General features: G+C 39.6%; 1 long non-coding RNA gene and 1 pseudogene across 1 annotated transcript; both read left to right on the forward strand.

Moving 5' to 3' along the window:
* The first annotated feature begins 105,659 nt into the window (after positions 1 to 105,659).
* LOC123845323 (transmembrane protein 126A-like) lies at positions 105,660 to 106,741 on the forward strand (annotated as a pseudogene).
* Positions 106,742 to 107,540: 799 nt separating this feature from the next.
* On the forward strand, positions 107,541 to 108,962 carry LOC129045842 (uncharacterized). The gene is made up of 3 exons (XR_008506179.2): positions 107,541 to 108,199; positions 108,524 to 108,610; positions 108,775 to 108,962. It is a non-coding gene; the product is annotated as an uncharacterized LOC129045842 (long non-coding RNA).
* Positions 108,963 to 144,179: the final 35,217 nt, after the last annotated feature.

Raw genomic sequence — 144,179 nt, forward strand, 5'->3', positions numbered from 1 at the left:
TAGTTTGCAATTCTGTAATATGAGTTTTCTGCCACCTGAAGACAAAAAACTCCATTTTTAATATAAAACCACTTATTGTTAGAGACTCTTTTTTATTTTTAGCTTATATAACTTCTTGAATTGAACAGTTTGTGATTATTCTAGTAAAAATGGGAAATAACATTTAAACTGAAAGGGGAAAAAAACACCCACTTTCCTGTCATCCACATATAACCGCTGTCCTCCTAGATTTTACATAGTATTTATAAATTGGTTCTACCTCCATATTTTCATTTAAATATATGTATTTTACACAATTTTATATGTCCTTTTTATAAATATTGATGCGTATTGCCATATGGCTTTGAAACTTGCTTTTGTTTTTACATATCAAGAACAACAACACTTCCACCACATCACTTTATGGCTACATGGTTTTTAATTGCCTAGGTGATTCCTAATTTATGTACTCTGTTAGATTAATTAAACAAGGAGGCCATTAGACTGAGGTGGCTCTAATGTCATGGTGGTACACCTAAGCAAACCCAAATCTAAGCCTCTAAATGCCTCAAGCTTATAAAATCAAAACACTAAGGCAACCAGTCACAAACAGCCAACTAGATTTTAAGCTAAGGCCAACCGATGATATCCTTTAAAAAAATAATATCCTTTCTTTGTTTCCACACCTTCTCTAAGTCTTTCCCTTGGCTCCTGTCAAGGAATGTTCTTAATGACTTCTGGTTTGGTGCTGCCTGATCGGGATTGATTTTTACCCAAGTTAACTCAAAAATCTTTAATATGCCTTGGTTTATCTTCTTACAACCTCTCCTCTATTGTTGGAGATCTAGATTATAATAGTCTTATAAATAATGCCACTTTGAGTTATAAGCACACTTATGAGCGCTGGGTCTAGAGCCCATCTCTGATCTCACCTGTAGAATGAGGATAATAGGAGTACTTTCCTCACTGGGTTTTTTCTGAAGAGTAAGTGCATGCAAAGTGCTTACAAGTTTGCCTTGCACAGAGCAAAAGCTCATAACTTAAGTGTATCATGCTTCTTCAACATGGTGCTAAACTTTGAGTAAAGAGCCATTATAATATCTTAGAGTATCTTTAGTTTAAGTTCTTGTGTGCATTGCCCCCCAAAATTAAAAAAGACTTCTCAAAGAACTTCTAACTTTAGTTCATTAGGAAGGTACAGCAATTTGGTAGAAGTTAAAACAATTTCTTTTGAAGACCACTTGAAAGCCATGGACTGTTTAGTCAATTGTATGCCTGCAGGACTTACAACAAATGTTGGGGCTTTACCACAGACCCTGGTTTGCTCACGGCATTGGTCTGTACACCTTGGCCTGACCGGAGACATCTTTTCCTGCACCTGTGCCTAAATCCACATGATACAGGGATGTGAACTCATTCTCCTTTTCTGTGTGTCAGCCAAGGCCAGCCTAAGCCCCCTCTGAGCCCAAACATCTCTACCAGTTGTGATATTTTTATCCAATGACTAGACAGACCACTGTCACAGGAATAGATACAAAGCATGATTTAAGAGGTAGAGAAACAACGTCATCTCTGTAAGCTCAGTGAGCTCCTATAGGGCAGCCTCACAAAGATTTGTGCTTGTTTATTTGAATTTCACTCTTTTAGACATTGGCTGAAAAATTCTAGTGAAAGATCACCAAATTTTGAAGAAGTCCCTGTGTTGAAATCTACCTTTATTTGATTTGGGATCGCCTTACTCCAGCTTCTACCAAGTTTCCTCAGAAGTACTGAGAGTTCTGGTGAGTGCATAATCCTGTTGATGAAAGAAAAGGTACATGAGTAGGGGTGAGTTTCATGACTTCATCCCCCTTGTAGCTTCTTGGCTATAGGAAAATTTATTTGGCTTTGCCTAGAAAAAAAATACAGAAACTTGTTTTGTTATACATTGAATAACTTGTCTTTAAAAAAATACTCTGGCAGCATTTGATATTCTAATGAAAAGATTATAATTGTTCTCATGCATGAGGCATTCATCTTAGAAAAGACCTACATTGTGCAGCACAAGCTTTGATTGACCTGTGCCATAGCCCCGTTGATGCCCTTGAATAATACACAAGTAACAGAGACAGAGAGCAGAATGGCCTTACCCTGGAGGGATTCAAGCCCTATAGCACCACAAGGAATAGATGGGAAAATTCTAGATGCAAGGACTTGTGGTACAAGGTTAAAGTTCTTGAAATGCCTAAGAGACAGGCTAAATTGCAGCAGAATATACATTTGCCAATGAGGCAAAGTGACTGCCTCAGGGCCCAAAATTGAACAGGGGAACTAATCTCCTTGAATGTCTGCCTTCAGAGCCTACTTTGGTCTCCATGGCTGTGAGAGCTACCAGGGGTAAGACTGTGGGACTACAACCCTGTTCCCTACAGATCTAGGGTCTGGGCCGACAACCTCAAACTCCATTCCCATTGAGCACCCACAGTTTAGTGCTGGTGGCCCAGAGCTCTCTTCAGTTAATTCACTCATTTATAAGCAACTCTCTTAGTAGCATGAAATACATAAAAATGAAATAGATACTCCAGTCTTGTGAGGGAGACACATAGTAGATTAAACTATAATGCCATAAATCAACAAGAGAAGTCTGTACAAGGCGGTGTTGAGATTACAAACAAGAAGACTTAATTGGTAGACAAGGTACAGTTTGGCCAGGTTCTACAAGAAAAGAGGAGTTTTCTGAGTGGAAACACTTAGAACTGCAGGCAAAGGGCCTAAAAGATCCTGTTGTATTCTGCCATGGTGAGAATTTTGAGAAGGATGAGGCTGGGAAGGTGGACAGGGCCACATGACGAAGGCATCCTTGAGACCATTCAAAAGAATCAGGCCTATTCTCTAATGGATGGAATTTTTATACAGAGAAATGCCAAGAAAAGTTTCTGTCATTTGGCAAATAAATGGTAGACGTTTTGGATTCTTAGACATCAAGTGTACCTGAGGCTGGAAAAATCAGGCCATACCTTCAGCATGAAATGGGGAGAAGTAATTTTGTTTCTTTACCTCCCTTTTCCACCAATCTCCTGGGGTCCCTGCATTCCTCACACAATCTCTGGGCCCAGAGTTTTAACCACCTGTGCCTCTGGGGTTGCTGGATATGAACAGAATGTGCTGGCAAATACTTTTTTTCATAGAACTCAGCATTCCCCTAACATCTTTTTTTTTTTCTTTTTTTTTTTTTCCCCTAACATCTTATGTTTGAAGATCTAGTATTTTTACTCTCTCAGCTAATGTTATTTGGAATTTCGGTTGAGGCCCTGAGTCACAGAACCGGACAACTGGATGCAAGCCAGCATTTTAGAACCTATGGGAGGAGGTACTTCTTGGATGGGAGGATGGCAAGACTTCTGAAGTCACAAGAGGTTGGGAGTATCTTATTAAATGGGAATAATAACACAGAAGGGACTCTCCTACTAAATGGTCACATTAAGCAATTCTCTAAGGATTCTGTCCACAAGCTACACTCACTGGTAAGCTGAGGACCTGCCACCAGAAGGCTGATGTTTCACACGCTTCCACTAATCACCAGTTTGGTTGTCAGGGGTCAGTTATATTTGTTCCCAAAGTCATTTGTGCCAGTCATGGGGTTGTTTGGTTTTTGGTTTTAGAGAGAGAAAAGAGAGAGAGAGAAAGTATGAGTGGGGCTGGGGGGAGGAGGGAGGGACAGGGGGAGAGAAAGAATCTTAAGCAGGTTCCATGCCCAGTGCAGAGCCCAAGGCGGGGCTCGATCCCACAACCCTGAGATCATGACCTGAGCTGAATTCAAGAGTCAGATGCTTAACTGACTGAGCCACCCAGGTGCCCCATGCCAGTTGTGTTTTTAAGGTATTTATGTACTTTTAATTAAATATTACATAAACCAATAAAATGTAAGTACAAGTTAGGATTGTACATTTTTTTAATTTAAATGAAATACTTTGGAATGACTCCATTAAGGTGAGTCAGTAAGAAAAACAAAGTGAAAAAAAAAAAGAAGAAAAGGCTGTCAAATTAGATGTGGGCATAGTCATTATAAAGATTGGGGCATCAATTATAGAACTCTCACACAATAGACATAGTTTGGAGACAACTCTGCATTTATACAAATACCTATGATACCATTTCTTATTAGTATTGTTCTTAATTTTTATTATTGAACTAGAGTTGACATACAATGTTATATTACTTTCAGGTGCACAATGTAGTGATTCAACAATTCTATACATTACGCAATGCTCACCAAGTGTAGTTACCATATGTCACCATATGATGTTATTACAGTATCATTGACTATATTCCCTATGCTGTGCTTTTCCTCCCTGTGATTTATTTATTTTAGAACTGGGAGTTTGTACCTCTTAATTCCCTTCACCTATTTGGCCCATCCCTCTGGCTACCATCACTCTGTTCTCTGTGTTTGAGTCGGTTTCTGTTTTGTTTTGTTTGTTTGTTGTTATTTGTTTGCTTTGTTTATTAGCTTTCACATGTAAGTGAAATCATATGGTATTTGTCTTTCTCTGCCTTACTTAATTTCACTTAGCATAATGCCTCTAGGTCCATCCATGATGTTGCAAATGGCAAGAAGTCATTCTTTTATATGGCTGATAATATGTCATTATATATATAAATACTTCATCTTCTGTATCCATTTATCTGTGGATGAACAGAGGACCTGGACAGACGTTTTCCAAGGAAGACATTCAAACCAACAGATAAATGAAAAGCTACTTAACATCACTAATTATCAGAAAAATGCACGTTAAAACCATGATGAGATAACACCTCACACCAGTCAGAATGGCTAGTATAAAAAAGACAAGAAATAACAATTGTTGGTGAAGATGTGAAGAAAAGGAACCCTCGTGCACTGTTGGTGGGAATGCAAATTGGGTGCAACCACTGTGGAAAACAGTATGGCAGTTCCTCAAAAAATTAAAAATAGAAACACCATTTGATCCAGCAATTCCACTCCTGGGTATTTATCCAAAGAAAACAAAAACAAATTTTAAAAGATATATGCACCCCTATATTCATTCCAGTATTATTTACAATAGCCACGATATATAAGCAACCCAGTATTTTTAAGGTGATTTGAAACATTAAGCACTAAATTTTATCATCTGCATGTTTCATTTAAAATGTGATCTGAAACTGATTAAAATTTTTCCAACCTGATTTTTATTAGACATTTCATTCATAAATTTAGTGTATGAAAACCCATCTGGCAGTCTGGTTAAATTGCGGATGATGGGGCGCCTGGGTGGCTCAGTTGGTTGAGCGACTGCCTTCGGCTCAGGTCATGATCCTGGAGTCCCTGGATCGAGTCCCGCATCAGGCTCCCTGCTCGGCGGGGAGTCTGCTTCTCCCTCTGACCCTCCCCCCTCTCATGTACTCGCTCTGTCTCATTCTCTCTCTCTCAAATAAATAAATAAAATCTTTAAAAAAAAAAAAATTGCGGATGATGGAGCCTTGAGCCTTCTAGAGATTTCTGATCAAAGGTCTATATGGATGCCCAGGAATCTAAATTTTTAAAAAACTTTTCAGATAATTCTGATACAGAAGTTAGAAATACCAAGATTTGACATTTGTGTCTGATGATAAATCCCAGCCACTTTGAGCCACCTCATTTTTAGCAATATGTCTGCAGAAACAAACAAAAAAAGCAAAGAAAATGTTTGTTGGATAAGCATTTCACTCTCTCAGGGCGGCTTGCTTTTCAAATTTTTACTCTATCATATTTTTCTACAATCAAAGAATAAGGAAGAGTTAGAATTCAGATTCAAAGGGGTTTTAGGATGATAGTGAGTAAAAACATGAACTTCTCAATTATTGTAAACTTACTTGACATTCATTTAGTGAAAAGATTGACAATAAGTTTCACTGATGGAAAAATAGCCAAATATTGCAAACATTTTGAGAATATTTGGCATTGTTTTATAAATCACAGATGTTGAAGACAGGAAAGATTTTGCAGGTTCAGCCGGTCATTGGCTTCCGTCCACTGAGGCTGGTCTAGCACATCAGAGACTAGATCTTAGTTCTGGGAAATTCCAAAGTCTTTGAGCCTCGAGGTATTATTTGTTCAATTCTCTTATTCCAGGAATAATGACTTTCCAATCACCCCAAAGGGTTGTATATCTAAACATTTTCTCAGTATTGTTTAAATTTTAGTATTTGCGTTACCACCTCAAAGATTTACCTTCTTGATAATTCTCATTGTTTGAAAATGCCTTCCAGGGTCTTACAAATTGTCCTAGAGTTTATCCTAAAACCATCCTGCTATAATCTAATCTCATTCCCATATTCCTGGTTCACAGCGCATATTGGAAAAATAACATTTTGTCACTCACGTTATATTACCCTGTACACTCAGGGTTGAAGTAATATAAACATTATTATAAGTTGACATCCTGTTCTCTATACTATTAAAATGAAGTGGTCATCCAGATAATTTGATACAGGGGATGATTTTAAGAATTTTTTTTTTTAAGATTTTATTTATTTATTTGAGAGAGAGAGCACATGAGAGGGGGGAGGGTCAGAGGGAGAAGCAGACTCCCTGCCGAGCAGGGAGCCCGATGCGGGACTCGATCCCGGGACTCCAGGATCATGACCTGAGCTGAAGGCAGTGACTTAACCAACTGAGCCACCCAGGCGCCCGATACAGGGGATGATTTTAAAAAACAAAAAACTCTCTACTTTTTCTTGGAGTGCTTTGAATGTTTCCCCCCTCCTCTGGTGGTGGGTTTACATTCCAAATTATACATTTGTCAGGTTAACATGAAACAAGTTTTCCTGTGTGTTCACCAACTAACAGTGGAGAAAGCCAGCTCCAAATTTTACGGATTGACAGTGGAAGGTCATCTGATTTAATGCTCTATCAAATAAATGGTAGATGATAGATAGATGATAGATAGATAGATAGATAGATAGATAGATAGATAGATAGATAGATACCTTGTTCAATTTTGAATGAAAATGCAGCATGAAAATTGCTGCCCAGATGCCTTCACTAGAAGGTTGACTATGTCTTCTCCCAACTGTCCTCCCACACAGTCTTCTTCTTCCAGAAGAAATGTTCTCATTGCTCTCTTGTTGTCCTGCCTCTGTTAAGCCCAGACATGAATCTTTCTTTGTTTCTTCATTCAGAAGCAGTGAAATCTACTTTGAAAAAAGTACTGAACTGGGTACTCCAAGTACATGTAAATATCAGTTGTATAATTGCTTATCACAAAAGCCACTTGTCTTAAAAATGAAAACAGGGTAGATAAAAGGCTGGATGAAAATTTCCAATCACGTTTACCTTTTTATTAGCTCTCATCCCAATCTGTGCAAGTCTGCATGCATGCGTGTGTGTGTGTGTGTGTGTTTAAACAAATACATCATTTTTAGAGCTTTTGAAATTTTAGAGTGTTCTAGGCTTTTTTTCTTTGTTATCCAATTGATTTTTAAATATCACAGATGGAATTCTTATCAAGATACATAATATTTCTACATATCATCAGTCTTCATAGGTTGCTCATATAATCAGGCTTTGTCTAACTCGTCATGGGTCTACAGAGTTCACTGCTGTGTTCTTGACCTTAACTGTCTTAGCTCACATGCTCATGTGAGCATGTAGAAAACATTTGTCTCTAGGCCACACTCTTTTGAAGACTAATGTTGTCTGAGTTGTCTCTGGCTAGACCTACTACATATGTTCACTCCTCCTAAACCACTGTGTGCAAGGAGAATTCTAGAGTCTGCATGTATCTCCACCTAAAGATGGGTCAAAGCCACACCTCTATTCTCATTTCTCTCAAACTGGAAACTGCTGGAGAAGAGGGAAAAGCAGGACACAAGCTACTTCTCAGGAACTCATTTCAACTTCCAATTTTATGATAGACCCTCTGATTTTTTCTTCTTTTCTCTTCATAGTACATGGAATCTTTTTTTTTTTTCAAGATTTTATTTATTTATTTGAGAGAGAGAGAGAGAGAGAGAAACAGCATGAGAGGGGATAGGGTCAGAGGGAGAAGCAGGCTCCCCGCTGAGCCAGGAGCCCAATGCGGGACTCGATCCCAGGACTCCGGGATCATGACCTGAGCCGAAGGCAGTCGCTTAACCAACTGAGCCACCCAGGCGCCCCGTACATGGAATCTTTATATATGTCAAGAGGGAGAAAAGAATGGCTGATTTTTTATATCTGATCATTCTACATCCTGATTCCCTTCAGGCAAATGCTTGAGATATCCCCCTCCCAAACACAAACTTTTAGAACTTTCAAACTATATATTTTGCCATGAGTTCGAAATTTTTATTTTGAAACTCAAAAGTCATGTGACTTTCTTTCTGCATTTGTTTTGTGTCATGTCTTTCCTGAGAAAATAAAAGCAGAATGATTATTTGCCTGACTTGGGATGGAGTTGAGAGTGGGGTGGGGTTCAGCCAGTAAATGGGGGGTGGGGAGGGTACCACTGTCAGAAAATCCTGGAGAAAAACCACATTCTTTAGGAAAAAGACAAAAAATTAAAATTATAAGACAAAGTATTATCTCACTACTATGAAATGAAAAGAACTTACGATGTTCTCCTAAGCCTTCTGGCAAGAAACTTTTATTTAATTCTTAAAACAATAGCAAATAAAAGTTATGACATCACATAAATGCCACAAATCCAATACATTGCTCTTGATCATAAATTGTGCAAGTTCACGACCAAGAGGCTCTAAAAACATGTCACCAGAACTTTGCTTATGGATCTAACCACTGCAGACTGAGACTCACTAATTTCTAACTGACCAAAAAAAAAAAGTATTTTTTAGTAGGCAAACCATGAAGTACAAACAGAAGTCAACATGAGTACAGCAAGATGGCAAGCCTCTTTATAGATAGCTTTGAAGCCTCTTGCAATAATATTAGAGGAACTAATGAAAACGGAACTGGGAAAGCTTGCAAAATGCACCTGGTGAGCAAGCACACAATCTCCCTCTCACACTCTCTTATATTATAAAAACGAACAGGCTCAGTTCTCTTGCCAAGGGCAGCTTCCCCGCACTTATCCTGTTACATTAACATTTGTGCTGGCATTCATTTTCTCCTTGTTCTCCAGAGTGGGGTTGCCACAGTGAGACTTGGAGGTGGTCTTTCCTCGGTCAGACTGACCCCCTTCAGCTTTGCCTGGACTTCCCCTTCATTGCTTCATTCCCCCCATACATGGAACTTAGGTTTGGTCAGAACCTTTGGCCCAACATAGTGTGATATTTTCAACTGACTATTTCTTGGGGGGAAAAGGTAAAATAAATGAGACAGGGAGAAAGAGAATGTTATGGCACTCTCTCTACAGTATGCTTTTTTTTTTTTTTAAACCATAAATTTGAAAACCACAGTTCTGGCTCCCTTTTTCTTAATGGAGCAGACGAGATTCTAGTCAAACAACAGGCTTCCACCTCCTCTGTCCCTCTCTCCTTCCCTCCCTCCACTGTAGTCTCCAGGATTCTCCACTTCTCACACTATTTTCCATTCTAATGACTGGAAAAGAGCTTGGAACGAGTAGCCACCACCTTTGGTGTTTTGAACAAAATCAATGCCTGGCACTTCACAAAGGAAGACAGAATGTTCAATAGGTTTTATGAGTTCTCAATGCTTTTAGTACACTTCTTCAGGGGGCGGAGGCAACAGGGAGTGGGATAGCCAGAGAAGGACAAGGAAAGCCCTGATTATCTTCTATGGCATCTCAGAACTCGCAGTGACTTTGTCTTGGCATGGGAATCACTGGGTTATGGTGTGCACTGAAAATAAACGCCTTTTATGTTCTATGGCAGAAGAAATAAATAAAAAGGAGGGAGGATAAATCTGTAGTTATTTCATTCTTCTGGAACTTGAATGGAACTTCTGGAACTTTTGTTTTCATGAGTCCAAATGACTTAAATAGTACAAAGGAGATGGTGAGGACCGAGTCCAGTGGAAAGAGTCAAAAGGTTCTCAAGTCGCTTCCTTTCTTCTCCCGTCAGAGTAATATTTCTCCAGTCCCTTCCCCAATACCCAGCTGCTTAGTAAGCTTCCTTGCCACCTGATACAGTTAAACTCCTGTCAATGACTTTTGGCCAAACTTCCCTATAACGTCTAAACAGTCTTATTCTCACCATTATTAACCATAATCTTAGACCTCCCCTCATCTTCATATCTTCCTGAATAGAAGATAAACTGTTTGATTATCTAGATCCAAACAGACTCTAAAGCAAGTAGATTGTAGTTAATGAGCATTCTCTACTTAGGTCTTATAAATCTGCAACAGAGTGGATTATGCCCCTAGTGATACTGCTGGTTTGACCTAATTGCAGATTATTAAAAAACTCCGGATTTCTGAACATTTTAAAGGGGTGTTTTTTAACTTTTAACATTTTGTTATTATGCTGTATACTACTTCCTGAAAATCAACAATTAAAGGAAAGAATTAAGCATTTGTTCTGTTCTGTTTTTCTAACATGAAACTTATTCACAGTAGATGGAAGGAAGTGTTTCTTTATAAAGAATAGTGTGAAAAAAAGAAAAATGTGAGCTTATAAATGTAAGTGGAATGATAGAATTAGAAAATCATCACTGTGCAAGGATCAAGAAGGGCTACTAAAACTATTTGACTGAATACTCCTGGGGAACAAAACATCCTCATGGTGCCCAATGTCATTCCATACATGACTTGCCAATCGAAAAGGAAAAATATGCCTTTATTATAGGAATATCTCATGGTCCTATTAGATCATGTGATCAACTTTAGCATCATTAATAGCAGGACCCCTTGACATTGTACAATGTAAAATACACAGCATCATATGTGGAATATTTTTGCATAAACAAGTAGTTCAACAAATGAGTAGTGGCTTTCATGATACTCTTCTTTCTACATTTCTATACACTGGAAAATTATTTTAAAGTAAAATATTGGGGTGGGGAGACTAAGGCCAAGGAAAAATAATGCCTTCAATGGAAAGATGTTTCCTTATTCATTTTCACCTAATCTCAACTCTCCTAGAGGAAACACTTAGCATCTTGATGATTTACATAAAACATTAGCATTAGCTTTGTAATTTATGTTGCTGAGGTTCTTTTTCAGTAAATGCCTGTATACAGTCCATGTTTACAGACATGTACAGTCTAATAAGCATTGCGAGGAACAATGAGCAATTCTTTTTTTTTTTTGAAGATTTTATTTATTTGACAGAGAGAAACACAGCGAGAGAGGGAACACAAGCAGAGGGAGTGGGAGAGGGAGAAGCAGGCTTCCCGCTGAGCAGAGAGCCCAATGCGGGGCTCGATCCCAGGACCCTGGGATCATGACCTGAGCTGAAGGCAGACATTTAACGACTGAGCCACCCAGGCGCCCCAACAATGAGCAATTGTAAAATAAGGCTTCTTGCTCTCACTTTCAGTGAGTGCAATGCCAGGTAGATTCTTCAAGAATGTTCCTCAGGATAAAAATCTATTCTTGACATAGCTTTCCCAGTAACACCTTTAATACTTTAACTCTAAGCGTGGTATTACTGTGCTGTGCCACATCACCAAGACCCTCTGAACCTCAGTATTTTCATTTACAAGGTGGTGACTGCATCAACTTCCCTGCTCACCTCACATAGCTGCTGTTGGTCAAATGAGAGATGCATGAGACTGTGATCTGAAATTTGCCAAAACACACACATACACACATTGGATGCTTATTTAATTAGTTGCCACAAGAATAGTACAGAATTTTTCATTTTACCTTGTCCCATTTCTGGTACCACATTCATCCTATTAAACTTTATTTATAAAGTTTCCTGGTATTTTAAATCTATCCATATGAGATATCCATCATTTTTAATTTTTCTCATTTTTCTTTCATGATAATATTCAGTGTTTTCTTACCACCTTCATATTCCTGGAGTGTTCTCATAATATTCTCTAGAAATGAGAGTAATTATTTTTGTGTCCACTTTTGAGTGGTGGAAGAGTGGAAGGGGTTTCACACCTTGCCCACGATCACGGAACACAGGAACCGTGAAGTTGGTCCTAAGAGCTCCTGGTTCCCTCTTTTTGCTGCAGGCTGGGCTGCTTGCATTCGGTATGTCTGTACAAATCAGCAAGTGGTCTTGTAAGTTTTCCAAGATCACTTGTGATTTCGTCAGCGACAGGGTGGGGACATACCATGAGATTCTTTTACAGCAGCTGGATTGGATCTCTGGGGGCCCTGTTGCCAGAGCCTGGCCCTTTCTTGCTGTGCAGCATTGTGCAATAGCCTCTTCTCAGCCCCACACCCAGACACCAGCTGGGCAGGGGGAAGAGGAGGAAGAGGGCGGGGGGCATGGAATCCTGGCTAAGTGTTCCAGTAACAAAACCAAGTGGACCAACCACTGTACCATAGAAAAGAAATATTCTGACTGCCCTTAACATGACTGAAGAGTATACATCATTTTAATACATCATTTCTGTGAACCCCCTGTTGGATTAATCTTGGTTTAGATGTTATGGTGTTGCTCCCCTTCCTCTTATATCCAAACATTAAAAACATGTTTGCCCTTATATTAACAAGGCATTATATATATATATATATATATATATATATATATATATATATACTCCAGGAATATGAAAAACATGTTTGCCCTTATATTAACAAGGCATTATATATATATATATATACATATATATATATATATGTATATATATATACTCCAGGAATATGAAGGTATGTGTGTGTGTGTGTGTGTGTGTATAGGCTCTTGTTTATCTGTATTTAAGTGGAGATTTTTTTTTATTTATTTATTTGAGAGAGAGAGAATGAGAGACAGAGAGCGTGAGATGGAGGAGGGTCAGAGGGAGAAGCAGACTCCCCGCCGAGCAGGGAGCCTGATGCGGGACTCGATCCCAGGACTCCAGGATTATGACCTGAGCCGAAGGCAGTTGCTTAACCAACTGAGCCACCCAGGAGCCCTAAGTGGAGATTTTTTACCCATTATAGGTGTTCAATAAATGTTTCTTAATGCTGATGCTGATGATAATGAAATTTTTGAAATATTTTATTATTTCACATGATTGTGATGAACCTTTCCAAATTCAGTGTTGCTTATGGAGTAGACTGCTAAAAAAAAGAAAAAACTGTGTTACTACAATGACAATATCTGTGACTCATCGTTGAATTACCTGCTGTGGTTGAACTATTAGGATGTCCATGTGTTCTTTATTAATCGGATATCTGTCACTTGAACCAGAATTTACAAAGGATTATTTTATCTTTGTAAAGGTCATTTTTTTCCTCATTTCTGATTGATTCCAATGTGCACCATGTTCTTCTTATGTCTCTCCCTCCTTCCAAAGCCTGTTAACAAACAAATAATCATTTGACTGTAACTTAATCTTCTAAGATGAAAATGTTCTCTTTGTAACAATTTGTACTTTTCATAATATGAATCTCCAATTCCAATCAGCCTGTTTTACAAAGGTTTACAATATTGCATTTGATGAAGTTAAAGACATTTGTATTGAATACTTCCATCTGGCCACATGCAATTTCATTTAAATTATAGGCTTTACTTGCTGGTCTCAGAATTCTAAAGTAGGAACGAGATTATCTGTGAAAATAACAAATAATGGGCTGGAAAATCATTATATGCCTTAGAAATCCAAGTCAGATAATAATCATGATCTCTTATATTTGTCAAATAAATCTTGTTTGTCTTTGTCATTTGTTTAACAGATGTTTTGATTTCCATGGACAGTCTCAATTGCCTATCATTCAATTATTTTAATAACTAAATGAAACTTAATTGTTATAATTCTGTAAAATGTTAACATAAATTAATTTTTAAGTTAAAAAAATTCCCTGCAAAATAGTGTCTATTTTTTGGTCTATTTTTCATACTAAAAATTGGTTTGCAAAGTAATTCAAACTCCATTTTATTCTCTAGGATAAATATTCCGTCTTCCTCCTCAGACCCAAGGATCTTTTCTCCCACCCTATGCACATAGCAGAGAAGGATACAAGTTTTGTGTGCTTTAGATGAATTAGTTCAACTGTAAGTTTTCCCAGGAATACTTGAGTGGGTACTCAGGAACACTAGGGCCCCTAGTATTCCCTAGGACCTACTATCCACATTGTGAAGAAAGTCGTGTATTACTTAGTGTAAGTACAATTCTGTTAAACTAACAAGAGTCTTCAAGTTCGAGTGGCCCCATCTTTTATTTATGGTGGACATTGCTCCTAATCAGATGTGACTCTTTCCCACTGAGCCCAGACACACCGTTAGTATTTTTCGCAGCTTAGTGCTCTAGTTAGTATGATGGATTGAGGGCCACGTACAAGACAAAACTTATTTTCCTCTTCATTGGGAGAGGGAGGGCTAGTAAGAATGGTTGGCCTAAGTTTCTGTTACCTAACTAAGAAAACTAAGCGGCTGAAGAGATTTAGTAATTTTACTGAATATCCTTCTGGGTTTTGGAGGAAAAGATTAATGAAGAATAGCAAAAGGTGAATCCCCAATCCTCAGTGTAAATGGCAGGAATTTCTCCATGGGGCTAGCTTGGCATTTACTATAGCACCTAGGGTCTATCTATGCCTCAAAAGAGGCCAAACAATTAAGGTAAAGTGAAATTTTGATTATTTGGATCCTAATCTCAATTAACTGTAATTTCCCAGTTTTTGTTTCAAGAAGAAATGGGAGAGTCATTAGAAAAACAATTGACGTCAGGAATTTGGTAACAAAACAAATGCCAATCAAAAGTTTTATTTTGGGGTCATAATATTTTTTCCTCCAAACCTTTACCCTATATCCACAATTCTCAACTGCCTCTACCTTTAGTTTCTCCAAGCTTTTCTTTCCTATATGTCACACCTGATAGACCTTTCTAAGCATCATTCCATCCCCTTCCTCTGTACTCAAAGAACTTTCAAGAGCCTAGTTGATGAAACCCAGCCCCCTTAGCCTGACCTTCCTGGCCCTCCACAGTCCAATCTGGACAACTTTTCTGTCTTTCCTTTTATAACTCCTCTACCTGCCCCCTTCTGTCTCATTGACCTATCCACCGTCCTCCAGGTGAGACTTGTATTTTTCTACCTAAATGCTTTCCCTCACCCTATCAAAACCTGGAAGGCTTTCCTACTTCTTTCTTTTCAAATGCTATTTATCATTCAAATGCAAATCAAGTCCCACCTTGACTGCAAAGTCCTTCTAGGACATCACAGTCCCCAAAGATCACTCGCACAGTATCCAATATCCTTATTTTTCACCCCCAGTTTTCTTATGGGAGATGACAAGATTGAGTAGTTGGAGACCTAGGCATAAAATCAATGTGCATTGCAACTAGAACTTGTATCTCAATGAAAAATTTTGAACTCCTTATCCTTTCAGAAGTAAGCTTGTTTTTCCCCTAGAAAGAGGCTTGGTACTAGAATTATATTTAATACTAATCTACAGAGAACCCAACTTACTGACTAGAACTACAAGTAATACACATGTAGGACAGAAGTGTTTTCGCTGCTGTAATCGTGCCATTATGAACATTTCATAATGGTACAGGACCGTGTCAGTAAATAGAGTTTGAGCCACCATGATATTCTTTAGTTTAGTACTCTTCTATCTGCTCCACCCTGTTGTCTGACACCTTATCTTACACCCGTGTTATCAGTCACCACATATTTCCTTGCAAGATTATCACATAACAAGAATAAGATGGATACATGTTTATCTGTTAGGGATTTTCGGTGGCAAGGAAGAGGGTCTAATTCTGTCTAACTCAAGCAAAAGGGAATTTGTTGGAAGGATAGGAAGTAGGGCACATACCTGGAGAGAAAACCATAAAAACAAAATCAATAAGGCCAAAAATCAGGGCAACACTGAGAATCTTTCTACACGTCAAAAATTACTGCTAATCTTTACTGGGCACCACCAGAGGTTGAGATAGCTCTAATCATTTTTTTTTGTATTTGTTTTCCTTCTTCCTCCAAGCCCCAAAAGAGTCTAATCCGATCAACATAGGTCACGTGCTTGTCCCTAAATATTCTGATTGACAGTCTTACTAAAACAGCATGCAATGGCAGAGAAATCATTCTCCGAAATCAACTATGGGTACTCTTATCAGAATAAGAGAGAATGGATGCTGGGCAGGAAACTAACAAATGATCATCACAACTTGAAAAATTTTTCTAACTGAAGGAGCTGACAAACTACTGGAATACATCAGCCAAAAGAAAGACCCAATAGCTCTTTTGGAAATATAAATATATACTTTTTTTTTCACTTGCTGAGATAGTAACGTTTCTTTGGGCAGGGAGAATGACCAGCTGACCCATCGAGTGCCTTTTTCTGACCCTGTTGCTGAGCTCTTTGAAGACTTTTCTAGCTATCTCTGCTTGCGTGTAACCCAGCTAAACTTCTAGTTGCCTTTTCTTCCTCTGTATCAGGCTGGACTTACCATTCCCCTTCCATTAACCTTTTAGTTCATCTGCTTCTTGTGTCTGTCATCAGCTGCAGGAGATGCTGATTATGTTGGGAGCCTCTGGAAAAAGGGATGAGACAGAGAAGCACCAGAAGATAAGGAGACCAACAAGAAAAAGATTAAAAACCTCTCAGCTCTAAGTACAGTTAGGGCAGAGCGCTGCTGCAAACCTTCGCAGTTGTTGGCTTTGGACAGGGGGAGGATGAATCAGTTTAGATAACTCAGGAATGGGCTTGAACCTTTGCCCAGACCTCAGAATGAACCACTGAAAAAACCTCCGAGTTTTCCCAAATTAAGACATTGAGAAAAACATTGAAAGTGAGTTTTCCTTTCTCGCCCATCCCCGAATCCCAAGGGAACAGTTGGGACCACAAGGCAATTTATTAATAATAATGGATTAGATTTTCAGTACAAATTCCCTTCTGACCATTTTGATGTGTCAGAAATGCTTTATAAATGTTAAGTACTACAATTAATCTCCTGAAAAGGGGAGGGAGAAGAGGTTTGCCAGCTGTAGATTTTAGTGATTTCATTTGGTTAAAAGTTTGCTATTATTTTCTGTTTTAGGATGTATTTCCCCAGAAAGTCAGCCAGTCATGAATTTATTGGGTGCCCATTTTTTGCCAAGCATTGCACCTGGTACTGGGGACTCAGGGCAATGCATATAAACCAGAGTACTGCTCTCCTAGAGCTTCTAGAGAATTTAAACAACAGCCTGATTGGATGTGTAAATGTCCCTAGATCCATTTACTCACACATTTAGCCACCGGGTATAATACAGAAACTTTTTCTCCCTTCGTATTTGTGGTTCAATAAGCAAGACAGTGCAGTATGGAGATTATAAAATCTGAATAGGTTTTTTTTTTTTTGTTTTTGTTTTGCATTTAACTCATTTATGGGCCAATTCTCCTTTCCCTTCAGTGTCAGGGACATCATTATTATTCTATTACCACTCTTAGAAGTAGTGTGAGTTGAGAGGATGACCCAATCACCTTTTACCGCCATTTGACTTGAGAACCAGCACACTGCGTATATCCATCTTGACCTGCCTTCATAGAGCTAAAATAGTTTTGAATGATATCTGAAGGAGCTTGTAAAAGTTCCAGACCCCAGATGATGGCTTTTGGCAGTCGGTGTTTACACCTCTCATTTTCTAGTCCAAATGTTGGATGCAAACAACTATCTGTTGTTCGGATCAAATCCAACTACTCACATTCTTCCGGACTCTGCTCAGACACTGTCCCTATCACCACCTCTCTCATTCTCATTCAAAAGGGGAAATGTCTCTATAAACTGCTACCAAATGTGAGGAAGCTTGCATTCCTAGCTTAAGAAGCTATTTTCTAGGGGCGCCTGGGTGGCTCAGTTGGTTAAGCGACTGCCTTCGGCTCAGGTCATGATCCTGGAGTCCCGGGATCGAGTCCCGCATCGGGCTCCCTGCTCGGCAGGGAGTCTGCTTCTCCCTCTGATCCTCCCCCCCTCTCATGCTCTCTCTCTCTCTGTCTCATTCTCTCTCTCAAATAAATAAATAAAATCTTTTAAAAAAAAAAAGAAGCTATTTTCTGTTATCTTATTTATATTCTTAGGAAATTGTGCCTTGTGGCAATAGAGGGATTTTAAGAAGTGACGGAATCAATCTCTGACTCAGTGAGGGATTACAGGTAGATCCTTCCAGAAAGTTTTTTGTTGTTGTTGTTTTAAAAAAAGTGTCTACAAGTTTCTAAAACTATCAGAGTTGATCTTGTGGAGCTCCTCATCCAGATCTTACCTGTAGTGTTTAAGAGAGCTGCCAAAAATGCCAAAGACAAAACCACCACTTGATTTGATTCCATTGTCTGTTTTATTTAAGGAATATTTATTGAAGTCATTATGAATTTAAGTCCCTAATTTGTTGAACACCATCTGTGTTTCACTCACTCTGCTGTGGATCCAGATAGAGAAGATCTTTGCCCTCTTTGGACTTAGAGTCTGGTGGAAAATATAAAGAAATAGAAACATACATGATAACACAATATAAATGCAGCATTATCAATATGCACAATAGATAGCAGTGGTATAGAAGGATGATTATGCCTTTTAGGGGGAAAAGTAAATTAATGGAAACCTCTCAAGAGAGATGAATTTTATAAGCTGATGTATTATTTTTCTCATACTGCTTGACAAATTGCCCCAGACTTAGTGGCTTAGAACAATACACATTTTTTATCTCACACTTCTAGAGGTCAGAAGCAAGTCCAGGGGTGGTCCAACTGGACCCTCTGTTCAGGGTTTCACAAGGCTGGCCTTGTGTTCAAAGTGTTGGCCAGGGCAGAAACTTCATCTGAGACTTTATCGGCAGAATTGATTAGAAGACTAAGACCCTCAGCTACTGGAGGTGCTTGCTGTTCCTTGCCACATGGCCCTCTTCACAACAGTCTGCTTCTTTAAGGCCAAGTGGAGAACATCTGCTACACCTTTTTTCATCTTGGACACTTAGACTTTTTGTTAAAGGCCTCACCTGATTAGATGAGGCCCACCCAGGAAAATCTCCCCTTCCATTAACTTTCCATTAACAGTCAGCTGATTAAGGACTTCAGTTGCATCTATAAAATCCCTTCATCTTAGCCATATAAAATATTCTAATTACAGGAATAATATTCCACTATAATCACAGGTCTTACCACACATAAAGGCAAGGGATTATATAAAAGTGTGATTTCTTGGAATCATCTTGGCATTCTGCTTACTACAAGTAGGTTTCAATAGACAAAGAGGATTTTTTCAGGTGGACAATGGCAAAAACACATTACAGGCTGATACCCAAAGCTATGTGGACATCATGATTCCTTACTTGTATTGCTACAAGAGTTTCCTGCCTTTAATTCACCAGTTTCCAATTTTTTCCCCTCCTTCTCCACAACTTTCTCTGTTCCCCCTCGTCATCACTCCATTCTGTTGTCTACTTTCCTAGCAGAGCTATTTTGTTAAGCATGGATCTGTTCAAGTGACCGCTTACAACTCTTATTTATTTATTTATTTATTTATTTATTTATTTATTTTGAACTTTTTAAAAGATTTATTTATTTATTTTAGAGAGAGAGAGAGAAAAGATTTATTTATTTATTTTACAAAGATGAATAAGAGAGCATGCACGTGTACAGGGAGGAGGGGCAGAAGGAGAGGGAGAGAGAATACCGAGCAGACTGCCCACAGAGCACAGAGCCTGATTTGAGGCTGGATCTCACAACCCTGAGATCATGATCTGAACTAAAATCGAGAGTTGGATGCTCAACTGACTGACCCACCCTGGCGCCCCTGCTTACAACTCTTTGATGATTCCATCTGATCTCCAAATTCCCAAGCATGGAATTCACGATTGGGCCTTCTAAACTTGAGTCCAGCTTTATTCCTATGAGGGTTGGTTTTATGTGTCAACTTTGGCGGGTTATAGTGGTCAAATATTATTTGGCCAAATATTATTCTGAATATTTTTATGAGGGATTTTTTTACTGAGATTTATGGGTTTTGTTTAAACCACTTTATTGAAGCATGATTTACATACAAAAAGCTGTACATGTTTAATGAAAAGAACCTAATGAGTTTGGAGATAAGTATACATGTATGAAACCATCACCACAATCTATAAATATATCCATCACCTCCAAAAGTTTCCTCCCACCCTCTTTATTTACTTTATTTTTGTGATAAGAATACTTAACATAAGATACCCTCGGCAAAACTTTAAGTATACAATACAAAATTGTTAATAATAGGCACTGTGATGTACACATCTTTAGGACTTACTCATCTCGTAAAACTGAAATTTAGTAACCTTTGACTAATAACTCACCATTTCCTCCTCTGCTAGCTCCTGGCAACCATCATTCTACTCTTTCCTTCTATGAGTTTCACTACCCATGTAAGTGGTGTTTTTTAATGTTTATCCTTCTGGTTTATTTCACTAAGTAAACTCTATGATCAAATTTAAATTGGTGCTCTTTGGGGCACCCAGGTGGCTCAGTCAGTTAAGCGTCTGACTCTTGATTTCAGCTCAGGTCATGATCTCAGGGTCCTGATATCAAGCCCCGTGTCAGGCTCTGCACTGGGTGTGGAGCCTGCTTAAGATTCTCTCTCTCCCTCTCCCTCTGCCCCTCCCCTTGCCCAGCTCACACACGCACACACTGCCTCTCTCTTAATTAATTAATTAATTAATTAATGGGCTTCAATTGCCCTCCATAATGTAGATGGGCCTGATCCAATCATTTGAAGGTCTGAATAGAAGGAAAGACTGACCTCCCCCCATCTGCATTCAGAGAGATTCCTTGGCTATTCAGAGAGATTGGATGGCCCATGGAAGGGAAACACAATAAAGTAAGAAAGATTATTGGAATTGTCAAGGAGAAAAATAATGAGGACATGAAATCTAAGAGTGGCCATGCGAATAAACAGAAGGGGCACATGTGAGAAAGACTTAGGAAGATTTTGTGTCATACTAGATGATATGGAAAGAAAGAGAGGAGAAGTCAAACATAAATTCAAGGTTTTTGACTTAAAAACTGGATGTAATTAGTGCCACGGAGGGAGATAGAACACAGGAGGGAGACCATATTTGAAAAGAAAGATAATGAGTTTGGATTGATAATGTTGTCTGAGGTAGACATCTAGGTGGCAGTTGGATATTATGGTCATTAGCATCCATTTCCACCCCTTCTAGTTGGTCTTCATGTACTTTAGAAGCTACAATACTAGAAGTAACATGGCCCAGACTCACTTGCACCTAGAAGGCAAGCTGCAGATTTGCTTCAACCAGTGGGTTGCACAGACATAAAATCTGGCATGCAGGAATGAGGCCAATGGCATGTTCTTGCTACCTGCATTGATTTCTGCTAGCAAACACCATCATGGAGATGTGGGTACTTTCTGCAGCAGGGGTCCAGGGTCCAGGCCCTAGCTTCATGTCTTTTAAGAGGCCATTGATGTGGTGATCAATGGTCAGTGTTCCAGTGTCCGGTCACCAGTTTCATGGTTATCAAGAACAAGTTGTGGGAGTGATAGTGGTAACTTCTGACATTCTATGATGCTAAGGAATCTTCCAACTTGATGGTCAGTCTCACGACTACATGGTTATTGTTTACTAAATCTGTTGTTTTATTTCTTTTAAATAAAGAAGGTAGATTGTTTGCTAACTGTTAAGGCAAAACATAAGCATTCTAGAAGTTTTGACTAACCTTTCTTCAATCAGTGTGAGCTTTTACAAAAGATGGGAGGTGCCATTGACTTCATATGGCTCCTGTTTTCTTTTTTTTTTTAAGACTTTATTTATTTATTTGACAGAGAGAGACACACACAGCAAGAGCAGGAACACAAGAGGGGGAGTGGGAGAAAGAGAGAAACAGGCTTCCCACCGAGCAGGGAGCCAGGAGCAGGGAGCCCGATGCGGGGCTCGATCCCAGGACCCTGGGATCATGACCTGAGCCTAAGGCAGACACTAACGACTGAGCCACCCAGGTGCCCCTGGCTCCTGCTTTCAGTCCTGCAAAAATCCTGGAGGCAAGGAGCTAAAAAGGGTCCAGGGATCAGCTTGGAAAGTGGAGACAAGGAAGACAATAAAGTCAATAAAATATAATAGCTCATAAAGCTATCCTGTTGCAGAGGCAGGTGGTTGGGAATGTGCACCAGAGCCTCTGTCTTCTGATTTTAAGTCTAATGGTCTTTTTACTACATGACTCTTTTTAGCAAAGTATTTATTTATTTTTTTTAGATTCTACAGAAGTAAATTTCTGTCATTCTCTTTTCTGAATTTCTAATCAATGGAGTGCAAGACAAAGATGTTTTACTCTCTGGGGAAGCTGTCCTTGAGAGAGCCAGGTTCTGTCTAAAGCACCATCAAGAATCAAGTGAAGAATGTCAGAGGTTTTGATGTAGGATTTAGAAAATAGACTTCCCCAAGTTCACCTCACTAAATGTGTTCATGTTAACGCCCTGCTTCTGCTTGTTGACAGCTGGGGTTCCTATTTGCCAAGATCTCTGCAAATGGCCTGGATCTTTGGCTCAAGGATTAGTTCAAATTAGAGAGCCCCAGGCTGTTTACAAAGATGAATGAGTTTGGCTAACTTGGAGTCATATTGGGCAGTGTGGGTGCAGCCTAAGGGTGAGGAGATTGTTCAGTTCACATGCTGAATGATCAAGTGTCTGCCCCTCAGTTGTCAATGCTTCTTTGAGTTGCCCAGGTATAATAACCTGCCTTTTGCCCCACTGATGATACACAGAGCCTCTCCTGGAAGAGGGTACCCTGCATGGGAAGGAAGAGTGGTAAGCTGCACATAATCCCTTTTCGGAAAGGAAACAGAGCCCCAAGTGCTGAAGAAGTTCTCTACTTCATAGAATCTACTGACACTTTGAACTGGGGCTAAATCAATGCAAATTTTATTTTGCGAAACTAAGCAAAACCGTGTTGCCTTTTCTCTGTTACGACCTGAGAAGTGAATACAATTTCATTAAGAAAATAAATAGCCACAGGATCAGACTCCTTTCTTTGGTACTGTGCTAAAAATCAGACAGAGGTCTCCAACATAGATGTTATGGGAAAGTCCTACGGGCATCGTTGGAACCTACTATTGATATTAACTCTGGTCTACCATAAAAAATAAGTCCCCATTGGTTTCTCTTCCTGTTCTTTGCTCAGTAGTTGAGAGGTATACCAGATATCTAACTTAGGCAGTAATTCCTTAATGAACTGAAAAGCATCGAACCTGGTCATGCTTCCGTATATGGTTGCCAAAACAATGTTAGCTCTACTCTAAGTACCTATCTGCAGTATTTTCAACAGACACTTCAAGGTGATGGGAAATTAACTTACTATCTTCCCCCTGCAAACTTGTACTGCCTCCCTCTTAAAAAAATAAAAAGTAAAATGACCCTTGTTTGTCATTCATTCCCCACACTCACCCCCTTCCACTCACTAGCTGCCAAATCGATGCAACCTCCTTAGTCTCTCTAACTGGGCATGTTTTCTTCAATGTCCCCATAAGGTAGTTCATGTGCTCATCATTTCTCACTTTAATTTTACAACCAGCTCCTAACTGGTCTCCTTTTAAGCTTAGCCTCTTCTAATCCATTCTTTAATTGCTATCAGAAGAAGGTTTTTACAACAAATCTGTCAGTTCTCTCCTTGAAATTGTTCAGTGAATTCTCATTATGGTGTTAATAAAGTCTTAACTTCCCAGCTTGACACTGGTACTTCCCTGCTTTCCTCTGTAGCTTCATTTATCACTGTCCCCTGGCTCATAGCCAGTACAATCCTTCTCTCTCTCTCTCTCTCTCTTTCTCTCTCACATCCCTTTGTTCTTTGAAACATATGAGTCAACATATCACCATCATCACTGGGAGAATCTTCTACAATCCACCAAAGCTAAGTTAGTAAACCTGCTTATGTATTTCCAAAACACTGTTTACCTCTATGATAGCACTTTTAAAATACTGTTGGCAATCTATACTTTTGCCAACTTATCCCACAATATTATAAGTTACTTAAAGGCAGAGGAAAGGTCTTCTGTGTATAATAATCTCCAAAGCAGAGTAGTGAGCTTGGCATGAAGTATGTACTCAATCTCTTATTCTGTTCAATGAACAAATACACTTTAAGCCAGCAGCTTGTGGCCAGACCCTGGACAAGCAGACAGGCATTCGACAGAATAAGCCATGATAGAGAGATTGCCCATTTTTTGATGACAGGTAATTCATATAACTTTTAAAAATTTCTTTTGACACTTAAAAAGCCAAGAATTGAGCTAATACATTGTTCTCAAAGTGTAGTCTAAAGATCCCTGAAATTTCCTGAGACTTTTTCAGGGGACCTGAAAGTCCAATTTTTTTTTCATAATAATACGGAGACAGAGGTTATCAAAGTTCTCGGTCCATAGCACCCTTAATGTCTCCATAATTTTCCACGGCATTTCCAGACTCCGCAAAACACTTAGCAGTCTGTTTATTAAGTAGTTAGGTTGAAAGAACTTAATAAATATTTATGTCCTAAAACCTTAGTAACCCTTTGAAAAAAAATTTTTATTTCATTCATTTTTTTTTTGAAGATGTATTTATTTGAGAGGGGCAGCGGGAGAGAGAGAGAGAATCTCAAGCAGACTCCTTTGCTGAGAACAGAGCCTGACACAGGGTTTGATCCATTGACCACGAGATTATGACCTGAACAAAAATTAAAAGTCAGACTCTTAACGGACTAAGCCACCCAGGCGCCCCTTGTATTATTCAGATTTTCTATATCTATACTCCTTTACTGATCATTAAAACTGAAGTGGTTATATTTAAATACCCAACTAAAATTATATATTTTTTAGTTTTCACTGTAATTCCGCCAGGTGTTGCTTTATATACTTTGAGGCTATATATATGGTCCTGGGTCATTTGAGGTCATTTAGCCTCATTATTTTTAGTTGTATGTAGTTCCTATTTGTCCTTGGTTATTCTTTCACCTTAATTTTTTTTTCTGATACTAAAATTGTTATCTGGCTTTCTTTTGACTTTTTCCCCTAACTATAGTTTCTCATTTCTTTATTTCCAGTCTTTCTACATTCTTGTGTTATAAGTGTATCGTTAGTAGTGAAAATATTATAATCCAGGGCACCTGGGTGGCTCAGTCAGTTAGGCATCTGCCTTCAGTTCACATCATGATCCCGGAGTCCTGGGATCAGGATTGAACCCTGCATCGGGCTCCCTGTTCATCGAGGAGTCTGCTTCTCCCTCTGCCCCTCACCCCGCTCTCATGCTCTCTCACTCTCAAATAAATAAATAAGATCTTAAAAAAAGAAGAAAATAAAATATTATAGTCCAATACTCTGATAATGTAATTTCCAGGTATTGTAATCTATCTTTTGATTAGTTTAATTTACTTAGATATATTAAAATAAACCTTATATTATTTTTGCATTCTTATTTAGTATTTTCTATTTATTGCACATTTTATAGTCTATTTTCTTCTTTCTTGCTTTTCATTGAAAATATTTAATTTCTTAATTTTGTCTGAAGATTACATTTCAAATATTTTAATTCTTTTCTTGATTACTCCAAATATATTAAAACAGTTAAGATTATTTTCTTTTCTAATTTCTTAAAGTTAAATATATTTATATCTTCTCCCTGAAGAAGTACCTTAGCACAATATATCACATCCTTCAATTCCCTTCACCTAGAATTTCAGTTCTGAAATTCTAACTTTACTAATAGTTTTGTGCCTTTTCTTGTGGTATCTCCCTGGATGTTTTTTCTTTTTTTCATCATACTACTTTCTCCAAAGTGTTCTCAAAGAGGGTCTTTGCGCAGGAAATACTCCGATTGTATCTATGTTTGAGAAGCTCTTTATTTCAGGTCTGCATTTAAAATAGATTTTTCTGTGTATACAATTCTAGTTTCAAATTATTTTTCTTAAACATTTTGAAACATAATTTATTATCTTTTTACCTCAAATGTTGTAAAGGAAAATCTGTAAATCAGTAAAAGTCTGCTCTCTGATCTGATTCTTGTTCCTATGTGATCTTATTTTGATTCAGTAAGTTTTAATTTTTTTTATTTTGTGTTTTTCCCCCCTCATCATAACCCCTAGCAACCACTGATCTTTTTACTGTCTCCATAGTTTTGCCTTTTCCAGAATGTCAAATAGTTGGAACCATACAGTATGTAGCCTTTTCAAATTGGCTTTTTCACTTAGTAATATGCATTTAAAGTTCCTCCATGTCTTTTTATGGCTTGATAACTCATTTCTTTTTAGCACTGAATAATACTCCATTGTCTGGATATACCACATTTATTTATCCATTCACTTACTGAAAAACATCTTGGTTCCTTCCAAGTTCTGGCAATACTCAAATAGCTCTTTTTTAAAACTTGTTGTCCCTATTTCAAATTATTGTATCTTTCCATATCTTTTTGAGCATAGTTATTATGCTTGGTTTAGTTTTCTATCTAATACATTCATTCTGGTCCTCCAGAAGATTGTTCAAAGTATTACTTTTTTTTATAGCAGGTAACTCATAAAAGAGCTCATATTTCTCTGGAAGCATCAACTACCCTGGTTAATTGGGTGCCCAATGAGAGAAACTAAGCCCTAAGCCCTGACTTCTGCCTCTTCTGAAATATTTAATGGGGGTGGGGAGATTTACCTTAGAATGGACAACATTGGTATTAAATCTAGGCTGGACCATTGCCTGTTGGCCACCTTCCCAACCAGTAAATCCTGCCCCTCAATAAAACATCCTGTTCCTTCACGCTTAGTACCATTCTTATGTAAGAGTTCTTTTCCTTGATTGTGATAACTGAGTTCATGAAATAAGGAAGAAGGAGGGAGAAATGTTCTAGCTAATCCTCCTGCAACCATTAACTTCCCACCTCACGCACCTCTAGATGCACTAGCATGCTACCCTCCAGTTTGGGCAGACCCAGCATAGAACTGCACTTTGCAGTGATGATTGAATGGACAGTGGTCCTGTCAGGGCAACACTGTAGTGAGTACAGAGCATGCTCATTCATCTTCTCTGAACCACTGTTCTCTCCTACTTCAAAATCCATTCATTCTCTCTCTTTCTAGGAGTTTCTCAAAATCATGGTATTATTTTCTCAGACTGATCAACTTCACCTCTTTCTCACACTTTTGGCACACCCAGGATTGGATTTGAGGGAGTGGAGAAACCTCTTGACAGGAACAGAAAGTCTCCATAACAGTTTTAGATGAGCAGTATCTTAGAAATATCAGAAATGGAGCGCCTGGGTGGCTTAGTCAGTTAAGGGTCTGCCTTTGGCTCAGGTCATGATCCCAGGGTCCTGGGATCGAGTCCCACATTGGGCTCCCTGCTCAGCAGATAATCTGCTTCTCCCTCTACCCCTTCCCCCTGCTCGTGATCTCTCTCTCTCTCTCGGATAAATAAATAAAATCTTTAAAAAAAATATCAGAAATCACCGCTACTAATCATAGTCATGAGAACTGAGAGTACTAAATATTCACTTAAGGAGCACAAATCTTCCGACGTCCCATGTGACTGAAATGCCTTACAAATTAAATAAGTATTAGTTGAATGAATGAATGAATGAAGTGTGTGCGTGTTTGGATTTTTGCATTGGCATGTGCGGGGGCTGGTATTGTTGTGAGAGCTCATGGTGTATGCTAGGGAGTTCCATGTGTGACTGGCCAGTTCCATGTGTGACCACAAAAGATGTTAAGAAAACCCCTCTAAGTATTGCCTTGAAAATATCATTCAAACTACAATAAGAAGTCATTTAACTTTCAACGTCATTTTTGTATGAACAAAAAGAAAAAGCAGAGTGATGGGAAACAAAAACGTTACATTCTGTTCATTTAATGAACATGTATTAAGTCATCTGCTCACACTATAGTAGACCCCCCAATGACAAACATGAGTAAAATATAGTGAATTTATAGCTGAATATGAATCTATCATTAAAATAAATGTGATCTATAAAATAATAAAGAGAGGCACAGAATGCTATGAGAACAAACTTTTTAAAGTCCCCAGTTACTGCTACTGTGGTCGAAAAAACTTCTCTGGAAAGAGAACCATGGAGTCCTATAAAGGCTCAGACTGTGTGGGGAACCGTGAGTCACACGATGTGGCCAGAGCACAGAGTGCAAGGAGGCCAGGAAGGAGGGGACAATAGCTCCTTGGGAAGCCCGAGACTTAGTCTGGGGTCAGAGGACAAAGATGCCATCATAAGCAATTCATATGGAACTCCTAGCCTAAGTTACAGGAAGCCTTAAAATTATGTTTTTTTAGATGACCTAAATCCACCAGATTATTCTAGTGCTTCCCTGAGGTCAATCTTTTGAAAGTCAGGGAGGAACTTAAAGCTGTTAACTCTTTGAAGTAATCAGCATCCTGAAGAGGTCAACACGATGGGGTGCTAGGAATATACCCTGTGCAGTAGGACAGACCTGGGTTTTGAATTCTGGCTGATTCACTTAGTCAACAAGCTACATGACCTTGGACAAATTGTTAAAGACCTCTGTCTTTCATTTACTTATATAGTGATACTTTACCTCATGTGTATATGATATGGTTTCAATGAGATAGTCTAATATATGTTCAATAATTGTAAAAATTTTAAAGAGAGAACCCTTTGGTGTATTACTTGTATTATTCAATGGTAGTTTCAAATCAAAAGGCTGATTTCCTAGTCAGCTAAATTATTACTTTATACTCTTATACGGGTGATTCATATCACATATTTTTAGAAATGAGTTTGATACACTGTAGGCAATCAGTAAACCCTTGTTGAATTAATGAACATATATATTTTATTATAAAATATCAAACTATCCTGGACTAGAGGGCCAGTATGACATTGATGAGTTAAATAGTGTGACATGTGATAAAGTGTTTTCAAGATAGTGGCACTTTGGGGCACCTGGTGGTTCAGTCGGTTAAGCATCTGCCTTCAGCTCAGGTCATGATCCCAGGGTCCTGGGATGGAGTCCCGCCTCCCATTGTCCAACTCTATGCTCAGCGGGGAGCCTGCTTCTCCCTCTCCCTCTGCCTGCTGCTCCCCCTGTTGTGCTCTCTCTCTCTTTGTCAAATAAATAAAATAAAATCTTAAAAAAAAGATAGTGACACTTTATTTCAATGCCCACAATACTTACTTTCTTTTTCAGAGGACAGAATGTGAATGTCTTACTCCTTTTTGGATAACTGAGGGTCAAAGGTAGGGTTCAAATTTAAATCCAGGTCTTCCCACATTCAAGTGTATGCTCTTGCCAGTACTCTCTTCTTCCTTTTGAATATCTTAGGCCAAAGTGCCTTTTCATGGAAACTTATTAGAATTCTCTTCGTGGTTAGGGGATCTAGCAATGAAAGCTGTTTTCCTGGTTTTCTAAGTCTCTGGGAGAGGATTTACTCTGTGGACAAAATGCATGCAGCTGTCAGAGCAGTATGCTCCAGAAGAGGCCAACAATTTTACAGTTCAAGACCAGATGTGGTCGAATGTGTTGACAAAAAGCAGGGTCACAAGGTCAAGTGCCAATTTTTCAGATCAATTTTTAAACTGTCTCTGCTGATTAGGGCAATGGAAGTATCCATCCATTTCTTGGAGAAGGTATTGATCAGGGAACAGAAGCTAACATAATTCATCCCAGCTTAGAAAAATCGTCCACAAGGTATTCTGCTTGATTCATCTTTTCTTTTTTTTTTTCCTGCATATTTGAAAACATTTTGGAGGGGAACTGTGGGAATCATCTTCCCCAGAACACTGGCAGATATTTCTTAATTCCATTAATAGAAGCTTGGTGCCAGGTCAAAATGCTTTGTTGAATATTATCCTAGCTGGTGCCTTTATTTCTAGCGGTCCATTGGCACAGTGTTTAGTACCCAATTTTCTGCAGACATGTTTAAAGCTAAGGAATAATTATTTTTTTCTTTACCCCCTGGCTGTTATCTGGGAAGTTCGGAACTCAGAGTAGCTGCCGAGTGGCGCTGTCCCCCATGAAAGAATAGAGGAAGGTAAGTTTTAGCTGCTTTTCTCAGAGTCTTAGCAAAGAACTGCGGTTCTGGAAGCTTTCCCGTGTTCATTCTTTTCAGAATGAGGAATCCTGAAATTCAGCCTATAGTATAAAATTACTCAAATTCCAGTTTTCTTTCCAGAAACTTGACAGAGCAGGATATATTTTGCATTGCTAACTAGGCAAAGGCAATTGCTTCTTCCAAATCTTGAATGCACATTGTTGTCTACATCCAATAACCTTTTGTGGTCTTCATCTGTACTGAGTACACCCAGAGTGAATGGTACCCAAAAAACTGGATTCACTAGACCCGGAAACCCTGGATGAGACCTGAACTGGCTCCCAGGTGGAAGAATCAAGCACATTAAATGTGAATTCCTTCTACTTCCTTTGTGGGAGAAAATTTCCCAGGGGAAAACAGAATGTATAACTAATTGCCATTCTGAAGTTCTTGATCTTATATGGATGCAAGTGGTGCTCTTGGTTCATTATTTTATTCCATTTATGACCAACACCAGCCTGTTCATTTGGACAACAGATGCAAAATAACTGTTAAATTTTAAATTAAAAAAAATTGTACCTCTTCTTCAGTATCTTTCCACTCAATTTGTTGAGAAGGTTTTCTCCTGTGATCTAGTCCTTTATGAGCAAATGTGAATGTGTAATGAACATGAATAGTAGTTCTACTCTTATGTTTGAAGCCTTATGTCTGTACCACTGGCATGAAGGGCATGAGTTATTGAATGTGCAAGGGTAGTGTGCAAGATAAAGGGGATTTGTGATTCACTTAGCATTAAGCCTCCATTCTTCCTTGGGAAAATATTTCCTGCTAGACAACCTCACACACTTCCCTTTCAAGTAGTGCAACCAATGTTTAGAAAGGGGTTTTAACTCACAGACAGAACACAGCCCCAACATATATGGGATTTGCAGGTTGTAAAATGAAACAGAATTCCACAATATTCCAATTTCTTACATCTTAACTCAGAGACAAAACTAGGTAAATATGATGTGATAAATATAATGATACTGAGATAAATAAGAAGTCCCAGTGAGCACAGGACCAGCACCTCAACCTGAGGATATCAGGATTACTTAGCACAGAAGGTGCACTGAAGGAGCTCCTGGGTGATGAATCACTGTTTGCCCAGCAGAGAAGGAAAGGAAGGTATGGCAGAATTTGAAGGACTCCAGTGATCTTTACTCTTGTATAATTCCATCCCAGGAAGTATGGGTAGAACTTGTGAATATAATGAGTTATTACTCCCATGACTGGATTATATGACAAAAGAGATTTTGTAGAAGGAATCGGGGTCCCTACTAGTTGCATTAATCAAAAGGAGATTACCTGGGTGGGTCTGATCTAATCAGATGAGACTTTAAAAGGGACTGGGTCCTTTCTGGAGTCAGAGAGTTTGGAAATGTACAAGGACCTGAGAGTGGCCTCTTGGAGTCACCTGTGGTCCCCAGACAACAACCAGCAAGACCCCGGGGGGCTGGGTCCTCCAGCTACAAGGAAGTTTATTCTGCCAACAACCTAAAGAAGCTTAAAAACAGACCTCTCCCTAGTTGAGCCTCCAGCTGAGGATGCCACCTGATTCCAGCCTTGTGAGACACTGAGCAAAGGACCTAGCTCTGCAGGGCCTGGACCTCTGACCTTCACGGAGTAATCCGTGGCTATTGTTTTAGCCCCTAAGCCCCTTACTGCTTTAAGCCTTTACAGCAATAAAAAACGAATACAGAAAGGGCAGTAATAGCATGAGCTTCCTTGTATGAGGGAAGGTACGTGGAATGTGGTGGAATGGCTGGTGTCCCCTGAGGCCGGTCAGACATCTCATGTGGAGGAATGACAGGAAGTGAGATAAGGAAGTCAAGTTGGAGCTACTTTCTGTAGGTTCATACTACGGAGGTGAACTGGGCTTGGGCACAGATGGATAATTAGATCTATGTTGAGAAACATACACAGGGAAAGTATGAAATGGACTACAGGGAGGCTGTCCTACAACAGGGGAGACCAATAAGGGAGCTATTGTGATTATCAGGGCCAGAAGTGTTATAAAAACGGAAAAGAAGAGGTGGTTACCGGCCATATTCCAGTGACCAGCCTGACTTTTGGGCCCATTTGATTTCATAAGTTCCTTTCAAAAAACAATAGAATTGTGGACTCTCCAGCTGGATGAAACCTGAAGGAATCATCTGATAATATAAAGGCCTCACCATAAACTGAGAAAACATCAAGTTGCTCAAAACTGAGAAAATATCAAGTTGCTCAAATGAGAATAAGTGGCTATAAGCAACATCACATGAGTTATAACATTTTTTTCAAATTCTTTCTGTGTGTGTATGTAAGTTCTGTGTTGACAGCATAACATTTTGGCTGATTCATGGCACTGTTTTAAGGTAGAGTAGATAAAGTATATATAAAGTTGAGATACATCATCTTGTCTGGCCTCCTGCCTTTAGACAGGTCAAATATTATTATTCCCATGAAGTCATTGAGGTTGAAGAAGCCAACTAACCTGTCACCAGGTAATCAGCAGGGAAGAGGGTGACTGGAGCGCCATTTTACAGACCCCTGTTTTTCCCATTATTCCACTGATAGTAGGCCAGGCAGATGATAGCCCTGGGGCAGCTGGGACACAGCTTAGCTACATGAGCAAAGTCATGGGAGAAATTATGTGGATGGGAATTTCCCAGTTGAGTCTGGGAATGATGTGGGCCACGACAAGCATTTTTATTCTGAAGGCTTTGTCATATTTAGTTTGACTGTTAAGAGTCTATTGGATGATTTTATCCAACAGGAAAACATCTCCCCTTTTAATATGGAACAGTGAGCCCACTTTGCTTCAATCCCAGCAGTTTTCTAAAATAGACTCAGATTCCAACCTAAAGAACCTTCAGCTTTTTTCACTAACCCAAAGTTGAGATTTAATTGTGCCTAGGGCCTTAGCATCCTGAGTGTACCTACTGGAATAATCCCTAGAAGCCCAGATGTTGCATATTAATATCATGATAACCATTACTGTTAGGACTTCATGCAGCATTTTTATTTCTTGTAGCTAATCTTTGAAAAAAAAAAAGAAGAGTTTCATTCTTTTAGTTTCATGCGTTCTTACCTAGATGAAATATTTGCTTTTGCACTTAAGTGCTGTTAGAAACACTGTGGTTGGAACAGAGCACAGTGGCCCATTTTCAGGGGCTCCTTCCAGGCTCCCTTTGAAGTCACTAGGAACATGGTGCAGAACATGGACACTGTTCATGTGGAAAGGAGAAGATAAGGATCAAATGGTTAAACTAGGATGGAAACATCTTTGGTTTCCATTTATATTCAAACCCTTGGAAGATCCTGGAGGGATAGCACAGGGGCAGGGTTTCTGGCCCCTAATGAATGGAGCATCTGTTGCCCTGGAAAAAGGATCACCCATCCAGTGGGGGTGTCCAAGGTGGCCGAGTGAATATCAGAAAGGATAGAGGGTTATCAGTTGGGCCCTGGCCCTAGTTGAATGTGATTTCAACCAAAGGTGGTACTATTTTTCCTTTATGTATAACTACCTGTTGCTTTTCTTCTCTGTTAGGAGGTGAGGTAGAGCGCACTTAGCCCAGGCCTGCACTGTGGGTGTGTGTGCAAGGGGCAGCAGTGGGTCTCTTACTCTAGAGGTGTGCCATTTTCCTGAGGCCCCTAAATCCGGTCAGTATTGTTTGTGTTCTTCCAGGTGGTGCTAAGAAATGTCTCCTTGACACTCCAGAAAGACTTCTCTTTGGTGGGTCATGCTATTCCTGGGGATGACTACAGAATTTATAAAAGGAATCAACATGTTGGACCAGATTCCAATATGAGACAACACAATCAGCTATAATCCAGCCTGACCCTAACAGAATGTTATATCATCATTAACTTGGGAACTTGCTGTTTACATGTTCAGGCTTAATCATATTTTAACCCCATCGAATTGGCCACACTCAGGAAAAGCTCTCCATCACTTCCCTACAAACACAGTTTGCAAGAGCTCTGCTCAGTGCCAGTTTTGTCTTTCAGCCCTTGTGCCTTTATGGTGATTACTACATCTTTCCCAAGTTCTGACCTTAACAGTGGGAGAGGTTCTGCCAAGATCCCACAGAGCTGCAGTCCCACAGGCATCTTGCTGAGATCCTGTAAAGTCATACCACTGGCATAGCTAGAGAATGGACCACACCCCAGAAAGGGCAGAGCCAGAGAGCTCCACTATGCCTGTTATCCCTTCCCATCAAAGGAGACATGAAATCAAGAACCCTCAAAGAGGAGGGGAGGAGTGGGGAACAACAGCCCAAAGAGGAAATGCTCTGTTCATCCTTTCATGTCCCACATTGCATCATCTCTTGGAAGCCTTATCCGCCCCTCCCTCACCCCCACCCTCTGTTTGCTGTTACAGTTTTATGACTTCCTGTGTCATTGAATTTACTATTTCGTATGATCTTACATGTCTTTCTCTTCCACTAGACTTTCAACTTCTTGAAAACAGTGACTATGCTGCTTTATCCCATCAAGTAATATTTACTATATTATATACTATATATATATGTATATACTATATACATATATATATTCTATATAATTACTATATCCTACTATATACCAGGCATTTTTCCAGACACTGAAGGTTTAACAGTGAACAAGGCAGACAAGATCCTGTTCTAGTGGAACTTCTGGCAAGAAGACAAACATATAGACATTTTTCTAAATACTTTTATGTCCTCAGATATATATATATATACATATATGTATATATGTATGTATATATATAAAATACACATATATGTGTGTGTATATATGTATGTATATATATTTTTTTAAATAAACGAAAGGATCTGTAACTTCAAGGTGTATGAAGGATGATGTGCCTTTGAAATGTAGATTAAGTGATTCCAGTTTTTCCTGTAGACCCAGGTGGCATGGGGATGACAAAGGTCACAGCGAGGCCCCAAGAGGGCACTTTTCCATGTTGCAAGGTTCCTAACATTCCAGAAGACTGTTCCCAACATGCCGTACCCCAGCCCTCCCCATGGAATTTGAGGTTCTGCTTGGAACGTGGGCCTTCCTTTTCATTAGGAGTGACTCTTCCTACAATCCTACAGAATCCCTACACCATTGTCTCCTGTTATAGTGAGTATCTATGAGCCGCCAGCCTCCTCCCCTTCTAGAACCCTTGCTTTTTCCGTGACCCAGATGGGGCTGTTAATAACCATGACTCCCTTTTCACAGATTTGGTGGGTGGTAGGGAAGACGCTGACTCAAGAAGGGATATTAGGAGTCTTTTTCAGGGGATTTTATGCACTCTGGAGGAGTGAGTGTGTTTTTTTCCCTCGGGAGTCATGATTTGTAGGGAGTTGTAAACAGTAAATTGAACTAGAAGATTTTATAATGTAATCAAATGAAATTATTTGTTTTCCACTACCCCTTGAAATTTTGTCTTATCTACATAAAAACACCTATAGACCAAATTTCTAGTCACGCTTAGATCCTAAAGTCACTTTAAGTCACAAATACAGTTCCACTTTAGAAATTGCAACATTGAGTCCAAGATGTTAATGAAAACTTTGAACTTGATTTAAAGTAAACATTCTCCCACTTCTTGACTTAGGCTTGCTTCAAACTGGGAGGCAGTGAGGGAGAGGGGTGGGGAGGAATGGCATCATTGACTTTTTCCTGTATTTCTCTACCTTAAACCTCTAACTGTCCACTTCCCAAGCTTGTTAACTAATTCCTGATCCTTTTGGGATCCTTTTGGGTGGGGAAAGAGGAACATTAAAGAGTGAAGAAAATTCTTTCTTTTTTTTTTTTTTTAAAGATTTTATTTATTTATTTGACAGAGAGAGAGATAGCGAGAGCAGTAACACAAGCAGGGGGAATGGGAGAGGGAGAAGCAGGCTTCTTGCCGAGCAGGGAGCCCGATGTGGGACTCGATCTCAGGACCCTGGGATCATGACCTGAGCCGAAGGCAGACGCTTAACGACTGAGCCACCCAGGCGCCCGAAGAAAATTCTTTCTTAAAATGTTCTTTTACTAAGCTGACTTCATGCCATCTGGGTGGCAAATGTTTAAAAACCATCCCTCCCTCTTGCAGGTACTTTCATGGGTTCTTTACATGTTCCCATTACTGGAAACTTATTTCCTGCAGTTCCCCTGACCCATTTAGATCGATTTCTTGTGAGTCCTTCTGCAGAAAATACACCATTCACCTCCAGTTTCATGTTGTTGAGGTTTCCTCCATCCTTCCCAGTGGCCTTATTGGGTAAGACCCAGGCTGAGCCCACACCCGCTCTTCTCGCACCTGGCCTATCTCTAGTCTCTCAGAAAGCCTCACACATCTCCTGTCTCAGCAAACTCTGGGTGGATCGGCTGTTCCAAAGGCCCTCCCTCTATGTTGCAGCCGTGGCAGCTTTAGCTTGTTCAGCTGTGACTCAGACATCAGCTGTCCCTGTCTTCCAGTTCTGAGTGGTCCCATAGATAAATCCTCAGTGGGCTTGGAGTTTTAAGAGGTGGCCCACAGGAGGAGCTCCTGGAATGGCTCTCTATCCATTTCTTTGCATATTCTGCATGGGATGACCTGGCTCTGGAATTTCACCTTTACTTTACCTTGACGACTCACTGGAAACGTGAACGTAAAACATTTTCCTGATAATATGGGGCCTAGAGCTATCCACAGAGGGTCCCTGTGGAGAGCGCCTCTCTGGGAAGACAGAGGCCAAATGGCTCAGAGATAGAGGCAAAGACTTTGACGCTTTCTGGAGCCCTGGACTTAGACTTCGAAATTTAGAACTTGGAACTAGAACTCCCTCTACAACTTCTCCTCTCATCATCCTTTTTAGCCTCTGCTGGTTTGCATTTGGTTTCTGTTACTTGGCGGCAGGCAAGAGTCCTTGCTAATGCCCCCAGTCGCTTTTCACGTAACCTATGAGCCAGGCCAACTAGACCCATCTATTACCCCTGAAGTTATCCCACGCTTTTCTCTTGTCACTACTTTGTTGCGGCCTTTTCTTCTCAGGGAATACTCCCTGCCTTCGCCCACCCTGTCCTCGATCCTGTAGCAGAGAGACAAAATCCGCACGTCCCTGCCGGCTCCTCCATGGGCACGCGCATGCGCACACAGGGTGACCCGACCGCTTGCTGCCCCGTCGGAGGAACAGCGGCCGCTCGTGTCAGAAGCCGCCGCGTCTGAGGCGTAGAAAGACAGCTTTACCGGGCAGTGTTAGCATGAGAACTTGAGGCCACGGAGTCGTGTTTGGGACGAAGGCATTAAAACATGAGGAACCAAATTGGTTTTTAATAAAAATGTAGCGGGCGCCTGGGGGGCTCAGTCGGTTCAGCGACTGCCTCCGGCTCAGGTCATGATCCTGGAGTCCCGGGATCGAGTCCCGCGTCGGGCTCCCTGCTCGGCGGGGAGTCTGCTTCTCCCTCTGACCCTCCTCCCTCTCATGCTCTCTGCCTCTCATTCTCTCTGTCTCAAATAAATAAAATCTTAAAAAAAAAAAAAATGTAGCAAGAATCTAAACTTGGCTGCCGAAAATTGGAGAAAAAAGGCGGGTGTAAGGAAAAAGTCTGTGGCAGATAAGGGGAAGGATGTGGCCGGGACTGCTAGTTTTCCGTGGACAGGGCAGGAGGACCGCCTCCTTTCGTGGTAGAGGAGACAGGGCCCATGGCTACCCGGGGAGCAACTACACTTCCCAACCGCCTGCAGTGGGTGTGGTCTCAGGACTGACTTCTCACCCAGCGCCCCGAGCGGAAGTGGGCCGCACCACTCCTGGCGAGCGCCGCGGGGGGTGGGCACGCTCTTCCACTCTGTTCCCCTTTCCGGCGGGCTCTACCGGAAGTGTGGCAGCCTTAGCCACGGGAGCGACGCAGGGCCTGGGGAGGACAGCGGAGCGACAGCTCGTGGACAGCCAGGTCCCTGACCCATCACTGGAGAAGAGCCAAAAGCTAGCCTGCAAATCCTGCTTCAGACTGCTATGTCAAAAAGAAAGGTTTTTAGCTCTTTGAGCCATCCTATCAGGGGATCTCTTTATACATCCACCTTGCCTTACTGTAGCTATAATTCCAGACGCATGACATGTGGCAGCCCAGATAGGATGACTGGTAAGGTATTTCCTATCTCTGAGATGAGCAGGGAAATTGGATGGGGGATACGTGATACAAACGTTAGGGTGTTGCCAATTGTCTGCCATGCTGCAGTCTCCTTGGTTATCTGCAAATCCAGACTCTGAGCAGCCTTACGTCAGGAATGTTTTGAGAAACTAAAGATAGGAGTGATGTGGGGCAGAGAGAGGTGGAAAAAATGGCTTGAGAAGATGAGACACAGAGGAGAGATTGAGAAATTGTAGGAAGGTGACCAGAAGAAAGCTAAGCCCCTGGAAAACCTCTGAGGTACAGTGAGGAGGGTACCAGGCTCCCCACAGTATGGAGGATGGAGACTCAAGCCAAGTCTCTTCAGGAACTAAAAAATAACCCCAGCCAGTTGGAAGATGCCAGCAGGCACTTAGGTTATGTCCTGCTCTCTTGTTCACATCCTCTGTCTTTCAAGGTCCAATTCAAATGTCATTTCCTCCACAAACCCATCTCCACCCTCGGGTCAGCGTGAGAGGGGATGCTTTGGGAGTATTCTGCAAAGTTCCATGGACAGGAGCCCTGGTCTCTAGTGGACCTTGTAAGGGGCCCCAAGTAGAAAATATGACATTCAGCTTTGCATCATTATAAATTCAAAATATAATTTTATGAAAAGAGTATTTCAGTAAGGACAGGTTGGTTTACAAAGTGCCATCGTGGTCTATCCTCAGAAGGCCGCGAAGCGAGCTCGGATTCGTTTTATTATTTCCTTTAAAGGGAAATTTGAACTGTCCCTGTGCCCAGGGGCATGACAACTGCCTCCTCTCTGAGAAGGGGTCAGTAGCCTCTATTAACATCTGAAAGATGGCCCTACATTCCGAGATGACATCCCATAGATATCAAATTATGAAGTTGCTTTTTTTTTTTTTCCTTTCAGGAAAGAACTCCCGATTTCACCTTCCTTAGCAGTGGAATGAGTGGCTGAAAAACAGCAGTTGCTGATGAAATCCCAACTTCCAAATACATTCCACAGCTTATTTGTGGAGGGAAATGTTCTTTACCTTTTGAACTTTCAGATAGCTGGCGAAAGCACACGGGCAAGCTTTTTTCTTTTTTCTTTTTCCTTTTTCTTTTTAATTAAACAGGAAAAAATATCACACCCTGGCTTGGCTGGTTCCCAAGGGCAGGGGTTTCGTAGCTATTCCTGAAGGATCACTTCGCAGACGTGGGGCTAGGTGATGGGAACAAGGACCCAGCATGGCAACTGTCAGGGCAACACCATCCATGTCATCCTAGAAACCAGCCACAGCCAGGGTTTCTGGAAGGGGATGCTGAGGAGAAGCATAAATGATTCGTTTTTCTGTGTGCCATAACCTTGCACCTTATTGCCCATAAATCAGAGCCGTTTGAAAATTCACCACATCCTTTTTCTGTCCAGGCCTGTGACACAGCTTCCTTTCATCCAGCAGATAGATGCCTGTGGTTTCAGAGCCCTGGGATGGTCCACTCCATGTGGTTAGTTAATGACCTGGGTGTCTACTGAGGTTTGCGACCACGGATTGTTGCAAAGCTCTACCTGACTCCTTTCTTCTCCTAGAGAAGATGAGAACATTCTGACCGGATTAGTCACGCTGGGCCTTTTTCTTCTGCTGCTTCTTCTTTTTTTTCTTTTTTAAATACACAGGAAATATTCCTCTCCAAGAGCACATAATTTGGCCAATAACAGCTTCCTAGACTCAGAGAGCAACTTCACCATTTATCATGAGTTCTCCAAGATAAAGTTTGTAGTAGCACTTTTAGCAGTAGAAATGTCACCAAATTGCATGGACTCAAGGCATGCTTTGGCATTTAGTTACACTGCAAATATTGATGGAGCGGAGTTCATTGAGGTCAGTAAGATGAATTGGATGGTTTATCCTTCATCCTAAGAATTTACCATGATTCACACAAAGTCACACAGGCTTTATTTTGTTCGTAGAGAGGCATTTCAATATTGAATTGTGGACAGCATAGACGCAGTACTGCTCCTTTGACATTAAAGCATTGGCAATGAGAGCGTCAACAGAGTTGGACGTGAGATCCACGTGGCTCCTGTTTAGGGCTGAAATGTACTCTCTTGTCACTGGAACATCTAGTTGGAGAAGCCAGGCTCCCAGGGCTAATGAGTTTGTAAACAAGACCACGTCCAGTCCTCCTAATTGGTATTTTGTCGTGTGGAAACTGACTACAGCCTATCAGAAAGGAACTTCAACTCTGAGGCTGTCTGCATAATTTAAAAGAGCCAGTTACAAAACAGAGGGTAGAGGAAAGAGTTGTCCTCGTCTATGTAAAGTCAGTCAATTGGTCAGTCATCTGTGATGATCACTCTAATGTGTCAACTTGGCTATGCTTATAGTACTAAGTTATTCGATCAAGTACTCATCGAAGTGTTGCCGTGAAGGTATTCTGTAGATATGATTAACATCTTCAAGCAGTTGACTTTATATAAAGGAGATTCCTAGATAATCTGTGTGGATACGGTCCAATCCTTTGAATGGCCTTGATAACAGAACTGAGATTTCCCTCTGGAAGAAGAAATTCTACCTGTGGACCAGAGCATCAGTTCCTGCCTGAGAGTTTCTACTCTGCCCTTCCTGACAGCCTACCCTGCAGATTTTGGATTTGCCCAGACAGCCTCACAATCACAAAAAAACAATTCTTTGCAATCTCTCTCTCTCTCTCTCTCTCTCTCTCTCTCTGTCATATATGTGTGTGTATATATATATAGATAACACATATAATTAATATATATTCATATATAATTGATAATAATGTATCATAGTACGTATCATTAATATTATTAATGCATATACTTAATATTATTTACATGTAGATATGTATTCATATATCTCCTACCAGTTCTGTTACCTTGACTGATTTTTATCATTAGCCTAGAGGTAACAAACAGACAGCTTGATGATTTTTTTTTTGACCGAATCAAATGCCAGTGCCCAAAGATAGCATGTAAGATTAGCAGTGACCTTCAGAGTATGTCTATACCACAACTACATAAAATTTTCAATCTATTCTCAACACAGAAGCCAAAGCTATCCTATGACAACATGGGTTAGATCATCTCCCTCCACTGTTTAAAACCCCCACTGATAGGCAATGTCAAGGTCTTTATGTCAGCCTACAAACCCACAAGATCTGAGCCCTGATTCCTTAAACCATGTCACTTGCCTTCACCCTCTTGCTCCCATGCTTCTGCCACACTGGGTTTTTCTGTCTCTCACAGATGCCAGGCACACTTGTTATTCAGGGCTAAGACATTATTCCTTGGTTTGATTTTCCTTTCTTCATAGCACCTATAGCCACTTAAAATACTCCATGTTTACTTACTGCTATGTCCAAAATCTATCTCTTCTAGAATGTAAAGCCCCATAAGAGCAGGGAGTGCTTCTGTTTTGTTCACTGCTATATGTATGTCCAGTGCATACATAAGTTAGACAATCTGTTAATATCTGTTGAATGAATGAATGAATGAATGAATGCACTTAATAGTGATGAGGTCAGACAGAAATGTGAGTTGGTGTTATTTGAATAAAACAGTTGATTTACCAAATTTTAATTTTCTGCCAGGCATTTTTTTTCCCCCATGTAGATACCATTTCAAAGGGAACTGATGTGATCAAACCTTGAAAGTCTCCTTTCTTCTGACATCTCTGCAGTGGTGGCCGTATTGGTCACTTCTTCTGTGTTGAGATCCTCTCCTCTCTTAACTTCATGATTCTGCACCGCTCATCTACCAAGGTCCATCTTTAGAATTACCTTTTCTGTGAATTCTTCCCTAATTGCCTTAACAGAAGTTATCTTGGCATCTCCTGAAATCCTCAAAGCACATGTCATCTCTGCTAGTCATGGGAGATATGGCATTATTGTCCCCTTCTGCAACTACATCTCTATATGCCAAGGAATTCTGGGGGGTCAGAACTGTGCATTACACTTTTCTTACTCCCTGCACCCACCAGCATCATGCCCCACAATGGCAGATTTCCAGTTCCAATTTGTTGGAGAAATGAATGAGTAGGTATCATTAGTCATTCGGTCAATGAAATGAAAGAAGAAGAGGAAAAGGAACCAAGATGCTGAGAAACAGAGAGGAGAGCAAAGAGAAAGAAGTTCTCCACACTCTGACACACAGTGCCTCATCTTCAGAGCATACTACCTCATGGCCTCGTGCACCAAGGAGAGGGCACAGCAAGGAATGAGATCCAATGGCTTGTTTGGTAAGTAGGGTTTCCATTTGAAGAAGGTCTCCTCCTTCTATATCTGCAATATTATAAGAGAAATTGGAAAAAGGAAACCAAACTTGCTTTTGTTGGTCTTATCCATACTTATTTCCACCTTCTATTGAATATTTATCAGTGTATAGACTGTCTCTCCTATTAGAATAGAAGGCATATGAGAGTGAAGACTTAGTCTTTATTCACCACAAACCCCACACTGCCTAGAACAATATCTAGCACAGGTAGATGCTTAGTAAGTATTTGTTGAATGAATGAATGAAATAGTTCAATCAAAGTGGTTAGTAGTATCCATTTCCATTTCTATCATGTCATGTCATTTGTTTTCTCAAAAAAAGTCAATATTCTCCTTCCCTAAGTCTGGTTGGGCATAATGGCTCCTACATGTGTGAACACAAATGCAGTGTCCTGCATATTTTCAGCCCTTGACTAAAGTGACCAAATGTTCCTAGAAATTTGAAAAGGATTTTATTTTTTTAATTTTTAGAAAGCAGTTAACAAAGGAACTTTCAGCCAAGTTCTAGAGATGCATGGTGGTGATGGTTGTTTCTAATGCCGCTGAGCTATAAATATTAAATAATGGGTAAACTGGCAAACTGCATGTTATGTACATTTTACTCCAATTAAAAAGTAAATGAGGAAAAAGTGAATTAAAAAACATTAAGCCTATCCATATTATGACTAGCTAGAAGGTCAGTCAGTACAATTCTCTCATCAAGGTGAGTGGGAAGCAGAGATATTTCTCCATCCTGGAGCTCATATGCCTTTCCCCGTTTAGATCCCAATCTGAAATGCTAGAGAATGATTTGAATTTTCAAAAATAGCTTGATAAGTAGACAGTTATAGTTCCCACATTGCAAACATCAATTTTCCAAATACTCCTGAACAGAGAGTCGTGCTTCATATCATGTTCAATAAAATGAGTATATCCTAGACTTCGGGACAGCCCATAATTTTATTCTGAATGCTGCCATCTGAGGGAATCTCAGCATTCTTCCACCGTTATTTATTAGTTCCTACATTTATTGCTTTTTCAAAGCTTAGAAATACAAGTGAAATTTAAAACATCCCAATTAAACTTCAGATGCGCGGTTCTGATAAGCCTGGCACAGAGCCATAACATTCCAAGATTCTCAAATAGCATAATCTAATTAATTTTTTTTCTAGAACATAGAGATCATAAACACAGTGATCTGAAACACTTAGTGTCCTGCCAGCTGGCGTCTTCTCGTGTCCAGTTTCCCTGCACTATAATTTTGCTCCCATTTGTGAGAAACTGTGGATTTCTCCACTTTAGTAGATTGTATTAAGTTACACGTTATTCAGTTGAGGTATTTTTTAATGAACTAATTACATGTTAGTTAATAGTAGAACATTGCATCAACAGTTAACTGTCAAATATCACTTTTAAAGAAATTACTTCAGTTTTGCAGTAGGAATGTCTGGGAACAAGATTGACCTGTGAAAACAGTATGATTACCCAGCACTGGGTTCTTGAATTATAAATGAATGCTTGCGTATTGGATATCAGTATCATTAGCAATAACAATGACAACAATAAATCTATAAAACACAAACCTTGGTGTTTCCCACCAAAATAATGTTTTCCATTAGTCCATGCTAAATTAAGCTGATAAAATTATATCAGTGTACAATAATTAAAAGATAATGATGCATATCGGGTAAAGCCCATCACTAAAATCCAGTCCAAAGTCCCGACTATGAAGGTGGTAGAGGCTTCTATATGAATATAGAACCTTCTATAATGTTCAGCTAAAGTTAGCTCCTAAGTCTCCCACATCTAATTTTGGATCTGATGGATAATCATGGTTTTATTGACACTGACCATCTTCCCTTTAGGGCAGCAGGATGTGCTGGTTTCTAGCTGTGCTGGTTCTGAACCTCTTCCTCCTTGGATCTATTATTCCTTTCCCTGTGCTCTGCTTTGCTTTGCAGGGGACTGACCCCTCTGTGCAGGGTTTCCCAGGCTCCCATGTCCATTGGCTCTCCCTTGGATTCAGCCCTTGAAAAAGAAACAGAGGTAGGAGACAGGAGGGTGCAAGGAAGTAAGGAGAAGGCCAGGACACCCCTCTCTCTGTCCCTGGTAGCATCTCTGAAGAAGCTGCCTGCCTTCTGCCCAACTACTAGGCTCGCCCTATCTCCGCATGCAGCTCAGAGGCAACAGGTCATCTTGCCTGTCCTCATTTCTATGTTGCGTCACTGTCCCATTAGACTTCTTAGCTCTTCTATCACCAGTGTGACCAGCTCCCTGTATTAAAGTCCTACTGTTCTAAACATTCAGTGGTTTTTATTTCCTGGCAGACCATTACTGAGATACCAGACAAAAATTCACAATCTCCTGAGGCTATATCCATTTTTCATTCATTTCAGAGGCTTATTTCTCAACATTTTTATTATATCTCTTTGATGCAGGAGTGCATAAAATATTTTTTTCTTCCTCTTTTAAAGAACATTTTGGATTTGAGAGGAGAGAGAGAAGACTGGGGGAAGGGCAGCTATTTATAAAGTATTAGAACTCGACCTAACAGTCTGTATCCTGGAGTTCCACTTTGCCTACACAGCAGGGCACACATTTTTGGTGAGGTCACACACACCCAGGGATATGATGTCATCTTGCACATTGTGTTACAAACGGGTTTAATAATGCATTGTTGCATCTTAAACCCTGAGATGGAATGTTCTCCTCAAACAGCCAAACTCAGGATCCATCTGGTAGACATGTTAGTCAATGACCCCAAGAGCTCAGCACACTTCTCCCTATTGAGATAGAACAGAAATGACTCTTGCAGATTTAAAGCTCAATTTTATAATTCAGCAATGATGTCATCACTGTAAGTGTTTTTTTCTTTGTGTCTCTTTTTTCTCTGCCTCTCTATTTCTCCCTCCCCTCTACTCCTACTCCTTTCTGTGCTTCTCAAACCCTACCTGAGACCAAGTAGCTTAAAAGGGGTACATACCATACTGGAAAATGTTGCCATCTCTCATAGACAAAGCAATCTGAAACCTTTCCTACCACTGTCCACCTAGGGGCTTAAGGGCTATATAGGAAGACAATGTATCATATCACGAGGCAACCTAGCCCATTGTGGAATACATATGACTTATAATACACATCCTAGGGGTTTCACTAATTGTGAGACAACCATTTTTCCAATCTAGAAACTACAGAATCATCTTTGACTCCTCTTCTTCTCTCCCTGTCTCTATCCAGTTACAGTGTACTCTTACTCTTTGCTTTCAGTGTTGCTGATTACAGCCTCAGCCTACTCCCAGGCAGTGTCCTAGCCACATTCACCATTTCCTGAATTCTTTGCTAAAGTTCACACATCTCTTTTGTTGTTTGGGTTGTTCTTTCTTGATGCCTCGGTCGCTAGAAAAACTCTTATTTATTGTTCAGAGTCCTCCAGAAATGTCCACTTTCCCTGCAAACATCCCAGATCATGCACAAAAATTGATCCGTGATTACACACACACACACACACACACACACACACACTTTTAAGGAGAAGGAGAACAAGAGAGAAGAAAAAATTTTGGAAGCTAGAAAGCAGATGGATGAATGGTAGACACCCAAGGAAGTGAAGTACTTAGCCAGCAGTAGGGAAAACCCAGATTCATACTACATAATCCCCAAAGGATCACAATTTGGCCTCATCAGGTACCTTGAGAAATTGGAGTGAAGGGGAGTGGACAATTTTTTTTTAATTAGTTGAAAGTATTTTTAAAGAAATGGGCAGCTCACCAGTTTCCTAGCTCACTATGCCAGACTATCCCTCCCCAGTTTATTGTCTAGAAAGCACAAAACACAGGATCTTAAGTAAGAGCAGGCACAGTTGATGGTGCAGATTTCTTACTGAAAGGAGTAATCCTATGCATAGTGAAAGCAAACACCCACCACTCTCTGCATCTACCTGGCTCTCAGAACACTAGCTACTAGGCAGGACATTGAAAAAAAATCTTCCATGGGAAATATTTCCTTGCTGAAAAGAAGGATATAAAGATATTGACAGTGGAGATTTCTCCATTAAAACAGCCCAGCCAAATCACTCTTCAAGGAACCTGACAGCTAACAGCCCCTGTTCACGTACTCAGAACAGCAAATCAGCTTAGGAGTGCCCTATCCTTAAATATAAAAATTAACAGACCTTGGAGGAAAGAGTCCAATATGAAATATACAAAGCAGAAAAGAACCCCCATGCCTCCCTCCTTATCACACAAAGCAACTTGGCTGAGATGATGATTGGCAGAGAAGAAAAAACTTTAATATCAACAAATTTTTAATAATATTAGCAAGAAGATAAAATAAATGCAGCCATGTAATAAGAATCAGAGGTTTTTAAAAAAAGGAAGGAAGAAGTTGTAAATAGAAGAGAAAAATGTGAATATAGCAGGACCAATATAAGTGGTCCAACATCAAAAGAAGAGGGGTTCCAGAAAGAGCAGTGAAATGAAGAGAGGGAAACATCAACAAAATTATTCAAGAAAGGTTCCCAAAATGGAAGGACGAGATTGAAATGGCCTACAAAGTGCCCAATAAACTAAACAGACACAGGCTTGTATGAAGGTAAATCACTCTGAAATTCAACAAAGAGAAGGTCCTCAAAGTTTTCAAAGATAAAAATTTGTAAAAAGGTCACACTCAAAGGATCAAGAATCAGAAAGACTTTGGACTTCTCAGCATCCCTGAACGGCAATAAAGCAATGCCTTCAAACTTCTATAGGTAATGATTTCCAATCTAGATGTCTAGACCCTGATACACTATCCATCAAATATGAGGGTAAATCTACAATTTCTCAGAAGTTTCTTTCTCAGTTTCTCTCACATGAAAAACTACTAGAGCATGTCCTCATTCAGAAGAGAGATTGTAAACTAAGGGAAGACACAGGATCTGGGCAATAGGAGCAAGGCAAAGACTGTGCAAGGAGATCCCAGGAAGGAATGTACCCCAGGTACAGAGCCATTTCCAGTCCAGTCTAAGCAGCTCAGAGGCTTTGGGAGAAATTCTGGAAGATAAAACTCAATAACAATAAAAAGGCTTGAATGTCTTAAGAAAAGATTTAGACAAATGCTGTTGTGTTTGAGGTTGAATTAATGATAAAGACATAAGAAATAAATTTTAAAATGAGAAAAAAATTCTTGGGAAAATAAAAATTATGCAGGGAAGGAAAAGTAGGTATATTTTACATGACTCAGCTGTGAATAGTTTTCATAGACATGATAACAGAGTATTTGCCTTAACCAAAAATACATCATGGAGGATGGAGGATGGGAGGATACACATGTATGGTGAAAGCACATAGAGCTAACTTCTCGTCTTCCATAAGGGAAAATTGATAGCTAAAGTTAAAACTGAAAAATCAAGAAGTAGCAATACAACCATGCCATTTAGAGCATGGAGATAAATAACACAATAATCAGCTAAAAGAGGTGATGATGATTGCTGCTGGGGAAAGAAAAACTGCAGGGCAAGAGCTACAATGTGCTGTTTTTAAAAAAAATTGTAAATCTTGCAAAATTATGTGAATGTTTAAATTATGTGATACACGAGCACCTGGGTGGCTCAGTTGGTTAAGCGACTGCCTTCGGCTCAGGTCATGATCCTGGAGTCCCGGGATCGAGTCCCACATCCGGCTCCTTGCTCGGCGGGGAGTCTGCTTCTCCCTCTGCCCTTCCCCCCTCTCATGCTCTCTCTCTCTAATAAATAAATAAATAAATCTTAAATTATGTGATACATAATATTGGTCAAAACAAATCACTATCAGGCAAAAATCACTGCTCGTTCCACGTTACCGTACATAGGGCACTGCTTGACGAGGGTCACACGTGTTATGCTGGATTATGGCTGCCCGTGTTTCTATTATCCAATAGATCCTGAGTTCTTTTAGGGCAGGAACTCCTCTCATTCATGTTTGTCTTCTTGTTTAGCATGATGCCTAACAGAGTTGACATTAAACAAATAATTATGAAAAGATCGCTATAGAATTATGAGCCCTAATTCTACCATAGGGTATTACAGAAATCAAATTCAGTCTCCTTTTAAATGAAAAACTACCAAATATTTGAATATACTTGCCATACCCACTCTTGATTCTTCTCTTCACTAGACTAAAAATTCCCAGTGCACCTGTTATTTGTGGGTCATTTTTAGTCTACTCACTGTCTTGATCACAGACCTCCAGTTAGTACTAGTAAGTCTTCATCTCTCACAAATACTAGATAAAATGTTATACCGTGTGATCTGACCTGTGCAGATCAAATAGAGCTTCTCTACCTCCCTAATCAAGATAACGTATGTCTATTGATCTAACCCAAAATTACGTTACATTTTCTACAAGTCACCTTTTCCTATTGTCACATATTTAGCTTGTAGTCTTCTATAAATCTTTAATTCTTTTTTTTTAAGATTTCATTTGAGAGAGAGAGCATGAGCAGGGGGAGGGGCAGAGGGAGAAACAGAATCCCTGCTGAGCAGGGAGCCCTACATGGGGCTCTATCTCAGGACTCTGAGATCATGACCTGAGCTGAAGGCAGCCACTTAACCAACTGAGCCACCAAGGTGCCCCTATAAATCCTTAATTCTTTTTCTAATTTATTCATGCCAAAGCCCCTCTCTGCCATTTTATTATGTGTATAGTTTATGTTAAGACTGGTTATTTTTCCTTTTTATATATATTTAGACTATCATTCATTCGGTCTGTTGAGACTATTATATTAAGATCCTGTGAATCAATATAACTCTCCTTCCCAGCTGCCCATGATGTACAAATTTGATTTGCACACTTGTATAAATTAATTCAAGTCATTAGTTGGTTCATTGACCAGATTAAAGATTATAACTGAAGTTGTCCACACAACTTTAAAAATTCCCTTTTAGGTTGTCACTTAACTGTTAGTGAGCACACTCCAAGCCAGGCCATCCAACTCTTTATCATTCAGATGATATGTATTCAGTTTCTCTGCAAAGATATCACAAAAATCCTTGTCAAATGCCTGATCTAAGTAAGGACAACTCTAACAAAAATAAACAGCAGGTATTGTGAGTGCACAATCACATCAATTTGCATATTAAAGCTCATTAAGTCTTTACAGCAATTCCTACAGCTACAGTATTTTTCTAATCCGTTAATCTGTTAATCTAAAAAAATGTAATATCATTTTTTTGCTACCTATTTTTTTGTCAAGTGGATTAAATAAATATTATATTTGTATGCCTTCCCTCTGGAGAAAAGCTGGTTAAACATTCCAGAAAATCCTACAATTTTTCAGATTTTAACACTTTTGACACAAAACTTCCCAATAAATTTAATCATATAACTCCTTTTCTCAAGGATCATGCATTATTCTGAGGAATATAGATGGAAAACACTGTGCTGACCCTTTATTTCAGTTTTTCCAGACCTTTTCGCTGACTACCATGTGCTTCCCTTCTCTAGGACTTTGTAGTGATTCCATTTCACCTGAATGCCTCCATCATCCTCCCACATCTATGTCTATAAATTTGACCCTTCTTTCCTAATTTAAGTGCCATATATTCCATAAAAATTATAATTATCCTCAAGAGAGGAATTTCTATCTGAAAAATCTAGATTTCCTCCCTAAGATTCTATCACACACAGCCTCATATTTGTTGTCACAGAATTCCCTCAGCTAGATTCAAAGTTTTTTAAGGTCAAATGACTATCTCTTATCCACACTTTTATTCAGAATTTTACCTATTATAATAACTTACTCATAGTAGGTTATTGCTACTTATCTGCAGATAAGCCTAGATCTAGAACCTAGATCTGTTGACCTCTCAGTTGTCACTATGGGTGCTCTATAGATTATTTGGGGGTAATATGGAATTGGTGTACTTCCCAATACATCCGTGGGCATACAGACCCCCGAAGGTAAGAAAGTACACTTCTAAGCAGCACTATTATCCTTCTCAGCTTCTGAATCCAGACATAGACTTTGAGATTGGAACATAGGAGTTTGACAGTTGATAGATATTGTTCCCATCTGACAACACACACACACACACACACACACACACACCCCACCCATCCAATGAAAAGTAATGGGAAATATCACATCTCCTGAGCCAGGCCCTTGACATGAAAATGAGTGGGCCAAGAAGTCGAGGTGCCTGGCATTGGGTCACCACTCCCCTCCATGGATAGACTGAGCACTCTGGTCTCAAAATCACTCATGAGCATTATTACAATCATTCTATGGGGATTATTTTAGCTACAAGAGTCACAAGCCCAGAGATTGAAGAGTAATCACATCCATGAGCTCTTTTAATAATAAATTGCTTGCATTTCAGCTGAGAGTGGTTGGATTGGCCTCATTTGAGATTTAGCAAACATCTCAAACTAGTTTTCAAATGCTTTTGATCTTCTATAACCCAAGTATGTTTAGCTAAGCACTATCCCCTTAATTTTTAAAACCCACATGTACTTTATAGGAAATGTTGCTCACATTGTTTTGATTCATTTACATGTTAAATCCCATTATTTGGGAAGAGTGTTTTGATGTCCAAGAAAACTTTTCAAGCATTTTTGTAAGCTGTTTTTCTTAAAAACAGGAAGCTTCATTTTGCCAAGAATAAACAAACTGAAGCCTCCAGAGGCAGGAGGTTGCTTGAAAACTCTGAACCCACAAGGTTGAGTGGGTTCTAAACTTGGCACCACACCTTTTCCCATCCCTTTGTTTAATGTGGTTTCCTGTCTTCCTCCCAAAACCAAACCCCTAAAGCCAGGCTAGGATGCAGGGTAGAACAGCAAACAGGAAGAGAATATAAACAATGAATGGAGGTAACACTTTAAGCCATGCTTTAGTCCCCAGGCTTCTTTCAGAGAAGCCAGGAACATTATGCATTGGGAAACTGAGGCACGGAATGATGAAATGTTCTCAAGGTTTCAGGGCAAGTTTGCATCTAAGCCAAGGAACCAAGACAGCACGTTTCTTGCCTGCTGTGTGATGCCCTTAACATCAGCCATCAGCCCTCCCAGTTACACAGGGCACACAGTTTATGCCTTCCATTTAAAAGATGAGTCCAGTTCAAATCCTAGATCAGCTGCAAATCACCAAGCTTTGCTGTTTCCAAAAGCCAGAAAGCACCTCATCTTGTGTTTTCAGCTCTGCCAACGAAAAGGGACCTTCCCAGTTTTGATTCTGTTCAGGTCCCAGAGAAGTTTGCAATAGTGTTGCGGGTCGGGCAGGGGGTGGGGGTGGGGCAGTAGAAATGTGGATGGGCAACACTGAGCAACCCTGCACCATCGCACAGGAAGAACATTGCTGACTTCACTCATAGTCTTTCTCAAGTATTGGCAGATTCCTTTGCCTGGTGCTTTGGTTCCCAGAGGTAGACATCTCTGAAATTTAGGTCCACTTCCAAGTATTCTGAACAAAATTCAAAGCACTCCCTGGCTTGCATTTCTGAAGCAGCTGGTGCCAGAAACCTATCTGCATTTTTCCTCTTTTATATCCTAATTCTGAACTTAGTTTTCATTTTACATTTGGCCCTAGAATCCTAGGAAAGGGGGAAGGCAGGAGCCAACAAAAAAGCTATTCAGCCCAAGTTAACCCACATTTAAGAAGTGAAATAATCACTTTGAGAGAGATTTTAGATTCGCATCGCATGGCATTTCTAAGTAATATGACCATGAAGCTGAAAAACACTTAGTATTTTCCTCATCCCATTTCTTACTCTGAATCAAATTAATACTAAATTCTATCTTTTTTTAAAAAAAATCATAAGACACATAATTTATCTCTTCTCTCAACCTGTCTCCGAGCCAGTCGAAAATTCCACCACATTTACAATGATCAAATATGCATATGGAATTTTCATTAGAAATTTAAGGGACATGGTTATACCCAGTTCAGTTGCTAGAGCATGCTTTCCACCTGTTGTGACTTATAACAAACTCAGTCCACCCCCAGTACTAAAATTATTGTGTTATTTATACCCCAACTTTTTGGAGAATCTAGAGGCAAGATAGCAGAATGCAAATGTATTTTGCTCTTTGTAGTTTTTCACAAACAAGAAATGTATTTTCTTTTCTCCAAATGTATGTGAGAACTAAGGGCAAAACTGAATGCTACCCATATGTTAAGAAAAGACTGAAGATTTTTTAAAAGCTATGAAAATGCCTCTGAAAGGGATAAAGATTTTATTTCCTTTATCTTACTTTTCCTCCCTCCCTTTTAACAGGGCATAATCTTCTAAGTGAAGGCTATTTCTATATTGGAAAAGTAATAACGGAACAGTTCACCAGGCATGTGTAGAGGGAGAATTGCAATCTGGGGAGGCTCGGTTCATAAAAAAACTGCAGAGTAGAAACAGACGGAGGCCACGTATAGGGAGCAAAAAGTCTGAGGAAGGGCAAGCCCTAATCAGTCGAATGGGGATCTGCCCAGAAGGGAATTCCATCACCGAAGCCCATCTAGACACAAAACAAACAGATGAGCAAGCAATATAATGTACACAACAAAAAACCCAAAGCTTCTGGTGTGGACCAACACTGGATAATCATGAGTGTCCCTCCAGCTCACACCTGATCCCCAGATTTCCTTCCCAGTGATTTGCATTTTTAATTAAATATCTGCATGTTTGAAGTGTCTACTGTCTGCGCAGATCTGACCTATGGAGGTGAGGGTGGGCAAGGGAGGGTGGGCAAGGGAGTGCTGCAGTGGCATTTTCAAGATTTAGATTAGCTAAATCTGGGGAGGGGAGGGAATGTGCTTTGAAAATAAATGTAGTGTTTTGAAGTCACAAATTTAAGTAATAATACAAATCCTGATTTTAACTTACAAGCAAACCAAGTAACACATACATTGTTTTCCTTGTTAATTCATAAGCCCATTCTTTCCTCTGTTACCAAAAGCATTCTGTGTAGAGATAGGAAGACAACTCTTTACTCCTCTTCATGATCATCATCTACAGCAGACAGCCATCAACTCAAAAGTAGTTCATTATCTCCCCCTCAGAGCCAGTTTTTCCTCCAAACTTCATTCCTTGCTCTTTATTTCCTCCAACAGCTCTTCTGCTCTTTTGGCCGTGACTGCCAACGTCCTAGCTCAGCGCCAGTCAGCTCCAACCTCACCTCTTGTATTCGTTTCCTGACTGGGATCCCTAGTTCCCTTTCTTTTCTCCAGCCAATCAAACTGAAATATCCAAATTGAATGTTTATGATGCCTCTTTGCATGATTAATACAGAACTTTGAGTCTGGTAGTTACTTCACAAATACACGTTCTCTAAATGATCATTAATCCTCAATTCAAGAGCCTTTAATGACTACCCTACTGCCCATTAAGGAAAGTCCAAAACCTTTCATCTAGGATTATTAGATGCCTCCCATTCTATACCCCCTGATTTTTAAACTTCATGTCCCATTATTCCCTTCTTTGAAAACACCACTCCAGTCAAGTTAGTTATTATTGTTTACAAACAAATCATCCACAATTTGCTCTCCATGTCTTGGTTCACTCAATGCCCTATGTCTAAAGGTCCTTCATGTTTCCTTTGCCTACCTCAATTTTACCCCTCTTGTCTGTTCGAGGCTGATTGATGTCCTCTTTGGACTATTGCATTAAACTCTCACTTATCACCTGACCTATTGTGATACTGTCTGTTGTTTCTCAAACTATACTGAAATGAGGAGGACATTGAGAATTCATGTTGTATAATTACCTTTTTATGAATTAAAAGTGCTATCTACATACATCACTTCATGTAAGAAACACAACCTTTGCCAGAAAACAAGCTACAGAATTAATATTTCAGGAGGATCTGATAAGTGTCAGTTTCTCAGCTGGGTGCTTTAGACCAGCATCACACATCATTCTCACCAGAACCCTAAGGGAATAAATATTCCATCCATTTAATAATCCAGGCAGCTGAGGTTTAATAAACTTGAGAAAATTTCTAAGAATCACAGAGTAGGATATGCAACTACCAGAATTCAATCAAGGAATTATAGAGATAATTAAATAAAGTAATGCACACATCTGGAATAGAGTACACCCTTAATACCTGCTAAGTAATATTAATATTTTGCATGATACACTTCATTTTCTCCAGAGAAATTAAAGATGCAGAGTGCTAGCCCAAGTACCTGAAAGTCTTTCTGGGTTGTCTCCCCAGAGGTTTAAACTGTTAGGAGATCTTAGATGGTTTGGGAGATAAATAGGAAATGTGTGAGGAGAGACAATATATAGTGGAGCAAGGGAGATCATAGACTTTCTCTTCCACACCTTCCCCAGTAGGGGGACATACCTGAGCTGAGGGGACATGCATGGGAAAATCTGGAAGAATGATAGGAGAGACTTTGGTGAATTGAAGGCCTGGGAAGATAAAGGAGCAGCCTTCTGGGCACTGGAAAAGTCTATTAGACACCTAAAAATGAATAATCCACAAGTTAGCACCTGATCTTTCCTACCAACTTGTTTTTCTCATGGTTTCTTTTTTGGAAAAACACCTTGGGGTCATTTTGACCCTCTTCTTTAGCTCCTATCCCACATCCAGTCAATCAGATTATCTTTTCGGCTCTACCTTCAGAATCTCACTAGATTTTTGCCAACTGCAAATAATGGTTGAAGCCTGAATGATTGCAACGGTCTCCTCTGTCTCTTCCCTGAATTATTTCAGCAGTGTCCTAGTGGCTTCCTTGCTTCTGCCCTTTTCTCCCTCTGATTTATTCTCAGCCCAGCAGCCAGAGTAAGTCTCTTAAAACATAAATCAGACTGCATCCTCCTCCTTCTCCTCCTCCTCAAAACCCTCCAGTGGCTGCCACGTCACTCTGAGGGAAAGCTTGTATAATGGCCCACAAGGCTTTATGTGATCTGAACCACATTGCCTCTTCAACTTCGTCTTTTAATACCCACCCCGCTCACTGTCCTCCAGCCACTTTGCCCTCCTCACTGTTGCACAAACACACTAGTATGCCTCTACCTCTGGTCCTTTGCCCTTGTCCCCTTTACCTGGAACTTTCTTGCCCCCAGACATACATATAATTGACTCCTTACTTTACCCAGGTGTTGCTTTGTAAAATAATCCTATGTATCCAACTTATTTAAAATACTTTCTTTCTGCAACCAATACTAAGGTAGTCATATAATTTTTTTGTCCAAATTGTGATACTTTTAAGAATGAACTAACATTAACTACCCTGCAATTACCCACTGTTGCTCTCTACTTCCTTGACCAGTATCACCTGTATATTAAGCATTTATTCTTTGGTTTTCTGGTTCCTACCTTTGGATTACAAGATCTATGAGGACGAAGGTTCATTTTATTCATTTCTTTATTCTTAGAACCTCTGTAATACCCATTTACTAAATATTTACTGAATAAATGAATAAACAAACTTGAATTAGTACTAAGATTCTAGAGAAGAAAGGTTGAGTGGACAGATAGGATAATAGATAAACTGAAAAAGGATTCTCAAAGAATGACATGGAAAAAGTGAACAGCTGAGTCTAAAGAGGCCATATAATAAAGGACAATCAATATCTGTGGAAGAGTAAAGACCACAGATTATCTGATGATCCTCCTATGGAGAGTGGGGTTAATGGGAGTCCAGGGCCCTCCTCTTGAACCTGTGTATGGTGGACGTTCTTTGAGATGGCTCCCAATTATCTCCACTTCTTGGCACTCATACCCTGTGTGATCTCTTCCCCTTGGATGTAGGCAGGACCTATAACTTGCTTCTAAGCATTAGAATAAAGCAAAAGTGATTATGTTACATAGGATTGTAACATTGGTCTTGCTAGCAGACTCTCTCCCTCACTGGCTTTGATAAAGTAAGCAGCCTTTTTGGAGAGGCTCATGTGGCAGGGAATTGAGGATGGCATCCAGCCAACAACCAGCAAGAAACTCAGTCCATCAATCCAAAAGCCCATAAGGACCTGAATTCTGCCAACAACCCCATGAACTTGGAAGCAGCCCCTTCTCTAGTTAGGCCTTCAGATGAGAACTCAGCCTTGGCTGACACCTTGATTGCAGACTTGTGGAGGACTTGGCTAAGCCATGCTTGGACTCTTGACCCACAGAAACTGTGGGATAATAAATATGTGTTGTTTTAAGCCACTAAATTTGTGGTAATATTGCTATGCAGCATTAGAGAACTAATATATTAGGTGAGCTCTGTGACTATTCTGATGAATAGAATATGGAAATGATTCTATGCCAGCTTCTCAGCCCAGACCCTAAGAATCTGGTAGATTCTACTTTTTGCCTCTGGGAACACTGTCTCTGTGAACTCTGAGCCACCATGGAGAAGTCTGATCCCACTGAGACTGCTATGCTAAAGAAGCTACGTGGTGATATTCTATTTAACAGTTTCTGTTGAACCCAGTCTTTAAGCCATCCTTGACAAAATGCCAGGCATGTAACTGAAGCCATCTTGTATACCCTTCTGACCAACCCTTACTGCTATCTGAATACCATGAAGTATTCAGAGGGTTAATTTTATATGCCAACTTGACTAGGCCACTGAGTGCCTAGACATTTGATAAAACAAATATACTAGGTATTTCTGGATAAGATTAACATTTGAATCCATAGACTGAGAAAAGCAGATAGTCCTCCCCGGTGTGGGTGGGCCTCATCCAGTGCTGAAGGCCTGAATACAACAAAAAGGCTGAATGAGAGAATTCACTCTCTGCCTGTCTTTGAGCTGGGACAACAATCTTCTGCCTTTGGACTTAGACTTTGACTAGAACTTACAACATGGGCTTTCCTGGTTCTCAGGCTTTTGTACTCAGACTAGAACTGTAACATTGTCTCTGCCAGATCTTCATCTTGCCAACTGTAGATCTTGGGACTTCTTAGCCTCCATAATCATGTAAGCCAATTGATAATAAATCTCTTGATAGATGATAGATAGATGATAGATAGATAGATAGATAGATAGATAGATAGATAGATGATAGATAGATAGATAGATAGATAGATAGATCCTATTGTTTCTGTTTCTGAACAACCCAGATTAAAACAGTAGACAATCACCCATGAAATATAAAAATCTCTCAAATAAGACCTTTCCAAATTCTTGACCAACAAAACCATGAGATACAATTAAATGGTGGTCATTTTAAACAGTTAAGTTTGGAAATTTATTATGCAGCAAAAAAAAATTGAAACAATGTTTTAGGGTTAACTCAGGAGACCAGTGAAGGACAATCAGGGGGGCTCCTCAGTTAAGATTTTGGCCACACAGAAGATCCTAGAATGATAGAATAAGTTCTCCGTGGGTTGGGTGATGAATAGAGAAATAGAAGGAATGGCTGGGATTAAACTTCACCCTAGAAAAGGCAGGAATCTTAGAATATAATTCAGTATTCAATATTTGTTAGATACTTGAAATTGTGGATTGAGATTTATAAAATCTATAATATTATCATCATTATTTTTACTTTAAGTTCAACACCTACAAGTGGTAACTTGTTCTTTTCCATAAATTAATTTCTAGAAAAAGGCACTGAATGCTACCTGCCCACAAAAATGTTTGCTGCTAATAATGGTAACCTCTGGAGTCTCCCATAGGGCAGAATCATTGCCTTCCCTTTAAAGGGAAGGAAAGAGGGTTTGTTATTTCTATAGCAAGATGTGTATCTCCTGATATTTGCTTTCCCCTTTTTTCACGATGGAAAGAGCCTCAGTCCTTGGGGGTTTAGTCTAACAGAACCAGCATTCTAGCCCTTATTACACATCTGTTTATGTTTTTTTATATTTGACATTTTTTTTTTTATTATTTTAGGCAGCAAAAAAAAAACCAAAAACCAAAAACAGAAGCTGAGGGCTCCTGGGTGGCTCAGTCGTGAAGCATCTGCCTTCAGCTCAGGTCATGGTCCCAGGGTCCTGGGATCAAGCTCCACATCAGGCTCCCTGCTTGGCGGGAAGCCTGCTTCTCCCTCTCCCATTCCCCCTGCTTGTGTTCCTGCTCTTGCTATCTCTCTTTCTGTCAAATAAATAAATAAAATCTTAAAAAAAAAAAAAAAGCTGAAATAGGTTTGTCAAATGATGTAAATTCATCCTTTCCAGGAAAGTGGGTGGTAGACCATGCAGGTTATGCTCAAGGAGTCCTCATCGGTCCTCCCAAGAGTTCTGTGCCATGATTTATGCCCATCACCTTCTGATCCTGACTGTAGGACTCTCTGGTGGAAGCCCCAGCTTTTGTCCAAACCCAAGGGAGAAAGTACCAGATCTCTTCTCCAAGACTCCCGTGAGCCTGGCCAACTCAGATGTAATTCTCTCCCACAAGCTCTGTTGGTCGGTTACATGCAGAAGCTAATTAGGTGCAGACATGTGGGTTAATTCATGATAAAAGTAAAGAAGAGTGGAGGCCCATTTCAGCCCTGATATTCCCTGAATTCTGACTATGAGTTTAGGTTTAGAAAGTTGAATTCAAAGTGCCTGACAGACATCCTAGTGGAAATTTTGATGAAGCATTGTGATATACAAGGTGCTATGGAATGAATGTTTGTGCCCCCCTCCCCATTTCATGTGTTGAAGCTTAATCCCCAGGGTGATATTTGGAGGTGAAGCCTTTGGGAGGTGATTAGGTCATGAGGTTGGAGCCCTCATGATGGGATTTGCAATGTTATAGGGAGACACAAGAGAACTGCTTCCTCTCTTTCTCTCTCCCCACCATGTAAGGATAAAGCAAAGGTGTCCATCTATAAGCCAGAGGGCAGACCTTTACCAGACATGAGATTTACAGGCATCTTGATCTTGGACTTCCCAGCTTCCAGAACAGTGAGAAATCAATGTCTGTTGGTCAAGCCATGCAGTCTATGGTATTTGTGATAGCAGCCTGAACTGATGGAGATACTAGGGTCCACTTGAGAGATCTCAGGTAAAGCTATGAATTTGAGGGAATTCATGCTCATCAAAGGGAGTACAGTATAAAGAGAAATTTCAACGTTTAAAGATCTGATAGAGGCCACTCAGTTGAAACAGGGTGCCAAGAATGAGCAACCAGCAAAGGAGGGACAATGAAAGAACAGTGAGTCATAGAAAACAGAGAAGGGAAGTGTTTCAAGAAGGAGGGCATGTTCAACCATGTTAACAGCAGTGTCAAATGCTGTGGAGAGATCAAGTAATGAGAGGAATAAAAAATGTGCATCAGATTTAATAACACAATGAATAGGGGTGATTTTACAAAGAGTTGTTTCAAAGAACCTGAAAAGAGCAAGAAGAGCTGATAAATTTAAACAACTCCAATTATGTCATTGTCCTGAAATTCATGCCTGAGATGGGCTATGATTGGAGCCAGGCTGGGAATCACAGAGAATACAGAAGAGCGTTGTTAAAACTGCATCTGGAAGTTTGGCATCTCATTCATCTTTTTTCCTTTCCAATTACTTGCATATTTAACCACCTCAAACACTATGATGTGCATTAATTTTATCCAAAGTTTTCCTAAGTTTGGAACTTTAGACAGAACGACTTGGGTACATTTTCTTTTAAAAATGTAATTTAATTATTTTTCTATTTCTAGTTGGATAAAGTAAACAATTTTAAGGGGCTTGTTTTTTTCTCCTTTTTCTCCTTTTAAGCTCTTCTATTTCCTCACCATCTCAGTAAACAACCTTGTGTTTATGATTAGGGGGATGATTCACTCTTCCAGTAGAGTAGGTGCAGAAAGATTTTACATTATTTTTCTCTACACAGCACTAAAAAACTAACAAATTTCAGCACAAATGGTCAACACAGAAAGAAAATTCATCAAACCAGTAATATTCACAGTCATGCAAGTTATTTGAATAAGAGAATCATCAGTCAGAATAACTCAAGAAGATGATCCTAAATAAGGATAGCACTCTTGTCCCCAAATAATATCAACAGCCTAAGTTTTCATGGTATATGGCTCCAAATATTGAAGTTAATGAGTCTAACAGATTCTAATGTCTTCTTTTTCCAATGAAATTAACATATGCAAATCTATGTGAGTGTCAAATATATTTTCACTGAAGTTCTAACAGAGTTATATTTACTTTAAAATGATAATAATAACAGGCCCAAGTCTCTACTTCGAGTTCCTCAGTGTAAGCACATTGATAATGTAGGAATATATGAAAGCAAAAAGAAAAGCATATTGTTCATAGGCAGACAAAACCATGCAGTGCTAGTAACAACGTGTTCGTGAATAATGATAGACCAGCACTATCACTTTTTCAAAGAGGCATCATCATAATGGTACTAACAATGGTAACAGTGAGAGAAGAAAGGGGTTGGTCTGCTGTAGAGGCTTGTCTGGAGATGAGTCCAAGAAGGGCAGAAACCAGCTTTTCATGATGTTGCCTTGATTCAGCACCAATCCAGGGGGTAATGGTGCAAATAGCTAAGATCTGAAATCCATGTCAGAAGCACAGGATTCCATCTGGACCACTGAAGGAACTGGTTGATCTTTTACTGTGTCTATGTGCCATCAAAAAGAAAAGGAGTTCCAAAAATGCATTCCATGAAGTGAGGCAGGAGTCCATGGAGTCAGAATAGATCAGATGACAGATGTCATTCAGAGTCAGAATAGTCAGAATGAGCCACTGGAGTCAATCTAGTTTTCATTACCCAATAATTCACAGAAGTTATGTTTTGGGGTGACTGTCCAGCTCTCTGCTATTGCTTTCCCTAAGGAAAAAAAAAAAGTCCTCTAGAAGGAGTGGGTCTTTGTTCATGCTGGAATCTTATGATCAGCTGTTTCTTATTGGTCTAAGTAGCGAGACTATTACAGGATGAAAACTGATGGGATTCTCATGTTGAAGAATTCAGTCTAAAGACACAGAAATTGTAGGCGGATTAGGTAGATGCTTAGAATGAAAGACTATATAGAAGTAAGGCTGAGAGACTGCCACTTTGGCATTTGTTCTGATGAGCATGAAGAGACATACCTTCTGCAGAGAAAAGTAATGGAATAGACATACAGAGAGAAATAAAAACTAGAGAATATGTGGCCACAGAGGGAGCTTCAAAAGACTCCTGATGGCTTTCTTATAGCAGGTCCAAATTCAATGAAGCTTTATTTTTGTGAGATATCATTATAATTTTCATTATATCTGTCTTTAAGCTCTGATTAGAACACTAGCTTGTGACATAATACAAGGTACTCAGCAACAAAAACAATAATAACTAACACTTATTTTATGTTTATTACATCCCTGACACAGTCTTAAGCATTTACATGAATTTTTTTCATTTAACTCTCAAGCAGAATTATGGGATAGATACCATTATTTTTCCTCATTTATAGGTAAGAGAGCTGTGACATTGGTCACAGGATGGTGAGGGAGCTAGGTTTCAGGACAAGTAGTCTCACTCCAGCACCCACCCTTGGTCACCAGCTGTGTCCTTGTGTTAATCTAATCAAGCCTCACTTTTATCTATAATATGTGGATTATAATACTGGCTTTGCGTGTGTAGATTAAACATGATTATAGATGTAAAGACACTTTGTAAACTTTAGAATTCTATGTGCTAAGATTTGGTTTTGCTTTGGTTTGATCCTGCTTTAATCTTTCATCCATTCTGATCATTCATCCATCAACCCATCCATCCGAAATATTGATAAATATTTGTTGAGCACAATATTTATACTATATTGTGATATGATGTATATATGCATGAGGCACTTATCATAGGTCCATATGATGGAGAAAAGCAGTTATGTGTTATCTACCACCATCATGACCCCTCTCTCAGCTTGATGATGATGATGATGGTGAAGAATACACTTATCACAGTTGTTAACAATGTAGGTCCTATTTATCAAATCACTGCTAAAATTGTTAAAGTCTAAATTGCATAGGGATATGATAAATGCGTAGAATTACTAGCTTCTAAATTGAGGCCAAAATATTATCATTCTTCTAGTACACAGGAATCAGTTTATGTGAAACTACCTGATTGAAAAGATAATAACTGGCTTAATTTTGATATGTCTAAGTTTTAGCATTCATTTTACAGCTGCTCTTCCAGAAGAAAAAATTATACTGGAGGATATTTCCTTTTTTGTGAGTTTATACTTTATCTTTCTAAAAGTTGTTTGAAAAGCATATAATCTGACCAAGAGATAGATTGGCTTGATGACTGTTTGGAAATCCTAATATGTCATTCTGGGGATGAAAGTGCTCATGACCCTAAACCCAGTATTTCAGATCCATGGACAATAGTGGATAAGCACTAAAATCCTTTTTCCTTAGGAACCACTCCTTCTATGTCCCATGCTGCTCATATCCCTTCTGATAGCACTTCTTTCTTTGTATATTTTCAATTTGGTTGATTCAGTTTTAGCTCAGCCAGTTAAGACCATATTCTGGTCTTGCCTTGTTGCGACCATATTACCTAGAACCTCGAACTTAGTCTCCCTAATTTGAACTTGGTGGTTTGCAGGTGTCCTCCACCACACATTTACGATCTCCTGAATTACTACTATCACTCCATCAATGCACCGTTTAGTAGTTTATAACCCAGGCAAAATTATCCTTGTCTTTGACCCACCAGTAAGTATATCAACTAGGGTGTTTTCGGGTACAAGGGAAGGAAAACCCAACTCAAACTAGTTTAAACAAAAAAGAAAACTTATCCTTTCATGCAGCCTCTGGTCTAAGTTTTCAAGCAGCCTCTGGTCTAAGTTTTCAAGCAGTTTGTTCAAGGCATTGGCCATTTTTTTCTGTTATATTCTCACTCATGTGCTTTTCCATGAGCTGGCTTAACCTTCACACTGTCTTCCTCCAAGGTTAGTAAAATGGCTATAGCAGTTCTGGGCTTCACATCTGCAAAACACACAATCCAGAACAATTCTCCACTAAACAAAAGTCTCCTCATTTGGTGTTAAATTGGATTGCCTCGGGCTTCGATTACTGAACATTCCTGAGCCAAATATTGATCATCGTGGCCCCAAAGGGATTGAGACAATGTTGGTGAACTTACCCTAACTGAGGCTTACCCCTAAAAGAAGATGAGGGGGTCAAGCCTACAGAAATTACATGGGAACTACATGATGGTGGGGGCCAATGTAATGGTTGCTGGGGAGACAACTTCAGTCTTCTCTTTGGGCGCACAGCATCCATTCATACCCTGTTTCTGTACCGATGCTTTCAAAAATTCTCAGTTACATAAACTACATGAAGTCCCTCCATAAATATACAAGCAACATTCTCACCTAGTTAGTGAATCCAACACTGGGTCTAGGATTACTGTGTAATAGGTAGCCCTTTTCATCAAATCCAGGTATGTTGCTCACTATCCTGAAACTATTCCTGAAGTGTTTTAGATCCCTCTTATATATAGCACTTCATATGCATTCAGCTTTGCTTACCTCTTTTTTTTTTTTTTATGGTCCTACTACCACCACATCATACTGTAAGTAGAATTTCATCAATGTCATGCAGGTGCAACCTGGCACTTCCTCCCCTCCTCTCCTGCCCCGTGGCTTCTCTCTTGATACTTAGGTGTGGGATACCATGAGTCTTTACTTGATACCCATGTATGCAAAACTCAGAATCCAAAAATGTTGAACTCCAGAGGGAAAACTTTTGACTACTGGGAGACAAGAGCTAATGGGAAACTTTCCCTTCTGTCTATTCTACTCCTCCTCCTCACCTATGTATAGTTAGGAGACATACTTTATATGATTCCCCAGGGGATGAACTTGTAAGATAAAATAAACACATGCACTTAGCAGTAACCAGCTCATTTCTATAACCATTTATTGTCTCTCTCTCCTTACCTGATTCACTCCCTTTGCCTCTCAACCCTGTACCCATGGTTTGCACATCATAGTAAAGTAATATACATATGCCTGTATCAGGTCCTCTATTCTGGGGAGCACAGATCAAGACAATGTGTAATAGATCTCTGGCATTTCCATTAACAAAAGTTAGTAGAGAACTGGATAAATAAAACAAAACTTCCATTTAGAAAAGAGAGCAATGGGAAACATGCAGAAATCACTGGTACATGGCACATGTAATCTTCTGGCCATAAATAACAAGGACAACCTGCCCTGGCAGTGGGAGACATTCCTTGGTCAACTAATCAGAACGCTCCTGGTTCTAACCTATGAATGGATTTTCCTTGTCCATTGTCTTCCATGGAGATGGACTTTGGAAAGAATGCAATTTCTGGGGCCTGACCACTTGAGTAACCCACTTCCTGTTGATGTGATTCCTGGATCCTTGAGATTATCTTAGGGTTTGAGAAATACAGGCTCTTTTGGCCAATTATTGGGGGGGGTTTGGCAGTACAGCTCACTTAAAAATTTAGTAGACTGCTGGTCTATTTGCTTTGGGTATGTGTGCTTATGATCAATTCCATGGGCCAGCAGCAAAGCCAACTTCCTTGTCAGTTCATGGCTATATGAACCTGGGAAATTTTGTCTCTTAGAAACATATCTCTGTTGTCTTTTCCTCTCACAGGCCCTTGTTTAATGGCTGCAACCATATTCCTGGCCTATGCCTCAAGGCAATTGAATATTACTTTTATGGATGGACCCCCTAATAATATACTCCTTATATTTCGACTACTCCATATCTGTGTCTTCACAGCATGACTCTTCCCTTTGTTTGGCAAAGAATGCTTAGCAGGATGAGCTTGGAAGAAACCTGGTCTCACTCTTATTTCCTCCTAAGTTCCCCCAGCTTTCTGCCCCTCTTGTCACCAACCTTGACTTGAGGTGAAGGCTATGGCATCCTGAAAGATTCCAGATTAGATCAATGGACCCTCACAATATATCTTCTTGGCTCTTCTTTCTCTCTTATACTTCACACCTAATGCATAAGGCAAATTGTCAGCTCTACCCTCAGGACATATCTCGAATTGGAAAACTTCTCACCCCATCCACAACCAGCCCCAAGATGGTCCAATCATTCCACCACTATCTTCTCTGTAGATATGGTAATAGTCTCCTGATGTAACTTTACATACATGTGATCTGGTCCACCTTCTCTGTTCCTACCTGCTCTTGCTCACTGAACACAGAACTCACACTGGCCACCTAGCTTGTTATTCCTTGAAATACCAGGCATACTTCTGCCTCAAGGAATGTCCATTTGCTGAAATCTCTGCCCAGGAACTTTCCCTCAGATGTCCTGATCATCCTATCTATAAAAAACAGTGCAGACCATTTTCTATCCCCTTATTTTGCCTTATTCTTAAAAACAATTTGTCACTACCTAACCTCCCATTTTGCTTTTTTTTTTTTTTCCCCAATAGCATATCTCTATGAATTAGCTCATCCCCTGATGAGCATGGTGCTTGGTAGAGTAGGCATTCAATAAATACTCTTTCAGATGTGCTACCTTCAGCCTGGGCTTGTCTCTTTCATACAAGATCTCTCTGCATGCTGGAAGAAAGAACCTGTCAAGTCCCCTGATGCTACAACTTCCTGAGGTCTGAGTAACAACACATAAAAGCCCCAACCTAAGCCCTTATCTTGCTTGCACATAACAAAGCTTACCAACTTCCTCCTCTGGCATGGGGTGGAGGGTGCGGGGAAGGGGGAGGTCCTTGCTGCTCTCCTATTTATTTCCTCCACTCGGCAAACTCCACAATAAAATGTGGATGAGTAACCACTTCTGGTACCAAAATACGGATCTGCTAGAATGCTTTGGGAGGCAAGCAATAGGAAGTGCAATTCAACCTGACTTGAACAATGAAGGGAATTCACTTACGGAAATCTTACTAAAACAAAGCAAAACAAAATGTCCAGAGATGTGTAAGCTCTAGGAATGATTTGACCCGAGTTCCTGCTCTATTCCTCTCGTGTTCTGTAGACTCCACACTCCCCTAGGTGTGACTTTCACTTCAGGCTGGCTGCCCTCAAATTAGCATCCCACCTGTAGCAGTTCCAGGACAGTCTGGTAATTTTAATCCTACCTGAAGGTTTCTTCAAGAAAATATAATAAACTATTTATTCCACTGCACATGATACTACATGATTTGGCTACCGCTTACGCCTAGTTATAAAGTCCTTTGCCTTCTGCCAAGCTAACGTTCTATTATGTTAAGTGAAATAAGACAGACGGAGAAAGATAAATACCATATGATATCACTTATATGTGGAATCTAAAAAACAAAACAAATGCACAAACAAACAAAGGCAAAGCAGAAACAGATCCATAAGCACAGAGAACAAAGTGGCGATTGCCAGAGGGGAGGAGGGTGGAGGAATGGGCGAAATGGGGGGTAGGAGAGTGGGAAGTACAGGCTTCTAGTTATGGAATGAAGTCACAGGGATAAAAGGAGCAGCATAGGGAATATGGTCAACGGTACTGTAATAGCCTTGTATGGTGACACATACTAGCTAGACTTATGGTGAGCACAGCATAACATATACTTCAATTAAAAAATAAATAAAAATAAACACATTTTTAAAAAATCTTGAACCCTTCAAGTTGTTTAAAATCTTTTCCCTCAAGTCTCTTCCACTCTCAGTATTCCTCATCTCACCTAATCTTACTAATTACTCAAGACAAAACCTTTGGTGTCATACTTATATTCTCTCTCTCTCTCTCTCATCCCCCATATCCCCTCCATCACCTGTTCTACCTTCAAAAAATATAAAGAATCTGAGCACCTCCAAATACTTCACTGCTACTACCTCACTTAAAACACCATTATTTCCCTCACAACACATATCACAATAGCTTCTAATTAACCATCAGCTTCTATTCTGTCCCCCTATTATCCACTGTTAGCAAACCAGCTAGAATGATCCTGTTAAAATATGAGGCAGGCTAGGCCACTCCTTTACTTGCTCCTTTTAATATGAGGACTTTCCTGAGGATAGTACCATTTAAAAAAGTGAGTCTCTTCACTTCCAGCTTTATTTTTGTCCTTAACATTTATCACCTTCAAACCTACCAAATAATTCCATTACTTTTTTTTTTTTCATTTTCAATCTTTTACAAAAAAACAATAAACTTCCTGAGGGCAGGATCCATGTGTATTTGATCACTGCAATAGCCTTAGCACTTACACCAGGATCTGGCACATAAAATGCTTATATAAATAAATATAAATGTTTATATTTATTCATACATATTCATTCATACATACATGGCATGGATTATGGCATCGCTAAAATCAAGAGAAGAGGGGATTTCAAGTAGGAGGGATCAATAGCGTCAAAAATTTCAGAGAACTAAGGGATGCCTGGCTGGCTTAGCCGGGAGAGCACTCGACTCTTGATGTTGGAGTTGTGAGTTCGAACCCCATGTCAGGTGTACAGATTACTTAAGAATAAAATTTTTAAAAAAATATACCTTAAAAAAAGATTTCAGAAAACTCAGGTATGATAGACTGATACATGTTTCAAAGGAAAGTGCAGATGGCCTTATAGTGAAGCTCTTCAGCAAAGTAAATGAAGAAATAAGCAGAGCAAGGTGTCTCTAGAAGGCAAAAGAGAATGAGATCCATGGTATACAAAAAGATATTCATCTTAGTCAGGAGGAGAGGCATCCTTTCCATTATAATTAGAGGGAGAGAGAAATGATGGAAATAGGTTTGGTAAGGCCGTAGGTTGGGGAGAAGAGGTTGATGGAGAACCCATCTTAGTACATCTACCTTCTCCATGAGGTAGGAAATTGGGAAGTTAGATTATCTTTTGAAAAGGGGGATAATGGACTCAGAAATTGGAAGACCATGGAGATTTTAAATGTACAGAATGAGAAAAGAAGCTGAAGGGAAACAGGATGGCTAAATTGTTCTATGTAGCACTTCTTTTGTTGCTTTTTACTTTGTTTTATTTTGTTTTCCTTTTGAAGAGAGGTTATCATTTTAGATCAATTCAACTTTAATAATGGATTTTGTGCATAGTAAAAAGCAAGATCTTGAAGATTGAGTCAAGAAATGTATTTCCTGAGCATCCATGGAGCCATATGCATACGTGTGTCTAGAATTATAGATGTGTGTACGTACAGGTGGTCTTTCACACACTTAACATCATACATCCCATACTCTCCTACAGATACCCATAAATAGACTTTGCTATGCCAAATGTGAACCTTCATTCATCTATCAATCAAATAAACATTTCAAGCTATTACACAGAAGTCTTTATCATCTGCTTTGGAAACCATTCCATTCTGGCTGCATGCTATAGCCATCTGTGCAATTATTTACTATTGCACTGAATTTTGGCCTTACTATTACGGTCATGTGAGGGGAAATGGAGAAAGAAGATAATGAAAACTAACACGATCAAGACAAATGAAATCATTAGAGTTTTGGAAACTGCTGGTCTCTAGTCTTTATGCTCATTAGCAAGCATGCATGTGTGTTCAAATGTAAATAAGGAAGAAGGAGGAGGAGGAGAAGCAGCTAAATTAAAGGATATAAGTAAAATTCTGCAAATATGTCCCACTAGGAATACGGAAAGGCTATCAGTGCTGATGTAAAGAATTTCAGATTCAGACTTGTAGTCAGAACCAGACAGACAGAAAGAAGCAGCAGCTCATTCTTTCTTCCATAGAACACTTTGATTTGACTACTTCACATTTCAGATCCTCCAAAACTCATCTGGGCTGCTTCTGCCACTGTCTGTCCTCCCACTTCCCAGACAAACCCTTCCAGCTGCTTGACCAAACCTTTGAATTCCAACTTCAATGACAGACTGTTGCCCTTGAAATGGGAAAACTCTGCAACTGGAACTTTCAAATCTTCCCGGGAGGGTTTGTACATGTGCACAAAACCCAAAGGGCTTGATTTAGCTGCTGAGCTCACAGGCGCTGTGGCTATCCGTTCCCAGTTTCCAGCCCAGACCATGGATGAGGCCAACCATAATTACCTGTTTCTTTCTACTGGGAAGACCCAACTTCTAATTTGGACAGGAGCGGCCATCTAGAAGAGTTATTCTAAGCTGCGTTTGTGCCCATCTTGATTCTGCCCCACTTATCCTCTGAATTTGTGGTCACTTATTACTTTGGAAGACCCAGCAAGAAGAACTATCTCTGGAGAATCCTCTGTGTGTTTCCAATTCAGCTCCAGTTGCTGGAACTGAATGACTAAGTGCACAGACACGCAACTCCCATGGTTATAGTTCAGTCAAATTGCTGTTAGTTTTACTTATAAAATTTAATTAATGAAATAATTAACACAGTTTATTCCAAATTATCTAATAAAAGAAATCATAAAAGTGATGTTTGACTAGTTAAGACTGAAGTGACTACCCCCTGAAGCACAATGGTCTAGTGTAGCCACCAGTGGGGAGGCTGTTCTTGGTGGACAGAGGACAGGAAATAAGATGAGAGGAATGCATGAAACACTCATGAGCAGACAGAAACATCAATATGCATGTGAGCTGCCATCTTTTTTCCTTCTCAATTTAATGTTCATTATTTTCCAACCTGGGACACCTTTTTATGACAGAAACAGGATGCTAAAATAATTATGTGCAATCCATGTAAACTGGGGCTATCCCAGACAAACTTAGAAAATAGTGCATCCTTACCTCCTTCGCTCCAGGCCTACATATCAAGGCATTGTCACTGGTACATGTCTCAAACCTAATTGTTAATGTCCCCATTTTACAAATATGAAAACTGACAGGTTTGCTAACTCTGTGGAGTATATATTATTATCCTCAATTCACAGATGAGGGGACTGAGAGGCAGAGAAGCTAACTCCACTTTACACAAACAAAAGTATCTCTTTGTTAAGTATCCAGTTAATGAAATAAAATATTTTATTGGGAGAGCATGCCATCTGTCTTGACTTTCACTATCCTAATAAAACCCAAATAACTGAAAAATCTCTACTTCATTGGCAACATGGAGACACAGAATAAATATACATACCACTCAAGTTTAAAATGCTTTATTCCCAAGCTCAAACATTTTCAGCATCTCCTGCAAAACTATGACCCTGAGTTTTTAATTGTTGACTTGAAGACTTGGGCTATTTCATATCTACAGCAATTGAAAGAATGTTATTCATGTTAACCACAAGAGGCTTACGAGAGAGAGCTAACTCCTGCATCCGCATTCTTGGAGAGGTCTGAGAGCAAAAGAGGCTGTTCTGTTGCTTGACAGCAGCAGGGGTCTGAGGGCCCTCTCAGGGAGCCAGGCGGCAGGGAGGTGAGTCATGGAGCAGAGCCAGAGCTTCTGAACTCATCCACTTCAGGAACGAGGAACTCAGCGCCCACAGGGAATGAGATCAGCTGCTTTTAAGGACAATCTGGTTGTCAGGCTCCATGAACACCCACATCAGACATCACTGGACGTGTAAGAAACAGGACATGTGGTTCCTATGTTGTCTCTGAAATCCTCTCTCCACAGGAACACTTGGAGACAAATTTTCCCCAAGGCCTTCCAAGGAAACAAGGAGTACTTGTTTTCCACAAATTTGGTGAGTTTTAGGACACTATAATTTCCAAATAGTATTATCTTCCCTCTGAATGCGAATTTATTCTAAGGCGCCATGTTTCATGCATCCCTCAGACATTAAAAATTGTCTCCTTTAAGAGAGACATAGTGTCTTGTTCAGATCTTTAGAGAAAAATACTTTAATGGATTCTCTCACTGTCTTTAAAGACCTCGAGGCTTTCAGAAATCACTTCTTTGGACATAAACCATGTGTCCTAGGTTCTTTGTTTTCCACTATGCATGTCCTAGTGAGTATCAAGTGATTCCTCACATAGTGAGACAGGTCTTCATTGGGTGGCAGAAAGAAACATTTATCCTATCAATTTTTTGATCTATACTACATCAAAAAACTTTGTTTATTCAACCCACAAAATTTTATTGTACATGATTTTAATTACATTTATCAAAGAGATTTGCATTGTATAGACAGACACAGCAAAAATTTAGGGCACCACAAATCTTGTCACTTACCCATGAAGGGACTTTTGACCTGGATTTAGATATGTCTTTGAAGGTTAATCTTCAAAAACAGTATAGGAAACATATAACCACAGCCTCAGTGACTGAATATTCTCTCATGTTATAATCAAGCTTAATAATTTTACAAAGTCTATCTTTGTGAAAGTGTCATAAAACCGATCCATTATTAGCACTGGGCTGCCATTAATGCAAAAGCTTCATTGTATAGCAACTTCACAGAAAAGGAGAGAAATTAAATCCCTCTAAATTCCCCCCTTTGTTCCCAAAAGAAAATTTAATCCATATATGCGGAATCCCTGCTCTGTTCTCAGCTACCCTAATTTCCTTCACTCTGACCAGCCCCCAGGATGACTCTCACCCCACTTTTTGCCCCAGGAGCATCTTTGCCAACATGTATTGAAGATCAGCCCTTGGAAAGCAGCCTGCCAACCAAATCACTGGTAGTCATGGAATCCTGACTTATATTCACCCTTTGGGGCTTACTTGCTCAGTCTCAACTCACTTGGCCTTTAGATACCTGCAGGCCTCAGAGTGACGATGGCAGCTGACATATCCCAAACCTAATATTTTAAATATTCAGATACAGTTATTATCCCATCCATACTACAAATAGCATTTAGTTGATTCATATTCAGAATCTCTAATTATATACAGTAATTATACACCTCCTAGTTAAGGTAAATTTTTAAGCTTTTTATCAATAAAATAATATCTCATAATGGTTATTTTGAGGATGAAATTAAATCATATATCTTTACATGTAGGATAAGGGTGAGGGTTTGCAGACCTATTTAATAAAAGGAAATTTTATGGCTTATGCTACCCAAGATACATGAGATTGTGAAAGACAGATGTCCTCACCTGAACTCGTATACTTTAATAGCATTTAATGAGTATAACATTTTGTAACTTAACATGGGTACCCTGTATTTTTAATTCATTACCTTTGATTATTCGTATTTTATCTCCCCAATATCTTGTCAGCTGCTAGAAGACAGAGGCTGTGCTTTATACTCTCATTCTTCCCCATAGCCCTTAACCAAGTGTCTGTTTGGAATGAGCACTCAATCAATATCATGTATCTGCTTTGCATTCACAATATCTGATTACAGCAGTCACCTGGGAAAGCAGGTATTCTGATCCTTTTGGAGACTCGGTGTGAGAGGCTGAGTGATTGCCTAGAGTCACATAACTTCTGTGAGGCGAAACCAAGATTCAAAAGAAGGTCTGTGTGTCTCCATGGGCCATACTTCTTAGGGACTGACAGATCTTGTGTGCCCCGCAAGAAGCTCTCACCCACCAATAACCTGGACTTCCAAAGTGGAATGAGTCTGGAACAACACTAAGAAATGTTTAGGAACTCCCAATTTCAAATACAGTATATTCACTATATATTCAATACATGAATTTTCTTTATCAAGACCATGGATGGAGTTTAGTCCATCCTCATGCATCTAGCTTATGGATAGAACTAAAATTTTTAAAAGTTATCAATACCATGTCTACCAATTACTCAGCAGAGCAGTAATGATGGCTACATTAAAATATCTTAAACTGTTCTGTCAAGATGTTTTAAAAATCCAGAAAACTTTTGCTGTGCATATTAGCATCCCTAAAAGTGCCATTATTATTATAAATGTGTTAGAGGAGATCAATTTGAAAGCAATTAAATAGATCTTTTATTCATCTTGAGAATCTTGCTGTTCACACTAATTGAAAGATTGAAAGATCAAATCCATATTCTCAATGTTCTATTTATTATTAACCACTACCATAGGATATGCCCATTCACGTGTTAGTTTAGGAACTGTATTTGGAGACACTAGTACTTTTATTCTACCCCAAAAAAGCAAGCCTCTGATTTCTTCTTTCTATTGGCTTTGACATTCATTCTTTCTTGAATCTCCATGTGCACAAACAGAATTTCTCAGAGGAAAATGCCATTAGCCATGGTTTGGGATTCCTAGCACCAAGTCAAAAACCCTGCAACGGTTTTTTTCTAAACAACAGAAGTGCACGATACCATCCTTCAGCAATGGTTTGTTCACCATAAACTTATAATTATCCGCAGGTTATCAGATGTCCTCTTGGAGCAGGGTTGCCCTGGGAGCGTATGCACTAGCTAATTGCTTCTGAATTCTGTGCTCCCTGTTTCCTTCAGCCATCTGGAGCATCTTGTGGGAGTAGACAAACAAAGCCCCTGGCTTCCCAGCAAGACTGTCAACTCACCCTCTAGTCAGAGGTCACAAACTGGCCACCTGAGGGTGAATCTGGCTCCCAGATGCCTTTCCTTTAGTGAGTGTAGTATTTGAACTCACTCAGCCCTAGCTGCACGTTATTGCTTTGAAATCCGGCTACTGGGAAACTTTTAATATTCATGCCTGAGACCTGTACCCAGATATTCTAATTTAATTGGTCTGAAGTAGGACCTGGCCATCTGAATATGTTTCAAGCTCTCCATTTTCGTGTTAACCACAGCTGAGGACCACTGCAGTCTATATTTAGGGCCTGAGAGCATCGTCAACAAGGAGCTCTGTAATTAGCAACAGGGTAAAACTGGGAGATCTGGAGATGGAGAAAGGAGCAGAAACCACCCTGGGCCAGACTCATGATGGGTGAATAATCCCACGTGGGTCATATGGAAGAGTCAAAAGGCAGAGCTGGGTTGTTGTCCAGACCAAGGGCTCAGAGGCAACATTTTAAAGGTAAGAACAGTCAACAAATCTAGAATTTCTATGAGTGCAGCTTATACTGCCAAGGTAAATATAGTCAAATCTCTATCATTGGAGGCAGCACCCAGAAAGAAAGATCCCAGGGCCAAGTAAAATAGAGTAGGATGTTTATAGAAGGTGACCAAGAGGACAGAAAACCAGAATTAGGGAGCAGAGACAAGACAAGGACCCCAATGGTAAGAAAAAAAAAGCCCCAAAAGGCAAGGAGTCAGGTTGTTGGATGAAGTGGTTTAGGACTGAGGCATGAATGATGAAGAGTTTTTAGTGCCCTCCACATACCTAGTCCTTGTGTTTGTTCTAGGAACTGTTGTTGCAGGTTAAAACAATATAATTCATGGAAACCACCTCGAATCAGAATCAAGGCAACAAATCTGGTGCAGTGGTTCAGTATCAGCAGCAACAAAGGTGAACAGAACTTCTGTTCCCATCAGGGGCCTTGGTCTTTTGAATGCTGTTAGTGAGACTTGTGTATTGGGTGCTAGGAGTGACAGTTAATCAGGACACCATGGCATAAGAGACAGGTGTTGGAGTTGGTGCATAATGTAGCCTCAGGTAGCTAAACGGTGAGTCAGAGGACAATTATTCCATTGGAATCACTGTACCCAAGTAGACTTTAGCAACACCATGAAGTTCTTTCTGTGAAGAATAAATGGAACCTTACTGATTAGTTACTATTGTCATTGTTATATGATTGTACTAGTTATCTTTTGCAGCCTAACAAATTACCCTAAAGCTTTGCAATTTAAAGTAACATTTGTTCTGTCACAAAGTCTCTGAGGATCAGGGATCTGGAGGCAGTGTAGCCAGACAGTTCTTGTTCAAGATATCTTCAGAAGACTGAGCTCATAAGTGTTGACCTGGGTGACAGTCATCTGAAGGCTTGATAGGGGTAGAGGAGCTGCTTCCAAGCTCACTCCTGTGTCTCACCACATGAGCCTCTCCAAAGGTTGCTCACAACATGGCAGCTGATTTCCCCTAAAGAGAGAGAGAAAGGGACAGACAGATAGGAGGAGACAGACAGGAAGAGAGAGTGAGCATGACAAAGACAGAACTTTTATAACCTAACCTCAGAAATGACAGACCACCGCCTCTGTCATTTGTGACAGGTCAAGGCTGATACAAGGTGGGAGGGGTGCACAAGGATATAAATACCAGGAGATAAGGATCACTGAAGCCATCTTGGAGACTGGCAACCAGTGGGTGTTGTTGCCATCTTTATGTATAATTTATTTGGTCTCTCAAAAACATTCCCATTGGATAAATGAAGATGCTGGGATTCTGAGAGATTTGGTGATTTGAACAAGGTCACATTGCTAGTAAATTGTTCTTAGTTGCTGGAGTTTTCCTGGTCATGGTGACTGGGAATTCACTGACCATCCATAAATCTTCTACTATTACTCAGTGGTAGTTCTTCACAAACTGCAATAAAATTAAGACATGGATTGAAAGGTTTTCTCAATCTGCTTGGACCTGGTTAGCATACCTGGCTTAAGCCCAGTCCCTTATAAGGAAATATCCTCAGGCAGTAAGGGATCAGCTTGATTAAATCTTTTGTTCATGTTCATTTCTACTACATAAGTCAAAATCATACTTCTGTCTCCACCGAGTCTCAGAATAAGGGCTCCAGAAAACCTCATTCAGTCTCCTGTCTGTTTAAATGAAGCCTACCTATAGGGTTAATGTCGTTTAAGCACTCAGCAAGCTAATGTATGCATGTACAGATCAGTAGAAGAGTAAATATATAATTAAATATATATTAAATATATAAAAAATACTGTAATTATATATCACAGTAAATATATAATATAATTATACAGTAAATATATGATTAAATATATAAATTATAGATTTAGAGCAGAAATGTATTTAGAAAATTGATGAGAATTGGAGACAAGAAAAGGGCAAAGTTTGAAAAGTAGAATATCAAAGAAGTCATGTGTAAGGATGCTATGGACTACATGTCTGTGTCCCCCCCAAATTCTTATGTTGAAATCCTAACCCCCAATGTGATGGGAATTAAGTCATGAGGGTGGAGTCCTCATGAATAAGATTAGTACCCTTATAAGAAGAGATAGGAGAGAACCTTCTCTCTCTCTCTCTCTTTCTCTTTTTCTCCCTCTCTTTCTCTCTCCCCACTCCCATTCTATGCCAAGTGAGGATACAATAAAAACATGGCCATCTGCAAATCAGGAAGCAAGTGCTCACCAGACACTGGATCTGCTGGTACCTTGATCTTGGACTTTCAGCTTCAAGAAATGTGACAAATAAACGTTCTTTAAACTACCCAGTCTATGGTATTATATTATCACAGCCCAAACTAGGACAAAAGAGACTGGAAAAAATTGGCACCAATTGTTTCTAGTGACACATGCTATAATCGCCTTACTCCTGCCCCTCTACTGTATTTGATCCTTATTTTATGACACATTTTTTCCTAATAATTTTTCATTGCATTTTTTTATTGGGAGAGACATTCACATTGCATAAACATTTTTTAATGCCCTAGCCATTTTATTCCCTTTGTATGGGAATTTTTGTGTTTCCTGCCTTTAGATATCTTATGCAAATATAAGCAAATATGTACTCTGTATCAGTCTATAATTTTTCCTGCTTTTTCTACAAATGGAAACATACCATACATAATATTATGTACCTCAATTTTTCCAATTAATAGCATCTCTTGCAGAGCTTTCTATGTCAGTACACAAAGAGATTCCTTGCTTATTTTTAATAGCTTAATAGTATTCCACTTGGGTTATCTAAAATCTTTTGCTATAATAAGCCCTGCCTCAAGAAATAGCCATATGGCTATTTATATATGGCGTATAAATATATACAGCGGCATATATATATATATATATATATATATATATATATGCCACTTGACACACAGCGTGAGTATACATATGGGATAATTTTTTAGAAGTAGAATTGCTGGATCAAAGATGTGTGCATTTATAGTTTTGATAGGTTTTTCCGAATTGCTTCCTTAGAAGTTGGAACCATTCATATTCTCATCAGCATGGTATAGAAATGGCTGGTCATCCACAATCTTAGCAGCAAGACTCAAACTTGGGTTTTGCCCTATATGATAAGTAAAAAATGGTTCTCATATTTAATTTAGTTTGTATTTCCTGTATTATGAATAAGTTTGAGTATTTTTTCATATGTTTAAAAGCCATTTTGGGCACCTGGGTGGCTCAGTTGGTTGAGTGACTGCCTTCAGCTCAGGTCATGATCCTGGAGTCCCAGAATTGAGTCCCATATCGGGCTCCCTGCTCAGCAGCGAGTCTGCTTCTCCCTCTGACCCCCCCCACCCCCGCTCTCTCTCTTTCTCTCATTCTCTCTCTCTCTCAAATAAATAAATAAAATCTTTTTTTAAAAAGCCATTTTAATTTCATTTCCTTGTAGTTCCTATTCACATATTTTACAATTCTTTAACTGAATTATTGATCCTTTTTATGATGTTTGCAGGAGATTTTTATATATTAAGAAATTAGCTCTTTGCCTGTGACATGAGTTTCAAGCATTTTTCCCTATTAAGTTTGTCTTCCAACTTCACCTGTGGTGTTTTCTAACTTTTTTTTTTCTTTTTTTTTGTGAGGGGTATGCAAAACATTTTTGTTTTTATGTAGTCACATCTACCAATCTTTTCAATGATTTCTGAATTCTGTGTCACACCATTTCTTACCCAATTACCTTTCCTGCATCTACCTAGACTCAGGGAGGACAAATCTTTAAGTTGAACCCACAAAAGTCAACTTTTGCTCCAAGATGCTCTCAGAAAAAAAAAAAAAGAGAGAGAATGAAAGAAATTTTAAAGAATACAAAGATAGTTTTAAATAAGCCACAGTAGTTTTTCTTGTTTTGTGTTGGTGATCCATGGGTGCGGGTACCTTCTCGAATAACATTTTTGGCAGAATCACTTGCCAGGTCAAAAAAGAAAGAGAGAGAGAGAGAAAGAAGGAAAGAATAAGCAAGCAAGAAGGCAGGCAATCATACCTTCCACTCTGAAGGTGTGGTGTGAACAAATGAATCAGGCAGATTTGGGGAAGGGGAGGGTGCCAGGATTTATGGCCACGGCTCTCCTCACCTAGGCAACAGTTGGTAGGCAGCATTTGTGGTGGTGGCTAAAAGCTATTTCAGGGCTTGGCTGGGACAGTATCTGCTGAATAACTAGGCCAGTCTTAGAGCCAAGATCCACAGCTCAGCTGTTGTTGCTGCTGCTGAAGAAGGCTCAAAACTCATTTTTGCTGAGTCAAATCTCTCTTTGGGGATTTAGAAAACAAATGAGGCTCTGAGAAGTGGAAATTCTTCTGGACAATTATTTGGGAAACAATGCAGTGGGTCTTTTTGGGTTTCCATTCTTATATAATGAATTCAGTCAAATGTAGAGACCCCATCTTCATGATCTGTTTAAGACTAACTCACCTTGGAAGAGACTTCTCTAGTTTTAGGCAGAAACCATGGGACTGGAGAAATGAGAAAATGAGAAAAAGAATAGTAAAGGGGAAAAATATATATGTAGGTACATATTTCAATATGAAAGACAGATGCACACAATTTTCCATGCCAGCTAGTCTGCTGTGTATAAATAGGAGGAACTCAAGGTAAACTACCAAGAAAATGACTCATCTGGGCAAGAATAAGGAAAGAGATCAAGTGTTCCTGAGTTATTAGTAACTTGAAATTACACCCTTATGCAGAGAACCTTCAAAGCTGCATTCTCTAAGCTTTGACCTCTGGTAAATGCATGACCCAGCAGTGACTTCAGGTAACCAGAGCCAGGATATTCCAGGGAATGTTTCATATGGCTAGCCCACATATATTTTTTTTTCAGTTTTTTCCCGATATGTAGAAAATACCTTAAGCATTTCATAAAGTGCTTTCACTAAAGTGTGGGTGCTTGAAAAACTAATTCTGCTGCTTGTCACCTCATCACTACCTTAACAAATATTTATTGAGTACCTACTATCTGTGGGGCACCATGCCAGGCTGTTAACAGGAATTCAAAGAGGGATGATCGATTCAAAAAGACATGATCATGATGAAAAAGGAGGAGGATGGTGGGGGGTGGTTGGGAGAAGGAGAAACAATATGGGATATCAAAATTCTAGTAATTACACCCAGAGACAGTGCAACTACATTTTAACTTCTATCCAAACTTCATTGAACTCAAGGTCAGAGTGAAAGTCAAGGTAACTATATAGGGACCAACAGAGACACTGGATCAAACTTCCTCATAGACACATAATGAGCATTTGTTTGTCATGCATCCCACTTAAGAAAAGTCCATTGTTTTCTTCTCCTGGATACCATGAAGACATGATGATTTCACAACCTAAAAAGTTGGTTTTTATTTTATGTTTCCAAGGGGGTCTTTGTTCTGAATATGTTACTTGTAGCTAGACATTTGGTACTAGGTCCTCAGGGTTTCTTCTTACTTATAGCAAATATTGTCTCAGGCTTTTATTGTCCCATGGAGTCTGCTTTCTATGGCTTCTGATGACCCATCTTTTCTATTTATTGCTTTTTTCCTATGGTTCTTGGTTTCCATACCACTCTACTATCTGCTGACTTGCCCTCAAACTGGACTTCTCAAGAAGAATCGGCTCAGCCATTTACTTTACATTATAGAAGAGATATATTAAGGTAGTTTAGGGGTCATTGGCCAAATGTACATTGCTACCTTTGTATCGGGTGCTTCTCCAGCCTCATCTGATCACCTATGATCAGAGCAAGAACTCACGTGACAAAAAGACTATCAGTACATATGGAAGGAGCGATCAGGGGTGGCTTTCCAAAACAGAGCTAAGATGATGATAGATATTCACAGAGTCCTTCTTGCTAAGAAACAATTTACTATTGAATCAAGTGCTACCAGTACTTTAAATTATAGACTTCTCTCTATGAGTCTGGAGGCAGACTAATCTATGAGATGTCACTTACTTGGGATGAGGTGTTATTTTGACAGAATTGTAGTTCACAGCATTAAAAGGGGATGGGGAAGTTCAATCCATCCATTTTTATAGATGAGTTACTGGACCCTTAGAAGGACTAAGTGAACTTACCTAGTTCACGCCTGGGAGTAAAGCCAGAATCTATAGATTCCCTTTACAATGTCCTTTCCACTCACAGTCTTTATTCACTGTGCATGGTCTTAAGCTAATTTCCCAATTAAAATAAAGTGCAGTGTGTATTTTTACACTAAGATTTCCTAAGTTTTTTCTAGCCTCAATCAATCAGTCGTCAATCAATTACAACATCAACCATTTTAGTACTGACAAAAATTTCATCTGAAAGGAACATGCCAACACAAGCAAAATAATTTCTCAGTGCCAAAAATAGAATAATATGTGGCTGAGAACTTTTCAGTTTGCCATGAACCGTAAACATAGACTTCAAGTGATAGGAGCCTGGACTCATTCATTCCTCTGATTATGGAACCACCTTAGTTGGCTATGGTAAGTCAAATGACTTTTACATCATGGAGACATCAGAAAGAAACCATCACAAGCAAATTATGACAAACACACGCAGAGCACAGGAAGTGAGCAAGAAGTGAAATAACCCTGAAGACACTTATTACATACATGTGGAAGGAAATGTACACTATAAATCATTATTGGTTAATGTATGTGATTACCTATAAATTTAGATCTCTAAATTAAAACCAGTCTCTTTGCAGGTTGACAGAGACAGGTAACACTTCCTGAAAAGTAAAGAGAGTTTGAGAGCTTTAAAACATGTGAGGCTAAAACAAAATACTTTTACTGAATTAAAAAGAAACTTTCAACTTTTAATTTTTGAGTTCAATAAAAACAAACTTCTAACTTCTTTTAAATGAATATCATTTTTGTAAGCCTTGAATCTGGCATTCTCGGCACTGGCATCTGACAACCCCTGGATTGGGAAAAGAAGCAGCTATTCTGTAGACAGGCTGGATTCTACGTATTCCTGCAAGCTAGTAAAATCCTCCTAAATCGGTAAAAATATCAACTTGCTGTGAAGATGAATTTAGTTTGGAAAATTCTCCTTTAGTCTTAGGAATGATACAAAACCATCTGAAGCTGCATCTAATTTATATTTAATCTTCAGTATTAAATGCATGCACTTACCATCAGGAGGATTTAGCTAATTCCTCAATCTGTCCCTTACCCCAGTATCCAGCATCATGGCCTTTCTAGAAGCACATTGGCTTCTGGCTTCAGAAACTGAGATTCTATCTTCAGCCACCAGTAATGCAGCTCTGAACATGGTAGGCACTCAAAACCGCTGCTGGAATAAATGGGGCATGGAGAGAAGTTTAATAGGTTCGTTTCTTTGAATGCCCCCTATGGTAGTACTACAAACCGCACAACAGACCCTAAGGTTTTTACTCTAAGCCAGGTTTTATCAATATCTCTCCACTACTGACATTTCAGTCCAGATAATTCTTTGTTGTGGGGGGCTGTCCTGTGTCTAATAGAATGTTTAGCAAGATCCATGGCTTCTACTCAGTGAATGCTGGTAGTACCCACTGCACCGAAGGTATGACAGCCAAAAACAAATGTCTACTGGGGCACAAGGTTGCCTCCATCTGACAAGAACCACTGGTTTAAATAGCTTGAATGATAGTAGTGGCTAGGAATCAGGAGAAGGCTGGGACAATATTCCTAATCACGGTGAGTATTTTTACCCACAGAATTATGGAATCTATCTAATCTAATCCAATCTAATCTAATTTATGGTTAGTTGATTTAATTGATTAGAAATAAGATCAAGGTCACAGCTTTTCTCCTTAAAATAACCTCAGCCAGCACTATGCTAAATACATCAGATACATTATTATATTCAATCCTTGCAATAACTTTATATACCCAATTTACAGACAAAGAAATAAAGGTTTGGAAATAAAGCATACTGAAGGTGATATGAGTATGACTTGGTTCAACCTGATTCTTCTCACCAAAGTACATGTTCTTGTTCACTGTATCATTCCTTTATAATCCGTTACAGTCATGGACTACCCCTAATTCTAAATGCAATTCTAGATGCATTTCATAACTGACCTTGCTGAAGAGTATGAATGACTCAGTGACAGTGCATTCCTATTACAGGAAAAACATTTCAAGGGCTATGATGTACTGAAGGTGAGTCATTAGAAACATAGCTATAAAGAGAGAACAAAATTTGGGTTTTACAGGGACATGGAATAAATTTCTACAATTATTCCAATTTGGATTACACTCCAGTTTATGGAGCCTATCAGAAAAACAACATTGGGAGAGAATGGTGATATCTCAGTGGAACTTTCTCCAGGAAAAGGTGAAATAGAATCAGCAGGAAAGAGAGTTCTGTCACTTTCATGTTTGACACTCATAGACTGTGCTAAAGAAAATATTTCTGGCATATTTTTAGCCTTATTATGGAAAAATGGACCCTGCTGGGTCGCATGGACAAGCTTCCAACCCAGTAAGAGTCAGAAATGCAAAGGAAAAATACCCTGGGAAAGTTTTCTCCCTGCTCATACACAGCAGAACATACAGTGCATTCCCTTGTCCAGCCTATAATTAAGACGAAAGGCATGTTCCCCTCCAGTGTGCTGTCCCGTGGCGTGGTTCACATTCCATCCTGGCTGCAGCGGCCTCATTCGTCCTAATGCAACACATTTTTAAGGCAAGGGAAAAAAAAAGTAAAACACACATTTTACTCTTAAGTGTTTCATAGGATGAGCTATTTCAGTTTATACTATTTTTAACTCAGTTAAAAGAAAACATTTTTGAATTGACCATTTCTTACAGGAACTCAAGTATAAGGCTGCCTGTCTTTAGAGTAGCTGTCTGGTTTGCTCAAGGTGCTGTCCGTTTTGTTGAGACCCTTAGCTGTGATGGGTCAGCCCAAAAAGGTTTGGACAGTGTGGTATGTGCCCAGAAGGTCAGATGCTTTCCCCAGCCTCTTGGGGTATCAAAACTTGGCCAACGAACCTTTGAGAAGAAGGCTGTTTGTGAAAACTCTGATACTTTTGAATTCCACCCAGGCTGAAACAACATGAGAACTGTCTTTTTTCATAGAAATACCCTCCTTCCTAACCTCTCCTTAAACACTTAAAGCCCAGGCAGTCAACTATTAATAAAGCATATCTAGAATGAGATCTCAAGGTTGACCTACATAGATAAACATACATGTATGTTTTTCTGAAGTTCATATAAATGTATGTAATTATATATATATATATATACAGTTATATAAATTTCTACATATATTAATTTCTGGAATTTATACATATACATATATACATATATAACTTCTGAGTTCCATTTTCTTTCCATCTTCTAGAAAAATTGTCAGTGGATTGCCACTCATTGGGTAACATTTTTGAACAGAAATTACTTCACTCACAGGCTAACATTATTTGAAATACAATTACAGTTATTCACATTATAGTGCTATGGTGTCGAAGCACACACTCATAGACCAAAGAAATCACGTTTTGGAGGGGTTAGAAACTTATGGGTCTGACCGAATCGAGTCATTTCCACACTAGCCACGTTCCACCACCCCAGTGAGAATTTATCTCCAACTAATAATTGAATCATTACAAATTTTCCCAACTGAAAAATTAAAACAGGAGTTTCAAAGTTTGAACTCTCACAAAAGGTATGTGATAAATAGATGAATCTGCTCCATGTGTTTTAATACTGTACTTACTAATTGCAAGTTCAGTAATTATATCTTCCAGATGTGTCCAATCCTGTACCTAAACTCCATGCCTGGGGCCTTTTTAACAAACAAGCCTTTTTTTTTTTTTTTTTTTTTTTTTTTTAAGAGGGGGTGCAACAGACAACTGAATTTCCTAGCAGCTCTACAGAGCCCTGGTAGGCATTTGGCTACAGTCTAGCTTCTCTTTAAAAGTTCTCTCCTGCCTACTGGATCACCCCATTCCAGCTCAGCCTTGAATGAGTCATGAGGCTGCAGTTCACACCCATTGCCTAATGTTCTGTGAAGCCTGTGGTTCTGTGGTCCTGCTCAGGGACCACGGCAGTTAGGTTGCCACGAGCGGCTAAGAGTTCCCAGACTCAGTCCTCCCGAAGATGAATTCAGTGGCTGTTCATTAATCAGCGTCCCTACTTCTGAATGGTACCCCTTTATAATTCTGACCAGTGAGCTATAAAATAACAAGAGAGGAAAAAGGATTTGTTCCATATCAAGCTATGTTTTGTAACTGCAAGGTATTATTCCTAAAATGACTACATCCTGTTATAGGTAAGGTTAGTTTTTAACAAGTTAATTAGATGAGGAACAAGAAAATATGAGAAAGCTATCTATTCCTTTTAGTCATTAGTACAATAAAGCAAAGTTATTTGTAATGGCATGTATTAAGTCTGAGCTGTTGCTTAAGGAAGGAAAGAAAGTATAACTTGCCTAATGGTTAACGTTAGTGAAGGGTTAGTCCTGGGACAAGAGAAGCTCAGGCTAACCCAATAAGCAATAAGCAACAAGGAGACTTGCTCTGAAATCCAGTAAATCCTTTCTGCACATGGTATGCACTGCAGCTCCTATTGGCTCTAACACAAACCACTGGAAGAAAATTCCTTTTTCTTTAGGCTCATTGCTTCTCAAGTATGCAAAACTGTTAACTTACAATAGGAGAACAATTATGTTCTCACTGGCTCATGTAAATAAGATTCAAATTCAAAAAGGTCCCTATTAACATGAATGGTATCTGTGTTGAACGAATTCCCACGATAGCAAATTGATTTTATGCAACCGGACCTGGCTGGCCTGTCTCACAAGTCTTACCTTCAACCCCCTTGGAGTGCGTGGCTACTCCACCACAATTAATGAACAATTGCTCCAGGAATGAGGTAAAAGATGATCAAAGATGGGTCGTCCTGATATTTCAGAGAACAGACCATCCCCAGAGTGTGCCTCAGAAGCCAGGCCACCCTCTTGGCAGGAATGATAGAGAAGAGACCAGAACAAAGGATGGTGGTTGTATGAGGTAAACTTTTCAGATCTCTTTCAACCTTGCAATGCTAATGAAATGGCCTTCTTCCAGTGAATTTTCAACCTTAGGAGAAAATTATGGCTTCTGAATTAACTCAAAAGAGCGTTTCAAAACAGTGCCTGGCTCAGCTGGATATTGCAGAAAAATAAAGGGTGGAATGTGCCTTAAAGTGTGATGTGGCCAAATAAGAGCAGTCATGGTGGTAGTAGTAGTAATAGTAGTAACAGTAAGTAGTAATGGAGGCTCCAAAGTTATTCCTCTCTTTTCATGTCGCTCCATGGAATTCATTTTTGTCCATAGAGCAACCTACATAATTATATTTCACTTAACATCGGAGTTAATTTTCATTATCTTTGAGAAAAACAATTCACTAAAGGAGTTGATGGCACTTGGAGATATCTTGGGGCATGCTGAGTTTTGGGAGGGGAAATCTTGAACAAAGAGTAGATAATCCAGAGATAATGAAGAGCTGACTTTCTTTAGTAGAAAATGCCATTGACTTTGATTCGGATGCCGAATGCCCTCAAAGTGAACTTTTCCAAACTGTATACCACTGCACCACTGTAGTGGAAACATTCTCTTTTTGAAGAAAAAAAAAGGCTTTGAAGAGTTGGCAGAACAAAGAATGGAAATATAAACAGGAACAATCTCATAGTCCAGAATGTGACTGCTGGCAAAATTAAAGGACTTTCTTGATGTATAGAAAGTTTATACTTGTTGCTCTTTTCTTGCCATGCAGGAACACAAGCCTGGCAACCCAGAAGTATTAGCAGAAGCTGCCTTGATTATCATGGTTTTGTGCCCAACTGTATGTACAACTCATAACCCAGACAAAGTGTGTTACAGTTGAGGTTTCAAGGAGCAGGGAGGCATTGGTGTCTGTCCACAGACTGGCTGAATATATATTTGAAACAAGATTTTCGAGGAAATTGGAGATAAGAAAAGAGAGAATCGACGTTATCAAAAGAGATATTAGAAAGAAAGTAGTTCATACGTCCAAAGACGTTCTAAGAACGAAAGATGAATTTGGCAGTTGAAGAAAATAGATCTAATTTTAACCCAAGACAAGATCTATCAGGGCTGGCAGTGTATATTTCAGGGTGGGGGACAAGTGGCTGGGGATGGAGGTGGGGTAGAGGGTAGGATCCCCCAAGCCATGCCAAGATGAAGTTGTTCCCAGATATCTGTCCACAGAAACTCAGTGCCAGGAAGGAGAATGGCCGTCAGAGTATGGGAACCGGAAGGAAGGAGCGAAGCCAGGAAAGTAGGTCACACCATGAGTCAGGCTGGAGGAGCTGAGCAGGAAATCAGCCATGGAATGAGCAAAGGTGGGTGACCAAGGAGTCAGGGAGGAAACATGGTGTTGATAGACTGGCAGGAAGACAACACAGGAACTCACACCATGATCCCCAACTGCCATTAAGTCCTCAGTGTTGTTGTTTCTCTACCAGCCATTGCCTAAGCAGGTAGCGGATGCTCAGTTGGATGCATTTTATGTGGTTTCACCCAATGAGCCACATGGCCAAAATTATCTAATAGGTTTCATATGTTGTGTTCATTATTCGCTAAACAAATAGGTATTGAGTTCCCACTGTGTACCAAGCACTGTGCTGGATGCAGGGGCCACAAACATGGGGGAAACCTGGCTTAGATTCACCCGGTCATGGCTATGCACGTAAATCAGTCTGTAACCAACAGGCTGTGGAGAACACTGTGTTATATTTTTAAACGTTGCTTTTTTTAATTGTTTAAAAATATAGTCAAAGAATTTAAGAGACATGTTTGACAGTGAAGCTGGCAGCTTCCAAGTAGCAGAACTCATAGAAATGTGAAACATCAAGTGGTCTATAGAAACCAGGGGGGTGAGAAGCCGTGGGAGTAAGATCATTCCTGCACCCCCTCCAATTATTTGAGGAGTGAGAAAAGAAACAATCTCAGGCAGCAGAAGCTGAAAAATGGCATTTTCTCCCCTGAGTCACTTAAAGGCTGTTTAGGTTTTGTTTCATTTGTCCATAATGACATTCCTTTATCTATTCAAATGGAAAAAAAAAAAAATGAAAGCATCATTTAGAGCTAAAGGCAGGACCAAGTATCATTGTTATTGGTTTATCCATTATCTTAAAGGCAGAATAATTTAACAGTCAAGAACACAGACTCAGGAGAGAGACTGCCTGGATCCACAGCCCAGATTCACATCTTCACTAGCTTGAGGAACTTGGGCAACTTCCTTCAACTCTTTGTAATTCCCTCAGCTACAATAGATGAATTATAATAGATTCAACTTCGTGCTCACTTCAGCAGCACATATACTAAAATATAATAGATTCAACCTCTTATCATTGTTGGGAGGATTGAATGAGTTAATATATGTAAAGCGCTTAGGATATTCTTTGTCATGTATTCAGTGCCCCAAAGCGCTACCTACTCCTATTTACTGAGCACCTTGGGTGCTGGGAACGTAATTTTGAACAAGGAAGACATAGTCCCTGTTAAGAAGCTTATATCCTAGTGACAGAGACAAAGAAATAAATGGGTAAATCCAATTATGATGATTAACAGGAAGGATAGGAAGGAATAGACAAGAGCAGGAGAGGACTATGTCATTATCTAGGGTAGTTAAGAAAGATATCAGAGGTGATATTTATGTTAAGACCTGAAGGATGAAAAGGCAATGGTGAGAATAAAAGGAGAGTATATGGTCCAAAGGAACAAGTTTGGTGGGTTCTAGGAAATGATGAAGATCAAAGTAACTGGACCACAGGAGTGAGGGGAAAAGGCCTGTGCTGCCATTGTCCTACCAGATCCGGGTGACAAGTCTGGAAACTTCAAAGTCATGTGTGTTCTAAGGAGAGTCGCATTGGATTTCTAATCCAACAGCTGGTTTTTAAAACCCTGCATTCAGCCAGTCTGGCTGGCCACCACCTGAGCCCAAGGTCATCAAAATGTGGCCCTTTCTTATGCTCTTGTTTCACTACAAGGAGATAAGTCTCCATGCGACAATAAGAAAGACTTCTTAAAATGTGAACAACCCCAATTTAAAGCCCTCCAGTGGTTTCCCATTGCATTTAAAATGAAATGCAAACTCCTTTCCAAGGTCTCTGAGGACCTACAGGATCTGGCTCTGCTTTTCTCACCTAAATCTTCCCTCACACTCTTCCGTTTCTTTACTAAAGCTCAGTCACATTCTGTTACTTGAAAAGTGTAAATTTACTCTAACCTCAAGTCTGTTGTACTTGCTGGACACACTGCCTAGACTATGCTTTCCCCAGATACTTTGCATGGTGTTCTCTTTCTCTTTCACATAGATACTCAAGTGGAATTACTTGACCACTGAGCCCAAAATGGCTTCTCACCCCTACCTCCAATCACTCTATACTATACTCTGATATTTTTTCCTTCACTGAATTTATAACCACCTGAGATAACCTTGTTTAGGTATTTATTTTTTTATCTGTCTACCCCCATTAGAATGTAAGCTCCCAGAGAAACAGTATTTTATATGTTATGTTGACATACAGACTGTATTATCACATTGAAGATCCCTAATGCAAATACTTCTAGATATCCTCAAACTACACATTTAAGTCTAGCGCTACCAAAACCTAACATAAACATCTAATGGTGGTTTACCCAAGATAAAGACTCATAGTCCCTGGTATCTGGAGATGATCATAGTAGCTATACCAATTAGTCCATCAATGATTCATGAAGACTTCTACTGACCTCCTCCAATGAGAAATATGCTAATTATTGATATAAAAATATACAATACTTCCCTGTCTTAGAAACTCATAGTCTTATTGAAGACATAAAACATTAGCTTATGAATGTGATGTATTCAAAGCATAAATCAAGAGGTGCATCTGATAATAGCAAACTGACAGTTTAGGCCAACTCGTATCATTCAAAGAGTTTTTCTGGGTACAGAATTCTAGGTGGAAGATTATTTTGTGTCAGCACCTTTAAAGATATTATTTCACAATATTCTTATAAATCTGTTGTCCTGTTGTACAGGACAAACTGACATTTCTCTCTTGCTGCTTTAAGATCTTTTCATCTTTGGTATTCTGCATTACCACAATGTACGTTTTATGAGTATCTTTTTATTCAACATTTGCTATAAATAATGATTCTTTTATATGTAAATAATGCTTTTATCAGGGCAGAAAAAAATTATATCATTGTCTCTTTAAAATCATCTCTCTTTTTTTACCTCCTTTTGGGACTCTGATTAGATTTATGTTCAATCTTCTCCTTCATTTTTCATATCTCTTAATTTTTCTTATGCTTCCATCTCTACATCCCCCTGAGTTTAATTCTATATAATTCTTTTTATATCTCTTCTCTAATTTACTCACTTTTCTCTTACTCTGACCTAATCTGCCATGTAACCCATCCGTGAAGTCTCCTGTGCCAACGCTTTTCATTTCTAAAAGTCACATTTGGTTCTTATTTGGATTAATCTGATAATTTTATTATAATCTTTTATTTCATGCTAATTTTTGTGAGTCCAAATTTTATTTCCTTAAGCAACCTATACAAAATTATTTTACATTCTGCATCTGAAATCTTCAATATCTGAATTGCTTTAGATCTAAATATATTGTTGTTCTTTGGGTCTAAATATATTGTTGTTTCTAGTCATTCTCACTCATGGTGGCTTATTTCCTCATGTGTTTGGTGATTCTGAACCGTGTGCTATTTATTTGGTCTTATATGGTAATCAAGAGTACTTACTCAGAGAATGATTTTGTTTTCAGAGCATTTTGTTGTTCTTGTTCAGAACCCTTTGCTTATGCTGGAAATCAGTGGATGTTTTTGACCTGGGACCATGTTACTTCTTTTGGAGTCCAAAACATTCTATGTTTCAACATTCCTACCATTCTGCTGGCCCCAAGCTTAGTATTCCTATATTGGCATTTGCCCTCAGAGTAAGCCCACTTGACATTTGTTTACTACTCATTACTCACCTTTAACTGTCTTTTGTTGGTTTGTTTATTTATTAAGTTATTTTTGGAGGGTGTTGGGAGAAGTTTATCCATGAGTCTGTTTCATTTCTTCATGTTCCCTGAGTAGAGGCATTGACAGGTCTGTTCTAAACCATCTTTTCAAGGATTTTTGTAGAGCAAACAGCCTTGGAAGATATAGATGCTATCTTCATCTAAGGCAGAGAGCAGATTTATCCAGAATAATAAACATAATTTCTCCCTCCGGGGCAAAAGTTGAGCAAGTTTGCTAATGGCCTTTTTAAAAGATTGGGTTTTCCTAATCCGAGCATTCCTCAGCTATGATATAAACCCACTACATATACTGAGCATCTGCCTGGGCTTCTCCACCATGCTATGAGGTTTGCAGGACAAGGGAACTTAGGAGAACACGAAACTCATACTGCCTGTTGTGTTGTAAGTAGTAATGTCCATTATCTCTGATCCAGCTATCTCATGTCTTCTACCAGCATCCATGAAACTGTGGCAGGCAACTTATTAGTTTGAAGGAGGGTAAACTCTCAGATTCTTAACAGTTCTTGACAGTGGGAAAGACATGGTGAAGTGTCCTCTTATTTTCTGTAAAGCTAGCAATTTATTACAAGTTATGACTAGTTATTTTGTAGCGAAGGCCCCTTTAGTATCTATATCAGCATCTTGCCGAAAGTAAAAATGAAATATCTTATTTATATTCATGAGTTCCATGCCCAACAACCAAGTTGTGTTGAATGAATGACTACATGAATGAAGGCAAACCCTAAAATCATAAAATGATAACAAAACCATAACATGTCGGATTTAATTAAACAACTTATTAATCAATTATTAACCATTTACTCATGTCAGCATTTGCATTACAATGATATAGCATTATGCTTACATTTAATTTATGATATTCAACTGTATGTGTTTGGCCAAAGAGAAAAGTCAGCCTAGGCAATGCAAGTGATTTTGCCAACTGCTCAAGCTCAGAGTCCATATCCAGAGAGAGCCTGAGAAGGGAGACATTTGAATCTTTAGTTCCTCACTTGGTCCCATTCACAAGGGCCAACTCTCTACTATGAGTGGGATATTTATAGACCAAGAGACAAATTTTCATAAAACAACAGGCCTTCACCTAACATTTGAGGCCCAGGGTAAGGACTACATTTGGAGGCCTGTAAACCATATGTCTACACTTAGAAGTTACAAATCAAGTTAAGAAAGACTTAAGTAAAAAAATTCTATCCCCTGAACCTTGCAAATTATACCTTCATATTGACAAAAGCTAAAAACTAAATGTGAATAAAGCTATGGTTTTTATGACTGAAAGTTGGCAAGACATCAAAGACAACAGAACTTAATTATTATTATGCACCTAGGGGTATCCTGTTTATGGGCTGGTGATGTCTGGATGAGTAATAAAGCAAAGACATACACAATACATAAAGTATTATGTATTTATCCCATAAAAATGTATTATTCTTTCCTTTGTTTCAGTGAAATCACTAATTATATTGTTATGAACAAGATTTTCAAAAAATGTTTATTTTCATATGTATTGTTCTAGCACAAAGTAAAATATAAACATACACCAAGTATCTACAAATATAAATTAAATGTAAGAAAAGTTAAAGTTATTGGTGTATACATGTTTTAAAAGTTATCCTATTATATTAAAAGTCATCCATGACAATTAAAAGGCAAAATATAAAGTATAATTATGTTTACCTAAAATCTGAACCAAAATATTTAAGTAAAGCTGAAAAGGTTTGAATTAACTAAATCATTAATTTTTTAAATAAAAAGTCTACTCACATTTCTAGCATTTAGTGTTATCTAGATGCCTGTGTAGTAATAATAATAGAACGGGAATGTCATTTGATGCACATTTTATCTAGGCCCATGGCTTACAAATTTAAGATCAAAAGGAATGGTTTATAATGTGAACATGTTTCTCAGCTACAGTGCCCAACGGTTGCAAATACCACGCTAATTCTGAAAAATCTCCAGAACCATCACTTGGGGGCAGGAAGGGAAGAAATCCTGTGGATTCTGTGGACACTCAGCACCGCTGGGAAACAAGACTTCTTTGTGCAAGATTCCCTCGCATCCCTGCACAATCCCAGCCAGTATGTCCACACCAGCGCTCCCTCAGCTGGCTTCAAGCCTGGGGCGTGAAATATGGGGGATGGAATCTTCTCTTCCTTCTTCTGACCTCTCTGAGTCTGGCTTGTGTTTTGGCTTTCCTGGCCAGCTCCAGGGGTTGTGCCACGAAATGCAGATTGTGTAATTGCAGTAATTCTGCGTACAAGCTCAATGCTCCAATGTTTACATTTCCACCCGGCCTTGCACAATATAAAGATGAACTGTGAGATGCATGCTAATAATTTTAAATTTTAAATTTCCTTGCTTGGAACAATGTTAAGGAGCAAATTGAAAACACTACTGCAAGTCAAGAGAGAGAGGGAGACTGGTGGAAGAAGGAAAGAATATCTTCATGCATATCTTTCACAGCCCTTCTTCCTGCGTTTTGAAATAGGAACATTTTTACGTTACTCTTGGCCCCGCAAATAATGTAGCCAGCCCTGGTTATGGATCATACTGGACCAGCACTGAGCTTCGGATCCCAAGGGATAGAAGCAGTTATGTATTTTTTTTTTTTAAAGATTTTTATTTATTTTTTGACAGAGAGAGAGACAGCGAGAGAGGGAACACAAGCAGGGGGAGTGGGAGACGGAGAAGCAGGCTTCCCACCGAGCAAGGAGCCCGATGTGGGGCTCGATCCCAGGACACTGGGATCATGACCTGAGCCGAAGGCAGACACTAAACGGCTGAGCCACCCAGGCGCCCCGAAGCAGTTATGTATTTTTAATATCTTTATTTATTTATTTTTTAACTCTGTGATTTTTAGGGAGGTGGTCTAAAATACATGCTTCAGGACAAGTCCTTCCTCATGCCCAGGTTCAAGGGCAGAGCTGAGTAAGGCCCCAAAACACAAACTGACTTGTACTACTGGACACAGCAAGCAGCAACAACTTTTTCCAATGCTGGAGGAAAACCTGCCAGTGTTGATGATATTATGAGAAAGTAACAGGATGCACAACTAGAGACAAAATGAGATTTTACCATTTTCATTTTTCCTCTGACTTAGAATCTAATTTCTCATAAAATGAGCTACTCTAGAAAATCTGATTTGACATTGAATATCAGTAGAATTTTTGAAACCAGTAAGTGTGTATAATTACAACCACTAAGGTTTTATATTAAATTTTTTTTTTCCTTCTTTTCTTAGACTCTGTTTTGGACATTAGTAAGATTGGCTCTTCTCAAAGGAGGTATATAATGTCTTTACTCATATCCCCCTTGACACGCAGCACAGTGACTTATATTAAACACAGCATTTAACGTAAACTGATTGAATTAATTTTAAGTTTCTTTATTTGGTGATTGGAATATTTAATTATGAGAAGTTTTAAATTTTAGAATACATTACCTTTAATGAGATCAGCTCAAATATTTCTAAATAATTGAAGTGCACACCTCACAAACATTTGTGAATTTTATCTTTACCTCAACTCCATGCCACCACTCCCAGCCCCCAAAAAGTCCCTAAAAAAAAGTACAAGTGGAAAAACAGCCTACTCAGAAGGCAATTGAGTCTTCAGGTTACAAGGCTCCATGGGCAATTATTGAGCCCTGGAAATTAAATTTGACACCCCTTGCTCTAAATGTGTCCCTGACACCTAAGGCATTGCTGAAGTTAAGTAACAGTTAAATAAGGATATATTATTGGTTGCATTTTTAAAAATATGTCATTGTTCTATAATCAACTTTTCTGTCGATATTAAAAAAAAAGTCACCTACCATTTCCTTTTCAAATTACTTGAAAACATACTTTCTCGCTTCCCCTACATATGTTTCAGCCACGCTGGCCTACAGGATTAATTTCGAGTTTACCTTTTTAGGATTCCAAGGGAATGTGTGAAAGGATCTGGCCCCATTTTTTCTGGACATCAGCTCAAATTCCAGGCAGTGTGGACAAAGAGGCTCCTTTTTTGAATGGTTGCTTGGCAACACCTTATTTCCAAATACACCAATCCCTGGACAGATACAGAGCTGTGTCCTACTTCCAACCATCCTTTCAATGCCTACCCAACAGAGGAGTGCTCCACTAGTTCAAAATCAAGTTCCTAATTCAGCCTGCCTCAAGACTCTGTTGTGCATCAGCCGTTGTTGTCAAAAGAATCTGACTCCCCTTCCCTTCCCCCCCAACCCCCGAATTCCCATCAGAGAAATAATGGCAGGCGTTTGACTGCTCGGCCATTTGCACTCCAACTTTTCACAAGCTCTTAAGGGAAATGGAAGCAAATGATGGATGACATATTAAAGGAGATGGATGATGAGTAAATGAGAATGTCAGCTAGGTTTTCATACTCTACAGGGCATGGTAAATGCAGTGTTTTGTTTGCGTTTTTTTTTTTTTTTTTTTAAAAGCACATCCATCTGTCGAGGTTCAGAAATTGATGCATGAACCTCTAGGCACTATGTTCATGTTTTTGAGGTCAGGTTGATGAAATTGAACGGGGCTTCAGATTTAGTGTTAAGAGCCATGAGGGCCAAACTTACACTCTTTAAATCTGTCACGTTTAGCAGCTATCAGCAGAAAAATGAACTTTCAGTTGTCTCATTGAGACAATTAACTTGTTTTCACTGCCCTTCCTCCAACCAGCCAAATCCTATCTACTCTTCAGTCTTCTCCCCAAAATTTTCCCAAAACACTGCAGTCCAGAGCAATCTTCCCCCTTCTACACTTCCATCATTTGTTTTCTACAATACTTAATAGAAATTAATCTTTGATGCCTTGCCTCAACTCTTATTTTATTTAGGTTGCTTGACACTTTTAATCATTTAACTGTTTATATGTTCATGCCTTGTTTCTTCCACCAAATTCTTAGTTCTTCAAGTTCTACCACGATACTTCAATAACTTACCATTATCTGACATTAGCCTATTTTATATTTATTTGTTCATAACCTTTATCACTAGAATGCAGGTTCTAAATGGGCATTGATTTTGTTTCTATCTCTGTATCTTTGGAATCATCAAGAACAGTGCCTAGCAAATAATGGGGGCCCAACAGATGTGTTAAATGGGTGAATGAATAAATAAATGAATAATTTGTTTTAAGCCTTCACTTTAAATTGTAACATTTTGGACATATGCTTTAACAAAGCTGGCAGCAATCAGAACCTTCTTGTAGGCTAAAAGTCTGGGCTTTGTAGTCACACAGGTATGGATTCAAATCCACTTTGTTGCTTACTATCATCTTGCGGCTATCCAATACTGAGCAAACCACTATACTCTGTGCCTCAGACCTTTCTCCTTTAAAACAGAATAATAATACCAACTTCTTTTTTAAAGATTTTATTTATTTATTTGCGAGAGAGCATGAGAGAGGGGAGGGTCAGAGGGAGAAGCAGATTCCCCGCTGAGCAGGGAGCCCAATGCAGGACTCTATCCTGGGACTCCAGGATCATGACCTGAGCCGAAAGAAGTCGCTTAACCAACTGAGCCACCCAGGCACCCCATCTTCATAAAGCTGATGCATTAAATAAGACATAGTCAATAAGATTCCTGACATGCAGGAACTGCTCAACAGTTCATTATACAAATCTATATCGATCACTTATAATGTTGAGAGCAGTTGGGGTGGAGGGAACACTAGTGCTCTATTAACGCTGCTATTATAATTATAATTAGATACTGTCCGGCAACAAGTTTCTTCCTGAACTTCTTATTGTGATTTTCAGGTGGATCATTCAAACATGGGTCTAAAACTCCATGTCAGAATCAGCAGAAAGACCAGGACTAGCAGAGATGTGTTTCATGACATTGATTAGATGAACTGGACTATCGGTGGTGGTAAACAGAGGTTACAATGGTAAGGCAAAAATCTGGATTAGATGGCATATTGGAAGGGCAGGATTGGTAGACAGAGCAGCAGTGACATGTCCAATTCAGAATAGCAGAATGCCCAGGTATTTGAGCAGATCTGGTATTAGAACTAAGTAAGAAATATGGGTGATGAATATGTTAAGGGGAAGAGTCCAGAAAAGCAGAGGACCAATACAAGAAAAAAAATAAAGATTATGAGACAGAAGAATTTAAATACTTGTGACTGGGGTGCCTGGGTGGCTCAGTTGGTTAAGCACCTGACTTCGGCTCAAGTCATGATTTTAGGGTCCTGGGATAGAGTCCTGCGTCAGGCTTAGTGGGGAGTCTAGATCACCCTCACCTTTGCCCCTCCCCCTTGCTCTCTCTCAAATAAATGAAATCTTTTATAAATAAATAAATTAATAAATAAATAAATAACTTGTGGCCTCAGAATACAATTATGATCCCTCGATGGATGACTCCTACACAGATAGGAACCTTCTCATCTGATGCAATTGGCATTTCTCGATCAAAAAAAAAAAAAGGCAATTAAAGTAAAAAAAGCTGTTTTAATTTTATTTTAGAATTTTATTCTAACTAAAAAATATAAATGCACCAGTCTTTGAACTAGGACTGAGCTTTTATTAGAGTATGGATCTATTGTCTATTGCCCTGTTCCTTCTTTCTTGTATAATCACATACCACATTCATAATATATGGGTTATAATTTTAAGTTTGGCTTTCTTCAAAGTGGGACAAGAATTTAAGACAATTGCAAAGCAATGTGAGTATGAATTTTTTAAAAGATTTTTTAAAATTTCTTTCCCAAACTTTGTTTCACATACATCAACTGGTTGGAAATATTTTAGCCCCCAGTTTTTATCAAGTTTTTTTAAAATATTCAATTTGAATTTCATGGTAATAATAATCTCAATCTTTTGCACTGAATTTCATCAGCTTGCATTAAAGTTCACTAAATTGCATAATCACCATAACAAGTGTAACTTGTATAACATCATGTTTGGAAACAAACAAAATTAACCTTGGTAACTATTGGGTTGGGAGTGGTGGGAGCTCCTTGGTTGGTTGTATACTAGAGAGCAGCCTACCAGCTGTGAGCTTTGGCCTACTGTTGACATTAGTCATCATGCTTAGCAGAAGGAGGAAGAGTGTCAGTTTATCAAACAAGTTAGTTAAAGGGAGGCTTATTATCAAGTCCTTTATTCCACCTGGTGACATGTAAATTGGTCCAACTCCTACTCTAGTTGAATAAAAAGAAACAACATACAAGAAAGGATATCCATTTTAAGAGCTACCAATTATCAGCTTGCCCCAGAGGATGCCCAAATGTCTTGGCTCAACCCTATCCGAGGTTGAAGCCCCAGGATGAAGACTGACGTCTAATGGACCATGGAAGGCCATTGATAATTAAGGTAACATCTTTATTCCAGGCTCAGGGTTTAACATATTTATTCTGAAGAAAGAACTAGTTTCAGGAAGGCTGTGTTAAGCAGATAATGAATAATACTCCTCCAAGAGGAGGATATGTAGACAGGGGTAAGAAATTATAACTAGAGTCACTAGCTGACCTGTGGTTTTTATTGAGTTTTGTGGGTTTGTGTGGCATATTCTCCCTGTGAGTCTCATTGCTTCTTACTGGCTTGGAAATAACACAATGGACAAGTCATTAGGCAAAACAAACACAATTGTAATGAATTGTGTGTGAATTGTAATGAATTGCGAATGCAGTGAATAACTAGTAAAAAATGTTTTGGCTATCTCCATACCTGAAAAACAAATTACAATCTGGAGAAAATGAGTCTTTTTATAGATAACTCTCTCAATATGCTTGGAAATAGTTGAACTGGTGACCACACCACTTCCCTTCTTAGGACTATCAATTTCTCACACCAGGAGTAATTGTAGTAAGTTAGCTAAGCACTTGCATTGTTTTACTCACCAACATGTTCCAGTTCTCTAACCAATCAGGTGATGAGCGTGGATGAAACAAAATGAGAGGAATTTACAAAATGGAAAATCAGTTCTTCAAATCTTCCTCCTTAAGTTGAAACATCTTGGCGCATGCTAAAAACATTAGTAGGGGATTGTTTTTTTGTTTGTTTGTTTGTTTGTTTTTACTTCCCTTCTCTTAGGAACTGTAGCTTGGTATTCAGCATCAGGGAATATAAGATTTATTTCTTTGGGATGAGATAGCTTTTTAGTAAATTGGTAGGTACGTTGAAAACAAGAGTTGAGAATCTAAAAGTCGCCACAAATTTCAGGAAAGGTTCATCCTTCTTAGCTTTGGTAACAAAAAATCATCAGAGCCTGGTTTTCACATGTTCCATCCATCAAGAACTTACCTCAGTGAGCAGTTTTTTCAAGTGTCAGCAATTCCCTTCTGAAAGTCGGACATAATCAAGGGTAGACCCACTCTGAAAAACACACTCTGAGTGCCAACAAGTCAGCACAGTCTCACCCAGGTAAGTATGCTTCTATAGGTAATGTCAACCTACTTAGGTCTCTAGAAGTCCATTAAATTCTGAACCCCATGCTTCTCAGAAATCTGATATGAGATAAGCAGTCTACTGAGTGGTAGTCTCATCACCCTGTGACCTAGTGGTAACATGGACCTAATAATAACTAATAACCATTTTTACATACATTATTATTTCACTTGAAGCTGATAACAACCATATGCAGTGGTTACTATTCCTTTGGAAAAGGAAAAACAAAGCATATATTATATCTAACATTTATTGAGCATTTACAATTTCCAGCCTCCATCTTTAGCACTTAAGTATTTTTTTCTTTCATTTAAGCCTTACAAATGCATTGTGAAATAGGTATAGTCTCTCATTTTACAGTTAAATATATAAAGGTCAGGAAAATTAGAGCCAGCACTGAAACCCAGGCCTTCTAATGGCCAAGTCATGATTGTTTCTCTCACACATAAAGCTTGCTAAGGATCCAGATTTCCATCCATGCCCAAGAAAATAAATAATTTGCTTTTCTTAAATTTATACACTTGAAGATGATTTTCAAAAAGCTTATACTAAACTTCTGTACCCTTAGAGTCTGAAATAAAGTAAAATAATGAACCCTGATGGAGAGTATTAGAGCAAAGCACTTGCTTTTGCAATTTTTTGGAACTTATGTTGGGCTTACCAACAATGAATTTCTATGGAGACCATCTTCTGTAGTAGTGAAGGAAGCAATATATCTTCTTTTGTTTACAATTTTTCAACTCTGATTTGATTGATAGTTTTAATTTGAAACTTTTAATTTGAAAATTTGCAACTTTATGCAAAAGTAGAGGGGATAAAATGATGAATCTCATGTAGGCATCAGCCAGCTTCAGTAATTACCAAATCATGGTCACCTTTCTGATACATTTCACCCACTTCCCTACCCTTGGATGATTCTGAAACAAATAAACATCATGTTATTTCTAAATGTCTTACCAAGTCTCTCGAGAAAATAATGACTCTTTTCCAACATATTCATGATCACATCTTAAAAAACTAATAATTCTTTAATATCAAATATCTAATCATTGCTCATAATAATGCTAATACTAAGATCAAAAATATGATGGTTCAAAAATATGAAAAATGTTTAAATTTTTTGCAGCTCTACTTGTCTTCAAACTATATCCTACTTGGAATGTACAGTAAAACAACTTTGCTTTAAAGTCATTTAGAGAGCTCTTCTCTATTGGTTATGTCACCAGTTCTGTGCATACTTAGGTTCATATGTTTCCTTTTCCTTTCCATTTTTAGGGGTTGCTTTTTTTAAATTTTATTTTAAAATTATATGAAATATGTATATGGTTTCAGTGTCAGATCTACAAAGTAAGCTAGACTGAAAGGTGAGTTTCTGTCCCTAGGACTTTACCTTATTCTCTACCTCCCTTCAGTAATCCTTTTGAAAATGTGTATGTTTTCCTTTGCTTTTTTTAAATGTAAGAAAATATATACACATATTTTTGCTTGCCTCCATTTTTACTAAATGGTGTATACTTTACATATTTTTCTCTATTCTGCATATTTTACTTAACAGTATTTCTTAAGAGATCCCCCATAGTAATATATTGAAGTATGACATATCCAGCTCATAGTATAATACTCTTTGTGTGGATGATCCATAAGTTTTAAAGAAGTCCCCTATTGCTAGAATGCATAGGGTTTAATTAAAACCTATTTTTAGTTTAATTAAACTAAATTTTTTTTAATTAAAATCACTTTGATTTCCAAAAAATAAATTATACAACTTCAGCACATTTTATGAAGGTTCTTGATAAGGCATGTTATTTTCTTTGGAACCATCTAAAATTTATATATATAAAATAAAATATAAATAAATAAATAAATGTAAATTTGTACATAAAATATAAATTAAATATATATACACAAAGATCTATATTATCTTTGCTGAAAAGACATAGAAAGACTTCAAATTTGCTATTTATATTGAAGAGTAGGAGAATATAGCATTCGAAACATGTTCTGCCCAAGCTTTCCTTTCTCCAAAAAAACATCTGATTTGAGGTCTAAGTGAATTTCAACATGAATAATACAAAATGGAAACCTTTTTAAAACTGGGGATTAAAACTGGGGAAACAGATTTATTGTTGTTTGCATACTTGCAGTTGCTGCATTCTTGCAGTTGTTCTTACTGTCCTCTCTGGGCTCAGGTCTAGAAGAAATTGCTACTCAGTAACAACTGAGCCAGTAGGACTTTGAGCCCAGGTTGTCTGGCTTTGCCATGTGTTTTGGTAACATTTACCTCTGCTCTCCCTCTCACTCTCATATAATTGTATTCATAAAAGATAAGCAAACATAATACTTAGCAAACACGTGTATTGTACATGAATTTCTAAATGAATATCCAATACATTTCAACAATAGCCCTATCCATATTCTTGGGTTCTTATATATATTGTTTTGGTGCTGATTGCTTCTATTCCTTGCTCTTAACAGAAATAAATATATCCTTATTAGCAATACAGGGTTAGAACTTAAATTCAGGGGGCGCCTGGGTGGCTCAGTCGTTGAGCGTCTGCCTTCGGCTCGGGTCATGATCCCAGAGTCTTGGGATCCAGCCCCGCATCAGGCTCCCTCCTTCACTGGAAGTCTGCTTCTCCCTCTCTCACTCCCCCTGCTTGTGTTCCCTCTCTCGCTGTGTCTCTCTGTCAAATAAATAAAATCTTTAAAAAAAAAAAAAAAAAAGCTTAAATTGAGTCCAACAGAGGACTACTTTTTTTTAACTTCTCATTTTTAAATAATTATATATTCACGGAGAGTTGCAGGAACATTTTACAGGGAGTTCTCATGTACTTTTCACCTAGTTTCCCTCAATGGTGACTGCTTACAAAATTAGTGCAATATCACAACCACAACCAAAATGACAAGGACAAAATCTAGAGAGCTTCCTGAAGTTTTGCAGGTTTTATATTCACTCAAGCACTCATTTGTGGGTGTGAGTGCACAATAGCTGTGTATCTATTTATTCTGAGCAATTTTATCCCATGTGTAGATTCATGTAACCATCACCACAAATCAAGATACAGTACTGTTCTATCTCCAGAGATCCCTCCTCTTAACGCTTTCCAGCCACCTCCAGACCCCTCTCCCATTCTTAACCTCTGCCAACCATTAATCTCTTTTCTATCTCTATAATTTTCATTATTTCAGGAATGCTGTGTAAATGGGGCCGTACAATGTAACATTTTGAGCTCGGCTTTTCAAACTCAGCCTAGTTCCCTTAGGATGGATCCCAGTTTCTGCCTGTATTAATAATTTTATTGCTACATAGCATTCCTGATATGAATGTATCGTAACATAACTATTTACCTGTGAAGGAGTTTGGGTTGTTTCCATTCTGGGGCTACTACCAATAGAGCTTCTATGAACGTTCATGTACAGCTTTTTGTGTTAACATTAGTGTTCATTTCTCTAGGATAAATGCCCAAAGCTGTAATGGCTGAACTGTATGGTAAGTGCATGCTGAGTTTTTAAAGAAATTGCCAAACTATTTTCATTCCCATCAGCAATGTGTGAGCAATCCACTCGTGCATTCGCACCAGCATTTGGTGTGGTCACTACTTTTATTTTAACCATCGTAGGTAGTGATATCTCATGGTTTTAATCTTCATTTCCCTGATAGGTAATGATGCTGAATATCTTTCCATGTGTTTATTTTCTACCTGTGTGTCCTTTTTTGTGAAATGTCTATTCATGTCTTTTGCTCACTCTCCAATTGAATGTTCATGTTATTACTGAGTTTTGAGCATTCTTTACATATTCCAGATATAGGCCTTTGTTGGATATTTGGTTTGCAAAGGTTTTCCCCCAAATGTGTAGTTTGCTTTTTACATCCTCCTCACAGGGTCTTCTGCAGAGCTAAAGTTTTTAATTTTTAATTTTGATGAGGTCAAATTTATCAATTTTTCGGGATCATGCTTTTGGTCAAGTCTAAAAACTCTTCACTTAACACTAGACCCCAAAGATTTTTTTTTATGTTTTTTTTCTACAAGTTGTATAATTTTAAATTTTACATTGAGGTCTCCATGACATTTTATTTAATCCTTATTGAGGATATCAATTTATGTCTGGATCTGGAAAGTAGAAACTGAAGTGAAATTCTCAAGAGCTCTGGTGCTTTTTTTAATATCCAGAAATGAAGGTGTCATATCATTAACTTTTTATGAACTAAACAAAACTTCTCCTTGCTTACTCTCTGCTAGTCATAACCCTAATAGCAACTAGACATAAGGAGAAATACTTAAAGGTATTACTAGTTGAATAGTAAGCTTGTAACAATCTTGTCTAACCTGATGATTGGAAATGCTGACTGTTTAAAAAAAAAAAAGTACTTCTTAGAAAATTGTGTTTTTAGTTCTTTATTCTTGATGTCAAATCAAGCAGCTCTCATTCCAAATCATAACTCTAGGGATGGCATCTAGATTTGGGATATTAACCCCAAGGACTTAATTATAATCTTGTTATACACAGGGGATATTTGTAACAGGCAAACACCGTGCCATGGACCTTCTATGAAGGTCTTTGATTTGTCTTGTTTAAACAATAGTTCGTATTATATGGACTGCCCCCTTGTTAAAACACTAATGATCCCGCATGAAGTAGGACCCCACTGGGGGCGGGGGGGAAGGGCACGAAGGGAAAGTGCACAAACCCAAGTTTTACCTTTATGATAATTTTAGACAGCTGGGAAGCATGGGGAGGAGTAATCTGAGTCAGTCCTAAGTGAAAAACTGGGGTGAATGCTGGTTAACCACATGCATTTGTAGCTGATGTTTCTCTGTTATTTCATCCTGAAAGAATGGAAGACAAGGCAAAGAAGCCCAAAGCAGAGACAAGATAATGTTTCTCTTGAAAAACAAAAAGCACCAGCAAATGAAGAGAAACCCTATTCCCCATTTAGGTGAAAGGATGGTGTTCAGTAATGTCTTTTCTGGCTCATGTTTGAGAACGTCAAGGAGGAGTGCCCTTTCTTATGAAAGGACATAAATATTTTTGGAACATGAAGCTTCATGTTTAAAATAATAATAACAACAACAATAACAAAAAGACTATTTTGTTTCAGAAGTCTATTTAACCCTTAGCTATGTTTTAAAATGCATGAGGCCAAGTCTCAGGAATGCAGATTATGGTTTTGATTGCTCAGTCTCATTAGCAAAAAACATCAATCCAGCCTAAAGGAAATTGCTGTGAAACACTACCAGGTTGGGCTTTGATTCAAATGAAGGATAAATAAGAAAATGAAATGTTAAAACCCTGTGAGGTGTATTAAAGACGACTTTTCATTTCTATTATCAATAGGGCCAATCTCCAAAGGTTTTATTATTTTTATGGACCAGTAGCCATGAATTAGGGATGGGAGATGGGTTATTTGGATCACTAGTGTATATATATATATATGAGCGCTATCTACTCTTTTGAATGCATATTATCTATACATTTCAGCCAACTAACACAAGTATCACATGTTTGAGGTTTTTCTACTAATTTCTTGCTCCTGGAGGACAGTGCTTAATCAAACAAAATGCCTCAAATGATCTATCATAGTAGATTATAGTTTCTAAAATGGGCAAAACAGTATCTTCTATTCCATAACCATTTCTCGCAACCGAGCTTTGATCTGAAGAGATGGAGTCTATGCTCCCTCCTCTTGAAACTGGATGCAGTGTGATTATATGGTGGCCGTGATGCTCTGTGACCTGCAGGGCTGGACTGTAGAGGATGGGCAATGATGCTTTGGATTTGTTAGAATTCTCCTCTTCCAGCAGCCATGTTTAGAGTCTGGCTGTCCCGGGGCTACCATGTTGTGAGGCAGCCCAAACTCACCTGTGTGGGCAGACCACATGGAGCGGCTCTGAGAATCCAGAAGAGGAGCCTGGCCACCCTCCAGCTTCTGTAGCCTCCCTCTGTCCTGCTCTTCCAGCCCTAGCTAACATCTGCCTGCAATCACATAAGAGACCCAGAGCCAGAACCACCCAATCAAGCCCTTCCCAAATTCCTGGCCCACAGAAACCATCAGAGATTATAAATATATATTGCTGTTTTATACCACTAAGTTTTGGGATGATTTATTATACACCTATAGATATTCAGAGTACCCCCTGACCTTTTGATTTAATCAAATAGCTTGTTAATTTAGTTAGTGAGAAACACTGAGCTAGTATGTGGATAGAAAAAAATTATAAATAACATAGATTCAATTGAAGATGTTAGGCCACTTCTCTGACCTTTCATTAAAATCTTTTCCTTCTTTCTTTACTTTGCTAATACTGCTATATTATTCCTCTGTGAGAGGAGTAAGAACTCATTTTATGATCTTTCCCCCCATAGGATTTTCTTCTCCCTCTTCAATTACATGAATATTTCATCCTAAAAGCCCCATCTCTAGTCCCTGGTCATTTTAGCCCTCTGGGATTATTTCATAGTTCTCTACACTTCTCACTACAACATTTATTTATCATCCAAAGTCTATCTTGTGTGTGTACATGGGTGTCCACAAATCCTCCTCAAGTAGATTATAAATTCTTCAGGGTCAAGAACCATATTTCACAGTTTTTATACCTTTATATCCATTGAACTGTTACATTGCATTTTACATCATTCCATGATTCATTTATTGGATACACTATCTTGATATCATGACTTAAAATAAGAAATGTCTATTTGGTCTTTGTTCTCATTCCAGGCACGAAACTTCTAAAACCTTGGAATTTCCTGTGATGAGAACCACAAAGGTGTCTTTTGTTATGTTAATGAGATGACTTTTGGAAAGTACCTAAGCATGGGGGCTGGTTGCCAGTGGTGCCAGCCATGTGTTTGGAAGACTGGAATTTTCAGTCTCCCCACTAAGCTCCCTGGTGGGCAGAGGGCTGGAGATCGAGTTCATTCACCCATGGCCAAGCCTAAGTAATGAGACCTACCTAAAAACCCAAAAGGCCAGGGACCCAGAGAGCCTCTGGTTGATGAACATGTGGTGGTATTGAAAGAGTGAAGCATGGAAGCTCTGCACCCCTTCCCACACAACTTGTCCTATACAACTCATGCATATGGCTATCTTGAGTTATATCCTATTATAAGAAACCAATGATAAAACCAGTAGGTAAAATTTTCTCTAAGTCCTGGGGCGCTTGGGTGGTTCAGTCAGTTGAGCATCCGACTGTTGGTTTCAGCTCAGGTCATGATCTCAGGGTGGTTAGATTGAGCTCTGAGTCCGGCTCCATGCTGAGTGGGGAGTCTGCTTGAGATTCTCTCTCTCCGTCTCCCTCTACCCCTCACCCCCCGTGCTCTCTCTCTCTCTTAAAAAAAAAAAAAACGTGAGCCAAAGATGGCTGCACTCAGGGTAGGTTGAGCAAAGGTTGGAGTGAGCCCCGTCGTGGTCGCCGAGGCCGGGTGGAGGCACCACCTGCTGTGAGGAGAGCATAAGTTACTCGCATCCCGGAAAAAAAGGTATCTATTATTGAAAAATATTTTAAGGCTCAAGATGGAAAATCATGAACCAAATGATACTGTCAAGGAAGACTTAATTTTCAATATCATAACCAGAAAAAATTAACCAACTCCCAGAAGCAGAAAGGAATCCGTTTGAACATGGATCAGCATATGTTGGACTTAATGCTGGTCTCTGTGGTCTAATAGTAAATAGTCTTTTTCGATGCATCCTAAATGTGACGCTGGTTTACCAATGGCAGTGATCCCATTTTTGACTGTGCACATATCTTACAAAGGTTTTATAAGTTTACCTTTGAATACGGGTGATTTGAATTGTGAAACCTGTACAATAACATGGGGTGGATTGGTTGGTCTCGTTTCTGGTGGTCTGCACCCTGTTATCTTGGCTATACCTGTGAATGGCGGCCTCACAGCCAGATATGAGTCAGCCCTGCTACCAAAGAAAGGAAACATCTTAACTTACTGGACTAGAATTTCTAAGCCTGTCTTTAGAAAGATGTCATTTCCCATTTTGCTCCAGACTATGTTTGCAGCATACCTTGGATCTAGACAATATAAGCTAATTATAAAGGCCCTTCAGTTACCTGAACCTGGCCTAGAAATTCAGTGACTGTTAAACAAATGTGTACACAAAAATAAAATTGTAATGTATGAAAAAAAACCAAAAACCAAAAAACACAAAAAACAACATAATTATTTAAAGGAAAATTTCTCTAGGTTCTGTGAAAGTTCTACCAAATTAATCAAAACCAAGGAGGGGTCATGGGAACCTCTGATCTATAGCTGATGGGTCAGATAATTGACATCTAACAGTGGGGGCAGCCCTGTAGACTGAGCCCCTAACCTATGAGATCTGATGCTATCTCCAGGTATATAGTGTCAGAATTTCATTGAGTTGTAGGACACCCAACTGATACTGGAGATTTGCTTAGTGGTATGGAAAAACACACACACAATGGAATTGGTATTAGAATCATAATCACCAATTACTTTTTTCAAGTATCATAATGGGTGATCCCCAATCAACTTGATCTAATCATTTAAAGAGACAGATTTCTATACATAAACCTATACATTTGTAAAGTCAAAATAACTCATTGAAAAGTTACAATTTTTTTTTTAAGATTTTATTTATTTATTTGACAGAGAGAGACACAGCAAGAGAGGGAACACAAGCAGGGGGAGTGGGAGAGGGAGGAGCAGGCTTCCCACCCAGCAGGGAGCCTGATGTGGAGCTGGATCCCGGGACCCTGGGATCATGACCTGAGCCGAAGGCAGATGCTTAACGACTGAGCCACCCAGGCGCCCCGAAAAGTTACAATTTTTTTAAAAAAGAGAAGTTACAATTTAAGTGATGTCATTTTGAGAAAAGAAAATAGTTGGTTTTTAACTAAGCTAATTCCTGGGGTTTTTTCTCATAAATATGCAAATAATTATCATCAAAATAATCAGTATAATTGACATGTATTGTCACAGTCTACTATACAACTGATTAAGAAACTCAGTCTTCAGGTGCCTGGGTGGCTCAGTCCGAGAAGCACCTGCCTTCGGCTCAGGCCATGATCCCAAGGTCCTGGGATTGAGTCCTGCGTCAGGCTCCCTGCTCGGCAGGGGAGTCTGCTTCTCCTTCTCCCACTGTCCCTGCTCGTGCTCTCCTTCATGCTCTCTCTCGTGCTCTGTCTCTCTCAAATAAATAAATGAAACCTTAAAAAAAAAAAAAGGAAGAAACTCAATCTTTAAGCTAATGACAAAAGACCCTATTTTCTCTTGTTAAAGGCTCTTAACTACTAAAATAATTCTTATCATTGAAGACTTTATCTCATGACATAAAAATTAAGATTCAACTCTAATCAGTCACCAAAAGAATGAAGCAGTGATTTTAATTTGAATCAATACACAGAATTCAGACTTTTTTTTTCCATAGGACTTTCTTGACCTGTCAAGTCAACCAAAGAAGGCATGCTGGGTTTTGCTGTATAAGATATAGCTTCAACCCAACGCAATTAAGTTGAAAAAACAAGCACCCAAACTGATTATTTACTAATCTTTACAAAAAAGTTCCAGCTGATTGCCTACGTTTTTCACTGTCCACTGACTGATTTTGTATGGTTTGAGCCAATGTAAGACTGAGCCTCATAAAAGCGAGTTTGAGGAAGTCCTCAGCTGATAAGCTCAGACATGGTTTTGGCGCCTAGCACAGCAGCAGCAACCACAGGGAAGGACTACTGTCATGACTGGGGTCTCTCTTCCAGGACCCCTCACTGCACCGTGAGCCAGGAGGACCCCAGCTCCTGGATGGAAAGTAAAAGTCAGTGACTAAGAGAATGGAAGGTCCTCAAGGCAAAGACTTAGTCACACTCAATGTCAACGTTGATGTGTCAGGATCCTTTCAATTCCAAATACCAACAAAATCATGTGAGAAAATAAAAGAGCAAGTGAGTAGTAATAGGAAAGTTATAACAGCCCCACCAGTGTGATCTTTTCTTCCACTGGAATCCGTGTGATATCTAACTTGGATGGTTAATATAACTATTTATAGATTCTGTATAAAGAATTGTGTGAGTTTACATGCACACATATAAATAAATACACAGTCACAATCACTCAGAATAAATAGAAATTCAAAACAAGAACCAGAGCATTCGTACTTTCATGTTTGTATAGTCTTTCATTAATTGGAGTGTTGGCAATAATGTTGAAAAAGTCATATGACCACCCAGGACTAGAAATATCAATGTTAATGACCTTTTTTCTTTCAGTGAATTTCTCAAGTATCAGCTTGTAATCACCAATCCCATCTGCTACTTACTAAAGACCTCAGAGTTGTATCAAAGGTCAAAACAGTGGTAAGTCATTGATTTTTATCAATGCTCAACAGATGGACCTAAAAGATGTGTAGTAGATTGCTATACAAAATCTGAAATGGAGCTCATACTTTCCAAACCCCCCTAAGTGGAAGAACCGTTGCACTTTAATATGACATCCAAACGGTTTACTGCTTACTTTCTAGAAAAGGACCTCATGGAGCACCTAGTCCACATTCATTAAAGTGAACTAAACTGAAGTAGATCGAATTAAATCATATTGAATATGTCAACAAGAAATGGTGAAAAACACATCCAGCTGTCTACCAGCAAAGAACTGCAGATTGCAATGTCAGCATAGAATGATTATTCAAGCCAGCAGCAAATCAACATTCCTAAGGTAAGAGAGGCAACAGGAACATTGTCCACCCAGAAATGTTTCCCTCAAAAATGTATCAGTCAGGATCCTTTCAATTCCAAATACCAAAAAACTTGAATCAAACTAGCTCAAGACCCAATCCCTATCCCCCCAAAAGTGGAATGGAAATTAGTGGTTTGCAACTCACCATAACTGGAAAGCCTAGCCATCCTGATTCATATACCCATCCCTGCTATTGAGTAGGAAAAGTGTGGTTCCACGTAAGGGAGGGATGGTGTGAATAACATACACATACAATATGCACAAACACACCGTTTGAGTGGTACACGTGAATCTAATTTCAAGTACAGCTAGATTGGCTTAAAAGGACTCAAAATGGCAGAGCTGTCTCTCCACGTCTTGGTTCTCCTTTCTGTGGGCTGACTTTCTTCCTTCCCACTGCATAGGAGCCTCTTCCATGGGTCCAAAAATGATTTCCCAGGCACTTCATTTGTACACATATCTGTTTTAGCAATCCCAACAGAAAGAACAATTTTCTCCCTCTATCTTATGCTGATTCCAATAAGGGACTTTTGGCTTAATATCTCAAGCACAGAAGGATCTGAGCTAGTCGCTATTGCCGGGAAGATGAAGTCCCCAGAATTAGCCCATTTTGCCACTTGCCCATCCCTGGCATTGAGTGGGAGAAGCATGTCTTCCCAAAAGCGGGGGGGGGGGGGGGGGTGATTTAAACACACAAACACAACATTTACAGCTTTTGCTCACTACAGTTAGTCCTTTGTATCTTTGAAACAATTACTGATCCTCTCCCTAGGTTTTTCTGGTAAATCAGAAGGAAAACCAAACTACTAGGAAGTATATTATTAATTTAGGATCTTTGAGTATGAATGAGTGTATTAAATATTTTATCCTGGACAGGAGAGGGGGAAATAGGACACCACTGGGCACAGGAAATAGAAAACAATTAAAAGGCTGAGACTGGGAGCTAGAGGTGAGGCAGATTACAAAGGTGCCAAGGATAAACTTTACTTTTTTACAGTTTTGCCCCTAGCAGAGTTGTGTCCTTCAACTAGGGGAAGATAGTTCAACCACTCTTAACAATATAAACAATGAGTTGCAAATTTATTCAGCACCAAAATAAACAAAGAGGTGTTGGGACAAGTAGATTAAGAATAAAAAGAAAAAGGCACAAACTGAAAGGCTCAGAGGCTGTGCACGTCTTGAACTTCTCAAGTCCTATCCAGATATTGAAACTTCCTGATTATTCAAAAAAACAGCATAGCTAATTACTTTTTAACCTTCTCAAGACCACTTGAAAATCACCTTTAGAATCTAAGGGCAATTAATTGGTCTGGTAAATAAAAGCATGCAGTAGTGACCTAGCACTGACTGCTTTTAACTGGGTTCTCAAACCTCTTTCTTAGCAGGCAACTTATGAATGAATGAATGAATGAATGAATGAATGTCAAGTTTACTGGTGGTTCCTGGAATGAGAGGCTCACAGAGCAGCTTCTGAGCAAGGCTCCATTCAAGCTGTTCTTCCAAATTAGCTTTCATTTAAAAGCAAATGAAAAAAACTTGAATCAAAGATTCTACAGCCTCTTCTAAATTCATAACCACAAAAGTAAATAAATAAGACACTGTGAAGGAAGTAACTATCTATGTTGCTAGCGTAACTGATGGGGACAAGCGTGGGCAAGCATGGACGGTAGGCTGCAGTAGAAAACTGGGCTTTGGAGGGAAGCAGGCCCAATTTAAACCTCACTTCCGCTGAATAGTAGTTGTGCAGTCTTAAGCCATAGACAGCAACCTCCCCTTATCCGAAGGGAACATGTTCCAAGACCCCCAGTGGATCCAAAGACTTCAGATAGGACCAAACCCTATATATACAGTGCTTTGTCCTATACATACATACATACCTATGAGAAAGTCTAATTTATAAATTAGGTACAGTAAGAGTAACACTAACTAATAGCAAAATAGAACAATTATAATAATATACTGCAATAAATGTTACCATAGATCTCAGCAACCTCAACATACAATATTTTTTCTTTCCTTAGTTAAGTCAAGCACTTTATGGGCTTCTCTTGAGCATCTTCTAATTGCCAGCATGACTACTTTTGCACTTCAAGGCCATAATTAAGTCAAATTAAGGTTACTTGAATACAACCACTGTAATAGTGTAACAACCAATCTGATAACCCCAAGACGGCTACTAAGTGACTACTGGGTAAACAGCCTATAGTATGAGGATACACTGGACAGAGGGATGATTCACATCCTGGAAGGGACAGTGGGATTACGTAAGGTTTCATCACACCACTCAGAAGAGCAGGCAATTTAAAGCCAATGTATTGTTTATCTCTGGAATTTTCCATTTAATATATTCGGACTACTGACCTCAAGTAACTGAAACCGTGGATAAGGGACAGTGGGACAGTTACTCTACTTAAATTTTCTTTCCGTCCTAATTGGTAAATGGGTTAAAACCTTGCTCATAACATTTGCGTGATAATAAATTTGATAATGTGCAAAACAGTTCCTGGCATCTGGTAGACGGTCATGAAAAGGAGATGCGCTATTACTGATAAAATTGTCCCAAAGTTCTCTCTGGGACTTTGGTGGGCTGAAAGGGAAGCCAGAAACGGTGGGGAAACCATCATCATGTGTAATTCGACAAGCTGGGACCTCAAAAGCAGGTTTATAATTCCTTATCAACACATGCCAGGCCTAAAACAGTTCGGGTAAGAGGGAGATTCTTGTGAATTTCACTTAACCATCTTTGTGTCCTCACTGAGAGCAGCTTTACTCTAGGCCACCCTCTGTGGTTTGAGAAAGCCCACTTCAGTGTGTGTGTTGTAGAACTTAGCAAGACTTACTCCCTTCCCCACAGAAGCATTATCTAGACACTATAAATAACAGACTACTTCAAGAATATTTTAAGAACACTTTAACCTTAACCAGGACATGCATTCTATTCAGCCTAAAGATGACAACCCTCATTAGGTAACACTTCTAATTACTTTAATAATGAGGCAGTTTTGTTCCATTAGCTCTACAGCAATGATATCTACCAGTCTAATAGCAGAGTGACAAAGAAGCATTTAAAACTAATTATTAGTGCTTACTAATGTTGAAGAGGACTTACGACCTTATTTTTGAATGCATTCAAAATTGTAGACTCAAAGCTCAGACATTCTTTCATTCCCATTCTGCAAGCCTACCACTGAAGCCTAATATTTTCAGAGTTAAAAAAAAAAAACAAAAAGCATACACACACATAAGCAGACACCTACAGTTAAGCAATCATCGTATTTAATTTTGCCAACTCTGGGGTTTAATCCATTTATCTCTGTTTTTTTCCCACTGTCCTCTAAAACCTTTCTTTTTTTTTTTTTTTTAAGATTTTATTTATTTATTTCAGAGAGAGAGAATGAGAGAGAGCACATGAGAGGGGGGAGGGGCAGAGGGAGAAGCAGACTCCCCGCCAAGCAGGGAGCCCGATGCGGGACTCAATCCTGGGGCTCCAGGATCATGACCTGAGCCGAAGGCAGTCGCTTAACCAACTGAGCCACCCAGGCGCCCCCTCTAAAACCTTTCTTAAAAAGTATTTGTTTGATTTAATATCCAGCGCACACAGTTTCAATAGTATAATTATGTAGGGTGTAGATTTTAACTATGTTGGTGAAGAAAGGTCGTCGAACTTATGGCTTCATCTCCTCAATATTTTAGAATTCAAGAAAACAATGCTTAGGCAATTCAGCTTCTCCCCACCCCCATCCTCAAGTACAAGGTCAGTTTGACACTCTGAATGGTTAAATCATCCTTGGCAAAGAGTCTGAACTTGGCAGAAGCTCCATAATGAGAAATCCAGATGACGGGTATCATTTGTAATGTGAGTGCCCCGCACTTAATCTAGCGCTAGTTTGTTTTTGTAAGGAATAGCAATGACTTAAAAGAAGTCATTAGGGATGTTTAAGATTTTAACTACTTGACCCTAGCTATGGTCTTCACCTTTGATGGCACCTTTTTAGCATTAATAAGCCGTATAGGCCTTCTCAAGTCAGTTCACTTCTAATGCACAGTACCAAAAGGATTCCATCAGCTTCTTGCTCTGGTTATGAAAAATACAGAACTTTCTCTAAAAATATAGGCTGGACTTCATTTAGGAAAGCAGAAAACCAAGCACTGAAGCTCATCCTACTCTTATCTCTTTTGGATTTTCAACAATCACTTAAATGAAGCTGCAGAAATACACGGCTTTTCAAAAGACTAAGATAAATATCAGGTTGAAATTTCAGGACTCCCGAGCAATTGTCTGCTGGGTCAATATATACTAAAAATAATGTCAAAGCGCTCATAACCACCCTTTATGTAATAACTTACTGCATGACCCAGGTCCATATGATTCTAAAACCTGAGCTTTTATCCACTATCCTATACTCATTTGCCTAAACACTTGCCATCTGGGCAAAGGGAGGACGGTTAAACCAGCATTTTTTTCTGACTTGATTATTATATGAAAATTGTCCAGTGACAATTTTGAAGCTGAATCAATGAAAATAGTGCCCTCAATAATTTCAAGTACACCTAATTTTAATTAAATTTCTCCACTTTATTTTTGCAAACCTTTTCAATAAGAAACAGAAATATAAAAATTATACAAAGTGATAAATTTTGGACTATATTAAGAATCTTTCATAAATAGAGTATGACTTTGCCTTTCATTTTCTTTTCGGTGCCAAACAGGGTAGTAAAAGACCAAGGAATCTTAGTCTTAATTTTGCCACTGTAAGGGAAGATAAAACTTTTCTTCTATTCTCTTAGACTCAGTTCCTGATGCCTGCAAATTAAATTCACAAGAGCTGGAGTAACAGGAGAAAAGGTCTATCTTTCTTTATTGATGTTAATATTTTTACATGCCTGTAACTTCACAGAAAAGAAGTGAAAACCCACAGAGGTGGTTCGACTTGGAAGTTTATATACCACTTTAATAAAGGGGCAATAAATTGTGGAGAAGTGACTAGACAAAAGGAAGCAGGCCTTTGGGGTTCCAGGGGCAGTAAATTGTGAAAAGGTAAATATATGGGGAGACTAATGAAAAATAAGAGTTATTTTAGCAACATTTGTTTGTGCAGATTCATTTCAGTGCTGACTTTTCCATCTCCATGACCATAAGACTCCTCTGGAGAGGGAATTTATGGCAGTTCTCATTTCTCAGAAATTTCTGCTTTTAGTCAGATAAGGGAAGCTCCAGGAAGTCTTTTTGATACATCAGATCCTCAATTGCTTTCCACTCAAAATAATCCGTACAGCAAAGTGACATATTTTGGGATGGTATATCCTGGTATCCTTCATGACTGATTCCCTCAGAGATATTTGTTAGTCAGGTCATTTCTCTGGGACTCAGTTTCTGCACCAGTGAAGAAATTGGAGTAGACTTCTAAATTTCATTCATTCTCTGATATTCCATGGTTCTTTTATTTCTGTATACTCATTGTGGGTTTCATTTGCAAAGACTGCATACTTAAGTTATAAGCTATGTAACTTATAGTCACTCTTATGAGGAAAAAAAATGCAAATCTGACATCAAGTAGGGTGGAAGACTTTCCCGAAATTTACTTATGTATTCAAGAATGTACTGGGCACATGATATTGATAAATACAGTGAGTGGATAAGAAAAATGCACTCACTTTGGGAGATGAGACTACTTCATATGTTTTTTCATGGAAGTGATCTAGGAAGGGTAAATAGGAAACTGCCTGAAAACAAATTAAGAGATTAGAGGATTTCTCAGGAGCCAACATATTGATTCTAGTTACCCTATGGCCTGCTTTTTCCCACCATATACTCACCTTCTGGGGAGGGTGATGAGTCAAACTGAGTCACCCTTCCATCCACACTCAACAACTGCATCCTATGATCAATTCCTACACAATACCTCAACTACTTTGACCTTGAACTACATAATAATCCCAAATGGACCCAAGAGAGTCCCTCAAAAGAATGTGTCTATAGTGACTCTCCAGTTTCTCATAGGCAAAATTATGGAAGAGAAAATTGCAAAACTTCACTTGATGAGAGATATGCAGATCGAAAAAGCAGAGAAGCGGGCACTTGGTGGGTTACCTTGGTTTTCTTAATCAGGAGCAATGAGTTTGTAAAATGAGGACCAGTGTGATTCTTCAACCAAAATTTCAACTGAATTGAAGATGCTCTTTCATGGAAGAGCAAGGAAACTTATTTTCAAAGTCCTGGCAACCCATCAGAGAGGGAAAATTAGCTGTAATGTCCTGTTGTACAGGCATTCCCAGCTCTGTTTATATTCCACAATGACAGAAAACGCATCTGTCTAGTGTTGGAAATACACTAGAAAACTTAATTATCTGAATCCCCTCTCTGGTGGTTGAAGAAGGGCGTATCCTCAAATTACTATTCCCTGAACTCCAACCAAGACCTGGTCAGAAGGCAGTAGGTCTGTTCAGGGAGCCAACAGGAAGCTCTCCCCGACTTGAGCCAGTTGGATAGTGATGAAGCTTGCTTCAGCTGGAAGTCATTTGTACTTTTCCTCAGACTAATCAAAATCAGTGGCTTATGAGAGCACACCAAAGGTGAGCTTGCTGCCTCGGATCTGCTGTAGGTATGGAAGTTCAGCTGCTCAAATATTTAAGGGAAGTACCATGAGTTGTCTGGTTTGCTTTGATGGAGAACAGGGTCAGAAAGAAAGAACTGCCCACCGAACGGAAAAATGAGAATTTGAGGTGTGGTACATTTACAAAAGGTCATCAGTGCTTTCCAAAATTCCACTAGGAAATATGGGTAAGGATGATGAGGGGGTGGGGGTAGTTCTCCACATCTGAAAATTTCCTTTGAGCTACCTAGTCAGACAAGTTTCACCAAAGTTGTGTCTACAGAGCAAATAAATTTGGAGGAAGGGAAACACACACACACACACACACAGACTCATTCAAGCAACAGCTACTCCAAGTACACTCAGTAATGCTGGATCATCAAAAGTCTAGAAATGACCAGATATTCAAAATAAGTAATTGTTTGACAAAACACATTTCTAAAAGGTATTTTTTTTTGGGGGGGGGGGGTTGCTAAATGTCTCTCAGAAAGGGGTATTCTCCTTAAATATGTTTGAGTTGTCACTTGGTGACTTGCTTTTTATACTTTTCCAGAAGTGGGAAGAAGTAACCCATCCCTGGAATTCCTCTCTCTGGTTGTTCTACATAGCAGCCCAACACCCTGCAGATTTGCTTGGCCTTCTGGGGGAAGGTAATCTAATACTGGCTTTTTCTCTTTTTTACCATAAACAGAATTGGTACTTTGGTCAATAAAATTTACCTATAAGGTAAACATTTACAAATGTGCTCATTGCGATTACCTTAGAGTAGAGATGGGCCAAGTTTCAGCTGGGAGCATCACCGGGGGCGGGGGGGGGGGGGCGGGGGGCAGCAGGATTGTCTGACAACGAAGATCACTGGCCTAGGAAGTAAAAGGGAAAACCCAGAACCATACCCAGCACCCCCTCCCTATTCAAACATGACAGAATAGTAATCTTGAGCTTATGTAAACTGCTGCAAATTTCCAAGAAATTCTTTCTCTATCATGCTGACTCAATACAATGTTTTTGTTACTTTATTATTTTTTCTTAATTATAGGGTATCAGCTTTGTGCCAGGTATACGTGTTAGGTCAAATACACCTGCCATTGATGAACTTGAGGAAGAAGAGACACAGATGCTCACTAAGCGTGAAGAGTTCTGTTCACAGACATGCACGGAGGAGGACAGAAGAAAAAGAAGATAGCCAGAAAAATTATCTGGAAGAATCGAAGCTTTGCTTTTGTTGTCTTTAGGACAAACTGCTCCAAATACTCCTCCGTGTTGCTTGCTGAAAAAAATCAGCGTAAGCCAGTCTTTGGCTTTGGAGTATATTCAGTCAGGCCGTGACAGACCCCCTCTGACCAGGCCCAGCAAGGTCCAACCATGCAACATCCACCTAGGAATTCAGCAAGAAGGGATGGCCTTGGCCACACAGCCGGGACTGCTGCTATGGCAGGAAGAAGGAGCAGGAGGAGAGGAAAAGGAGAAAGGTAGAAGAGCAAGAGGAGGAGAAGCCTGAAGAGAAGGAAAAAGAAGGGGGAGGGGGGGAAAGAGGAAAGGAGAGAAGGAAGGAAGAGCAAAGAAAAGAAAAATTATGGAGGAGGAGGGAAAGAAGGAGGACAAGGGAGAGAAGAGAGAGGAAGGGGATAAAGATGGAGGAAGAAGAGAAAAAGTTGGACTGGCAGGGAGGAAAGAGGGAGAAGACAGACCCCAGAATTAAAAACAAACAAACAAACAAAACAAAACAAAATAAAAACCCAGAGGCACCTGGGTGGTTCAGTGGGTTAAGTGTCCAACTCTTGATTTCAGCTCAGGTCATGATCTCAGGGTCCTGAGATTGAGCCCCCTGTCGGGCTCTGCACTCAGCAGGGAGTCTGTTTGAGATTCTCTCCTTCTGCCCCTCCCTCCCCACCAAATAAATAAATAAATCTTAAAAAAAAAAAAAAAAGTTGGACTGGCAGGGAAGGAAGAGAGAGAAAACAGACTCCAGAATTAAAAACAAAAACAAAAACAATTCTGGCTGAAACCCTGCTTTGTCTTTATAAGCTTGTTTGCTTCAACCTTGGTGATACGCAAGCAGGAAAAAAAGGAAAAGGGTATTCCTCCAGGAAAAAAAAGAAGGAGAAACAGCTTCTGCCTTCTGAAAAGTGAGTGAATTCCATTCCTTTCTATGGGAAGGCTAGCCACCTGGTATGCAGGGAAAACACAGACAACACTGTTGGGGGGCAAAACCCAAGTACCCAGAAATGGCCTGAATGAGGAAATGTCAGCCCAAGAATCCTGTTGTCTTTTATCATGCAAATTGATATTTTGGTCAAGATTTCTTCCCAGGTCCTGTTTTCCTCTGGAAGAGAAATCCCCTCCTTCCCCATCTAACATACAAACATATAGATTACTTGCTGCCTGTATTTTAAGACCAATTTTTATGATCTTGGAGGTGCTTTTGTTACTGTTTAGCAAATACGAAATACCACTATTTTGTAGTTATAGATTTGTGTTTATGAGACCATGACAATTCTAGTAATGTTTTCTTGACTATAACACAAACGAGTGTGCATTTTGGCTTCATTTTATCAGAGATGGTCTTCACTGCAGAGGAATTCACCTGCCGATGATCACCTTCTTGGGGACATTCATATACCCGGATTCCTTTTGAGCCTGGTCTTACGGGGTGTCTTGCTTTTATTGGTCTACTCAGCTGTGGGTACATAAAAGTTTCAAATGTCATGAAAATACACATGGGGTTTGTATTTTTGTTTTTTGGTCTTTGGCTTTCTAATAACGATATCAAACCTCATTACCCCGTTGTTTAGAACACAGACAAAGCCTTTGATGGGAAGCACAGAGCTTACAGACAAGTTAGTTCAGTGTTTTTTTGTTTGTTTGTTTGTTTTAACAAATTGGGCCTCTTTGGGCAAAATTAGGCTCAAAAGTATTTGTTTGAATTTTCAATGTTTAATATATTGGTTTGACTTGTCTATGTGCCACTAAAAATGCATAAAAAACAAATCAGCTGATTGTTTGACAACATAAACCACCCGCTCCATTCTCCCCCACCCCCCAAAAAAAACAATTATTTTGTTGAATATTTCATTTTTTAAATTAACTGTGCAGGCTTTTGCTAGACATGGGCTTGGAATGGCATGCAATGCCAAGCAAAAGCAGAAGTCTGGTGTAAATGCTCTTGTGCAGTAATACATATTTGTGTGTATTTATGTATAAATGCCTGTTTATGTATACATGAAATGTATAAAACATTGAGGCACAAACTAATCCTTGGCCCCTATGATTTAGAGCAATTTTTCAACTGAAAACCTTCCAATTCCTTGATTTCAGTTGTCTATTCCTTTTAAGCCAAAACTTACTCTTACTCTCTGCAGGGGATCATAATACACGGTCTGTGATTTGTGTCTCAAGAATTTCTTGGGCACTTCAAAGAAATCATTTTGTTTGACCTTGATACCTTTAAAGCTTTAGAAATGAAAATGGGGTTGAATTTATTAATTTTAAATGAATGAAATGCTGGAGAGCAACTTAGTTCTCTAGGGCAGGAATTCTCTTTCCATGCATGGAGAAAGAAGAATCCCCTCAAACGGTCTCCTATTTGAACATATTCTTTTCCTTGGGTAAAGGGACCCACAAGCTGGCTTCCCCAGTTAGCCACATACTGTGGGGTAACATACAGCAGTGAGACTTGGTATACAAGCATATACTTTGCCAGGAAAACCCACTCTTAATACTACAGAAGTTAAGACCATTCTCAGAGGAACGTGTAAATTCCTAATTCCTACAGCCTTGTGTTCTTTCCCTCCTCCACGGACTTACCATTGAAGGATGGAGAGATTGGATAAATATGGAGATGTGATCTTTAGAGACATGGGCATATAGAGATTGAATATCTGTATCAATAATGAATTTATATACCACTGAAAGATATATATATCCCCTACTCCTCCAGCATTCTACTCTTGAGTATGCCTTAAGGATGCCCCAAGATTTTGCCCTGGTTCTTTTCTTATTCTACACACTCTTCCCTGGACATTCTCATAACTTCCACAATCGCTTCAACCACTACTTATAGGCTAGTGGATCCCCAAGTTTCTAAGTATTGTCTGTGACTTCATTACCACCTTCCCTCCAGGAATGCCATTATCATCACTTCTCACTACCCACTCAAGAATTTCTTAGTCACTTCATGGGAATAATTGTGTCTGATCTGGATGCTATTAAGGATGTAATAATGAAATGTTATCAAATATCCTACCATTAATGTTATCAGCATTAGAAACCTCAGGGCTCTCCTTCGTCCCCCTTACCCCTTACATCAAATGTGTTTCCAAATCTTGTTGATTTAAGTCTACCTCCAATGTCTCTCAAATCTGGCTTCTCTTTTCTATTTTTCTTTCTTTCTTTCTTTCTTTCTTTCTTTCTTTCTTTCTTTCTTTCTTTCTTTCTTTCTTTCTTTCTTTCTTTCTTTCTTTCTTTAAGAGAGAGAGAGTGGAGAGGGGAGGGGCAGAGGGAGAGGGGAAAGACAATCTTAAGCAGGCTCCACACCCAGCATGGAGCCTATGTGGGGCTCGATCTCACAACCCTGAGATCATGACCTGAGCTGAAATCAAGAGTTGGTTGCTTAACTGACTGAGCTACCCAGGAGCCCCTGGCTTCTTTTTCATTCCAATTCTTACTCTCAGAATTAAGTCTTCATCTCCCACATGGAGTGTTACTTAGGAACGAGGGAGGCAGGATATTGCGTGTGGTACCAATGCATTGGAGTCAAGGTTTAAATCTAACTTGGCTGCTTTCTGACTGGGTAACCTTGATTGAGATACTTAATCTATCCACACCTACACCTTCTCGTAGGAGTATTTTGAACGAATTAGTTTGATGTTCCTAATGCTCTTGGGGTTTTGCCTTATACACACAGTGAGCCTTCAATAAATAATCATTCCTTACTAAAAGGTCACCCTGCCTTGGTTATCCACTAAATACCAGGAGAACCTTCTCTGCTGTAACAACTCAAAGTGTCTCCAGACATTGCCAAAGATCTCCTGGGTGTGCAAAATCACCCCTGGATGAGAACCACTGTCCTAAAGGACAAAGGACAAATTGCTTGACTTACAAGGCCCTTCACAAACTGAAGCAAGGTTAGCTCTCTTCCTTTGCTTCCTGCTGCCCCATCCCATGCTCCTTATTCTCCAGTTGAATCCCGTCCCTCTCACAAAGCTGGGTCCTTGCCCAAAACTTTGCCCTCCTTTGAACATGGTGTCCCTCTGCTGCGATGCCCTCCTCCAATCTCCCCCACCTAACACATGTTTCCTTTTCATCCAACATCCAGCCCAAATGTCCCCTCTACCCAGGGTCTCCTGATCAGAGATACTTTCACGTGAGACTTTCAGAGATGCTTTTTTATCTTGTTCAGTACATGCTGTTGGTTCATCTGCCTATTTTACTTCCCTTTAGTGCATAATTCACTTCTAGAACACAGAAATCATAATTTATTCATCTCTGTCCCTCCATAGTTGATAGTATGGCACCTAACTCATCATAGGGATTCAAGAAGTATTTTAAAAGAAATTGGGCTGTCATATGTCCTCCTATTTACTGAGTCCCCTCTGAGTGGTAAATTGGTTATTCCATAAAATACTTTAAATTTCCCTTTACCCACTGAAATATTCTCATCTTAATTGTCATTTGGTCAGAGCCCTTTGTGATAGCTAAACTAACAACCTAATCCAGTGTCGGGCAGGATGTGTTAATGATGGGGGGGGGCGGGGTTTGTTCCCCATCCCGGAAGCTCACTGCTAGGGAGGAGACTGTGGTTATGAACACAAGCTCCACAGGCAGCTTCCCTGGGTTCAAATCTCTCTTAGTTTTGTTTTTCTTTTTAGTTGGTAAAATGAGGGTGTTGATGGTATTAACTTCAAAGTGTGATTTTGAAATTAAATGAGGTCATGAATCTAGAGCATGTGTAAGTCTCGCATAAGAATTGGCTAATGATTGTTAGATTTCCACATCTGTGGAAGGCCCTATTGAAACAATGCCCTTATTACCATTAGTTTGGTGCCCTTATTAGGGAAGTTTGGTGCCAGGCAGGGTTTTTCGGATGTGTTATATCATGCCATATGAGCGAGCTCATGTTTTAGTCCCTGGGGCAGTCACCTCAACCGTAGCACAAGTGCCAAAAAAAATTGCCTTGCTCCTTCTTCTACATCCCCTCCATGTATAGCTACAGACAGGAAGTATTTATGTCTCTTTCAACGCTGACTCACCCTCACATTTTACACAGACTTATATACATACAAAGAAAATACATAGGCACCCACATATGTGAATATAGTTTTTGTTTTTAAGGGCTAACCTTACTCAAAATATGCTTACACATGCCTTTCCTTTCACCTAAATGTCAGGAAGAAATTAGCTTGTGGCAGTAGTTGCTGGTCAAGTTCAAGTGTCAGGCATCGCAGCGTTTAGAGGGATGCTCCCAACGGTGCTGCGAGAGCCATGGGCATCTATACTGGCTTAGCACAAGCAGCTGGTTAGAGGTTAACCTACAAACTCTGAGGGGAACCTGGAGGTACAGTGCATAAGGGCAGAGAGGTGTCAGTCTGACTGCTATGTGTCCTACTTCTACTATTTCTGGTCTGTTGTAAGGAGGAAAAAATCCTATTACCAAGGATACCTGGTGTACAACTTATTCCAATGCACAGCTTACTCTGCATCTATTGTGTGATGTGCCTAAAAGTATTGCCCCCTACAACGTCTTCACTCCATAAATATCCTTTATCTCGTCCATCTTGGGAGCGCTTGAGTCTTGGCATAGACTGAAACAAAAACTGATTTGGATGGGCTTTAGTACATCTAGAACATTCAGTGGTCTCAGTGGCTGCATGAGAAAATCCCGTGGTCAGTGATGCCAATTGCCATATAATAAATTACATCATGTGACAGCTGTAGGAAGCACAACGGTCCAAACAGCACTGCTAAATTGGGACTCTACACCTTGCACCTGATTAGGTTTATAAATATCCATATCACCATGTGCAAGTTATTTTTCTTCTCTAGATCAGCTTTGTCATTTTTCAAATGGGAATCATATTATTTTTTAGAGGTTGTTTTACAAAACCAAATAAGATACCACATGTAAAGACGTTGGCAGTTTTCAAGTTTTACACGTTAATGTTGAACGTTAACAATTTAAAGTTATGTTGATGTTAAAATATTAAAGCTTAAATGTCAAAATTTTATAGGACATTATTTTCATACCGCAGAAGGTTTGAGAGTGTGACTTCATTTCTCAACATCTAAGCATATTTGCCATATGTACTGAGTGCCTCTACTGGACAGATAGGATGCAAAGCTCTAGAGTCACAAAGAAGAAAGACACAAATTGCCTGGAGGAATTTGGAGTTGGTGGGTAACAGACACACACAACAATTACATTGTGCTATAGTAGGAACTTTAATAGAGCTAATGCACAGTGAGCAACGGAGACACAAAGAAAAGAGGCTCGAACACCCTGAGTTAATTTATCCGTAGCAGTACATGAACTGGGAACTCCAGAAAGCCGAGTTGTATCCACTTGAATGCTGTCTTCATGGAGCTGGATGAGAATACACACACATGTAGTTCAGCGTTCGGATGGTAAGTGTTCGGAAGCTACTAATAGCCAATATTGATCACAGCAGGGTTCATATAACAGCTTTTTTAAAACATTTATCTCTTTAAAATCAAATTGGTAAGTTTATCTAGACTTCAAAGGTTTCGGATCTTACGTTTATTTACTGAACATTTACTATGTCCCAGGCATGGAACTGGATGTTTTTACTGCATTATCACATTTAAAAGCTAAATAAAGATGGAGGTAGATTTAATTTAATCCCATTATAAGCTTCTGTTCTCCATCATGAGGCCATTTCTATATCCTGGCTCACGGCCCATACTCACACTACTTTGCTGGAATTCTGTTGAAGAAGAAATCTGTTCTAACCAAAATATTCTAAATAATTTAGCTGCCAGCCTGTGAAGAAAAATAATATCTCTTTGGTAGTGGACTTTTTTTTCAGTAACTGGCTTTGAATATCTACACAATATCACTTTTCTTAATAAACATTTACATGCTCTTCAAAGTCTTCTGTTAATTTGTTCAGCAAATCTGTAAATAAGAGAAGGAGATTTGTTGGTGTATTGGTTTGCTAGGGCTGCCACAACAAAGTGTCACAAACTGGGTGGCTTAAACAGTGGAAATTTATTGTCTCATAGCTCTAAATGCTGGAAGTCGTAGATCAAAGCGTCAGCAGGGTTGATTCTTTCTGAGGGCTGTGAGAGAGAATCTGTCCCATGCTGCTCTCCAGCTTCAGGTGGTTTGCTGGCAGTCTTTGGTTTTCCTTGCCTTTCAAAATCATGACCCCAGTCCCTCCTTCATCTTCATATGGCATTCTACCTATGTACATGTCTATCTCCATATTTCCATTCTGTAATAAGGACACCCGCCATATTGGTTTGCGGTCCACCCTCATGACCTCATCTTAGCTGGACTGTAAAGACCTTATCTCCAAATGAGATCACATTCTTGAGCTACTAGGAATTAGGACTTCGGCATATGAATTTTAGGGGGACACAATTCAACAATAAGATTTAGTAAAAGATGGTACTTTCTAAATATTGATCCTAGATAGGATTGACTCTGGTCAATTCAAGATAGAGGTGCATTAAAGATCTAAAGGGTGCCTCACGGAAAGATCTGAGATATTACTGATTGCAAACTCCCTGAAGAAAATGTAAATCATTGCTAATAACTTCTTGAGCTTCAATTTACTGATTTAATTAAGGTTAGTTATAATGATTCAATTACTTTCACATTTCACAACTGTCTGATTACTAACAGCAAAAGGTAGCCAATACCAGGAAACAATATGTGCCTAGTCACAGTGAGCTTGCTTGAGTGTGCATTCAATGCGTATGCATGCACATGTGTATGTGACAAAATAAACTTTGAAAGTGCTTGTTAACTTTTTAAAGAAAACACATTATATTCAAATAAAGCTTTGCTAAATGGGTCAGCCCAGTACTTACTTTTTTCATTAACACCTTTCTTGTATGATTTTAAGGAGGTCTTTCACAAATGTAATATGTGCCAAAAATTGGATTTAACTAACATTTAAAATTGATTTCATTGTAATTTCACATTTATTATCTTATTTTATGCTAGAACTATGAGGACCATAGAGTATTGAAATCTCTATTTAACTGTGGGAAAAAGAAGGTGCAGGGAAAATAAATAACATAAGTACCATCACACAGAATTTGTTGGGGGAGAAAGTAGGATGAGAAGCCAGGTTTCTTGCCATTTAAAGCAAACAAAATATAGCCATAAACTTCCCATGACATACAAATGAGCACAGACAACTGTTCTGTCACGTTGTGAAATTGCACAATTCTTAGCACTAAAAGTGTTGAATTATCCATTTGGTTTCATCTTTACTTCTTCCTTACTCTGATCTGCATAATAAGGAGTTAAAAGCAGCCTAACCAGAAGTTGTGCTGAAGATTTTGATGAAAAAAATTTCTCCCACACCAGCATGAATTGGTTTTACAACAACGATGCTCAGTGAGAGTTGGATTTTGCTTTCTTCTGTAGTAAAAAGTCTTTCTTATTATAGGAAACTAATTTCCAGGATATGATAACCCATCACAGGTCAACTTGTAAATGTCCAAGGCCAAAGTCAGTGGTTTTAACCACCCAAGGAGAAGAAACTCTGAATTGTGTTGCCTAGAAATCTGATGGCATTTGTGAAATGGAATTCACGTATAATAAAAAATGATCTATGCCTTTACTGGCCATAAGAGACATGAGTGCATTTCATTCACAGATAGTCACACAGTCTCAGTTTGTATTAAGAGTTCACCACAAAGTTTACAATGAAATCTTCTGCACCCAAGCCTAACCTCTCTTCTGTGTTCTCATTCACCTACTGGGTGTTGTACTCACTCAACCATCTTGCCATTTTGTTCCCATGCTCTATCAAAAGCAAAATCCACAATCTTCCATCAAAACCAACTCCAACTCATAACTGCATTTCTGACAGGTATTCCACCCTCTTCTTGACACACCCTGGCTCAGAAAGGCAGTCATTTTTGCAACTGCCCTCAGACAATCCCCAAGTACTAAAAGTTCTTTCTTTACAGTGGTTCTTTCTTTTCACTGCTTTGGACAGGACCTTAGTTCAGGCTTTAGCCCCTAACTCCTACAAGAGTGTAATGGCCTCCTACCTACTCCCCATGTGGTTTGGGCCTACAGAAACAACTCCTGGCTTGCTCAAGACCCATCCAAGATCATACCTCCACCAATCCCTACAAACTCTTCTTACTAAAGAGTAGACCACATTCAGTTCTTCGTACTCATTAAACTCACAGATCTACTTTCTCTTCCATGGTACAATGGGGTGGCTCTCTCACCAGACACATTTTTTTGTTAGCCTGCTCCCATTAGAGGTTAGTGATCCAACCATGAGCTTTTCAGATGGTTAGAGCATGTGAATCTTAACTGACCTCACAGAATAGCTGCCTCCTGGCTGTTTTCAAATAACATCACCTCAAGTTTATGGCCCTTCGATAGACTGAACAAAATCTCAATTCCTTGAAATTATATTGAAGACTGTCTTGTTATTATAAATTATTGTGGTTTAAAACAAAAGATTTCTCTGGTCATTTCTACTTATGAAATCAATACCTTTTGTAGAAATTTGGAAAATAAAGAAAAACAAAGAGAAAGGGTTTTTTTTTGTTTTTTGTTTTGTTTTGCTTTTAAAGATTTTACTTATTTGACAGAGAGAGAGAGACAGCGAGAGAGGGAACATAAGCAGGGGGAGTGGGAGAGGGAGAAGCAGGCTTCCCGCCAAGCAGGGAACCCAATGCGGGGCTGGATTCCAGGACCCTGGGATCATGACCTGAGCCGAAGGCAGACGCTTAACGACTAAGCCACCCAGGTGCCCCCAAAGAGAAAAGTTTTTTAAATCATCCATCACCACTTAAAACATTAGGAAATGTTTATCTTCTCCCCACCACAGGGGTTGAGTGCATTTTAATTTTTTTTTCCTTTCTACATCTTCATTATTGTTCAATGTCATTAAACTCTCTAAATAGCCTTCAAGTATATAAAATATATTATAATTTAATCAATCACTTCAATTATTAGACATTTGGTTTGTTTATAAAATTTTGCCATTAGTTAAAAAAAGTTTTGATGGGGACGCCTGGGTGGCTCAGTCAGTTAAGCGTCTGCCTTCGGCTCAGGTCATGATCTTGGGGTCCTGGGATCGAGTCCCGCATCGGGTTCCTTGCTCAGCAGGGAGCCTGCTTCTCCCTCTGCCTGCAACTCCCCCTGCTTGTTCTCTCTCTCTCTCTCTGACGAATAAATAAAATCTTAAAAAAAAAAAACTTGGATGGATATCCTCACAAATTTTGTGCACAATTCTGAGAATACCTACTCATCACAGCCTCGCTAGCACTGGAAATGGCGTCCACTTTTCAAATATCTAAAAACGTAGTCAAATACCAAAGAGGGTGGATGTTTTCATATTTATGGACAAGCCATGTTTCTTTTCTGGATTATAAGATTATATAAATTGCCCTTTGGATACAGCTATTACTTCTTTCTTACTGAGCTATAAAGGGTCCTTACAGATTAAAGATGTTATATCATGATGGAATTTTAAGCTTCAAAATGCTCCTGGGATTTAACAATCAGGAGTCATTTATGACTTTACAAAAATAATTTCAGTGGTGAGGCTGGTATGGGATCTATGTTGCTAAAATTGAAATATGAATGAAACTAAGGAATGAGAAATCCGGTATTGAAGTAAACAGAGAAAAGAAAGAGAAGATGTAGAGACAGAAACAGAATTTCATGTAAGGAATTGATTATATATGTTTGTTAGTTTGCATTATTGGATGTGGGAAGAAGATAGAAAGATTAACTTATGGAACAAGATTCCAGAATAGTAAGGATATAAGATTGAGACTACAGGTAGAGAAAAACAGATTTGGGAAGGATGAGAGAGTTCCTTTCTCAAGAGTTAAAGGTGCCTGAAAATGCAGAAATCTGGAGCTTGTGGAAAGACAAATGAAGGCAACCCATTTATCATTTTCATTTCCAGGGTATTTGTCTTCTTTTCACAAGCTGAAAAACAGACAAAAAAGAAAAATGTCATGAGAAATGGCAAAACAGTGCCTGTCATTTGAGTAGCATAAAAACACTTCTCCTTTAGAGAGATGAAGAGAGGATTGGTTTTTATAAATTCTTTCAAAGTCATAAGGACTTTGACTCTAAGGCAAAGACTAAATTAGTTGGAAGAAGCATTCTAAATATGCCTAAGGATGTAACCAGAGAAAAAACAAAGCTGATTAAAATAGGAATTTTTAAAGTTTTTTTAATTATTATTTTGAAAAAGGATGGGGGTAGAAAGGCATGCCTCTATCTCTTCCTTAGTATTTTCTACAGAAAAAGCAGTTAAAACCACAAGGTATAAAATTTCATTTTTCAATAGGTGATAGAAACTCAAAAAAAAAAAAAAATGCCCAGGAGAAAAAAATTTCACCACTTCAACTAATCATTTGACAGAAAGGTCCATGGGAATGCTTTTACCATTTTTTTAAAGTTTATTTTCTCTTCCTTCACTTACTCCATGAGCTTTTATTATTGCTTATTGTGTGTAGCACTGGGTCAAACAAAATCTGTCCAGGAGAGTGGTAGGTAGAGTGACGTCCAAATGACGGTTTCTTGAGTGTGAGCAGGGCATCCTATTAAATGTATTAGCCATTTACCTATAATGATTCATTCTGTTCTACCATTAGAAGTTCATTCCCTAAGTCCTGACCTTTACTTCTCATGAGTGGACATAGAATAATACCACGAGGGGCGACACAGACACTTGGGACAAACCAGGCAGGAAAGCCACCCAGATTAGGACAAAAGAAGCTATAAAGCCACATACATAGAGGGTCAAAATATAGAGAAAAAAGTCTAGAGTCAAAACACAAAATGAAAAAATCTACCAATTTGTTATATCTGGTGGGTGAACACAATACTGAAAATAAAATTCAGAACCACAAATAATAATCCTAACTAAAATTCATGGATTCTTTATACTAGGTATGGAGCTAAATATCTTGCATGCATTACTTCAAGTAATTTTTATGAAGACATAATGAGCATTATTTCCATTTTGCATGTGAGGAAACTAAGGCTCAGACAGATTTAAGTCACAGAGCTCCTAAGTGCCAAAGCCTGAATTTGAATTCAGGATGCAAAGTCAGTTCTGTCTGCCTTATGAGTCAGAGCTGGTAACCACACATCACCCTTCTAGGGGGGTACAAGCACGAAGCAGGTGGACACTGTTGGCCAGGAATGGGAACGACCCCAGGACTTTGGCCATAAATAGGGCGTAACAGGTGATGGTGACCTGGTACACGGATGAGGGGGCTTGAGCTAAAGGCTCAAGGTAGTGCTGGCTTATTCAAGGATTCTCCACTAAAATGCAAATACTCAAAGATTATCTAAGCTCTAACCAATTATTGGTTAACAGTTTCTCAGGAATGAGATTGTTAATTAGCAGAATTCTGGTGGCAACAGTAACCAAGATAGATACCTAGATATTCCTAGAAAGTGTCCCTAGAGGGGCGCCCGGGTGGCTCAGTCGTTAAGTGTCTGCCTTCGGCTCAGATCATGATCCCAGGGTCCTGCGATCGAGCCCCGAGTTGGGCTCCCTGCTCCGCAGGAAGCCTGCTTCTCTCTCTCCCACTCCCCCTGCTTGTGTTCCCTCTCTCACTGTGTACCTCTCTGCCAAATAAATAAATAAAACTTTAAAAGAAAGAAAGGAAAGAAAGAAAGAAAGAAAGAAAGAAAGAAAGAAAGAAAGAAAGAAAGAAAGAAAGAAGAAAGAAGAAAGAAAGAAAGAAAGAAAGAAAGAAAGAAAGAAAGAAAGAAAGAAAGAAAGAAAGAAAGAAAGAAAGAGTCCCTAGAAGGAAACTAGGACTTGAAGTGCACACCACCAGGCTGAAGGACTCAGATTACAGCCGTATTCTATTTGGTTTAAGTTACCAGCTTTTCCCACAGGTAGTGTTTGTTAGAGAAGAAGGAAGGAAAGAGGAAAGGCAGAGGGGAGGAAAGCTTGAGGACATGGGGGTACTTCTATTCAAGGAATGGGATCATCACATTGGGATGGGCTGAGGGATGGGGACATCATTATAGACCTTGAAGGAAGTGACGGATATGCGTTCACTGGAAAGAGTGGAGAGCATATCAGGTCAGAGAGCAAATGAGCAAAATGGCAAGGGCAAAAAATAAAGAATCAAAAGAGCTGTCTGTGAGATCAGCTTTGCCAGAGGGAAGAAACAGTCCAAAGCTCCAGGAGCTGCCAGCTCTTGAGAAACAACATGTACGGGTGCTGGGCAGCAGGGTGTAGGCTGACCCACCGTAGGTTCTGGTCTTCGGGCTGGAACATGGAAAACTGAGAGAGATAGTGAGGCCACGTGTAATTCATTCCAGTCTCAGGAGTGTCGACCGCCGTAGTCTGGAGGAAGGGAAGTTTGTGCATGTCAGGAAGAGGAGATGGCGTGTTACATCATGGGCTTCTAGATGGATCCTGGCCTGCATCCTGATAGAGATCAGGGTCTGAGTGGCGTCCTCTTTACACAAAGGACTGCTCCCTTATCTGAGCTCCATCCACACGACCACATGGCCTGTCCTGCCGGATGGAGGACATTTTTCACATAATGCACTTGGCAGTAAAAGAGAATCTATTTTAAGCTGACTGTTCATTTTTCATGATGTGCATTACAAAAGCCCTGATATAGCCCAATTCATTTATAAGTGGACTTAAAACACTTTAAAATACAATGAAGCCATTTGGCTAAATGCTGACTCCCGGGAGTTGGGTTCCTGTACGGGAGAGTGAGATTTAGTTTCTCTGTACCTATCTTAAAAATGTATAAAACAGGCAAGAGTTAGGTTGAAGTATAACAGACTTAGTGGGGTCCTAACCCGTGGAATGGAAAGACCACACAACAGAAGGATTGGAACTTATTAGTGGGGATGGATGAACCGCTCTGTGGTTTAGGCTGAAACGCCTGGGATTGCTTTTCAAATGTTTTAAATTTGATAATATATATACATATATAGGCACACACACATATATTAAAAAAGCAAATATGTTTGCCAAAATCTTTCCCCCATCTCCATTCTTCAGCCCATATGGATTTTAAATGTTTGTAATCCATACATCTCTGATGTGTTCACACAAGGCCCTCTGAGGACTGGCTCATAAAAGATTGCCCTCTGAGGAAATTTCTGTACAAACCTTTTCTCTCAGAGTTGCCACATTTTTCTCAAGCCTGGCGCCTAACCCTTTGCCCCACTTTTCCGTGAGTGATAACAGAGAAAACAAAAAAGCATGGATGTTGACTCCATAATCCACTCCTAATTCTCTGCTTTAACCACGGTGACTTGAGACAGAAACATAACCTCTTTAGCTTTCTCTTTTTCTCACTCAGGAGGAGGGGTGGGGAGGGAGAGGGGGCCACCTGAAGGCTCTCTGGCCCCAGGTTCTAAGTCAGGGTTGCTGATGCCCCCCACCCAGGTGGGCCTCACTGACTTGCAGGTTTGCTGACTGGCTTTCTAACTCGCTCCTAACCCCAAACTTCGTCTTTTAAGTGTGCGAAATTACTGAAGAAACCAAGATAAGTAAGGAACCATAGGGTCTAGTTAAGGGCAGCACTTAGCTCTGGCTAATGGGAGGGGCGGTAAAGATAAAGAAGGCTAACCAGTGGCCCTGGAAGGGACTGGAAACGTACCCCTCCGACCCGTCCCTTCCATGCTTGAAGTGACAGCACTAAAGAAGTAATGCCAAAGGAAGAGGGTGGGAAATAAAATGAACCCCACCATGTCCTTTCCCTGGCCTCACCAAGGAAACCCTACACAGAGCAGGAGTCCAGAAACACAGAATTGAGAACTCCCACTGTGGTGCGGGTTTCGAGTTAAGTGAGAGCAAGTGCGATGCAGGGGGTTATGATACCAGACAGGCTTGGGTTCAAATCCATTTACTTCTCCCCCTACTAGCTAAAAGACTCATTGCTTTAGCTAAGGATGTTTTAAAAACCGTAAGAGGAAAGATTCACACTGAGGCCAGTTGCAGTTGAGGAGGCTGGTCTAACACCTCCCCTGGGGGACCCATGGATGCCATCGGAACTTCCTAAAGCCACAGGGCTGGGACTGATCTGGCATGCGTTCCTCCATGCTTCCTTGTGAGCCTAGCAAAACGGAGTTGCCGTGTGGTTTGAGGGCAGGCTTGAAGGTCAGAAAGCAGCACGCAAGACAGGGAAAATGCAAAAGGGGGAGCAGGTGACTGCCATTTCTCCGCCGTGGCAGGGAAAGCCGTGGGCGAGAGCCGGCATAATTAATAAGCAACACAGTCCTTATTAGCACGAGTGGCCACGCCTCCTTTCCTGCTCTCTTCCCCACAGAGCCCCCGGCCACCAGCTTCCATGGGAGGTTGGGGGAGGAGAGAACACATCATGAAGGCCTAGAGCAGGTGCCTTGTCCCCCACCCCCCTACCCCCGGCTCTGCCAGGCCTGGAGCTGTGACAGCTCTTGAATCTGCCTTTCGTGGATTTAAGTGACTATAAAATGGCGAGAAAGCGCACGGAAGGGCCTAGAAAAGCGCTTTGGAGTCTGTGCCCGGTAGTGGCTTCTCTGCCTTCCTTCTCTGCAGCTTCAGGAAAGAGGGATGAGGCAGGGCAGAGGCCAGAAGGAAAGTTCTTGGGTGTCTTGCCCCCCACCCCCCCACCCACAACCCTGTGGAAACCAAAGAAGTTCTGCTTTGATCTGTTTGAGTGTTCCCCTAAAGGTGTAGTTGAAGAAAGGAAGCAGCTAATAACGACAATAATGTTTCAGCTCGGGGACTCATGTCAGCCCTGCCCCGGGCTCCCCGGCAAAAGGTAAGTGAGGAGGGGGGCTCACACCCACAAAGGCCCCCTGGCGGGGAGTGCCTGCTTCTGGAAGGCCACAGCCAGCCTGCAGCCGCAGGAGGTGGGCCCCAGCCAAGCCCGAGAGGCGGAGGCATAGACAGCAAGGGCAGTGGAAAGATTTCTGTCTGTCTGCAAAGGGCTGAGGGTGAGCTTCCCAGAGGGCAAAGAAAAGAACCCAGTTACTCACCACCCTCCGCTCCTCTGACGGATTTCTGCCTTCCTCTCTGATATTTAGTTGATTCTAAACTAACCAGAAATCCCAGAGGAGCCCCCAGCCTCTGCCGAGGTAGCCGGTCAGTTGGGGCGCAGTCAGAATCCGAGGATTTTGTGGCTGAAATGTATAGCGAATGACCCAGGTCTGGCCGGCTGTGTGACACACAACAGCATACATCGGATGACTCATGGAAGTCAGGGATGGAAAAGACCTGTTAGGTCACTGTTTCCATCTTCCAGCCATTGCAGGTTTACTCTCTGCCAAGGTGGGATTATATTCAAATATTTGGTCCAGTCTCGTTTAAACTGATTCAAGTAATAGGGCTCCCACAAGCTCCCCTGGGATCTTAATTCCACAGGATCATTGATCTCAATCTTCGGAAAATGTTCCTGATGTTCACTTTAAATTTTCCTTTGCTCAATTTCATCCCATTAATCCTGCTTATTAGCCCTCAGGCCACCCTAAATAATACCCCTGTTCTTTCATGTTCACATCCCTCCAGTACTGGTAGGGAGGAGACGGGGGAATACAAAAATGTCTTCTTGGCTTGGCTTACAGTCCTCGCTACAAAATGAAGAATAGAAACGTTCTGAATAATAGCTTAAGACATTGAGGAGACTATGTATATCAGATGAGAAAGGGTTTTCCAGACTGCCCAAGAATAGTTGAGACAATCAATGGCAGGTGTTTCTGAGCTAAACATTGCATTCTAAATATTCTGCGTCAGAGAGTAGTGGGGATGAAATGTCACCTAATCCGCCATACTGCCACCTAACATGATAATGGGCTACGTTCTCATAGTCTTTAGGGGAGAGAATTCTATATAATCCTCTGATTATTTTTCCCCAGGGGCCAGGGATCACTTCAAATAGCCATAAACCACATTAGTTAAACTCTCAATGAGTAATGTCCCCTTCCAGGGCACAAGGCAGAGCAGCCCTGGGAAACAGTGAAGTCAGGCTCCGCCAGAGCATGAGGCCCCAGGGTGGGGAGCCAGCATGGCATCTCCGGCATACTCCTCAAAATGCTTTTCAGGTGCTCAGGTGCTTCTGAAAAATGCAAATTATTGGAGTCCCTCTCCAACCACCTGTGATTCAGAATTAGTGGCCAAAGCCTAGAAATCTGCATTTGTAGTAAGTTTAATAACATTTGAAAAGCCCAGACCATGGGGTAGCTCTAATCCACTACCATTCGGGAACACCTTGGGCTAAAATGGGGAAACTAAGCTAGCGCTCAAAGAGAAGAGTTTGGCTGCTGATGGGACCGATCAGGAGTCAGAGATGAAGTAAGCTTAACGCAGAGAGCTGGGCAAGGGGGGAGGGGCAGTCACTGGTGGGCAGTCACTGGTGGACACAAAGGGGCATTGTCCGTGGCCTGTGCTGATTGGCTATCAGAGCACAGTGTGTGGGTGTGGAGGCTGAGGAACTAGGTAAGAGGTCTGGCTGGACCCTGGTCTATTCGAACAAGGGCTAAGCTAAAATTGCCAACTTTTTAACTTGTTCCCTGAACATTGTGCAAATGAATCCTATAAGGGAAACCCTGTTTGAAAAGAAGGAAGACGGAGAAAAATACTCGGTGTCACATTTGTAAACGTGCACAGACACATGTAATTTCAAGGAGTCTCAAGCCTGACTTTGACCTTCGGTTGTGATAAAGTAGTTTGTAGCCCGCCAGTGTTTCAGCCCAGAACGTGGACATGAATGTTCACCTGTTTTAATATAAGTAAAAACTGGAAACAAACCAAGTGTGCAAAATGTCAGTGGATTCCGCAAATTGCGGTGTATTCATACAATGGAATTCTACCCACATTGAAAAGAAATGCATTATTGATATATGCCACAACAAAGATGAAGCTCAAAAATACTATACTGTGAGAAAGTCAGACACAAAGGAGTATACATACGCTATGATTCCATTTATACAAAATTCTAGAAGAAGAAAACCTAATCTTAAATTAGAATCTAAATAGGATAGGTGGTTGCTTGGGGGCAGGGATTGTCAGTGTTAACCGAGAAGGGACAAGAGGAAACTTTCTGAAGAAATAAAATTGCTCTATATCCGGGTCGGGTTGGTGGTTACACTAGGATCTAAGTGGCAACACTCATCAGGCATTAACGTTAGAAGGCTACATTTTACTCGACATGAATTATACCCAAATAAAAATGATTTAAAAGAAAAAAAAAACTATTTACTTCAGATTTTTTCCTAAATTTGCCTTCTCTCAAAATTTTCTTTTTTTTTTTTTAATTCTCCCTTAGCCTGCTAATTACTAAGACCTTACTAATAATTCAACAAATTTTTATTCAGCATCTATGTTCCAGGTTCTATTTAGGCCCTGGATCAATTTCCTGAACAAAACGTACAAAACTCCCTACCTGGTGAAGCTTACAATTAATTACCAGGAAAGAGAAGATAGTGGCAGATTATTCAGTCCTAGAAAACAGTATGTCTTTTCACTACAAGCTTATGATTTCATTGTGGAGGTGTCTTTATGTGGCTCTACTTTGCGAAGCTCCTCTGTGTTAAAGGTACAGATTTATCACAATAAGATACTGATTATAAACGATTGTTATTGAAGCTCAAAAGGAGTTCAGTTTTCCCAGTGTGACTGAGCCAGACTGATTTAAAATGGAAGTGATTGCGATCGGTCCTGGCACCTTTCTTTGTGATCTTGTACAAAGCCCTCAGGCTCCCCAGCTCCTCACTCCAGGAGACCAGCTAGGTGCCCAGGGAGAGGATATTGTTCTATAATAAAATACCCTCTCTTCAAGAAGGACATTATGACAATTAGAAAGGGCTTTCTGATCCTTCTAATGACCTTCACATCCTTGTCTGGCCCAGGTCTTGTTTGCTAATCCCAGTCAGAGCTTCGGTGTTCCCGATGCTGCCCAATGCCTGACCGTAGCTCCCACTTGCTTTGCAGTCAAGTGGTTCAGCCCATGCTCTCTGCCTCACCTCTCACTGCCCTGCGTCCTCCCTGGAGAACACACCCGTTTGTTAATACTCTGAGCAATGGCAGTCTTCTATGCCCCTTGTTGGAAACTTCTGGATCTCTTTTGTTCCTTGCCCAGGCCTTGGGGAACCTGGAGCAGGCTCTGTCAGGTCCAACCACCTCGGCATTTACCTCAAAAATGTCTACTCCCAGAGCCATGAGGCTGTGGGTATCTCTCAGAGGTATGCATCTTTGTAGGCTGAACTGGGAAAGACTTCTTCAAAACAAACGGTCCCTACCTCTCAGAGCCTTTCCAATACAAGGTTGTAGGACAGGTTGAGATAAAAATAAAGATGTGATGCTTTCGGGAAATAAAGTAAATATCCAAAAGGAAAAAAAAGTCTATCAAGAAGCATTGTTAGATTTTTGTCATCAAGAAGCATTGTTAGATTTTTGTCATCTTTTCCCTTATTCCCCACCCTTGCACACATACACACAACAAGATATAGAACAAAGCGAATATCTGAAAGTTAACTCACCATCTTGAACAGAACAAAAGAAACCATTTTTAAAATGCCCTTCGGTAATACAAGCTTGTCAGACTCAGTATTTATTTTTAGGCTGTATGGTGTTCCAGGAATTACATACACTAGGTGCTTTCCCACACATCATCTCTTAACAATCCATTGAGGTAGGAATGACCTTCCTCATAATAAGGATGAGAAAAATGGGACTCACAGAGATTAGAAGACTTGCCCAGAGTCACCAAATTCAGTGAATGATACATTTGGGCATGAGAGTCTGCCCTTCTTTCCGACTCTTAGAGATAAAGCCCTCAACCTTCTTTTTCATCATACTTCAAGAAAAGATGGTTATGATCTTTTAGGAGACAAAGACATTTTATAATTAATCACATATTCATTTTCAGCCTCTGCTTACAAGATACCAAAACACAGTGTGTGTGTGTGTGTGTGTGTGTGTTAAAGAGGGAACCCCAAACTTGGCAAACTGAGGAAGCAGGACTTTTAAGGTAGGGGTCTTATTTATCACAAATGGAGTTATCAATCCCTTGCGAGTGTCCCCTCAACCTCCTTTCTGCTTCGGTTTCTTGGCTTAAGCCTCACCCTCTGACAAGCAGTAGCTAGAAATCCTCCTTAAGCAGGCCTCTGTGCCCCAAAGGGCTAAAACCACACTCAAACTTCTTAATGGTGGTCAGAAGGTGGGAGGCGGGACTACTCAGGCAGAGCACTGTTCAACTGTGAGTCCTGACTTCTGCCTTGCAGGTGCTTGGATTGACTTCCCAGACCCAGGGGAGAAACAGCACCTGCATGCAGAAGCCCCTCCCACTAGAAAAGGTTCTCATCAACCTAGGGAGGGTCGATGCCTAGGGAGCTAGTGCTTGAAACGTATCGGTGATTCATAATGCTTTTATTTCTCTGGGAACAAAATCTACTAATAATATGTAAGTTATTGTTTTGTTCGGTTTTGTCTGTCAAACAGTTGAATTTCAATAATATTTTTTAGGAACAACTTGTTTCAGGCACTTTATGGCTGTCTCCATAATGAATGCTTACTAGTAATCAATCCATCATAGATGTGTTTCTGAAGACTTTTCTGGAAATCAGAGTTGGAGGAATCAGAATCATAGCAATTAAGCAGTAAAGGGGTATGCTATGAAGGAAACCATCAGTTACTCTACTAATAAAACAAAAATCCTTTTTGTCAAGAAAGAAAGGTATTAAAAAATTTAAAAATTAAGAAAAAAAAAAGTTAGAGCCCACCTCATTCATCTTACTTGCAAATACAAATTTCTTTCATATCCTGGACCACCTTAAAGTAAGGATATCACAGGTGGTGGGTTGGTACCAAAGAGAAAGCTATGCTAAATTTCCTTTGGGGAGCCTTATTGTTAGGGCCTATTGTGAAGAAGGGGAGCGTGGCTGTCTGCCTTGGCTAACAACACAGAGATAGAAAACATGCCCAAGACCAGAGCTGAACATTCGCTCACATGGGACAGGGGAAGGTACAAGTATTGAACACATATATGAAAACCTGCCAACATTTTTCACTTACAAGTTTCTGAAAGGATGGGGTTTCATCCTGGACTGGGTAAAGAGGAAAAGGCTAAGCCAAATTTTTTTCACTGATGTAAATATGTGGCTTCCAGGAATTCCAACAGGAGCCGCCCCTATGACTCCAAGGTCAAAATCCACAACTCAGGGGATTTCTGTTCATGCAAAGCCAGCTAAGAGTGGGTGTTTTCGAGGGGGCCAAGTTCACTTTCTGGAAGTTGTTAAGTTTTGGAAGTAAAGACACCCACAGACAATATTGGGGATATCGAGACTCTCAAGAAGACAAGTCAAGCTTCCCAATTTCAATCTTCATCCAATTATATCATTTGAAATAGATCCAAGAGATTTTGCATTTTCTCTTCACCTCTTTCTGCTTAAACATCCAATGAAAGGTTCAAGAATCTCAGCCATGAAAGAAGATCATTCCAGCTTCCCTCTTCTCTGGACTGTAACCTGAAAGACTGGTCCTGGTCCCATGCCCCAACTGCCTACTTACATATCCCTGCAGGATGTTGATTTCACCCTGGTTAGTTAAGCAAATACTGCACTTACTTACATAGCCCATTGGGTTTGACTTGTCATCAGCAAATGGCTTGCATTGAGATCCAAATCAGCCATCTGAAATCTGGAACATGCTTTCCTATAGGGCCTCTCCTTCTATGCCAGATCTGGCCTAAATTTGACAAATAAGGTAACTGTGTGAGTGCTATTTCAGCTTAGATTTTCCTCGTCTCTGGAAAATTCAGAGAATTGGAGGCACCATTCCTGATTGGCCCAATGTAGGAAATTGTGACTGTCAGTGATAGAGTGAACTTACTGACTGTCTGAATTAGGATTAACACACATTAATGTGTGGTGGGCAAGTAGGGTCCAAATTCAATAGCTATGATTTATGAAAAGAAAGAACCATCAGCGAGGGGAAAGACAGGGGTCTAGGCATCTGAACAGTGTTTGAACTTTTTCCCTTAACAAGGATCTGCTTTTCTAAAAACCCAACTCTCTCAAATTAGTTGGGTCATTGTTCCTCGGGAGTTTTATTTCTCTACAGGGAGAATTTCCAACACACAGCATTACTTCTTTTCATCCCTAATTGTGATGCCTCCTGCTAATTGAAAGCTAGGCCTTGTGGTTTCCAGAACACTAATTTGTGATGGTAAAACCTTTACCCATCATAAATTATTTCATTGTTCAACAAGGATGTAAAATAATTAATTGGCTATTTGGCAGATAAGTTCAGCATTTGCAGGATCTGTTTTATAAGAAATTTTATTGATGAAAATGTGTCTAAAGCTTTAACAATGCACTTGGCTTTAGCATTTGGCAGCAAGGAGACAAAATCTTAAAGCCAAAATCCTCCCTCGGGCATGAAGCAAAGTACAACTTTGCATCTATATTCCTGCTGTAGGTCATTGGGGGTCTCCTTTTACAGACAACTGGCAAAAAGTTTCAGTGGCTGCTTTATGATCCGTTTTGATTTTGTATGTGAGCAAATCTCACATTTCGGCTATGAGACATGCCCATGTTTTACCCCATTGACCTTCAACGATTTTTCAAGAAGTTGCATTAACTCTTAAAATTGACAAGAATAAATAGAGGCACCATAAATTTTTAAAGTTGAAGTCATAGTCATCACATGCTAACTTATTTATTGTTAGGCTGCTGGGAATGGAGGTTTTGGGGTTATGTTTTTTTTTAGACACAGAAATGTCTAAAATTCATCAGCAGCAAATGTACTTGGCTAGCCTGACACTATGATTTTTAGGAAATTAAACAGGGTCTTATATGACACCCATCCAACCAGCTCAGTCCAACCAATGTCTTAAAAAAAATCCCTGAAATTGATTGTTTAGTGATGAATGGACAAAAAGAACCAACCTGATATTTAAGTTGATGCTAGATGAATGGCTTCTTCATTTGTAAGCCTGTCTGTATCACATACAAAGCTGGCTCGGAGACACCATGGAAATGTTAGTCAACTGACGCTGTGCTTTCAATAAGCACTCCATTCTGTTTCAAACAGAACGTCAACAGAGGCAAAAACAATACGGACAGTACTTACTCCTTGAATGGGGGCCATTTGCTATACCAATGTGTGTTTATAATAAATGCTTCCAGATTAAAATGTCTATTCCCACATTCAAATGTACTCTTCAAAAGTAGCCTAATTTAGAAAAAAAAAATGCTGGGAAAAAGTAGCATATTCAAAAACTGCAAACAAGGAGGTTACACATTTATGAGAATAATTTCCATTGTATCGTAACTAAGACCAGAAGAACAACCAAGAAAAATAGACTCTCAAGCATAGTGTTGACATCTCTTTCTTGCTAACACAATAGAGTTCTGAACACATTTCCATATCATCTCTTCTTTTCAAGAATTCATGATTTTGGCTTCACAGAGTTTTCTCGAAACCAAAGCAATTTATTTAGAAATTCTGAAAAATAGCGACTATTTTTAAAATCTCAAAATCATAAAAAGCCTTAAGGAAAAGTACCAGAGCTGGGCTGGGCTGGGGAGCTGAGGTGGTCCTCTGGGAGGGGTGAAAGGAGCCCAGTGCTGGCCTGGTCGTGGCCTCCTCACAGCCCCTCCTGTGCTCAGGGGCCTGAGTGGGGAACCGCTGGGGTTCTCAGGTGCTGTCCCAGGAGATAACTCTCCTGTCTTCCATCTCCTTGGTGCCAGTTCCTGCGGTATTGTGGGCATGGCTGTGAGCAGTCATGTTTCTTGGTCGGAGTCCAAGCTGGGAATGGTGACTCCAGCCTCAAGAAGAAGAAGCAGGAAGAAGAGGAAGATGAGGAGGAGGAGGGGGAGAGGGGGAAAAAAGAGAAGAGAAAGAGAAAGAAATAGAAAAGCCTTTAATGAGTTGTATTAGTTGGGGTTCTCCAGAGAAACAGAACAAACAGGAGAGAGAAAGGGAGAGAGAGAGACGGTATATATACAGATATCTATTTAGAATCCATTTATCATCTGTTTATCTGTATATCTACTTATAGATAGATAATTTATGTTAAGTAAAAGGATTTATTTTAAGGAATTGGCTCACATGATTAAGGATAGCCTGGCAAGTCTGAAATCCACAAGGGCAGACAGAAAGCTAGAAACGTAGGCAAGATTTTATGTTACAGTGTTGAGGCAAATTTGTTTTGTTTTGTTTTCCCTCCAGGAAACCTGCTTTTGCTTTTACAGCCTTCATCTGATTGGATGAGGCCAACCCCATTAGAGAGCGTACTCTCTTCTGTTTAAGGTCAACTGGTCGTAAATGGTAATCATATTGACAAAATCCCACCGCAGCAACATCTAGACTTGTATTTGACCAAACAGCTGGGCACTATAGCTTAGCGCAGTTGACACATAAAATCAACCGTCACGGAAGTATTGTGTGGGCTTTATAAATGAAGCCGAAGAAGAGGAAAGAATGTTTATGGAGTAGGGGACGTCGCCTGCCCTTCTTCCACAACTGAAGAGTGACAAGTTTCAGAGACCTTAGTCTACCCTGTACTGACCTTACAGTCACCCGGCTTTGGGACATCGAAGGCAACAGATCAGAGTTATAAATAAGGTTTTGCTCCAGATAACACACAGCCAAGTACTGTGGGTTCAGGAAACCACTCTTCTTATTTTCATCAATCTCAGAGAAAGGTTCTCTTTCTGGAGTTGGTGCCACCAAGAGAATTCTCTGGGGTGTATTGACTGCTTCTGACCAAGGCCTCCCTGCTGCATCTGAGGGGTGGGAAAAGCAGGGCGGCTATGTCCCGACCCACACACATTAATCATTTTAATGAAGTAGGGCCAGTCATCATTGTCAAATCATTGGTCAATCAACTTCGAAATAGCAGAATAAGTAGTGTTGGATAGAGTTGATCATATTTTGGTGAGTAAACTGACTTGACTTTTCATTTAGGAAAAAGAGTTTGAAATGTGCTCAGTCTTAGTCATGGGCTGCTTTGGGTGTTTTTCTTTCAAACGACTCCTCATCGAGGACAACCTCTTTCCAAAAATGCAGGAGACATGTGGGCAAAGTGACACCATTCCCTGAATAAATTACTACACTGATTTTTCTGTGAGCAAAATATTATAAATTCAAATAACCTCTTCAGAGCATTTAAGGTGCAGGAAGTGAGTCATAGAGAGAACCCCCTGCAGTCTCTGGATTTGGGGGGGAAAAAAAACCCAAAAAAACCTTCATTAATTAATGAGAAGGTGAATTTGAAAAATCTGAGTTAATATTACTTTGAAAAGAAATACCATTTGTGACTTTCAAGTTCTTTCAAATATAATAACTTCAAAGTATTTTTTAATCCAGTTCTTTTGTGAATGTGTTTTGTTTTTTTTTTTAATTCATGAGAATAAAATGAAGTCATGCACACAGAGAAGAACACTGCTATGGCAAAACAATATATTATAATTTAATTACTTCATGTTTTGTTGATGTTTGCTGGCTGTCAAAAGAATGAATAGGAAATTTTCTACTAAAACAAATATTAACATTTTAAATGGTTGTTTGTTATATTATTCTCTTTCCTTTGTGCGTGTTAGACTGTACTTCGTAATTTAAAATTAAATTAATGCAGGTAAAAGCTGCTGTCTCAGCTCCACAAGAGTCAGACAGAGAGAGTGCATTTTCTCTTACTCTGACTTCTGTTCTAGTCAGGCCTCCCATGGACTGGATGAGGTCCATCCACCTTAGGGAGGGTAATCTGCTTTCCTCAGTTGACCAATTCAAATGTAGTCTCATCCAGAAACACCCACATAGACACATCCAGAATAATGTTTAATGAAACTTCTGAGCACTTGGTGGTTTAGTCAAGTTGACACATAAAGTTAACCATTACATCCCCCCTTACCAACACACGAGCATACACATGCACACACACACACACACACACACATACAACCTGGCTGAGAATCTACAAAGAGGGGAAGTTGGAGGCCTTGCCCTACAGGGATCCTTCCTAAGAGGAGATAACATGGCAGGGAGGAGGGAGAAGGGTGAAACATGTGCTCAGTGCACAGTTTATAGGCTCACTTGTACCCAGAGACCCAGACCCGAGCTGGCCTTCAGATGACAATGTTCCCATGAGTCCTGTGGAGCCGGCAAGGAAGGATTTCCGTACCCCATGAGCTGCAGCAAACATTCTAACCAAGCCTCAGAGGTGAGCACTACTCTACACGCCCCAGGCCTGACCAAGTCTGGGGAATCAGCACACGGCAGTAGGATTGTGTTGCGGGCAGAAGGACCAGTAGTCAGTCCATAAAAAGTCAGTCCAGGGGCGCCTGGGTGGCTCAGTTGGTTGGGCGACTGCCTTCGGCTCGGGTCATGATCCTGGAGTCCCGGGATCGAGTCCCGCGTCAGGCTCCCTGCTCAGCAGGGAGTCTGCCTCTCTCTGACCCTCCCCCCTCTCATGCTCTCTATCTCATTCTCTCTCTCAAATAAATAAATAAAATCTTTAAAAAAAAAAAAAGTCAGTCCATATAGAGAATCTGAACTGCACAAGCCATGGGTTCTAATAAAGGCCAAAAGAGAGAGAAAATAAAGACGATTATTGTTAGACGTCCCAGCACTTTGGCAAGTGCCAGGCACCTTGAAGGATTTGTTTCAATTTAGAAAAAAAAAAAAATGGGTAGCATTTCAACACCTTGAGGATTAGGTTTCATTTCATACCTCTTACAGTTTTAATGTGTTTGCAAATAGTTGCTTTCTTCCACAAGAATCTGGTTGCTAGGACAACCCTTTTGCCCTCTGCTCTTAACCTACCTACAGACTTTATTTGAACTCGGCTTCCCACTTATTTTGTCTATCCCAGATTCCAACCCAAGATGCAGATTTGCATTTGGTTGTCATGTCTCCATAGTCTTCTACAGGTTGCGTCTCTCCCTTCATCTTTCCTTGTCTTTTATGCAGGTAAAAGCTGCTGTCTCAGCTTTTATAAACAATTATAAAAATTGTTTTAAAAATGTTTATAAAATGTCCCTCAATTTCCATTTGATATTTTCTAATGGTCGGATTGAGGTTAGGTGTTTTGACAAAGATACCACACGGGTGATGTTCTGCGCTCCCCATTGTATCCTATCTGGGGGTACATGATGTCCACATATCTTATTACTGGTCATGTTAAGCTTGATCATTTGGTTGAGGTGGTGTCTGCCAGATTTCTCAACTACGAAGTCCTTACTTTTTCCTTTGTAATTAATAAATGTCTTGGGGATGATATTGTGAGGCTAGCAAATATTCTCTTCCTCCTCAAACATTTACCCATTGCTCGTAGGACTTATTGATGGTTCTTGCCTGCAACAATTATTACTGTAGTGTTTCCCTAACGGTGATTTCTATTTCCCTCATTCCTCCTACATTTCCTAATTGGAACTTTTCTGTAGGAATCT

The sequence above is a fragment of the Mirounga angustirostris genome, unplaced genomic scaffold (genome assembly GCF_029215605.1).
Source record: "Mirounga angustirostris isolate CCGP_5_RB_7025 unplaced genomic scaffold, mMirAng1.0.hap1 SCAF_6, whole genome shotgun sequence".
Classification (NCBI taxonomy): Eukaryota; Metazoa; Chordata; class Mammalia; order Carnivora; family Phocidae; genus Mirounga; species Mirounga angustirostris.